The sequence below is a fragment of the Erythrolamprus reginae genome, chromosome 2 (assembly GCF_031021105.1).
Source record: "Erythrolamprus reginae isolate rEryReg1 chromosome 2, rEryReg1.hap1, whole genome shotgun sequence".
In the NCBI taxonomy this organism is placed as follows: domain Eukaryota; kingdom Metazoa; phylum Chordata; class Lepidosauria; order Squamata; family Dipsadidae; genus Erythrolamprus; species Erythrolamprus reginae.
The window spans coordinates 58,646,819-58,768,714 of NC_091951.1; the positions used below are offsets into that span (position 1 = coordinate 58,646,819).

General features: G+C 42.0%; 1 protein-coding gene across 1 annotated transcript; it reads right to left on the bottom strand.

The window, feature by feature from the left end:
* Positions 1-65,637: 65,637 nt before the first annotated feature.
* On the bottom strand, positions 65,638-120,292 carry EOGT (EGF domain specific O-linked N-acetylglucosamine transferase). The gene is made up of 17 exons (XM_070738194.1): positions 120,155-120,292; positions 117,550-117,703; positions 115,407-115,631; positions 113,144-113,244; positions 104,601-104,709; positions 101,673-101,767; positions 96,885-96,989; positions 92,163-92,269; positions 87,345-87,448; positions 84,354-84,446; positions 81,432-81,503; positions 80,440-80,526; positions 74,014-74,082; positions 73,842-73,903; positions 70,410-70,529; positions 68,993-69,095; positions 65,638-68,628 (listed from the first exon to the last, which is right to left on the bottom strand). Exons 3-17 carry the CDS (start codon positions 115,614-115,616, stop codon positions 68,482-68,484), a joined length of 1,584 nt encoding a protein of 527 aa, XP_070594295.1. The 5' UTR covers positions 115,617-115,631; positions 117,550-117,703; positions 120,155-120,292; the 3' UTR covers positions 65,638-68,481.
* Positions 120,293-121,896: the final 1,604 nt, after the last annotated feature.

Here is a 121,896-nt window from a genome sequence, read left to right on the forward strand (position 1 = left end):
ATTATTGTTATTGTTGTTGTTGTTGTTATTATTATTATTAGTAGTAGTAGTAGTAGTAATTAGATTTGTATGCCGCCCCTCTCGAAGACTTGGGGCGGCTCACAGCATACAATATAAAACAGTGAATACAGAGACAAATCTAATTAATTAAAAACTACGTAAGGTAAAAATCCCAATATATTAAAAATCAATCAAAAAATTCAAATCACAGCCATACATCACAATTATTGGCCAGGGAGTCTAGATTTAATTGCCCCAAGCCTGGTGACATAAGTGAGTCTTAAGACCATTGTGGAAGGTAAAGAGGGTGGGAGCAGTGCGAATCTCTGGAGGAAACTGATTCCAGAGAGCCGGAGCCCCCAGAGAGAAGGCTCTTTATGGTTCTTAACAGGGGTGGGTTCTAATTTACCTCACCGCTGCTCCATTTCCTCCCATGCCACATGGCTGCACACACATTGCACATCACATAGTCATGCCAAAAATTTGCAAAATCTTCAGAAAAAAAGCCAAAAACAAGATGGCTGGGCATGCGCAGTGCTGAGACTTGGTGCATGCATAGAAGAAAAAAATCAGCATTTTTTTAAAAATCCAAAATAAATAATTTTTTTTAAAAAGATGGCAGCATCCATGGACCGGCACTAACAAAACTGGCTCCCTGACATTTACGAGCAATTTGTGGGAGGAACCTAGCTCTGGCTCTTATTTTAGTACATGTAGTGCTCAATTCGGAACCATTCATTTATCTATTAATGTCACAACTGCAGTTTTTTACTTATACAGTACTTGTAAGCAAAGGTCATAAATTGGTGATGAACTCACTTAAGGCATCCAAGGGCATGGGGTGAGGTATCATCAATACGCCGATGATACCCAACTATACATCTCCACCCCATGTCCAGTCAACGAAGCAGTGGAAGTGATGTGTCGGTGCCTGGGGGCTGTTGGGGCCTGGATGGGGGTCAACAAACTCAAACTCAACCCAGATAAGACGGAGTGGCTGTGGCTCTTGCCTCCCAAGAAGGACAATTCCATCTGTCCGTCCATTACCCTGGGGGGAGAACTATTGACCCCCTCAGAGAGGGACCGCAACTTGGGCGTCCTCCTCGATCCACAGCTGACATTGGAACATCATCTTTTGGCTGTGGCGAGGAGGGTGTTTGCCCAGGTTCGCCTGGTGCACCAGTTGCGGCCCTATTTGGACAGGGAGTCATTGCTCACAGTCACTCATGCTCTCATCACCTCGAGGTTTGATTACTGCAACGCTCTCTACATGGGGCTACCTTTGAAAAGTGTTTGGAAACTTCAGATCGTGCAGAATGCGGCCGTGAGAGCCATCATGGGGCTTCCTAGATTCGCCCACGTTTCTGCAACACTCTGCGGCCTGCACTGGCTGCCAATCGGTTTCCGGTCACAATTCAAAGTGTTGGTAATGACCTTTAAAGCCCTACCGCCTTCTACCGCATGAATCCCAGCGGCCGATAAGGTCCCACAGAGTTGGCCTTCTCCGGGTCCCGTCGACCAAACAAAGTCATTTGGCGGGCCCCAGGGGAAGAGCCTTCTCTGTGGCGGCCCCGGTCCTCTGGAATCAACTCCCCCCCGAGATTAGAACGGCCCCCACCCTCCTTGTCTTTCGCAAATTACTCAAGACCCACCTTTGTCGCCAGGCATGGGGGTGTTAGGATATTCCTTCCCCTAGGCCATTACAAGTTATCTATGGTATGTTTGTGTGTATGTTTGGTTTTTATAATAAGGGTTTTTAGTTGTTTTATTAAATTGGATTGTTACATGTTGTTTTTTATCATTGTTGTTAGCAGCCCCGAGTCTGCGGAGAGGGGTGGCATACAAATCCAATAAATTTATTTTTATTTATTTTATTTTTAGCAACTGTCTCACTTAACAACAGAAAATTTGGGTTTAATTGTCTGTGTAAGTCAGGAAGTACCTGTACATAACTTCCATAGATGAGAACTTGTAGTTGCTGGGACTGAAAATAATGGAACATCAAACACCAAAGCACCTGAAGGACAAGAAGGAATGAATTGAAACTAATCAAGAAGCAACCTAGAACTAAGGAGAAATTTCCTGACAGTTAGAACGATTAATCAGTGGGACGACTTTCCTCCTAAAGTTTTGACTGCACCAATACTGGAAGTTTTTAAGAAGAGATTGGATAACCATTTGTCTGAAATGGTATAGGGGTTCCTGCCTGAACAGAGGGTTGGACTAGAAGTCCTCCAAGGTCCCTTCCAACTCTGCCATTCTATTCCTATTGTACTGTATTCTGTTCCGTTCTGTTTTGTTCGTCACTGAGCACAACCCCCCCCCCATCTCTTTTGCTCAGTATAACTGAAACTTTAAGAATGGATGCTGTCAAAAAGTATCAGTCATTGTGAAACCTTATTGCTCATTCACAAAACAGCTGCAACATGAATCACAACCTACTCATTACCAAAGAATAACCAGTGAGGATGCTGCTCACTATCCATCAAAGACCCTGACTTTCCAACTTTCTATACAACATACCCAATTTACATTTTATGAATGGGCGAACGTTCCTCCATTCAAGCTACTAGACTGCTGCTATCTGCCTTTTTTTATTTTTCTAAAAATATAAAATAAAAGAATTTGGCTCTAGAGATAGCCTTGGAAACAAACAAAGATAATGGTGTAGTAAGCCAACTCCATTTCATTTTTTCCCCAGTGGTAGGTGGGATTAACAAGAAAGTACTGCATTTTTCGGCGTATAAGACGCACCCTTTTCCTCCCTAAAAGAGGCTGAAAATTCAGTGCATCTTATACTCTGAATGTAATTTTTTTTCAGCCCTAACTGGGTGCTAACAATCTTCCCAGCTCTTGCCTTACATGTTCTTTCACTGTTACTCATTGAGAAGAATGTTTTTCAAGCCCTAAGTCTTTGCAGAGTTTTTTTTAATTGCTCTAAGTTGCTCCAAATATTTCTTTCCAGCCCTAACCAGGTGTTAACGATGTTCCTAGCTCTTACCCACTTGCAAGCTCTTTCATTTTTACCTTCTGTCAATAATGTTTTCCAAACCCTGTGTTTGTAGGGGTTTTTTTAATTGCTCTACTTGCTCCGAATGTTTTTTCCAGCCCTAACCAAGTGCTACCGTGTTTCCCCGATAGTAAGACCCCCCCAATTGTAAGACATATGGGGGGTTTCAGGGGGGTCGGCTAATATAAGCCATACCCCGAAAGTAAGACATATGTCTTACTTTCGGGGAAACACGGTACTAAAAGCAAGGGAGGCGTCCGCTACTCCTGCCGCCGCCTTTGCTCTCCCCGCCGCGCCTGGGGCTGCCTGCCTGCCTGCCGCCATAGCCAGGCTGGGCGCGGGGCATCCTCGGCATTGGGCAGCAGCGGGAGGAGCCGCAGCCTCCGGAGCCGGCCAGCCAGGCGCCCCCAGGACGCGCATCGCGGACCGGCCCCGCCGCGGCACAGGAGGGATGGAGGCCGGGCCCGACGGGCAGCCGCGCCTGCCGCGCAATGCCGCCTAACGCCGCCCGCCCAGAGGAGAAGAGGCCTCGCCCGGGCCGAAGCCGCCTTTGCTCTCCCCGCTGCGCCTGGGGCTGCCTGCCTGCCTGCTGCCGTAGCCGGGCTGGGCGCGGGGCATCCTCGGCGTTGGGCAGCAGTGGGAGGAGCCACAGCCTCCAGAGCCGGCCAGCCGGGCGCCCCCAGGACGCGCATCGTGGACCGGCCCCGCCGCGGCGCAGGAGGGATGGAGGCTGGGCCCAACGGGCAGCCGCGCCTGCCGCGCAACGCCGCCTAACACCGCCCGCCCGGAGGAGAACAGGCCTCACCCGGGCCGAAGCCCGAAGACGAGCCGGCCCCGGTGCCCAGGACAATATAACACATACCCCCAAAGTAAGACACAGTGGGGCTTTTGGGGGTAAAAAGATAGTAAGACACTGCCTTACTATTGGGGAAACACGGTAACAATGTTCCCAGCTCTTACCGGCTTGCACGTCCTTTTACTGTTACTCTCAGCGAAGAATGTTTTCCAAGCCCTAAGTCTTTGCAGTTTTTTTTCATTGATCTACTTGCTCAAAATGTTCCTTTCCAGCCCTAACCAGTGTAATCACATGCTAACAATGTTCCCGGCTCTTACTGGCTTTCAAGCTCTTTCATTGTTACTCTCTCTGAATAAGGTTTTTTAAAAGCCCTAACCAGGGGATAAAATAAGGTGATGAAGCTGATCAGACTAAAGATGCTAGCTAGATGAGTATCTTTTCCTTATTTTCCTCCCCCCAAATTAAGGTGCATCTTATACTCCAAAAAGTATAATTTGGAATATTGTGTTCAGTTCTGGAGACCTCACCTACAAAAAGATATTGACAAAATTGAACGGGTCCAAAGACAGGCTACCAAAATGGTGGAAGGTCTTAAGTATAAAATTTATCAGGAAAGGCTTAATGAACTCAATCTGTATAGTCTGGAGGACAGAAGGGAAAGGGGGGACATGATCGAAATATTTAAATATGTTAAAAAGTTAAATAAGGTTCAGGGGGGAAGTGTTTTTAATAGGAAAGTGAACACAAGAACAAGGAGGCACAATCTGAGGTTAGTTGGGGGAAAGATCGGAAGCAACGTGAGAAAATATTATTTTACTGAAAGAGTAGTAGATGCTTGGAACAAACTTCCCGTAGACGTGGTTAGTAAATCCACAGTAACTGAATTTAAACATGCCTGGGATAAACATATAAAATACAGGAAATAGTACAAGGGCAGGCTAGATGGACCATGAGGTCTTTTTCTGCCGTCAATCTTCTATGTTTCTATGAAAAATACGGTATATGCATTGCAAATATATTAGCACCCATTGGCAGTGTACTTAGAGACTCCCAAATCATGGTCACCCGGCCTTCTAATGATCACATCTTGGTCACCTCTTAATTCTATATTTCAGCTTTCCTGTTTATCGACTATTGTACTCCTCTGTGCAAGTTTTACTTGGCCTGTGATTCACGTTTATCTGGTTTCAGAGATACACGGCAGCAGCTTGTAAATGTGCAACGGATTTATTAGTGAGCATCGAGGTGGTTGTTATTACATTGGGCAGTCCTTTTAAGAAGTCCCAATTTAGGCATGAAAGCAACCAAGATCTGCTCTTATAAGACACTTTGTCTGTGTCATGAAGAATTGTTAGTTCCATCTGGCCAAGGGATTAATTTTTAGATCTTCCATATGTAAGTTTAATTTGAAAACATTGCTTTGCTATTTTTTGGCCATCATGGTTGATATGAAATAAGTTTAATTAGAAAATAGTATTGCTCTTCTGACAGAAGGTGTTGTCAGTGTTTCTTAGCATTGCTGCTTTTTAGCAACAGATTGACTAAAAGTATTTGGATTGGAGTGCTGCAGCTAAGGTTAGATTTGCCACTACTGCGGGTGATGTCTGAGCCTATTTTTTTTAAAGACACCTCGGAGTTGGCAGTAAAATGTAATTAGCCATGCCCACCTGTGTAGACTCTAGATGTGTTAAATTCCAGTCTCCAAATTCCAAATCGAGTGTCTCCAAAAGACAATTTTGGAAATTGTACAGGTAGTCCTTGACAATTAAGGACTAGACCACGGTTGAGCCCAAAATTTCTGTCACTAAGCAAGACAATTAAATATGGTTTTGCCCCATCTGACAATATCCCTTGCCACCATTTTTAAGTGAATCACTAAAGTTGTTAAGTTAGTGACACAGTTTTGAAGTGAATCTGGCTCCTCCATTGATTTTGCTTTGACTTTTTTTTATTTCTTTATTGATTAGTCTATAGGCCAGGGATCCCCAAACTAGGCAACTTTAAGACTTGTGGACTTCAACTCCCAGAATTCTCCATAGCTGGCTGGAGAATTCTGGGAGTTGAAGTCCACAACTCTTAAAGTTGCCTAGTTTGGAGACCTCTGCTATAGGCCATATCAACATACAATGGTACCTCTACCTAAGAACGCCTCTACTTATGAACTTTTCTAGACAAGAACTGGGTGTTCAAGATTTTTTTGCCTCTTCTCAAGAACCATTTTCCACTTACAAGCCTCCGAAACTGTAACCAGAAAAGTCAGGGAGAAGCCTCCATGGGGCCTCTCTAGGAATCTCCTGGGAGGAAACAGTTGGAAAAGATGGGGAGAAGTCTCTGTGGGGCCTCTCTAGGAATCTCCTGGGATGAAACAGGGCTGGAAAAGGCAGGGAGAAGCCTCCATGGGGTCTCTGTAGGAATCTCCTGGGAGGAAACAGGGCCTCCACCTTCCCTGTGGTTTCCCCAATCTCACGCATTATTTGCTTTTACATTGATTCCTATGGGAAAATTGCTTCTTCTTACAAACTTTTCTACTTAAGAACCTGGTCACGGAATGAATTAAGTTCATAAGTAGAGGTACCACTGTACAAGCATCAAACACACATTATTACCAATAAAACCCTATATAAACAATTTAAAATAAGAGTAGGATAAAATACAATAGTTAGAGGCAGTAATGGGTTATAGCCTATATGGCTGGGATCAAAGTTCCAGTGGTGGAAATTGAGATGTGCACGCATCTCCGCGCCCCAATTCATGCACACATGTGCATGCCCAAGATTTGGCTTTTGTGCATTTTGTGCATTTTGTGCAGCAAGCAAAATCTCACACAAGGACACTCTTGCACATGATATTTTGCCGATTTTTGATGTTTTTTGCTTTTGCGCATGCACAAAAGCAAAGAAATGGCTGGAAATAGGGGAAATCTTGCGCGCGAGAGCATCCTTTTGCGAAATTTCATTTGCTGCGCATGCGCAGAGGCCAAATCTTGCACCGACAGGGATGCATGCACCCGCCAAACGTGAACACACCCATGATGATCCCAGAGATTATACCAGTAGCGGCCATTAAGTGGAACCCCCGCCTGGTTATAGGATAAAATACAATAATTTAACAGATAAATATGTAAAATAGAAGAAAATGACATCAACTTCTATTTCTGTATCACTCCTGCAATCTACCCTAAATCAGGCCCACAACATGCAGATCACAGTTGGACCATTTTAGTCAGAAATTGTGCTGTATTAACTGTTGTTTTCAAATTCTGGCCACACCTGAGGTATGTTGTTTTAATATGGGCCTCCCACTGGGCCATATGTTTAATATATGAATCAAGGCACTTATCTCTCACCCCCTTATACAAACAACAATCGAATAATATATGAGTCAGATCTATTAAGTGAATCTGGTTTCTCCATTGATTTTGCTTTGATTATCTTTTGTGACAGAAGATTGCAAAAGGTAAAATTACATGACATCAGGGCACTACAACTTCCATAAATACGTTGCCAAGCTTCTGGATTTTGAGCACCTGACTATGGGAATGATGCAATGAGGAGGATATAATGAGGTTGTAAATGTGAACAATAGTCATAAATCACTTTTTGCAGTGACATTGTAACATGAAAGAGACACTAAATAAACTGTTGTAAATCAAGGACGATGTTAAGTATAGGGACTGTATGGTTTATTTTTTTTATTTATTTAATTAATTGGATTTGTATGCCGCCCCTCTCTGAGAACTCCAAGTTTACTCCAAAGTCCGCTATTCAAGCGGGAAAATAAAGCCTGGTTGAGCCATCTGACAGCTCTATGTAAAAGAAAGAGCTGTCAGTCTGGCTTTTGCTGGATCGTACTTGTTGAATAAAGAGTTATGTTTCCAAGACCTGTCTCAAGCCTCTTCAGTCCCAGAACACAACAAGACTACTTGTAGACCAAGTCACTGGGGAGACACATAATGGCGAGGGGGGCGTTTGCCCAGGTTCGCCTAGTGCACCAGTTGCAGCCCTATTTGGACCGGGAGTCACTGCTCACAGTCACTCATGCCCTTATCACCTCGAGGCTCGACTACTGTAATGCTCTCTACATGGGGCTACCTTTGAAAAGTGTTCGGAAACTTCAGGTCGTGCAGAATGCAGCTGCAAGAGCAATCATGGGCTTTCCCAAATATGCCCATGTTACACCAACACTCCGCAGTCTGCACTGGTTGCCGATCAGTTTCCGGTCACAATTCAAAGTGTTGGTTATGACCTATAAAGCCCTTCATGGCACCGGACCAGACTATCTCAGGGACCGCCTTCTGCTGCACGAATCCCAGCGACCAGTTAGGTCCCACAGAGTGGGTCTCCTCCAGGTCCCATCAACTAAAGAATGTTGCTTGGCGGGACCCAGGGGAAGAGCCTTCTCTGTGGCAGCCCCGACCCTCTGGAACCAACTCCCCCCAGAGATTAGAATTGCTCCCACCCTCCTTGCCTTTCGTAAGCTTCTTAAAACCCACCTCTGCCGCCAGGCATGGGGGAATTGAGATACTCTTTCCCCCTAGGCCTTTACAATTTTATGCATGGTATGTCTGTATGTATGTTGGTTTTACAATAGGGGTTTTTACTGTTTATATTGGATTGTCATATGCTGTTTACTACTGTTGTTAGCTGCCCCGAGTCTACGGAGAGGGGCGGCATACACATCCAATCCAATCAATAATGGTAGGAGAGTGTTATGTGTGTGGTCATGCCCTGTTTGTGGAGATCTGTTCATGTTCCTGGGTGAATGTGAGGATCCCACTGATGAGCTAATGATGAGGATAAGAGCTCTGTGAGACAACAGACCCTCATGCCATCCAGATACGGAAAAGACCACTTACGGTAGTAAACCAGGATATTTTGCTGCCTGGAGGAAACCCATATGCCTCCTCTCCACCAAAGCCTACATTTCAATAATTCCCATTCTTGTCTTTATACACACCCTCTCTCTTCGTGACAGCACCTGAATTTGGCATTTTTTACTGAGCTGATCAAAAGCTCAGCCTTTGAAGAGAAAGCTGGCAAGGGATTAGCTGGGATTAGCAACATGATCAAGTCATCTACAAAACCGGAGAGGCTAGGGATTGCGTTCATTTAGTATTACCCGAGGTGGGCTCCTCTTACCTTGATACCGGTGCGCTGTGTGTGCATCACCATGTTTCCCCATATGTGCACACTTGCTATGCACGCACATGTGCACATGTCCTCTTGCGTGATTTCGTTTCCTGTACTTGCGTGGAAGCAAAATCTCATGCGTGTGATTTTCCGATGGTTTTTCATTTCCATGCATGCACGGGAGCAAAAACTTGCTGAAATCTTCCACGTGCGAGCTTCCCATCACAAGATTTTGCTTCCGCGCATGTGCAGGAAGCATTAAAAAGGCAAAAAAATCTGGAAAACAGATGGTGCATGTGATGGCCCGGCAAAGACATAGAAGATTGACAGCAGAAAAAGACCTCATGGTCCATCTAGTCTGCCATTATACTATTTCCTATGTTTTATCTTAGAATGGATATATGTTTATCCCAGACATGTTTAAATTCAGTTACTGTGGATTTACCGACCACGTCTGCTGGAAGTTTGTTCCAAGCATCTACTACTCTTTCAGTAAAATAATATTTTCTCATGTTGCTTCTAATCTTTTCCCCAACTAACCTCAGATTGTGTCCCCTTGTCCTTGTGTTCACTTTCCTATTAATAACACTTCCCTCCTGGATCTTATTTAACCCTTTAACATATTTAAATGTGTCCCCACCTTTCCCTTCTATCCTCCAGACTATACAGATTGAGTTCATTAAGTCTTTCCTGATAAGTTTTATGCTTAAGACCTTCCACCATTTTTGTAGCCCATCTTTGGACCCGTTCAATTTTGTCAATATCTTTTTGTTGGTGAGGTCTCCAGAACTGAACACAATATTCCAAATGTGGTCTCACCAGCGCTCTATACAGCGGGATCGTGTTTGTTCCGTGATGTCGCATGCAAATTACACAATTGGCAGGCCACTACCAGAACAGCAGAGTGGACCATATCATTAGGAACCCAACACTGGTATTACCCCAAAACAAGCAGTCCTCAATTTACAACCATTTGTTTAATGATCATTCGAAGTTACGATGGCACTGAAGAAGTGATGTATGACCAGTCCTCGTATTTATGACCATCACAGCCTTCTCACAGACATGGCATCAAAATTCAGGCACGGAGCAAATGGCATGTTTGATAGTTGAAGTGCCCCAGGCCATGTTATCAAGATTTGAGACTTTGCCAGCCAGGTTCCTACAAGCAAGGTCAGACATGAGGAAAGCCAGTTTCACATAACAACCATGTCATTTACTTATCCACTTTTTAAAATGGTTGTTTGTACAATTGTTGTATAATTATTGTTACAATTGTTGTTGTAAATTGAGGACTGCCCATAATAGAACATAGAAGCAGAGAAATGAAACTGTGAGATCAAGTCCATCTGCAGCTAACGCATTGGGATGGAGGAGATTGAGTCATAAACAACCTTCTCTCTTTTTGCTGATTGGTACCTTTCATCCATAGAACAATCAAAATTTCCTACAAGATTATATGCCTGACTAGGGTCTCCAACCTTGCTGGACTTTAAGCTTTGCTGGTTGAGGAATTCTAGGAGTTGAAGTGAACAAGTCTTAAAGTTGCCAAGGTTGGAGATCCCTGCTTTGGAGTATAATTAACAGATCAGTTTCCAATCAATCATGTTGTCATGTGACAATATTTATTTATTTATTTATTTGAATTTACTGTATATTTCAGTGTATAAGACACAACTTTTTCCTCCCTAAAAGAAGCTGATAATTTGGGTGTATCTTATACTCTGGATGTAACTTTTTCCCCCCAACCCTAACTAGGTGCTAACAATATTCCCAGTTCTTACCTTGCATGTTCATTCATTGTTACTCACTGTGAAGAATGTTTTCCAAGCCCTAAAGTCTTTGCAGGGTTTTTTTCATTGTTCTAACTTGCTCTGAATAAGTTTCTTTCCAGTCCTAACCAGGTGCAAACAATGTTCCCAGCTTTTACTGGTTTGCAAGCTCTTTCATTGTTACTCTCTGTGAGGAATGTTTTACAAACACTGTCTTTGTAGGATTTTTTTTCATTGCTCTACTTGCTCCAAATATTTCTTTCCAGCCCTAACCAAGTGCTAACAATGTTCCCAGCTCTTACCCGCTTGCAAGCTCTTTCATTGTTACTCTCTGCAGAGAAGAATGTTTTCCAAGCACTAAGTCTTTGCAGGGATTTTTCTATTGCTCTACTTGCTCCGACTGTTTCTTTCCAGGTGCTAATTATATTCACAGCTCTTACTGACTTGCAAGCTCTTTCATTGTTACTCTCTCAGAATAAAGTTTTTTAAAGCCCTTAACCAGGGGATAAAATAGTGTGCTGAAGCTGACCAGACTAAGGACGCTAGCTAGATTAATACCTGGTAAACAGAATCTTTTCCCCATTTTCCTCCCCCCAAACTAAGGTGCATCTTATACTCTGGTGTGTCTTATTCTCTGGAAAATATGATATATGCCACCCCTCTCTGAGGACTCGGGCGGCTTACAACATATAAAAAACAATGCAAAGTGTCCTGAATCCAATTAAATTTAATTTAATCCAATTTAATTTAAATTTAAAAACTAGCTCATCTAAAAACCTCAATTTCATTAAAAATCAATCATTCCCATTCCAAATGAACAAACCTTATATTTCATTCATCAGCCAGGGGGCTAGAGTCTAATGGCCCCAAGCCTGGTGGCACAAGTGAGTCTTCAGACTCTTGCAGAAGGGAAATAGGGTGGGGGCAGTACGAATCTCTGGGGGGAACTGATTCCAGAGGGCTGCTCTCCCCCCCCCCAGAGAAGGCTCTTCCCCTAGGCCCCACCAAACGACATTGTCTAATTGATGGGACCTGGAGAAGGTCAACTCTGTGGGACCTGACCGGTCGCTGGGGCTCATGCAACTTTTTTCCACCAGGGGAAGGTATGGCCAGCAAGTGATGCATCCGGTCCATGGGCCACGAATTTGACACTTCTGCTCTAAAGCATACACTCCAGCATCCTAATTGCTAGATATCAACTCCCATAATCAATATTAATTGTGCCACCTGAGAAATATGGCAGCTGAAGTCCAAACCATTCACAACGTACAGATTGCAGGAGGTTGTTCTCTTTAGGCAGGAAGGTATACTGTATGTACTGATCTTTTTTTATCTCACTACTGTGTGCAAACTAAGTGCTTTATGGAACAAACTATTTTCCCCTGCTTTAATTTTCTGCAAATCCGTTGCTTATTCCTACTGCATTAATCTTAATGCTACAGCTGTAACCAAGTTCCAATCTTCAAGTTCAATGACATTATCTTTTAATTAACCCGGGGAAATTAATGCTTATAGTATTACAAACTATCTACAGGGGTTTTTTTCAGTAAGTGGTTATTTTAGATGTATACAACCATTCAAATAAGCTTTTAAAACTACCAAATGCTTACAGAGGAGCTGGCAATCTAAAAAAATGGTTTTAGATACACCCAGGAAATTTTATTTAAAAAAAAAAAACAGCATGGCTCATTGCTGTATCTAAAAGTACTTTGAAATCCCTTTCAAATTCAAGGGTAGTTTGCAATATTGGAGAAGATATGGAGTCCTGTGGTCTAACACAGCCTTTCTCAAGCATGAAAATTTTAGGGTGCATGGATTTCAATTCTCAGATTTCCCCAGCCAACCATGGCTAGTCGGGGAATTCTGGGAGTTGAAGCCCATGCATCTTAAATTTGACAAGGTTGAGAAACATTGGTCTAATGCATTGGTTCTCAACCTGGGGGTCGGGACCCCTTTGGGGGTTGAACGACCATTTCACAGGGGTCACCTAAGACAATGGAAAAAGATAAATTTCCCATGGTGTTAGGAACTAAAGCTTCTATTATAGTGCTTTGGAACATATTCCCATGATGTTAAGAACTAAAGCTTCTATTCTAGCACCTTGGAACGACCAATCAGGCATCTACAGTGGGGCTGTCCCTCTGACCTTCCTATCTATCCTTCCTACCAATCCGCTTAAAGCTCTGTTGGGAGAATTGGCGCTAGACTTATGGTTGAGGGTCACCACAACATAAGGAACTGTATTATTGCGCCATTAGAAAGGTTGAGAAACATTGGTCTAATGCCGTGGTTCTCAACCTTGGGGTCGGGACTCCTTTGGGGGTCGAATGACCATTTCACAGGGGTCGCCTAAGACCATGGGAAAAGACAAATTTCCCATGGTGTTAGGAAATAAAACTTCTATTCTGGCATCTTGGAACATATTTTTACAATCCAGGCAATCAGGTGGAGTGTCCCTCTGACCTCTTGCCAATCAGCTTAAAGATCTGTTGGAAGAATTGGTGCTAAACTTATAGTTGGGGGTCACCACAAGATGAGGAACTATATTAAGGGGTCGCGGCATTAGAAAGGTTGAGAACCATTGGTCTAATGGATTAGGAAAGGCTTCATTCATCAGGGCTGCCCAGGCTGTCTGCCTTTGCTAAAAATCAGGGGCATAGTTTCCTACTATTCTGAGAGTCACATGCAAACTGTATTAAATATGCCGCTTCCAGTTTGTAGGTGCCTGATCCCTTAGCAAATCACATGTTATTGTGGCTAGTGGTCACAATCATGTTAAGTTCACCATTGCATTTCCATTTCAAGCAGCCACAGGCACTAAAGAAAGGGGAGCGTTTCATTTGGTTTTTTATTTATTTATTTATTTTGTCCAATACACAATAAAGGTTATAGAGGATATAGTAGAGAAGAAATACGAGATATAGGAGAGACTATAGGACAGGGGACGGAAGGCACTCTAGTGCTCTTATGTACGCCCCTTGGTTGGGTTAAACTGTTTGTGCAGGAATTCCAGTGGATGTCTGGTTCCCCTTCTCTCAGCTCCTATTAATTCTGACATGGCTTCTTTACGGCAGAACTGGGCAAAGAGGCCTAGGCATACAACAGCTTGGCAGGATCCCATGACTCTATTATATTCCATCACAGAGGGAATTGCTGTGTGAGTGAGATGGGTGGTTTCTAAATTTTGTACACACAACACCCACACATACACCATACATAACATACATACAAATATATATCTGAAACAGAGAGGGCAGATTGAGGTGTTCCTCCCTGGCTCACCCACAAATGAACAGTAATCGGCTGAGACATATCTTTTCTTAGCTACTGACTAGGAAGGGCAAGTGCTGATAGATGGTAAATGCTGCCCCCTTGCAAATGAGTAGCGGTGCTCATTTCCATAGTGCCCCATATATCCATCAATCCGTTTAAATTCATATTGGAGACACTCAGCTCTTCCCCAACTTATTATTCAGGATTTAGCAAATGCCATTTTCGTCTAGCATTCTATAGGCATACTATTAGATGTAGGTCAATTATCAGCATAACAGACTATAATATGACAATTTGCAATAAAACATTTTATGGTACAGAGAACCAGTATCCCACTGAAAGAACTGTTTGATCAGTATATTATAGTCTACTTTTTCTGCTTTATAGTCCTCTAATTCTGTAGTTGCTGAAAGCTTTTGAGAGCAACGACATAAACCTGGGGGCGATCATACAGTGGTACCTCTACTTAGGAACTTAATTTGTTCCGTGACCAGGTTCTTAAGTAGAAAAGTTTGTAAGAGAAGCAATTTTTCCCATTGGAATCAATGTAAAATCAAATAATGTGTGTGATTGGGGAAACCACGGGGAGGATGGAGGCCCTGTTTCCTCCCAGGAGATTCCTAGAGAGGCCCCATGGAGCTTCTCCCCGCCTTTTCCAGCCCTGTTTCCTTCCAGGAGATTCATAGAGAGGCCCCACAGAGGCTTCTCCCTGCCTTTTCCGGTTACAGTTTCGGAGGCTTGGGTTTGTAAGTGAAAAATGGTTCTTGAGAAGAGGCAAATAAATCTTGAATACCTGGCTCTTATCTAGAAAAGTTCTTAAGTAAAGGCGTTCTTAGGTAGAGGTCATAGTTCCCTCTAAGCTGAGCAGTGAGCAATCGCTCACTTAAAAATCATCATCAACTCAGAGTTTTCCAAACCTCCCAGAAGCCGAGAGGGAAAGAGTGAGAGGGAAGGAGAGAGAGAGGAAGAGAGGAAGAGAGAGAAACAGATAGAAAAAAGAGAGGAAGGAAAAGAGAAAGAAAAAGAATAGGAGTAAGGAAGAGAGAGAAAAAATCAAAATCTAGTTTGAAACTAGCTCAACTATTTAAGTGGCATTTTGATATTGATAGAGTTGCCCTATTATGAGCTCACTGTTATAGACACACAGTACAGTATTTTATTTTGAAATTCTTTGAGGCAAAACAGGGTGGGTTTTTTATTTGTTTATTTGTTTATTTATTTATTTATTTATTTATTATTTCTGTGCCGCCCAGTCCCGAAGGGACTACCGCTCGTATACTATATAGTATACGAGCGGTATACTATACTATACCGCTCGTATACTATACTATACACTATACTTTTCCGCCCACCCCCCAAAAAAATTAGAGGGAACACTGGTAGAGGTACCACTGTACTTGCAAGCATTGTAAAAATACTGGTGGCAAATTCCAAAATTGTGACTGTGTGTCTTTGAAAATGATATGAGAAAGTGCTTTCTGATGCTTGTTCATATGGTCGGGATTCAGTTATATTCCTGAAAAGAGAAGAAACATACACTAAATTAATCAATTTTAAACTCCCCAGTATCTATGCTTGTTCTTGGAAAGAAGTCAAAAGAGCGTTCAAAGATGGTTGAAGCAGTCCAGGCGCAAGGCCATCAGAACCTGAATGAATAATTACTATTATTATTATTTATTGGATTTGTATGCCGCCCCTTTCCGTAGACTCGGGGCGGCTAACAACAGTAGTACAAAACAGCATGTAAATCCAATACTAAAACAGTTAAAAAACCCTTATTTGTAAAACCAAACATACATACAAACAAACATACCAGGCATAAATTGTAAAGGCTTAGGGGGAAAAAATATCTCAGTTCCCCCATGCCTGACATCAGAGGTGGGTTTTAAGGACCTTACGAAAGGCGAGGAGGGTGGGGGCAATTCTAATCTCCAGGGGGAGTTGGTTCCAGAGGGCCGGGGCCGCCACAGAGAAGGCTCTTCCCCTGGGGCCCGCCAAATGACATTGTTTTGTTGACGGGACCCGGAGAAGGCCCACTCTGTGGGACCTAACCGGTCGCTGGAATTCGTGCAGCAGAAAGCGGTCTCATAAATACCCTGGTCCGGTGCCATGAAGGGCTTTATAGGTGATGACCAACACTTTGAATTGTGACCAGAAATTGATTGGCAACCAATGCAGACTGCAGAGTGTTGGTGTTACATGGGCATTTTTGGGAAAGCCCATGATTGCTCTCGCAGATGCATTCTGCACGATCTGAAGTTTCCGAACACTTTTCAAAGGTAGCCCCATGTAGAGAGCATTACAGTAGTTGAACCTCGAGGTGATGAGGGCATGAGTGACTGTGAGCAGTGACCCCTGGTCCAAATAGGGCCGCAACTGGTGCACCAGGCGAACCTGGGCAAACGCCCCCCTCGCCACAGCTGAAAGATGTTTCCCTAAGGTAAGCTGTGGATCGAGGAGGACGCCCAAGTTGCAGACCCTCTCTGAGGGGGTCAATAATTCCCCCCCAGGGTGATGGACAGACAGATGGAATTGTCCTTGGGAGGTAAAACCCACAGCCACTCCGTCTTATCAGGGTGCAGTAGCAACACACTGCAACCTCCTGGTACTATAGATGTTCAATAAAGTGAAGGTAACAGTTGCCACTATAAAAGGCTAAAGGGCTAGTGCATCATCTATAAGACTCCAGAGCTTCCTTGTCACACAAAAATCAGCTCACAGCCCTGAAGGAGGATGGGATGAAAGTTTCAAGGACGGAAGGCATGGTCTGGATAGAAGATCAGAATCGTGAGCCTATTCCCGTGTTATTTTATATACTGAGGGAGATAGATAGACAACATCGCTTTGCAAACAACACTTTGAATATTGAAGTTACATTGTCACAGAGCCAAACTTCCCTTTCCACTAACTTCATTTATTTTCAGGGCTGTACAAATCTTCCTTATAATTTATTTACCATGGTGCTAAGTTACTTTAAAATATCACATCTGCCCTTTCAGCCCTCTGACATCTTCCTGGGATGCATCGTTATTCATTATTGAAGAAGCCTAGATCCTACTGACTTTTTAAAGCTCCCTTCCCTTCACACCTTGTAGTCTAATGCTGACATCCAGATTTTAACATCGTCTTGTCAAAAATATTTTTTTCCATTTCTCAACTCAGACTGGTTAGCTTCCATAGAAGTAACCATCTAGATTCAGCAAACGATTATTACAGTCTTTTACAGGTTCACCAGCTTGTGTGATAATATGTTTGTTAGTCAGAAGATAGATTGACAGATATATTTGTAGTACTCTTTTGTTTCATTCTGGTTTAGCATGAAACACAGTCAGACGACTCTGAAAACAATTTAAAAACATAATGGCTGCCCCGGAGAGAAAATCCTTTTATATGAATTTTAAATGGCTCAATTTCGTGTTATGTGTCCATACAATCATACTGATGATTAGGAACTCAGGGACTTACAATGCCATCATATTAAATGTGGTTGTCCTATTGTTATTTTCATCTGACCTTAAGCTACTTCTGACCAGTTTCAAGTTTCAGGATGTTTGCACTAAACAGTGGGAAAAAGGACCATCCAAATAAAAGGAAAGCTCGGAGCTATCACTGTTCTTTCTACCAATAGGTGAGTTAGGGGATCAGATAGTAGCCATAATTTCTTTTCATTTTTATCCAGCATTCTTGCTTGCCTAATTCATTATGATAGCAACATAGAAACATACAAGACTGACGGCAGAAAAAGACCTCATGGTCCATCTAGTTTGCCCTTATACTATTTTTTGTATTTTATCTTAGGGTGGATATATGTTTATCCCAGGCATGTTTAAATTCAGTTACTGTGGATTTACCAACCACGTCTGCTGGAAGTTTGTTCCAAGGATTTACTACTCTTTCAATAAAATAATATTTTCTCATGTTGCCTTTGATCTTTACCCCAACTAACCTCAGATTGTGTCCCCTTGTCCTTGTGTTCACTTTCCTATTAACAACATTTCCCTCCTGAACCTTATTTAACGCTTTAACATATTTAAATGTTTCAATCATGTCCCCCCTTTCCCTTTTGTCCTCCAGGCTGTACAGATTGAGTTCATTAAGTCTTTCTTGATACGTTTTATGCTTAAGACCTTCCACCATTCTTGTAGCCCGTCTTTGGACCCGTTCAATTTTGTCATTGATGGATGGGAAGAGAGAATTATTATGTGCTGGCATCAAAGAAGATGATCAACTGGAAATAAAAGCCTCTAACATTTCTCGATGTGTTTCTAGTTTGGGATGTGAATCTATGCAAACATTCAATAATGTCCATTTTTTAGAAATACAAAAGGAAGGAAAATCACATCAACCAATATCTTCTCAGTTTTTCAATGTGTGCATATTACACACACACACACACCACAACAAAAATATACTTTTTCTTTTGCGGAAAAAAAATTCAGTTTTCTTTATAGATCTAAAGACATATTATTTCTTTAGGTATATTAAAGGATACATATATATTTTATTTCACTCATAATGTCATGATATTGATATATTAAATTTAAAAATGTTTCCCTTTAAAGTGTGGTTAAGAATGATTTTGCTGCAAAATATCGGGCAAGCAAAAACTGCAGTTTGGATTTAATTGATTGCATATTGTTTAATATATTAAATTCAGAACTCTCTGTTTTCTGAACTCCATGGGAAATATTTTATAGATATTTTTATATATTATATAAAATATAATATAGGAATTTATAGGTATTTTAAAAATCTTTTCCTCCCGTATGTTACTGAAGAAAATTATTCGTAATTTTTTTTACTTAATTTATTTTCTGCGTTTCTATTATACCTAACGGCCAACGTTCTTAGGACATCATTTGTTATTTGTGAAGTTGTATTTGTAATACTACTATTAAGTGCAGAAATGTAATAAAGCATTATGTAAAATCTAAAATGAATTAATTAGATTGAAGCAACTGTGAATTAAAATAAAAGTCAAACAACAAAGGATAACAGCAATGAAAGGAACTAAATTGGAGAAAAATAGTCAATTGTGACATGATAAAATAATAAAAAATTATACTTGCTTTGGGGGGGGAGAATGAAGAAAAGAGTATTTTTTTCCTCTTTTGTTCCCCTTTCCTATCCTTTTTCCACATGTTTGAGCAATCCAATGTAGATCCAATGTAGTCAAATGGCAAATAATTCAGGGCAGATGAAAGGAAGCACTTTTACACAAACCCATAATTAACCAGGAAGAGTTGCTACCACAAGATATTGTGATGACTTGGATGGGATAAAAGGAATGAGACAGATTTATGGAAGAGAAAGCTCTTAATGGATACTAATCGTGATGGCTATACATTATCTCCAGAATCAGAAGCTGTATATAACCCCAGTAGCTAGGGAATGTCTTCAGAAATTGCTCTTGGTGTCCTGCCAATTATCTCCTATTTATCTGATTGGTCATTTGGGGACGTAAATATTGGGCAAAAGTGGCCCTTGGCCTGAATCAGCACAACTTTTTTTCTTTCTTATTTACTTATTTACTGTGTTTCCCCTGAAATTAAGCCCTCCTCAGAAAATAAGCCCTCCCCCAAAAATAAGCCCTTCCCTAAAAATACCATTTCCTCTGATTAAGGTTAGGGATGACAGAGCTGGAAATCAGGTAAGATGGTAAGAGGAGCCCTGTCTTGCTCCACATGCCCCAAAATAATAAAACAAATCCAAATGCTTATTTCAAGGTTCAAATAAATATAAGACAGAGTCTTATTTTCGGTGAAACACAGTAGTTATATATTTATTTGCAATCATGGTGATTTTTATTGATTGATTGATTGATTGATTGATTGAAAGACTTTATATCACTTTTTAATTTAATTTAATTTTTAATTTATTTAAATAATAGGCCTCCCAATTCCTTCCAAACTCTGGGCAGCATCCATCATATAAAAACAGTTAAGAAACCCCATAGAAAAAAATAGAGATCATTCATACCTTCGGCCGGATCTAGATAGCATCGTATTCAATGGCCCCAGGCCTGCTGGCAGAGCCAGGTTTTAATGCTTTTCCGGAAGGCTAGCAGGGTGGGTGAAGTACGGCCCTCCAGGGACAGCTGGTTCCAAAGTGCTGGAGTCACCACAGAGTAGGCCCTTCCACACGGCCCCATCAACCGACATTGCCTAGCCAACAGAACCTGGAGAAGGCTAATCCTGTGGGCCTTTATCAGTCACTGGGAGTTATATAACATATATAATAATAGATCTATAATAGATGAATATTATATCTATTATATTTATATTACTCTTAAGGACTGTCAGAGAGAAGAGGAGGTCAATCTATTCTCCAAAGCATCGGAGAGCAGGAAAAGAAGTAAGGGTTGGGAACTTACCAAAGAGAGATGCAATCTGGAAATAAGGAAGAATTTCCTGAACAGCTTGCCCTTCACAATTGTGGCTGCTCCAAAACTGGAAGTTTTCAATAAGAGACTGGATAGACATTTTTCCGGAATGCCCTAAGTTCTGCTTGAATAGGGGCTTAGGGTAGAAGATCTCCAAGGTCCCTTACAACCTTATTGTTCTATATTCTGCTTTGATCCTCATCTATATTCCAGCCATTTCCCAACTCATAACCCATAATAGGACTTTAAAATACAAATATAGAATCCAGTGTGAGCATTAAAACAAAATAAAACAACAAAACCCTTTTGAATTTTTTTTAAAAATCCTACCTCTTGAATTTATAAGAGTCTAGGCTTTCTCTTTACAATGAGAAAGGCCTGAGAAGAGAAAGTTATTTCATCTTTTTATAGTAGCTAGTTGTTAATACGTTGTTGCCCAGAAGGTAATGCACCCAAACTTTTTTCTCAGCCTACAGAAATGGTACAAATGCAAAACTTTAGATATACATTATTTAAATTCTCAGGAGTACATGTGTACATTTTGCATTTCTTCAGACAGATAGCATAGCTGCAGTGTTTCAAAATGGCGCCTGTAAGTGATGTACATTACAAGCAGCGTGTCATCATTGAATTTCTCACTGCGGAGAAAGAAACAGTTGGGAACATTCACAAGCATTTGTATACAGTTTATGGAGAATCTGCAGTCGACAGAAGTACGGTTAGTCGCAGAAGACATTTTGAGGATGCCGAAGAGATGATTCACACAGTGCAGAAATGGCTTCGTGACCAGAACTAGAAGTGGTACCAACAGGGCATAAACGCTCTTGTGTCTCTCTGGAGGGAGGCCAAAGAACAGGATGGAGATTATGTGGATTATATGAAGCAGCGTGTCGTCATTGAATTGCTCACTGAGGGAAAAGAAACTGTTGGGAACATTCACAAACGTTTGTGTACAGTTTATGGAGAATCTGCATGGATCTGAATGGATGCCATTCATGGAAGACATTTTGAGGATGACAAAGAGGTGATTCGCACAGTGCAGAAATGGCTTCGTGACCAGAACAAGGAGTGGTACCGACAGGGCATACATGCCCTTGTGTCTCGCTGGAGGAAGGCCATAGAATGGGACGCAGATTACATAGAAAAATAGGGAGTGTAGAAGAAACATCATTCTTTCTTGTGTGTAAGTTTCATTGTGTTCAATAAATAATTGTTGAAAAAAATGTGGTGCATTACTTTCTGGGCGACCCTCGTATTCTTCCCTCAGCCACAGCTGTACATATGTTAGAGTTTCCTTTTTTTCTTTCAGAAAAATGCAGCACTTATGTAACCATGTGGCTCTGCGAAATTCAGATTATCATTTTTTCTGGAAAAATCCTTCATAACTGAGTTGACCATGAAGGGGAGTACACACTTTAATGCAGCCTGATTTAAATTAGTAAACATGGCAATCAATGAAAGCAGGAAATGTTTGTACAATAATGATATTTCTAAAAAGAGAAGTTTTTCTTCTCTTTTTAGAAATATCATTAGTCTTCTGGAAGACTATTCTTGAAAATACAAAATTCCAGAGCCTAAGGGCAGCTAATAGTCCTCTCTTTTGTCATAGCAAAGACAGATCTCAAAAGATTGGGAGATGCACGTCATACCCTCCAAAATTCATTTCAGTAGACAGGAAATGCGGCTCCTAAATCAGGGCTACTCTTAAATTCAGGGCTATACAGAATATCCCAACACATTGAGATTTTGCGTAGGAGCAAATGGGAAGCCAGTTCAAGCTTTAGTAATGTAATCTTCACGGTCTTTCCATTTTACCTCTATTTTTTCATCCATGAAGATTCTTGAAAGAGAACATGAAGCATCATTGCTAAGCTAGAACTTTATTGACCGGAAACTGATCGGCAACCAATGCAGACAGCAGAGTGTTGGTGGACCATGGGCATATTTAGGGAAGCCCATGATTGCTCTTGCAGCTGCATTCTGCACGATCTGAAGTTTCTGAACACTTTTCAAAGGTTGCCCCATGTAGAGAGTGTTACAGTAGTCGAGCCTCGAGGTGATGAGGGCATGAGTGACTGTGAGCAGTGACTCCCGATCCAGATAGGGCCTCAACTGGTGCACCAGGCGAACCTGGGCAAACGCCCCTCTGATGGGTGTTCTCCTATAGATTTGCGTAGTTTTAATATTTTAGTCATTTTTTTATTTGTCTTTTTATAGTTGAGTTGAGACACCTTTCCCCCAGCCTTTTTTATACTTTGTTTTATGTTTGGCAGAAGTGTGCTCTTTGGTTTTTTTAAAATAATGATAGGGTTTTATATGTTTTTTAATATTAGATTTCTTCCACTACTATATTGTTTTTATTACTGTTGTGAGCCACCCCGAGTCTTCAGAGAGGGACGGCATAGAAATCTAATTAATAATAATAATAATAATAATAATAATAATAATAATAATAATAATTCGTAAGCCACTCAGAGTCATCTTACAGGAAAGATGGGCGGCATAAAAATTTAATAAATAAATCAATAACGCGGCAGGACGTGTATGGAGCAACCTCTTTAAACTCCCCTTCCCCACTCACTCAATTTCTTTTTTTCTACTCAGAAAATAAAAAAAAACCTATCACCCAAACCCTAGGCAGAATATTAAACATGTCATTAAAATACAGCTAAGTAAACGTAGAAGAGAGTTCAGATGCTGCAAAGCCACCTTCCAATGCCCTTGGTTACAAGGCTGCCTTTGATAATATCTGCTCAGCATTTTTAGTATTCAGCCCTTAAGGAAAAAAAAATGAGAATATGAGACCTTTTAATTCGGTGTTCAAAGCCTACACTTTGGAATGTTATGTAATAAATCAATCATTACTACACTTAATAACCTTAATGATTTTCTTTGAAGCAAGGAATCCAGGAGAGGGATAAGTGTTTTGAAACAAAAAGGTAAAAAAGGGGGAAAATATTGTTGCAGTCATTTGATGTAAAACTCTTTTATTGATTAGATCAGACTGTTTTGAAAACAGCTTTAGGTAATGGCTGCAATTCGGAATGATGGAAAGAAATAAAGCATTCTTCATAGGCTCTAGAAACTTGATCTTTCCCAAATCCATCATTATCCCATCGTGTTTAAATTCCATTCCATTCAGCTTGTTTATGCCCAGGACATAATATAATAATCTATCGTGGTTTTCAAGAAACGTTTATAATAAGGGGATCATGCAGCATTTTTAAATAATCTGATTGCATTTTATTTTAAGCAGAATAAAGTGTGATCTGTTTATCCCTTTACAGAACAAGCTATACAAGCCATTATGCCCATTATATGCCAGGTATAGATTTCTATATTCAACAGAAGCATTTCCTGGTACAACAATTTCTTCTACCTGAATTCTTGAAGGATTACTGAATATTGTATTGGCTGTCAGGTCTCCAGTACACAGAGGATAATTCCGCTTTTACTGAGTTTGCACAGACACAGTGATTCCAAAACTGTAATGAGATTTCAAAGGGTTTTGCTGTTTTTCTGGAATAATATTTAAAATCCGGTCAAAGGATGAATCACAAATGCATGACTATATATCCTAAACAGATACAAAAGAACGCTTTGGGCAGATAAATTTAAAGTTCTATTTTTTATCTAAGCTGTTAAAATGCCCAGGTGCTAAATTTTGGCGGAAAAGGAAGGCTACTCAGTGAGGGGTGGGGGGCAATGCTTTAAAATATGAGATGAGATGGGATTTGATTTGTTCTTGCATTAGCAAGATTGGATGGATGGATGGATGGATGGATGGATGGATGGATGGATGGATGGATGGATGGATGGATGATGACGATAGAGATGGATAGATGGATAATGGATAATAGATAATGGATGGATGGATGGATGGATGGATGCATAGATGATAGATAATAGATGGTTGGTAGGTAGGTAGGTAGGTAGGTAGGTAGATAGATAGATAGATAGATAGATAGATAGATAGATAGATAGATAGATAGATAGATAGATAGATCACGCACACATGCATCCCCTTGCAAGATTTTGCTTCTGTACAAACAGCAAAAATACCCTTGGACGCGCATGCACACCAAGAGAGAACCCAAGCTGTGCATGCAATGCACCATGCGCTACCAGTGCGCCATTCTCTACTGTACCTATAGCAACCCACTACTGCTGCTTATGATGTTTGCAAATACAGTACTACCAATCCCTGGTTTATGTAGTTTCTACCCAAAGCTTTTAGTGACCTGTGAATTAAAGGACCATAAAGCACAAAAAAATAGACTCTATTACGCTGGTCAAAAGTCCTGTCAAGGCAATACCTGTTCTCTATACCATAAATGTTGTCCTGCAACTGAGATACCTTGTTATCCTGATAACCAGCCTACATCCTGTAGTATTGCTACAGAGCTTTGGGTGTCTTGTGCGCATGTCCTAATTTGTTTTTGCTTCTCTGCATGCGCAGGAAGCAAAATCTTGTAAGGGGATGCGGGCGCGCGAGCGATTTCAGTGATTCTTTTGCTTAAGCACACGTGCAAAAGCAAAAAATTGCCAAAATCTCTCTCATGTGCACGTCCTCTCATGAGATTTTGATCCCTGCAAAAACACACTGGGGTGCGTGCGCACACATGCAAGACATCTGAAGCTGCATGCGCAGCTCAACTTTTGCTACTGGTGTGGCATCCTTTACCGTTCCGGTAGGGACCCACTACTGGTTGTAAGTCGAGGACTACCTATACACAGTATGGTGGGCCTCCCTTGTTTCTAAAAGCTTCTTCCCATTGCTTGACCTTACACTGGCCCTCTGTTGGACACATAACCCCATGTAAACAGGAATAAGCCATCTCTCATTATTTGTCCAAGTGCCCTTCAAGATATGGTCTTATTTACTATGTATAATACAATGCAATCAATAAAACAAAGTTTCTTTCTATTCCCAGTCTTACATTTCCCATTTCCCATTTTCAAGACGAAACTTTGGGACAACCATGACCTGGATGACTGGGAAATTTTGTTTTTGTGTGAATTTTAAGATTCAGATCCCCAATTAAGGAATCCTTACACACACACACACACACACACACACACACACACCCCTAACTCAGCATGGATCTTTGAATGCATTTAAGAAAGAGTGAAAAACGTTTTATTTATTAAAGCAAAATGATTTAGTGGAAGTGATTGTAAGCAGATGCCCAGAATAATAACAGGGCTGTTGTGCTGTAAATCTTATTAGCAACATTTATAAAATAGGCTTAGGATTTTATGATTGTGCATTATTTTTATTGTAACTATAAATATATCATGTATATTGATTTTTAGTTTTTCTCTAATTTTAATTGTTAAATTTTTAACTTTTTAATGTTGTCCTGGGTGGGAAGCACTTCATAAATAGCATTAGTGCTTGTTGAATATTTTTCCCCCAAAGCTGAACCTGCACTGAGACCCTAGGAAAAACCAGCTAAGAAAACAGGAGATTTCCATATAGAATAGAATTTTTTTATTGGCCAACTGTGATTGGACACACAAGGAATTTAGAAACATAGAGGATTGATGGCAGAAAAAGACCTCATGGTCCATCTAGTCTGCCCTTATACTATTTCCTGTATTTTATCTTAGGATGGATATATGTTTATCCCAGGTATGTTTAAATTCAGTTTCTGTGGATTTGCCAACCATATCTGCTGGAAGTTTGTTCCAAGCATCTACTACTCTTTCAGTAAAATAATATTTTCTCACGTTGCTTCTCACATTGAATTTGTCTTGGTGTATATGCTCTCGGTGCATATAAAAGAAAATATAGATTTGTCAAGAAACATGTGGTACAACACTTAAAGATTGTCATATCTTTTCTTCTGTAGAACATATTAGTGTTGATAGAAGATTTGAAAGATAAATTTTTACACCCCTAATATTTTTACTAATATAATTACCATCTTTCTCCCTTTTGTATTATATTTTTGGCCTTACTGTATGATAGATTAGGTTGAATGCGTATGACTGCATAGTTAGGGGTTTAATTATGTTATTAATGCCTTCTTAAATGGATTTAATTTTTTAATTATTAGATTTATAATGTATTGTATTACTGTTATGATGTGAGCCGCCCCGAGTCTTTGGAGAGGGGCGGCATACAAATCTAATAAACTACAAACTAACTATAACTAACTATTTGAAAACCCTAACTGAAACTTTTGTTTTATTACATATAAGATACCACCCCACCAAATAAGAATGTATATGCATATTTACTGTATGTACAGTAAATGTCTTGAAAGACCCAGACTATATTGAATGACACCGTAAGACTGTCAAAAGGTAATAATACCCCAGACATTCTAGGTTAATGTGAGTGTGTTGACACCAATTTTGCCCACTCATCATAATGCATGTGGTTCTTTGTCCAAATTCAGGGGGTCGCTTTAACCACCTTTTCCAGTTGGTAGGAAATTAAATTGAAACAGGATTGAAACAGAAACTGCACCAGGCACTCTGTAAATAAACTGATTTATTTATTTGTTTGTTTGCTTGTTAGTTTGTTTATTTATTTATTTTGTCCAATACACAATAGTACACAATGAAGGTTATAGAGGATATAGTAGAGAAGATATATGGGATATAGGAGAGACAATAGGACAGGGGACAGAAGGCACTCTAGTGCGTTTATGCACGCCCCTTACTGACCTCTTAGGAATCTGGAGAGGTCAACCATGGATAGTCTAAGGGTAAAGTGTTGAGGGTTAGGGGATGATACTATGGAGTCCGTTAATAAGTTCCAGGCTTCAACAACCTGATTACTAAAGTCATATTTTTTACAGTCAAGTTTGGAGCGGTTAATGTTAAGCTTCAATCTGTTGTGTGCTCTTGTGTTGTTGTGGTTGAAGCTGAAGTAGTCGCTGACAGGCAGGACTTTGCAGCATATGATCTTGTAGTCAATACTTAGATCATGTTTAAGGCATTGTAGTTCTAAGCTTTCAAGACCCAGGATTGTAAGTCTAGTTTTGTAGGGTATTCTGTTTGGAGGAATGAAGGGCTCTTCTGGTGAAGTATCTTTGAACATTTTCAAGGGCGTTAATGTCTGAGATGCGATATGGGTTCCAAACAGATGAGCTGTATTCGAGGATGGGTCTGGCGAAAGTTTTGTAAACTCTGGTAAGTAGTGTGAGATTTCCAAAGCAGAAGCTACGTAGGATTAGATTAACAACTCTTGAGGCTTTCTTAGCGATATTGTTGCAGTGGGCTTTGGCACTTTGATCTTTAGTTATTAGTATCCCGAGGTCCTTGACCGAGTGGGGATTATCTGTGATAATTTGTTTATTAAGTTTGTATTTGAAGTTCTGATTCTTTTTGCCAATGTGTGCCAATGTCCTTCCGAGGGCAATAAAATGAGGACCCAGATTGTTGAAGGCAAGATACAGACTACTGTAAACTGCTTAGAGAGGGCTATAAAGCACTGTGAAGCGGTGTATAAGTGCAAGTGCTATTACTGTTTCAATATATATGTATTGGTAGCCTCTGGATTAATGCTAATATCATGTGGCAATGCTAACAAGACATAGGAATCAAATGTAAAAAGCCTATGGCTAAGAAAAACATTTTAGCTTTGTCCACATTCTCTCAAACTGCTTTCTTGCTAATTTTTAAAAATCATAAGTGGTTGCCACTCCAAATGGACACTTAATAATTAATACTGTTATTTCCCCTTCCTAATTATTTATTCAAACAATTTATCTTTTCTTCTTCAGCCCAAAGGTTTTCAAAGTGGCTAACATTTAAAACACAATGAAATAACAGCAACAGAAATAAACGAAACATATCAACCTTCTCTTGATTGGGAGGAATTACAGAGATCAAAATAAATATGCGAACGCCTCTACTTACAAAGAACCGAGTGTTCAAGATTTTTTTTGCCTCTTCTCAAGAACCATTTTCCACTTACAAACCCGAGCCTCCGAAACTGTAACCAGAAGGGAGAAGCCTCCGAGGGGCCTCTCTAGCAATCTCCCGGGAGGAAACAGGGCCGGAACAGGTGGGGAGAAGCCTCTGTGGGGTCTCTCTAGCAATCTCCTGGGAGAAAACAGGGCCGGAAAAGGCAGGGAGAAGCCTCCGAGGGGCCTCTCTAGCAATCTCCTGGGAGGAAACAGGGCCAGAAAAGGTGGGGAGAAGCCTCCGTGGGACTTGGGAGGAATTTATTCAATTTTTATACCACCCTGCTCCTTAAACTCAGGGCAGCTTACAAAATATTAGCAATAACATTTTTTAACAGTGCCAGCATATTGCCCCCACAATCCAGGTCTTCATTTTACCCACCTCAGAAGTATGGAAAGCTGAGTCAACCTTGAGCCAGTGATGAGATTTGAACCGCTGACCTAGAGATCTACAGTCAGCTTCAGTGGCCTGCAGTACAGCACTCTACCTGCTCCACCACCCTGGCTGTTCCTCAATTGCATGTATTATTTGCTTTTACATTGATTCCTATGGGAAAAAATTCTTCTTCTTACAAACCTTTCTACTTAAGAACCTGGTCATGGAACAAATGAAGTTCATAAATAGAGGTACCACTGTACTACCAAGACTAAATGTTTCATTTGGAATTACTTCAATCTTTAGTGAGTAAAAAAATATTAAATGATTGGCATTCAATCAGGGGTGAAATGCTCCTGGTTCAGGCGTGCCTGCTGGTGGTCGGAGAGCTGGTAACGACGGCAGCGCAAGGCTTCACCCACCTGCCCGGATGCCACCATTTGGGTTATTTTATCCTATGCGCATGCGTAGAACTCTGCACATGTGCAGAAGGTAAAAGAACCCAGATGGTGGCATCCAGGCAAGTGGGCAAAGCCTTGCTCTGCCATCACTACCGGCTCTCCAATCACTGACAGGCACACCAAAAATGGGAGCATTTCACTGCTGCATTAACAATAATGGGTTATATATGGACCAACAGAGGCCAAGGATTAAATTCAAGAATTCATGAGATAGTCTGGCAAATATTACTATCATACAATTCTGGCAGGGATATTATGTAGGATTAATTATTTTATTTATTTATTAAATGTATATGTTGGTTATGACCTATAAAACCCTTCATGGCACCGGACCAGATTACCTCAGGGACCGCCTTCTGCTGCACGAATCCCAGCGACCAGTTAGGTCCCACAGAGTGGGTCTTCTCCGGGTCCCGTCAACCAAACAATGTCGCTTGGCGGGACCCAGAGAAAGAGCCTTCTCTGTGGCGGCCCCGGCCCTCTGGAACCAACTCCCCCCAGAGATAAGAATTGCCCCCACCCTCCTTGCCTTTCGAAACCCACCTCTGCCACCAGGCATGGGGGAACTGAGATACACTTCCCCCTAGACCTTTACAATTTTATGCATGGTATGTCTGTATGTATGATTGGTTTTTATATAATGGGTTTTTAACTGTTTTTAGTATTGGATTTTGTTATATACTGTTTTATTGTTGCTGTTAGCCGCCCCGAGTCTGCGGAGAGGGGCGGCATACAAATCCAATAATTAAATAAATAAATAAATAATAAATAAATAAATAAATATGCCATTCATCTCAATACCCAAAATTATATTTCCTATGCTTCTATCACCTCAATATAAGAGGTAGAAATTCCAGAGGGTTGCATAGTTGTATTTGGGTTGATACACACAGAAATAAACAATTTTCAAGGGTCTTCATAACATTAAGTAACTTATTAAATTGTTGTGGCCCATCTACTTGGCCACGGAACTTGAGAATTGAGAGACGGTTGTGGCACAGTATCATTGGCCCGTGCACCTGGCACCCGAGTCCGATAGTGAGGAAGGAGGAGAGGATTTTGTGTCAGAGGCTGAAAACCAACCAGAGCCTTCTGCACCTTCCGAGTTGCACCTGAGAGACTCAGGAGAAGAAAAGCAGCCTCTTCTTAATGCTAGGGTATGCAGGGCTGTTAGAAGGCAGGAGTGGCTATGCATAAAGAGATCTCTTTGTGAATAGAGCTGCAGGCTAATTAGCCAGGCCCTTAGACCATTTAAGGCTTAGTCAAGTCACGTTTCAGTGTGGAAGTCAAGGTCGTTCCATTCTTTGTTTGGCTCTCTCTCGGACATTTTTGTTCAGCTTGTGATTAAAACCCGGTCTTCCTGATTCTTCTAATGACATCTGAGCTTTTTGCCAATCTTTCATAAGTTTCAGTGAAGGATATTTGTTTGGACTCTGGCCAGTTGTTAAGACATTAATTAGTAGCTGTCTCCCCGAAAAGAATTACTTACGATTTCCTGAACTTTTAAAAAGATCCAATAGCTAAGAAAATATTAATAGTAAATAATTATGTGTTTAAATGAGTTTGTGTGTGCATATTTCTTAGTGGGCTTGCCGCTGGAACAGAATAGAAATGTTTGAGTCAAAAAATTAAGAGAGCAAACCAAATTGTTTCCTCTTCCTTCATTATTTAATTTATGATGAGACAGTAGGGTTACCAGATGTCCAATAAAAGGAGTATGTGTTTATGATAAAGGGTCTGGAGGCTAAACCATATGAGGAATGATTGGAGGAACTGAGAACGTTTAGTCTTATGAAGAGAAGGATTAGGAGGAATATGATAGAAGTCTTCTAGTATTTGAGAGGCTATCAAACAGAAGAATGGGTTAACCTATCCTCCAAAGTCCCTGAGAGCAAGACAAGGAGTAATGGGTGGAAACCTGTTAGAGAGAAATGGAACCTAGAACTGAGGAGAAATTTCCTGACAGTAAGAACTGTTTGTTTGTTTGTTTGTTTGTTTGTTTGTTTACTTACTTACTTACTTACTTACTTACTTACTTACTTACTTACTTACTTACTTACTTACTTACTTACTTACTTATTTGGATTTATATGCTGTCCTCTCTGAGGACTTGGGGCGGCTTACAACTTAAAAAAACAGTAACAATGTCCTAAATCCAATATTAATATAAATTAACTAATCTAAAATTCAAATTTGTTAAAAAACAATTACTCTCATTCATACAATCAAGCATTCATTCCATTCATTGTCCAGGGGCTAGTTATCTAGTGGCCCCAAGCCTTTCGGCACGAATGGGCCTTCAAGTTCTTATGGAAGGTCAGGAGGGGGGGCAGTACGAATCTCTGGGGGGAGCTGGTTCCAGAGGGCTGGGGCCCCCACAGAGAAGGCTCTTCCTCTAGGCCCTGCCAAGCAACATTGTCTAGTTGATGGGACCCAGAGAAGGCCAACTCTGTGGAACCCGACCGGCCGCTGGAGCTCATATGGCAGAAGGTGGTCCGATAAGTAATCTGGTCCGATACCATGTACGGCTTTGTAGGTCATAACCAACACTTTGAATTGCGTTCAGAAACCAATCAGCAGCCAATGGAGCCCGCGGAGTGCTGGAGAAACATGGGTGTACCTAGAGAGGCCCATGACCGCTTGCGGTGCTGCAATTTGAACGATTTGTAGTTTCCAAATGCTCTTCAAAATTACCCCCATGTAGACAGCATTGCAGTAGTCAAACCTCGAGGTGATAAGGGCAATTAATCAGTAGAACAGTGAGTCTTCAGAGAGGGGCGGCATACAAATCTCCGGTCACAATTCAAAGTGTTGGTTATGACCTATAAAGCCCTTCATGGCACCGGACCAGAATATCTACGGGACCGCCTTCTGCCGCACGAATCCCAGCGACCAGTTAGGTCTCACAGAGTTGGCCTTCTCTGGGTCCTGGCAACTAAACAATGGCCTTCTCTGTGGCGGCCCTGACCCTTTGGAACCAACTCCCCCCAAATATCAGAGTTGCCCCCACCCTCCTTGCCTTTCGTAAGCTCCTTAAAACCCACCTCTGTCGTCAGGCATGGGGGAATTGAGACTTTCCCTCCCCCTAGGCTTATAAAATTTATGCATGGTATGTTAGTATGTATGATTGGTTTCTAAATTGGGGTTTTAAATTAACTTAAATATTAGATTTGTTTACATTGTATTATTATTGCTGTGAGCCGCCCCGAGTCTGCGGAGAGGGGCGGCATACAAATCTGATTAATAAATAAATAATAAATTAATAAATCTAATAAATTCAATTCAAATTCAATCTCCAGAAGTTGTGGGTGCTCCATCACTGGAGGTTTTTTAAGAGGATACTGAACAGCCAGTTGTGTGGAATGTTGTAGGATCTCCTGCTATGGTCAGGAGATTGGACTAGAAGATCTCTGAGGTACCTTCCAACTGTGTTATACTATAGTCTAGGTCTGCCCAGCAGGCATTGCCTTAAAATGAAATATTGTTTTTATGACTTGTTGGATGGGGGGGAGCAAGGGTTTGAATTGTTTTCACAACAGCAGTCATTCAAACTTTTGTGTATGGTGTGACCTTGAAAATTGTCTGATTCTTTCTTTCCCTTGTCTGTTGACTGACATTATGGACTAGATTTGCATTATTCATTTCCTGATTCCAGCAATTGGCTTCAACCCAACCCTTCAAATCTATTATCACTGTAGTCTGTTGATCACATGACTTGTCATATGTTTCTATGAAGTTTGAAAAATGTATTGCCATTTAAATATATATATATATATATATATATATATATATATATATATATATTATCACGAGCATGTATTTGTGCAAATAATGATTTGTTGGAAAAATACTGCAGTTTTTTAAAAAAAAAACAGTCTTTCTGATGCTATATATATAATTTGTAGTCCTAAGTACATTTTTTGCTATTTTTGCTGTAACTTTTGTTATGGGTATCAAAAGTTTTAAAAAATTGTCCTCCTTATCCAATTGTCTATGCTCTCCTATGCCTGTTCAGGTATCTAGTCCCTTTATGAGGATGGAATTAAGTTTGTTTAGACAAGGAACAACAATTTGCTGAGATTACAATATTTTATTAATGAGATATAATTAATATCTTTCATGCCTTAACCTGTGCAGTTCCACACTTAAAGAGTTTCAATATTGTCACAGCTGCAAAGGGATTATGGAAATATATCTCCTTTTTTGCAAAATGCCAGAAATCCAATGAATAGATTGGATCCTTCTCCCATATGCCCTGGCAGAGTTGCAAAATGCAACAGTATTGGAAAATGATTCATCGTAGAATGGAACAGGTTTTGAAAGCCATAATTCCATTCCATCCTCAGATGTGTTTATTAAACTTCAGCAACCCATATATTTCTGTAAAGTACACCAAGCTGGCATTGTGTATTTGTAACAGTGGTGAGGATTCTGTATGTTTTTTAATCTGAAAAGAATCTTTGATACCCTCTATGGGAGAGTGGCTAACTAAACATTGGGAATGGATTTCAAAGACCTAAAATAACTGCATGTTTAAAAAGTGGAATCCTCAATCTGAGTATTGTCTTGGCAGTTCTGTGTTAGCAAAAGCTTCAGAAGACAAGGATTTAGGGGTAGTGATTTCTGACAGTCTCAAAATGGGTGAGCAGGGCAGTCAGGCGGTAGGGAAAGCAAGTAGAATGCTTGGCTGCATAGCTAGAGGCAGCGGTCCCCAAACTACGGCCCGGGGGCCACATGCAGCCCGCTGAGGCCATTTATCCGGCCCGCAGGTGATGACAGGAGCACAGGATGCGTCCATATCCTGTGCTCCTGGCCACTGTTCCCTCTAGCCTGTGTGGTCGCATGGCCGCGCAGGCAAAAAACAAACTCCTAGAGCCGGCGCCATTTCTCCTGGCCAACAGCTGATCTGCTGTCGGCCGGGAGAAACCCCCATGGGCTCTGAGCCCTGCCCAGCTTCTCCGGCTGTGTCTGGGGACCATGCCCTGCCCACTCCTACCGATATTCTTCCCGCCACCGGGAAGAAACAGGAAGCAACCCCCCTCAGGAAACAAGAGGCCTTGCCATCTGTGTGCAGAAGCAGAAGTAGATTTGTGCCTACACCAGAGCTGTCACCTTGCCCTCTCTCCACCTTTTCTATAAGTTGACTTGTGGGGAGTCTCATTTTTTCAGCAGAGAGAGAGACGCACTCCCTCAAGTTCATGGCCGGGCATAGAAGTTTTGTGAGAAAGAGGGAAAAGAGAGAGAGAAAGAAAGAAAAGGGAAAGAGGGTGAGGGAAATAGAAGTGGAGAGGAATGAAGGAGAGAGGGAAGGAAGGAAGGAAGGAAGAATGAAATGAATGGAGGGACAGAGGAAGGAAGGACTGTTTTTTTTGGGGGGGGGTAATTTTTTTAAAATTTTCTCTTAGCATACATTCAAACAACACAGTCTACCATCTAAGTTTCAATGAAAAAATGTGGTATTAGTAACTAATATCAATCATCAAAAAAGTTTTTTTTCTAATTTTGTCATCCAGTTACATTCATTTTCTTTTAATTAAATTCCCTCCTTAATGTTCCTTCAAAAAGTACAACACCAATTATATTTCTAACTTATTATCCATTATACCAAAGTGCTTCCTTTCTTTATACATTTTCCTATAAGCCAAGAAAAGCTTTTATAGCCAATCAGATGTTAACAAAAGAAAATTAAAAACAAAACATTAACATATATGAATTTCAGACTTCTCCCCTCTAAATAGTATGTTCCCATTTTGTTTTTACTTTAAAATAAGGTATGTGCAGTGTGCACAGGGAATTGTTCATAGTTTTTTTTTATAGTCCAGCCCTCCAACAGTCTGAGGGACAGTGAACCGGCCCCCTGTGTAAAAAGTTTGGGGACCCCTGGCTAGAGGTATAACAAGCAGGATGAGGGAGGTTGTGATCCCGCTTTAAACGTATCAGGAAAGACTTAATGAACTCAATCTTTATAGTATGGAAGACAGAAGGGAAAGGGGGGACCTGATCGAAACATTTAAATATGTGAAAAGGTTCAGGAGGGAAGTGTTTTTAATAGGAAAGTGAAGACAAGAACAAGGGGGCACAATCTGAGGTTAGTTGGGGGAAAGATTAGAAGTAACGTGAGAAAAGATGTTACTGAAAGAGTAGTAGATGCTTGGAACAAACTTCTAGCAGACGTGGTTGGTAAATCCAAAGTAACTGAATTTAAACATGCCTGGGATAAACATATATCCATCCTAAGATAAAATACAAGAAATAGTATAAGAGCAGACTAGATGGACCATGAGGTCTTTTTCTGCCGTCAATCTTCTATGTTTCTATCTAATATGCAATTCCATTTTATTTGGAAACCATTTGAATCAACTGCTCTACATGTGAAGTGGTGCCACATCCAAAATGTGGTTTATGTTTTAACAAGACATATAATCTACATATTTTTCAGTGCTCACTTTATGTATTAATCACTATCTATAGTTTTTATTAGGCATACAAGGATTTTTCATTATCTGATATTTGTTGACTATCAGGCCCTATTTTATCTCTTATGGGAAAGGAATTTTATACCAACAATTGTTAAAATATAATTTTGCACCTGTGCTTGTTGTTTTTTTCTTTTTCTTGTGGGTAATGATAATACCAAGTCTGTAAAATTAAATGCATTAAATGGGAAAACAAACACATTAACAATATAACTGAACAAATTCTATGCACTCAAATCAACAGCAAATATAAAAGTCTTTTAAAAAATCATTTTTAAAAAAATCTGTACTTGGAAATCTGAGAAAAGGAAATCTGTACCCTTATAATATATATTAATATTGATTGTTTACTGATTGCTTATTCATACCCTATGACCAGTGAAGGGCTACCAAAATCTTTACTACCACACTGTGGGCGTGGCTTATGCAGGACCCCCTGCATTTTCTTTCAACATCTTTCAATGCAAATTGGGTGCTCTGGGGTAGAGCTCCATTTTCGCTGCCCCACTGCATTATCCCCATGCTGGCAGTAGCCCACCTTTGCTACATTAAGTGTTGTACCTCATGATTCTTGATAAATTTATCTTTTCTTTTATAGGTGAAAATCAAAAAATTAGAATAATAATAATAATTTATTAGATTTATATGCCACCCTTCTCCGAAGACTCGTGGCGTCTCACAACAATAACAAATACAATAACAGTAATACAAATCTAATTAATAAAAAATAGAATTAAAACCCCTTAATATTAAAAAGCGCTATAATCAGAAGTGGAGGGAGTTAATCTCCCCATGCCTGGCAGCATAAGTGAGTCTTTAACATCTTGCAGAAGATGGGGGGGGTGGGGGCAATTCGAATCTCCAGGGGGAGTTGATTCCAGAGGGTCGGGGCCGCTACAGAGAAGGCTCTTCCCCTGGGTCCCGCCAGACGGCATTGTTTTGTCAATGGGACCCGGAGAAGGCCAACTCTGTGGGACCTGATTGGCCATTGGGATTCATGCAGCAGAAGGTGGTCCCCAAGGTATTCTGGTCCGATGCCATGTGGGGTTTTATAGGTCATTACCAACACTTTAAATTGTAACCTGAAACTGATTGGCAGCCAGTGCAGGCTGCGGAGTGTTGATGAAACATAGGCATATCTGGGAAAGCTGACGATTGCTCTCACAGCCACATTCTGCACAATCTGAAGTTTCCGAACACTTTTCAAAGGTAGCCCCATGTAGAGAGCATTTCAGTAGTCAAACCTCGAGGTGATAAGGGCATGAGTGTCTGTGAGCAGTGACTCCCGGTCCAAATAGGGCCGCAACTGGTGCACCAGGCAAACCTGGGCAAACGTCCTCTTCGCCACAGCTGAAAGATGGTGTTCTAATGTTAACTGTGGATCGAGGAGGACGCCTCGTGCAAAATTGTATTTACAATATTTCAGTAATGCAACTTAAAAGATGAAAGTAATATATGAGAGAGATTCATTGCATGCAAAGCTAGATTGTTCAAGCCTTGATTTGTCATAATTGTGATGATTACGGGTACAGCTCATTAAAAACCCCAAAATCCACCATCTCAGAAAATTAGAATATTACGTGTGATCAATAAAACAAGGATTGTACATAGAACAGTATCGGACCTCTGAAAAGTATAAGCATGCATATGTACTCCATACTTGGTTTGGGTCCCTTTTGCAGCAATTACTGCCTCAATGTGGCGTGGCACTGATGAAGTGTTATGGAAGGCTTCAATAGAGGCCTTCAGCCAGGGATGGGCAGCAGGCAGGATGGGGTGGAACACAGTTCCACCGGTGGAAATGAAGCTGCGTGCACAGCTCCAGCTGATCGGCGGCAGTCACTTCCTGGATTACTGGTCTCGGCTTGGCTCTCCTTTTTTCCCCTGCTGCTGCTGCTGCATTTGCGCTCCTTGCTTTTTTCCTCTTTCCTCCTTCCTGGCTTCGGATGAGCTTCCCTCTCTCCTGCCCGTATCCCCTTCAGCCTCACGCGGCCACCTCCCACCTGAGGTGCAAGTGGAAGATGTGCGTGGAAGCAGTGCTGTCAGCATTTATGCTTCTGGCAGCACCAGTTTGCCTAGCTACCCAGCCTGAGGCAGAGGGACCACCCAGGAAGGAGAGCACGAGAAATGCGAAGCAAATTGTCACCCCAGCGAGCAACAGTGGTAAGGTTGTAAGTCGAGGACTTAACAGTTCACTTGAACGATGATGATCGTTCAAGCCACTCTCACCTGGTCACATGGCTGGCAAGCCACTCCTACCCAGTCACATGACCATTAAGCCACACCTACAAAGTAAGCCACACCCACAGTGTGGCAGTAAAAATTTTGGTTGCCCATTACTGCCTTCAGCTCTTCTACATTGTTCGGTCTCATGTCTCTCATCTTTCTCTTGGCAATGCCCCATAGATTCTCTATCGGATTCAGGTCAGGGAGTTTGCTGGCCAATCAAGCACAGTAATCCCACAGTCATTGCACCCACCCATTTTGGTGCTTTTGGTAATGTGGGCAGGTGCCAAGTTCTGCTGGAAACTGAAGTCAGCATTCCCATAAAGCTTGTATGCGGAAGGAAGCATGAAGTGCATCAAAATCTCCTGGTAGATGGCTGCATTGACCTTGGACTTAAAGAAGCACAGTGGACCAACACCGGCAGATGATCAAAAGCAACGTGAGAAAATATTATTTCACTGAAAGAGTAATAGATCCTTGGAACAAACTTCCAGCAGACGTGGTTGGTAAATCCACAGTAACTGAGTTTAAACATGCCTGGGATAAACATATATCCATTGTAAGATAAAATACAGGAAATAGTACCAGGGGAGACTAGATGGACCATGAGGTCTTTTTCTGCCGTCAGTCTTCTATGTTTCTATGATACAGCTCTCCAAATTATCACAGACTGTGGAAACGTCACACTGGACTTGAAGCATCTTGCAGTGTGTGCCTCTCCATTCTTCCTCCATACTCTGGATCCTAGGTTTCCAAATGAGATGCAAAAGTTGCTCTCACCAGAAAAGAGGACTTTGGACCACTGAGCAACAGACCAGGTCTGATTTTCTTTAGCCCAGGTAAGATGCTTCTAACGTTTGTTGTTCAGGAGCAACTTGACAAAATGAATACGACATTTGAAGCCCATGTCCAGGATCCATCTGTGTGCAGTAGGCTCATCCCACTCCTTGTGAAAGTCCCCAACACTTTCGAACGGCCTTTTCCTGACAATCATCTCCAGGCTACGATCATCCCTGATGCTTGTGCACCTTTTTCTTCCACACTTTTCCCTTCCACATAACTTTCTATTAATGTGCTTTGATACAGCGCTTTGGGAACATCCAACTTCGTTTGCAATTACCTTTTGAGGCTTTCCCTCCTTACGGAGGGTGTCAATGATAGTTTTCTGCACAACTGTCAGGTCAACAGTCTTTTCCATATTGTGATTCCTACGGAGACCATTTAAAGGCTCAGGAAACCTTTGCAGGTGTTAGGGCTTAATTAGCGGATTAGAGTGGGACATTTTGAGCCTAGAATATTGCACCTTTTCACAATATTCTAAGTTTCGCATTGTGGGTTTGGCGATTTCATGATCTGTACCCCATAATCATAATAATTATGGCAAATCACAGGTTAAACTATCTTGCTTTGCATGGAATGAATCTCTCTCATAGATTAGTTTCACCTTTTAAGTTGCATTACTGAAAAAAATGAACTTTTGCATAATATTCTAATTTTTTAAGATTCATCTGTATATACACTGAGAGCTTATGCATCAAAAATAAATTCCTTGTGGGTCCAATCACACTTTGCCAATAAAGAATTCTGTTCTGTTCTGTTCCCTTCATGGCACCGGACCAGGGAATCTATGAGACCGCCTTCTGCCGCACAAATCCCAGCAACCGGTTAGGTCCCACAGAGTTGGTATCCTCTGGGTCCCGTCAACTAAACAATGTCGTTTGGCGGGACCCAGGGGAGGAGCCTTCTCTGTGGCAGCTCCGACCCTCTGGAATCAGCTCCCTCCAGAGATTAGAACTGCCCCCACCCTCCTTGCCTTTCGTAAACTCCTTAAAACCCACCTCTGTCGTCAGGCGTGGGGGAACTGAAACATCTCCCCCTGCCTATGTGATTTTTTGTGTATGATATGACTGTATGTATATATTGGGGTTTCTTGTTTTTTAGACTTTTTAAATATATTATTGTTATTTTAGATTCTAACTATTAGATTTGTCATTATATATTGTTTTTATCATTGCTGTAAGCCGCCCCGAGTCTACGGAGAGGGGCGGCATACAAATCTAATAAATAATAATAATAATAATAATAATAATAATAATAATAATAATAATAATAAATAATTCTGTTCTATTCTATTCTACCCTACCTTCGCGATTGGGTGGCATAGAAGTCAAATAAATATTTGTTTTCTCTTAGGTTTAGGAAGGAGGCAATGTCAGATCCCTGCCTAAAAACATGCTGAGATAACAGCAAGAAACGTGTCCAGACAATCACCAGAAGTCAAGACTGATTTGAAGGCCAACCCATCCAAACGCTATATGGAAATATAATGTTTTGTGTATTCTGCAGTTTAGGGAAAGAGCCACATTCTTCCTTGCCAGTCCTCTGGTGAAACCACTGCCACTAAACCATATTGGATTGGAACAGGTTAATTGAAATCATTTCACTCAGTTCTCCTGATTAGGACAACCTGCCCTACCTTCTGCTCAGGGAACAATGTGAAAACATAACTTGGAGAAGTTTCACACCTGCGTGTAGCGGCCAAATCAGTTGATACCGATGCCCAATGTCTATTTGATTGCAGTTCTATGGGCTGCTTTTTCCCCCTTCTGCAATACCCTTCCCAACCTTTTCACTTGAACCTACACTTTCAATAGGAAACCATAGTAGCCTTGCTTGAATCAGTAATCATTCCTTCTCTTGCCTCCAGCTGTCTAGATTAATGTGGAAATCCCCACTGCAGTTATAATCAGAATGGCCTTTAATTATGACTGTCAGAGCCAGCATGTTTCTTTTTCTTCTCCTCTATAATCTAAAGTGTGCCTGTTAATCAGGTCCAGAATCATTGGATTGGATTTATGATAATGAATCCTGACAAACAGCCCTAGTGGAATATCAGCTCTGGGCACAAGCCTTCAGTCCTGAGCAGCATCCAACCACCTATATAGATGCCTATATAAATAAGTCAGGAGCCATACCTGTTTTTTCCCTCTATGGGTGCACTAATAAGAGAAGGAATCTGCTCATTGAGAAAATGAAGGTTTATTAACTTAGCTTTGGCTGACCAAAGTATTAAGTCTGATAGATTAGGATATTATATATACAGAACAACAGATGATTCTTTGGTGCTTTCTGAATTTTTTTTTTACTTTTTTGCAGACATTTCATTACCAACCTAGGTAACATCATCAGTGCTAATAACTCATTTCAACCCCGAGCTACAGATATTTTCTTTTATTGATACAGAATTGGAAAAGGGACCTTAGAGATCTTCTAATTTAACCCTTTCAGGCAGGACACTCTATACCAGTGTTCCCCAACCTTGGCAACTTGAAGATATTTGGACTTCAACTCCCAGAATTCCCCAGCCAGCATACATTTTGAAATCATGGAAATAAGATTAAACAATTTTGATGAAAATAAACTGAAGAAGCTGATGGCACGATGGAATAAGGTGAAAGGTTATATGCTGAGTAGAATCTGTGATGCAAATGTGAAAAATAAACTCCAATCACTCTTTCAATAATAACAAATGCAAAGTAGAGCCAAGGAAATATATATATATAAACTAGTAAATATTTGAACCCCCCGCAATTGGTGGTGGTGGTGATGGTTTTTTGTCGGTCAGGTGATGAGCACACGCACTGTGCACTGTTTTATGTTTGTTTTATGTAACCATATTTACAAAATCAATAAAAATATAATTTTTTTAAAAAGTTGCCAAGGTTGGGAAACACTGCTCTATACTATTCCAGAAAAATGGCTGCCCAAGCTCTTCTTAAAAACCTCCAGTTTTGGAGCACCCTAAACTTCTGAAAGCAAGCTTTTCCACTGATTAATTTTTCTATCAGGAAATTTCTCCTAGTTCTAAGTTGCTTCTCTCCTTGGTTTCTCTGTAATTCTAGGTTGGATCTTTTCCCATCTGTTACTTACAGTCCTGCCCTCAGATGTTTTGATGAACAAATTGACTTTCCTCTTCTCTGCGACAGCCCCTCAAATATTGGAAACATACTGTCTTGTCACCCCTAGTCCTTCTCTTCAATATGTAAATAATATATGACAAGGTTTGGACATTATTAATTGTCACAAAGTTAATACCCAAATAAATAACAATATTGTAAAAGGGGCTTTTGATTTGTTTACTAAAAAGTTATTCCTTTGGGGGTATTTCTATTTCTATTTTAAATATATATAAGAAGCCTACCAATTTATCATCTTCCCTCTGTAAGTACTGGTGGGTGGGTGTGGAGTGCTGGCTCAGCAGCTGTAAGCTGTGTTGAAACTTCCTGGTGAGTCAGTGGGGTAATACCTGGGGTCATTGATGTAATTGATGTATGCTGATTAGTTGATGTTTGTGGATTGGGGGTGATATCCTGAGTAGTTGGAGCTGGCAGGCTACTTAGCTGTTTTGTAATGTGTGTCAAGGGGTGTAACAATTTTTGTTTGGCTGCGAGTTTGTCAACCTCGTCGAAACATCGCCAGACATCTTTGAAACCTTCGCGGAAAGTGTTCTGCCGGGCTCTCAGGTAGGAGGCTCCCAAAAACTCAAGGGCACAAATTTCAGACACACACACGCTTGAAAATTCAAAACAATGTTCTTTATCCCAAAAGTCAAAACAAACTAAGCACTCTTTTTGTATTGTAAAGAGCACTCGTCCCAAAACAACGGGGTAGTCTGTACAATTAACCTTAAGCAGTCATTAAGTACTTAGCTAGCAGCTGTGAAGAAACTTCACACCCCTTCTTCCAACGAAGTGAGACACACACACACACACACACGTTGCTCTGCTTTGTTTTCAAAGGCATGAAAAATCAACAAGCAAAGTCCAGAAACCAGCAACCCAGGATTCCTGAAGAACTGCAATCAGATACTCTTTCACAACAGCTAAACCCACACGCTGCTATTTATACCAGCAGCCCTAATTACTGGAACCCCATCCAACCACAGGTGGCCTCATTTTTTCTTGGAATAATCCTTTAGTTATTGTCTGCTATGCATTACTCTACGCATGCGTGGATGTGTAATTAATTCCTGTTCAGAATCCAAAGATGATACAGATCATTGATCTCCTCCTGGGCTGTCTTCCACACTCTCCTCCTCCCTGTCACTCAGGCCTCCTTGGTCAGAGGAGGCTTCATTGGCAGATTCCATCGGGAGCAAAACAGGCCTGCGGCATGTGGATGTCTCCCCCACATCCACCTGCACATTCCTTGGGGCAGGAGCTGGGCCAGAGCTAACCACAACAGGAAGGAACCCAAATATGCCAAGACCTTCATACCTGTACCCATGAAAATCTACAAAAATATATATACAGTGGTACCTCAAGATACGAACCCCTCGTCTTACGAACAACTCGTGATACGAACCCGGGGTTCAGAAAAAATTTGCCTCTTCTTACGAACTTTTTTCGAGTTACGAACCGGCGTTCGGAGACTGCTGGGAAGCCGCGCGGCTGTTTTAAAAGGTGACAGCCGGGCGGCGGGGCTTCCCAGAATCCTCCCGAACGCCGGTTCGTAACTCGAACAAAGTTCGTAAGAAGAGGCAAAATTTTGCTGAACCCCGGTTTGGTTCGGGAGGTTGCTGGGAAGCCCCCCAGGCCGGCTGTGACCTTTTAAAACACCCGCGCCGCTTCGCAGCTGTCTCCCGAAGCCGAACGCGGAAGTTCGGCTTTAGCGTTCGGCTTCAGGAGACAGCTGGGAAGCGGCGGGGGTGTTTTAAAAGGTCGCAGCCAGCCTGGGGGGCTTGCCAGCACCCCCCCGAACCCGGGGTTCGGGGGGTGCTGGCAAGCCCCCCAGGCCGGCTGCGACCTTTTAAAACAGCCGCGCGGCTTCCCAGCAGTCGCCGAAAGCCATTTTTTTGCGGGGGGGGGTTTGGTTTCACGGATTAATTGACTTTACATTGTTTCCTATGGGAAACAATGTTTCGTCTTACGAACCTTTCGTCTTACGAACCTCCTCCTTGCACCAATTAAGTTCGTATCATGAGGTATTACTGTATCCCAATTCCTGCAGTGATTCTGGCAGTGTACAAATAAAACAATCCAAATAGATTGAAAATGCAAGCAAAATAAATTAAACTATTTTAATGACAAGGAAAAAAAAAACAAAGTATGTTTAATAAGCCATCACATAACGATTTAGTAGACTCCTATCATGCGATCACCAAGCCACTGACAAAACTATGCTTTGCGGGACTCCCAGAAGCCTACAGCAGTGATGGCGAACCTATGGCACAGGTGCCACCGGTGGCACGTGGAGCCATATCAGCTGGCACGCAAGGTGTTACCCTAGCTCAGTTCCAATATGCATGTACATGCAGGCCAGCTGATTTTCATCTCACCTGGAGTCGGCATTTTTGGCTTCCAGAGAGTGTCCCAGAGGGGTGGGGGAGAGCATTTTTGCCTCTGGAGCCTGGGGTGGGTGAAAAAGGGGTATACCTGGTTCACCAGAGTTTGGGAAATGGGCTGTTTCAGCCCTCCAGAGGGCTTTTGGGAGGGGGGAACCATTTTTGCTGTCCCCAGGTATTGTATTATGGGTGTGGGTACTCGCACATGCGCAATAGCACACGAACACACATTTTTAGCACCCAAGGAAAAAAAGGCTCACCATCACTGCCCTACAATATTGGAGCCAGCTTTACCATGGGAGAAACATTGCTATGCAATAGGTCCAGAAATTCTAAGACAATATGAGTTGCCTCCAAAATTTGGATGTCCATCATTCAAGAAATGGCAGCCAAATTGTAACTTTTAATGTAGCAGAAGAAATGAAGGGAACATTAAACAGATTAATTTTTAATGAATTTCATCTCATTTTCATTCTCCTGACAAATGCATATACAGTACCATCAATTATTTGTCCTAAACTCTTAAGATTGTTTGCTTCTCCTCCCAATTTAAATAGTCAAGATTGGTACACCTCCCTATGAATTGCATATTCCATGGTGACTTCCCAGTTCTCAGAGATGGTGGATCCTTTGTCTGGGCTTTATCTGAATGAAATTGTTTTTAGTTGTCACGGAAAAAGCATGGCCTTTTCCATACTAAAATTGATCTTAAATGGAAATAACTGGTTTAGATTTTTTTTCTCTCTTTGTGCATTAGAAATGGGAATGATATTCCTAATGGAAATAATTATCTTTTTTTCTTTTTGCTTAAATCCCAAGTACAGGGATAGATTCATTAAAGAAATCCGCCCCCAATGTTAGGAGTTGTGGAAACTCGGCCAGCATTCTAAATTCTATTAAAGATTTATTAATATTATTGTCATTTCTGCCATTTTATTGTCAGTTGTCTATTATGTTAGTGGATTCCTCCTGGTTTGGACTAGATCACTTGAACCATTAGCGACCCACTGGAGATGTAATTTTGGCATCACAGATCTGGTTGTGTCTGTGCGCACCGCCATCTCTTTTTTGAACTTTTGACAATTTTTTCCGTTGTTTGTATGGATTCTCATCATACTCTACTCACCTGAAGCAGCTCCTCAGCCATGGTTTGGCATGAAACCATCTTCTGGGCATGTGCGGAAGTGAAATTGAATGAAGGGACACACGAAACGTCACAATGCACTCCAATAGCGTAGGTAAGTAGAACCCACCCCTGAGTGCAGTCCTTCCTTAATGACCACCCTGTTTAAAGTTATGCTTCTGAGAAAGTAATTTTGCCAGCGGTTCTCAGACTTGCGAATATTGAAGCATCCCATAGTCATGATCAATCATTGCTGTCTTCCAGCAAGCAAAGGATGTTGTAGCATGTTTTTTAATGTTTGTTTTTGAAATGTTTAGCTTTTTTTAAAAAAAAAATTTAAACTAATTATTTCTATTAATTGGATTTAGAAGTGTTTTATATATTGTATTTTTATTGAAATGTTGTAAGCCGCCCTGAGTCCACGGAGAGGGGCGGCATATAAGTCCAATAAGTAAGTAAGTAAGTAAGTAAGTAAGTAAGTAAGTAAGTAAGTAAGTAAGTAAGTAAGTAAGTAAGTAGTCAGTCAGTCAGTCAGTCAGTGACTTGCAATAAAATTATGAGTCATGATCCTAGTGACATCTTATTTAATGTTCTGTCGGGCTCTCTGGTAGAATCCTCCCAAAAATTCACAGGTACAAATATCACACACACACACGTTTGAAAATTCAAAACAATGTTCTTTATAATGAAAATTCACTTAAACCAAGCCCTCTTTTGGTATAGCAAAGAGCACTGGTCTCCAAACAAACTGGTAATTTGTACAAGTCCCTTATCAGTTCTGTGATACTTAGCTTGCAGCTGTGAGGCAATTCACAGTCCTTCTTCTTTCACAAAGTGAAATACACTTTGCTCTGATTTAGTTTCAAAGCAGGGAAAAATCAGCACACAAAAGCTCAAAGTCAGTAAAGCAGTCATGAAACACAACAATCAGATAATCCTCCACAATGGCCAAACCCACAGGCTGCTATTTATAGCAGCCTCACTAATTACCACAGCCCCACCCAACCACAGGTGGCCTCATTTTCTTTGATAATAAACTCTCAGTTGTTCTTGCCTATGCATCGCTCTCCACATGTGTGGCTGTATCATTAACTCTTGTTCTGAATCCAAGGAGGAGCTAGATAATTGATCTCCTTCTGAGCTGTCTGCCACACTCTCCTCCTCCCTGTCACTCATGTCTTCTTGGTCAGAGGAGCCTTCATCAGCAGATTCCACCGGGGGCAAAACAGGCCTGCAGCATGTGGATGTCTCCCCCACATCCACAGTCCTTGGGGCAGGAGCTGGGCCAGAGCTAACCACAACACTTAATAACCATAAGTGATTCACTTTGGTGAAAGCAAAACTGTAGGTCCAGAACGGTCATGTGATGTTTTGCTTAACAACAGACTTGCCAATTCCAGTTGTGATCATTAGGTGAGGCCTATCTATGGTACGTTTTCTTGTTGCGATTCACCGAGAACTGGTTTAGCTTGGAGAAACAAAGCAGTAGATCATTTTACAAAATAAAGTTATAAGATGTCCCTCATTTCCTTCTGTCAGAAAGTGCTGGCATCCTTCGGCAATGGATTGCTTCATGCCAGAGAACAAAATCAGAAGGAATATAATAATTGACAGAATTATTACATTGCCAGGCATCATATTACTTTGTAAAGTAGAAAAAAAACCCTGCATGTGCAGCCATTGCCATCCCTATCACGATTAACTTGTCTGAGGACAGAACTGGAAAGGTTAGCACTTGATCTGATTGTCAGCTAATCTATTTAACCTATTCCATGGAAAGACAAACAATTTAAGCTGTAGCCATCCAAGGATGACATAACCGCCTTTTTACTAGTAAGTGACCCTTTCTGCTTTGTAACCTGCCGCATTTGGAGCTTAGCTTTGATTTGTTTTTAAAGAAGGAATAGCTGTGATTAAAGTGGTTGGAATATCAAGTTAGGCTGAACAGCTGGTGGCCTTCTCACAAAAAAGTTAGGTCAGGGAGCCGCATGTGGCTCTTTCATCCTTCTGCTGTGGCTCCATCGTCAGTTGGCTCCACAATTGATAGGACCACACTGTATGAAATAGTTTTGTGAGAAACCATGTGACTGGAGGCTAAAACATATGAAGAATGATTGCAGGAATTGGATATATCTGGTCTGGGTATAAAAAGGGCTAAGGGTGACATGAGAATAGTCTTCAATATCCAAGGCAGTGGTGGCGAATCTATGACAAGGGGGCCATAGATGGCACGTGGAGCCATATCTGCTGGCACAGAACGGTTGCCCTAGCTCAGCTCCAACGTGCCGGCCATCTGATCTTTGGTTCGCACAGAGGCTCTGGGAGGGCGTTTTTGGCTTCCAGAGAGCCGCCGGGGACAGGAGAGGGCATTTTTACCCTCCCCCAGCTTCAGGTAAGTCTTTGGAACTTGGGGAGGGCAAAACATGAGCCTCCTGTGCCCACCAAAAGTTGGGAAATGGGCCATTTCCGGCTTCCAGAGGGCCTCCAGGGGTGGGGAAAGCTGTTTTCACCCTCCTGAAGCATTGAATTGTGGGTGTGGGCACTTGCGCATGCGCGATGGCATGCCTGCACGCTCTTTTGGCACCTGAGGAAAAAAGGGCTCACCATCACTGATCTAAGGGATTGTCACAAAGAAGTGGGGGGGGGGGGACAACCTAGTCTCCAAAGTACCTTAAGGCAGGACAAAGAGCAATGGATGGAAACTAAGGAAAGAGAGAATCAACCCAGAACTAAGGAGAAATTTCCTGACATTTAGAGCAATTAATCAGAGGAATGAATTACCTTCTGAAATTGTGGATGCTCCATCACTGGAGATTTTTAATAAGAGGACGACCATTGGCTTGAAATGGTATAGGATAGGATCTCCTGCTTGAGCACAGGGTTGGACTGCAAGCTCTCGAAGGTCTCTTCCAACTGCTATTCTGTTATGATTTGCAGAACATAAAGTCATGGGAATTCCATACTGAGCCCATCTGGTCTTGGAGTACTATAGGAACACTGCTAACTGATCACAGATCAATTCTGCAGCTAGGAAAGACTGAAATATTTGTATTAAAGCTACTTCCACGCCACTCTTAAAGCTGGTTTTAAGCCCAGAGTAATTTCTGCAGTACTAGACTTGCATTGGTTGCCGATCACTTTCCGGTCACAATTCAAAGTGTTGGTTATGACCTATAAAGCCCTTCATGGCACCGGACCAGGATATCTGCGAGACCGCCTTCTGCTGCACGATTCCCAGTGGCCAGTTAGGTCCCACATAGTTGGCCTTCTCTGGGTCCCATCGACTAAACAATGTTGTCTGGCGGGACCCAGGGGAAGAGCCTTCTCTGTAGCGGCCCCAACTCTCTGGAACCAGCTCCCCCCAGGGATCAGGACTGCCCCCACCCTCCTTGCCTTTCGTAAACTTTGTAAAACCCACCTCTGCCGTCAGGCATGGTGAAACTGAGACATCCCCCCCCCCCCGTTGCTTATGTAGCTGTATGTATGATATGTTTGTGTGTATGCTTTTTTATTTACTGGGGGTTTTAGGCTTTTTAATGTAAAATTGTTATTTTAAACTTTAATATTAGATTTGTTACTGTATATTGTTTTTATCATTGCTGTGAGCCACCCCGAGTCTGCGTAGAGGGGCGGCATACACATCTAATAAATAATAATAATAATAATAATAATAATAATAATAATAATAATAATGAAAGGTTGAGTTGTCATGTGAAGGTTTAATCACATGCTACGGTACATGGGATTCACCTGTGGTGTATGTTCCGTTTTGGGCTTATTAGGCTTTTTGAGCCAGGTAGAAACTTCTTTCTGAAATGCCCTTCACAACCAATTGCTCTTTTTTAAAACACCAAGTGACAAAATTCATTCATTCATTCATTCATTCATTCATTTGACTTATATGCTGCCCCTCTCCGTGAACTCGGGGCAGCTCACAACATTTCAATAAAAATGTAGTATATAAAACACATCTAAATCCAATTAACATAAATAATTAGTTTAAAATATTTTAAAAAGCTAAACATTTAAAAATCAAACATTCAAATACACACTACAAACATCCTACACATTCACTGGCCAGAGGCTGGGGTCTAATGACCCCAAGCCTAGCGGCATGAATACGTTTTCAAATTCTTACAAAAGGCAAGGAGGGTGGGAGCAGTGCGAATCTCTGGGGGGAGTTGATTCCAGAGGGCCAGGCCCCCCACAGAGAAGGCTCTTCCCCTAGGCCCCGCCAAGTGACATTGTCTAGTTGACGGGACCTGGAGAAGGCCAACTCTGTAGGACCTAAGCAGACGCTGGGATTCATGCGGCAGAAGGCGGTCCCGTAGGTAATATGTTATATTTATATGCACCTCTGCTTTGGAGGTGCCTCACAAATGTCTCCCAACATAGGACACCCAACACAGACATTTCACCTAATGTTTTCAGTTGGCCATATCTTCTTCTGCCACCATTTGTGCAGTATTTCATGAAGAAATTTTAACCTCTGGTTACGAACTTAATTCTTTCCGTGACAGGTTCTTAAGTAGAAAGGTTTGTAAGAAGAAGCAATTTTTCCCATTAGAATCAATGTAAAAGTAAATAATGTGTGTGATTGGGGAAACCACAGGGAGGGTGGAGGCCCTGTTTCCTCCCAGGAGATTCCTAAAGAAGGCCCACGGAGGCTTCTTCCTGCCTTTTCTGGTTACAATTTCGGAAGCTCGGGTTTGTAAGTGGAAAAAGGCAAAAACATCTTGAGCACCCGGTTCTTATCTAGAAAAGTTCGTAAGTAGAGGCATTCTTAGGTAAAGGTACCACTGTACAATGTAAAATCAGGATAGCATAGTCAGAAGAAACCCCTCCTCTCTGTGGCAAACCCTCATATATCTGTATACAGCTATCATGTCCCCTCTGCCCCTCATTTTCTCTAGGCTATCCATGCCCAGTTCCCGCAATCTCTCTTCGTAAGTCTTCGTTTCAAGTCCCCTAATCATTTTGGTTGCTCTTTTCTGCACCTTCTCCAGAATTTCAATGTCTCTTTTGAAGTGTGGTGACCAGAACTGGATGCAGTACTCCAGATGTGGTCTGACCAGGGCGTAGTAGAGTGGTATTAATACTTCCCTGGTCTTGGAGTGCATCCCCCTGTTGATGCAGCTTAGGATAGTGTTGGCTTTTTTGGCCGCTGCTGCACATTGCTGGCTCATGTTTAGTTGATTATCCACCAAGACTCCAAGATCTCTTTCGCAGTCACTACTGCTAAGTGGGGTTTCTCCATCTTCTAGTCCATTCCACTGCAAAAGTAGGAGACCCTATACAATTCCAGCCATATGCCTGTCCAGTCTTTTCTTAAAAACCTCCACTGATGAAACACCCACGACTTCTGAAGGCAAGCTGTTCCACTGGTTTTTCTGTTATGAAATTCCTTAGTTCCTGGTTATTTCTCTCCTTAAGTTTCCATTCACTGTTTCTTAGCCTGCCTTCTGTTCCTTGTGGTAGCCCTTCAGATACTGGAACACTGCTATCATGTCATCCCTAGTCCTTCTTTTACTTTTTGCAATTTTATTTTATACATATGTGGGCCCATGAATAGTTGATGAGCATAATCACGTGTCAAATGCATAGACAAAGTATTTTCAGCAGCCTCAGCAGTATAGTAAGATTGGCCCTTGCTTTATCGTTAGTGGGAGGTCACTGCTTTTATTTATCAAATTTTAGCATGCCCGTTAATCTAATTATGCCTTCTTTGTCCTGTATTATGGTATTCAGTCTCCACCACCAATATCTGTGACACCAAGGTTGTTATGCATGGGGGTGGCTGGGCAACATCTGTGATGAAATCACATAGAACATTTCTGTTCACAATACAATCTGGAGAAAACCTTTTTTCTTTATAAATGTAGACAATGCAGCATACACTCTTTGGAAAGCAAGAATTAAGAAGAAATGGTAAGGAGGCAAACTTAAATTCCTTTGCCTTTCAAAACACGTTAGAGGTTAGCTTTTATATTGCATTTGCTTTAATTCCAAGTTCTGGAAATTAGTGGCATTTTGTTTCATTGCTTACAGGCTATATTTCTTCTTATCATTTGTTGACTTTCATTTGACTTTTTCAGTGGAAATATTCCCTTTGTGCTGGGAGGGTTTCATCCTGCACAGAAAAAACTGCATTATAAATGAACTGTGATTGAGGAGTGGGTATCTATTCAAAACAATTTCATTGCTAATGATTTTCCACTTTCCTATTCACCCATTAGTAAAACAGAAAGCAAATTTATTCAAACTGCCCTCTTCAAAACATTTTGCTTTGTAAATTGATTCCATTAGCATTGCAAATTCTGATCCTTTAGGTCCTGGGGTTACTAACCAGTTTAGGATACGGAAGGTTAAAGTATTTAATAGAGTTACATGCACTGTTTATCAATCAAACTAGAATCTGCATTGTAGGTGCATGATGTGTAAACATCTTTCTGTCTACAAGACATGTGAATTGGCATTTTTATCCTAGTGCTGAATGATTGGTTTTCCTTTTTAAAAAATTAAATGTAATGGTTGTTTTAATGTAGTATTAATTAATTAATTAATTAATTAATTGGATTCATACTGATGTTTAGTTTTTGTATATGCTGTGAGCCGCCCCGAGTCCTCAGAGAGGACTCATCAAATCCAATTTAAAAAATAAGTAAGTAAGTAAGTAAGTAAGTAAGTAAGTAAGTAAGTAAGTGAGTGAGTAAGTAAGTAAATAAATAATAATAAATAAATGAGAAACTTGGTAATATGTGTTAAAATTATAAGTAATTTTATCTTGTACAGTCTGGAGCAGCATTTCCCAACCGGTGTGCCGCGGCACACTAGTGTGCCGCGAGACACAGCCAGGTGTGCCGCCAAGCTCCTAGGGAAAAAGGAGAGCTTAAGGAGAGCCCTGCCCAGCTGGAGATTCCCTGGCAGCACCAGGTAGAAGCCGGCAATGCAGCACCCTTTTCTAGTGCCGCGCAAGGAGCTGGGCGTTGGAGTTTGGGGTGGGGAGCGATGAAAGTGCGGAGGCCGGCGCCGCGGCTGCCCCCACCCCCCAGTGCCTCCGTTCCCCTCGCGCCCCTGGCTTCTTGCCGCTGACGGCCGCCCGGCCGCCCGCCCTCCCGCTCGATCTGCCCCTTTCTCCAGCTCCTCCGGCGAGCGCTCGGAGAAAACCTTCTCACAGCGGAGGTCGAAGAAGGTTCTTTGGAACGTTGGGGGTGCGTGCGCGCACGCGCCCTATCCCCCAGCCAGCCTACCCGGAAAAGCTTTGCCGGCCTCCGCAGAGAAGGAAGAGAGAGAACAAGAGAGAGAAAGAAAGGAAGAGAGAGAAAGAGATAGCAAGAGGGGGGAAGGAGGGAGAGAGAAAGAGCAAAAGAGAGAGGAAGGAAGAGAGAAAGAAAGAGATAGCAAGAGAGACAGAATGAGAGAGAGAAAGAAAGGAAAGAAAGAAAGACAGCAAGAGGGGGGAAGGAGGGAGAGAGAAAGAGCAAAAGAGAGAGGAAGGAAGGGAGAAAGAAAGGGATGGAGAGAGAGAGAAAGAGGGAGGGAGAGAAAGAGGGAGGGAGAGAGAAATAGAGCAAAAGGGAGAGAGATTTTTTTTGTCCAAACTTTTTTGCACCGCACCCCCCCCCCTCAATGTTCCCCAGGATTTTGAAAATGTGAATAATGTGCCGCGGCTCAAAAAAGGTTGGGAAACACTGGTCTGGAGGACAGAAGGGAAAGGGGGGACATGGTCGAAACATTTAAATATGTTAAAGGGTTAAATAAGGTTCAGGAGGGAATTGTTTTTAATAGGAAAGTGAACACAAGAACAAGGGGGCACAATCTGAGGTTAGTTGGGGGAAAGATTAGAAGTAATGTGAGAAGATGTTATTTTGCTGAAAGAGTAGTAGATGCTTGGAACAAACTTCCAGCAGACATGGTTGGTAAAATCCACAGTAACTGAATTTAAACCTGCCTGGGATAAACATATATCCATCCTAAGATAAAATACAGGAAATAGTATAAGGGCAGACTAGATGGACCATGAGGTCTTTTTCTGCCATTAGTCTTCTATGTTTCTATCTTATGACTAGATCCAAACATAGAGAAGTATAAGGATGTGATATTCACACTTTGAATATGCTTTGGCCAGTTTGCTAAGCCATGTTAAAGTTTGCAAAAGCAAACAAGCAAATCTGCTATATAGATATATATTTATATATAGTAAAATATATAAATATTTTTGTGTCTGTGGAAAAGAAATTTTATGACTGCTTGCTTGCAGGCATTTCAATACCCATCTAGGAAGTGCAAGTGAGAATGGGTTTGCTGCCTGTTTATTTGCAGTAGCTTGCCTTGTCAGTTTTTCTGGAGATTGGTCTGTTTATTTATATCACTCCTTCCGTATTTTTGCATAACTCAAGGCAGAAAATATATTCAACACACCTGCCTTCTATTTTACCCACAACTGCAACCCTCTGAGGTAGGTTGGGCTGAGAAAGAGTGACAGGATAAGAGATTTTGGACACCTGCTTTGTAGTCTGAGGCCTTAATGACTAGGTCAGAGTTGTTCTCTTTGTCTTTTTCCTATACTTACCATGGACATAGGCTAAGATCAACAACATAGATCACTGTTTTTCAACCACTGTGCCGTGGCACACTAGTGTGCCCTGAGACATGGTCAGGTGTGCCGTGGGGAAATTAAACATTGTTGTGGTTAGCTCTGGCCCAGCTCTTGCCCCAAGGAATGTGCAGGTGGATGTGGGGGAGACATCCACATGCCGCAGGCCTGTTTTGCTCCCGATGGAATCTGCCGATGAAGCCTTCTCTGACCAAGGAAGCATGAGTGACAGGGAAGAGGGGAGTTTGGCAGACAGCCCAGGAGGAGATCAATCATCTGTATCATCCTTGGATTCTTAACAAGAATTAATGACACATCCACGCATGCGTGGAGTGATGCATAGGAGACAACTGAAGGATTATTACAAGAGAAAATGAGGCCACCTGTAGTTGGGTGGGGCTCCAGTAATTAGGGCTGCTGCTATAAATAGCAGCGTGTGGGTTTGGCCGTTGTGAAAGAGTATCTGATCGCAGTTCTTCAGGAATCGTGTGTTGCTGTTTTCTGGAGTTTGTTTGTTGATTTTTCACGCCTTTGAAACCAAAGCAGAGCAATGTGTGTGTGTGTGTGTGTGTGTGTGTGTGTGTGTCTCACTTTGTTGGAAGAAGAAGGGGTGTGAAGTTTCTTCACAGCTGCTAGCTAAGTAATGACTGTTTAAGGGAAATTGTACAGACTACCCGGTTGTTTTGGGACGAGTGCTCTTTGCAATACAAAAAGAGTGCTTAGTTTATTTTGAATTTTGTGATAAAGAACATTGTTTTGAATTTTCAAACGTGTGTGTGTCTGAAATTTGTACCCTTGAATTTTCGGGAGGCTCCTACCAGAGAGCCCAGCAGAACAAACATGGGTCCCCAAACTACGGCCAGCATGCCGGATATGGCCCGCGAAGGCCATTTATCCGGCCCGGCGCCAGCCGCCTCCATCCGAACATAAACATTCCACTCACAATCCCTCCAGCTATCAGCGACAGGAAGAGTGGAGGCACAGGGAATTCTCACTGACCAATCACCTTCTAGGATTCATCCCAACCACTAGCGATGAACCAATAGCAGGCTGTCTCTCATCCAAGGAAGGTCCCCGCTCAGGCTGCTGTGCACTTGTCATTGTGTGGCCGCGGCAAGTAGTTGAAGCTGCTACTCTTCCCCATGATCCCGATTTCTAATCCTGGTCACGACTGGAGATAAATCTTATTTTGGTTGGTGGTGTGCCCCAGGATTTTGTAAATGTAAAAAATGTGCTGCGGATCAAAAATGGTTGAAAATCACTGACATAGATAATTACTGACTTGTGTGACATACCATGTCCAGTACCAATGTAGCATCAGCAATAATGTGCTAAATTTGAAGGGGAGGAGCTGGGTGTCCTGTGGCTTTATTATATAAACCAGGATAATCTGGTTAATTGTTTTGCATATCACATAAACAGAAAATCTATTAATTTGGTAACCGGATTAAAAATGCTTTAACAAACAACTAGCAAGTTGGCACTTGAACAGCAGCATACATGATATCCATAATGATGTACACTAATTGAGTAAGGATTTAATTTGAGGAATCTGCAGACATGAGGGGATTGGGGAAATTTTGGGTATTGGTGTTTCTAAGGAACCAGACTCTTTGTTATCAAGCTTAATTTGAAAAACTGAGCCTAATTTATTTAATTAGGAGGAGCCTCATTAATGTTTTAATCGTGCCTCGGTCATTTCATACAAAAGTGAGGTACATCACATTATCTCAAATTCTGTTTATATCTACTAGCTATATATTATTGTGGGATGTCTTGATCAGATGAAATTAAGGTTTTTTTAATCCAAAATTCCTTCCCTACATCTTCTCCTGCTTTTAATGGAGAATGGAGAATTCTATGAATTCATATACAAACTTAAAGTAAACCACTCCAAACTGGACTGCAGGAAATACGACTTTAGTAACTGAGTAGTAAATGCATGGAACTCACTACTTGACTCTGTAGTATCATCACCTAAGCCCCCAAACTTTACCCTTAGACTATCTACTGTTGACCTCACCTGATTCCTAAGAGGTCAGTAAGAACATAAGAAGAGCCATGCTGAATCAGGCCAAAGCCCATCGAGTCCAGCATTCTGTGTCACACAGTGGCCCACCAATTGTCCATGGGGATCTTGAGCAGAAAGAGAAGGCAAGACCCTCCCTTTCCCCTGACCCCCAACAAATGGTACTCAAGGGAATCCTGCCTGCCTCCACCAACATAGAGGCGGTACATGGACATCCGTTTCAATAAGCACCGATACACTTGGCATCTCTGAATCTATCTAATCCTGCCTTGAAGCTATCCAGGCTGACAGCTGTCACGACCTCTTCGGGAAGTGAACTCCATAAACCAACGACCCTCTGGGTGAAGAAATATTTCCCTTGATTTGTCCTCGCTTTCTTACTTATGAGCTTTAGGGAGTGCCCCCTTGTCCTAGTGTCGTGTGATAGAGAAAATAATTCTTCTCTATCCACCTTTTCTATCCCATGTATGATTTTATACACTTCGATCAAGTCACCCCTTAAACGCCGTCTTTCAAGGCTGAAGAGACCAACTCGTTGCAACAGGGCCACCATCAGGAACTTTGGGGCTCCATACAGCCTAAGTGTCTGGGGGGGGCCCGCCATTTTAAAACTATTTTAAGTCGCCAAGCCACTCCATCCCCCGGGGATCATTTCCCGCTTCACACCAAGCGAGGCGGTCCCATAGGCCAGTGTTTCCCAACCTTGGCAACTTGAAGATATCTGGACTTTAACTCCCAGAATTCCCCAGCCAGCAAATGCTGGCTGGGGAATTCTGGGAGTTGAAATCCAGATATCTTCAAGTTGTCAAGGTTGGGAAGCACTGCCATAGGCTATTTCAGGAACTGGGTTAAGCCGATTGTGTGGACTCGTCCAGGAGAAAGAAAGAAGCGGGAGTGACAAGGGAAAGAAAGATCCTCCTGGCATCGGTCAGGCGGAGCGAGGCTTATTTACGGCTCCTTGGCACTTCTCCATTCTTGTTGACAAAACCATGTGCTTTCTAGCGGGGGGAGGGGGAGGGGGATCCCACACCTGGCAGCCACCAGCGAGGAGCTGGAAAGGACGAGGGGAGAGAAAAAGCAGGGTACCAGCAGTTGGGCGGATGTCTTGAGGGGGCACTCCCATCTGGAAGGAAGGGAAGAAAGGCGAGGGCGAGCTATGAAGGAAGGAGGGAGGGTGGAAGGAAGGAAGGAAGGAATGGTAAAAGGGGCGATCAAGAGAGGAATGGGTGAATGAATGGACGGAGGGTGGGAAGGAAGGAAGGAAAGAGGGAAGGGACAGGAACAGAGGAGGGTGCAAAGAAAGCAAGGAAAGGTGTGAAAGGGGAGAGTAAGAGAGGAAGGAGTGAAAGAAGGGAGTGAGGGAGGAAAGAAGGGAGGAAGGAGAAGGAAAGCAGGAAATGGAGGGAGGGAAAGAAAGAAAGAAAGAAAGAAAGAAAGAAAGAAAGAAAGAAAGAAAGAAAGAAAGGGGGAAGGGACAGGAACAGAGGAAGGAAGGAAACTTATGAAAGGGGAGAGTAAGAGAGGAAGGACTGAAGAAAGGGAGGGAGGGAAGAAGGTAGGAAGGAGAAAGAAAAGAAGAAATAGAGGAAGGGAAGGTAAAAGAGAGAAAGAAAAAGAGAAAGAAAGAGAAAGAAAGAGGATGAAAGAGAAATAAAAAGAGAGAGGGGGAATGAAAGAAATGGAAAGAGGGAAGGAAGGAGAGAAAGCAAGAGAAAGAAAGAAAGCAAGATAAAGAAAAAAGAATGAAAGAGCAAGAGAGAAATAGAGAAAGAAAGAAAAAGCAATGAAAGAAATTGTGATTTTTACTATGCCAGCTCCTTCCCTCCCCCGCTCCCCACAAACCACCTACCCCTCTACCGCAAGAGGGAAGCGCCCGAGGCGCCGGGTTCTTCCCTTTCTCCCTCGCCCGCATCCTTGCCGCGTTGACTCACCAGGAGAAGGCTGGAGACCCACGCGGCTCCTCGGGGGGTGTTGCGGAAGGCGGCGGCGGAAGCCCCCATGCCTGGCAGGGGATGATGGGCAAGGGACGCCTCGGGGAAGGAGGGCAGGGCGGGAAGGGAATGAGGGGGCTGGCGGGGGTTTAGGAAAGGGGAGCCCGCCGGGCACGAGGGAACGCTGGCTGGGCAGGGCTCTGGGGCCAGCCTTGCAGCTCCTCGGCGGGAGGAGCTGAAAGCCACTGGGCGAGGACTGGGCTCAGCAGGAGAAGCGGCCGGCTTCCCATAGCGATGGGGAGCTTGGCTTCCGGAGGGCCGAGCTCCTTCATTTCATTTCATTTCATTTCATTTATTGGATTTATATGCCGCCCCTCTCCGAAAACTCGGGGCGGCTAACAACAATCATGAACAATGTACAGTAAAAAATCCAATACTAAAAGACTAACTTAAGACCCCTAAATGTATAAAACCAACATACGTACAAACATACCATACATACAGTTGTATTAGCCTAGGGGGAGAAGAAGTCTTAATTCCCCCATGCCTGGCGGCAGAGGTGGGTTTTGAGTAGCTTACGAAAGGCAAGGAGAGTAGGGGCAATTCTAATCTCTGGGGGGAGTTGGTTCCAGAGGGCCGGGGCCGCCACAGAGAAGGCTCTTCTCCTGGGTCCCGCCAAGTGGCATTGTTTCGTTGACGGGACCCGGAGAAGACCCACTCTGTGGGACCTAACTGGCCGCTGGGATTCATGCGGCAGAAGGCGGTTCCTGAGATAATCTGGTCCGGTGCCATGAAGGGCTTTATAGGTCATAACCAACACTTTGAATTGTGACCGGAAACTGATCGGCAACCAATGCAGACTGCGGAGTGTTGGTGTGACATGGGCATATTTGGGAAAGCCCATGATTGCTCTCGCAGCTGCATTCTGCACGATCTGAAGTTTCCGAACACTTTTCAAAGGTAGCCCCATGTAGAGAGCGTTACAGTAGTCGAGCCTCGAGGTGATGAGGGCATGAGTGACTGTGAGCAGTGACTCCCGGTCCAAATAGGGTCGCAACTGGTGCACCAGGCGAACCTGGGCGAACGCCCCCCTCGCCACAGCTGAAAGATGTTTCTCTAATGTGAGCTGTGGATCGAGGAGGACGCCCAAGTTGCGAACCCTCTCTGAGGGGGTCAATGTTTCTCCCCCCAGGGTAATGGACGGACAGATGGAATTGTCCTTGGGAGGCAAGACCCACAGCCACTCCGTCTTGTCCTTCCGCAGCTGCCATCGGGGCTCCCTGCCTTTCTGCCGGCCTCCCTGCCTTCTTTCCTCGCGGGGGTGGGGAAAAGGTGGGGGCCGCGGTCGGAGAAGCTCCGCAGAGGCAGAGTTCATCGCAATCGGGGTTGGAGAGTTTTTGGTGGGCGCTCCCCCCCCCATTATTCAATTTGGCCGGGCCCATGACGCCACTCCCAGTAGTACCGGTCTATCGGCGGCCCTGCGTTGCAACCTCGTTTCATAAGGGAGGTGCTCCATTTCCTTTATCATTCTTGTTGCCCTTTTATGCACCTTTTCCAGTTCCAGCTCCAGTAAGGGGCGGGCATAAGTGCACCAATGTGCCTACCGTCCCCTGTCCTTATGTTTCTCTCTTACCAGTATCATGTATATAAACATTGTTATATTTTTGCATACTACCAATATGTACTTGACAAAATAAATAAATAAAAAATAAAATAAAAATATGTGTGGCACAATCACAAAGAGCTTCACAGTCACTGCTTTAATGTCACATGGCTATCACAAATATGGGAAAGGATATCTTAGAAATTAAGAATGAATGACAGAGTTATAGCATAACAGTATGATTTTGGGAAACATCACTAAAGTCAAATATAGTTGTCACTAATATGTCATAGAGGACTAGACTTTTTACCCATCGAAATGCCTCAGAAGTCAGCTTTCCTCAAGACTTAGAAAAAGCTTTAATCTGACAGCTCAATCTATATGTGAAAAAAGCATAACCCACCATTTTCTATAGTTTATGAAGATCCAGATGCACTTATCACAGCAAAGACACATCAGAAATGCTGAGTCTCTTTAGTCAAGGTTAACATTTGCCCAGAAGGCAAATAATGTATTGTTTGGAAAAAGCCTGCTCGCTTCATCAAGATGTGCAGAGGTTAAATGTAACAAACTATCATCACCGAACATCTGCTCACAGGGACGGTTCCAATTAAAACAAACATTTTAATCTGCAGCTAAATACATTAAACTGTTTTGTTAGCTTGTTTGTACCGTTTTATTGTTGACATTTTTATAGTGCTGTGGAATTATGTTTGTACGCCACCTGGAGGTCCAAGTTGATAAAAAGAGGGGATTATAAACTTTCGCACGTTGGATCTATCCTTTTGAGTAGATCCATTGAAATAAATGGAAATCAATTTGTCGTGATTAACTTAAGCTCCGTTGATTTCATTGAATTTAATCTAGATATAATTAAGCCTAGACCCAACCCATAATAATTAAATGGCTCTGTTAGTGTGTTTGCATCTAATTATAGGTGAATATTGGAGTTTCTAACCTATGCTTTTAGATCCTAAATTTCATTCTCCAGAGCATCTGAATTATCATTCCTAACCTGACAGTATTTTGGCGCCATCTAGTGGCGTATTAAATATTAGAGGGGGGGAAGTAAAGGAGCCTGAAGATAGATTGCACACCTTGAAACATATATATAAAATAACTGCACAGTATACACATTCTATTGATGAAACACATGGGAGTGTAAAAAGTACTCCTCCTTACAACTCTGCAGCTCGCCCTAATGAATGGATGGGCATGTGGAGAAAGCAAAATTGCACAATGAAACCTTACTGTTTTTTTTCAAAGACATCGTTTTGTCAAAAAAAATTAAAAATGCTCAAAAGACCAAAAGCTAGTGTTTTATTTAAAAGGTCAATAACAAAAGGCTGTTCAGGAATAAAACAGAAACCAATTCAGAAACTGGTGGCATAGGACAAAGCTCTTCAAATGAATACAAAATAGTTTACTCCCTTTTAAAATTAAACACAGTTCTTCTCAATCTACAGTATATTCAAAGATAAAATGAGCTGTTCCAGTCCTCAAGAATCCTTGTTCTTTTCAAGTGAATGGCTTCATACATTTCGAAATGCCTGCACTTAAGTAACTGGAGTGGATGGAGCGACATTTCATAATAGAATGATAATATAAAAAACAACATGTAGGTTACTGTCCTCGATGTATTGATTATAACCTCCCAAAATATTTTCAGGCAATACAGTGATACCTTGTCTTACAAACTTAATTGGTTCCGGGACAAGGTTCTCAAAGTTAAAAGTTTGTAAAACGAAACAATATTTCCCATAGGAATCAATGGAAAAGCGATTAATGTGTGCAAGCCCAAAATTCACCCCTTTTGCCAGCCGAAGCCCCTGTTTTTGCACTGCTGGGATTCCCCTGAGCCTCCCCTCCATGGGAAACCCCACCTCCGGACTTCTTTTTTTTTTGCGATGATGCGATTTCACTGAGGCTCCTCTCGCTGGGAAACCCCACCTCCGGACTTCCGTTGCCAGCGAAGCGCCCGTTTTTGTGTTGCTGGGATTCCCCTGTTGGGATTCCCCTGCAGCATCACAAAAACACAGAAGTCCAGAGGTGGGGTTTCCCATGGAGGGGAGCCTCAGGGGAATCCCAACAGCACAAAAACGGGTGCTTCGCTGGCAACGGAAGTCCGGAGGTGGGGCATCCCAGCGGCGGTGGTAGGTTTGTAAGGTGAAAATAGTTTGTAAGAAGAGGCAAAAAAATCTTAAACCCCGGGTTTGTATCTCGAAGTTTGTATCACGAGGCGTTTGTAAGACGAGGTATCACTGTACTTTAAACAGTGTATCACAATATTATCAACATGTATTCATCACCTTCTATTACGCTGTAGAAATGAAGTTTTGGAAATATAACAGAGGGATATGCAAATTACTAGATTCTCGCCGCCCCGAGTCTTCGGAGAGGGGCGGCATACAAATCTAATAAATTATTATTATTATTTATGAAACAGCCCAATGAGCTTTGCTGGAGAATATTTCCAACGAATCTAACCCAAGTTCTAAGCCTTGAATTATGCAACCATGTCACTTCACCCCCTCCTTGTTTAGCAACTAGCCTGGTTAGTGACCATTTGCAAATAGGATGGCAATAATTCATTTTTTAATCAGTGTTCATATTTATGACTAAATTTTGTGCACCTGATAACAATGCACACTGGAATAAATGACACTGCTGTACTGTAGCTGTACTTACGAGAGAACTTTATCTTAATGTGATCTTCACAATATGCCTTTCTCTTTCCATGCCAGGTGTTCACTCAGCAATCATTTCACTTAACAACCTTGTTGTTAAAATGAAACTCAGTCGCTAAACAAACAGTGGGTGGAAAAAAACTTCAGCTTGCGCAAATATCTTATTCTTCCGGTGCCTATCCAGTTCCCTTTTTAGTACAAATTTCATTCAGACAATGTACTATATGTATGAGTTTATGTATAAATATGTTGGTGTGTGTGTGTGTGTGTGCATGTAATGTGTATGTGATCAGTGGAGAAACCCTTTTTTTTTTACTAGTTGTTCTGTGAGGCAGGGAAAGGATACTGCAAAAATCCCCATTTCTATCCCATTCCTGGGGAAGGGATATTACAAAATCTCCATTCCCACCCCTCTCTGGGGCCAGCCAAAGGTGGTATCCTCGGAGATGGGTGGCATATAAATCCAATTAATAATAATATTTATTATTATTATTATTATTATTATTATTATTATTATTATTATTATTATTATTATTATGTCAATACAACACAGCAAACGAGATCACTATGCTGGATTTCGTATTTCATCACCAGTCGGGCACTTCCCAAGCACCTAGGATTGTGTGATGTAGCGACAAATTATGTTTGCCGATCCCAGTAAAGTGGCCTTTTGCAATTGACAGATGGAGATTTTGTCAATTCCGATGGTTTTCAAACGTCCGCTGAGATCCTTTGGCACTGCGCCCAGCGTGCCAAGTACCACCGGGGCCACTTTCACTGGCTTATGCCAGAGTCATTGCACCTCGATTTTTAGATCTTCATATTTCACTAATTTCAGTTCTTTGCCACTGGCAAATGGTAGTTCCGGCACAAGTTCCAGTGGATCATCATCCAGTAGATTATTATTATTATTATTATTATTATTATTATTATTATTATTATTTATTATTATCCGATTCTTTGGACTACTCAAAATTTCTACTGCCAGTTCTCCAGAACCTGTCGGAACCTAGATTTTGATGTATCTTGTGGAACTAAACATGGACAAAATATTAAATTGCCACTTGATGTTCATTAAAGAAGCGAGTTTCTGGCCTTTCCCCTCTGTATTTATTTATTTGTATGCCGCCCACTCCCGAAGGACTCAGGGCGGCTATATATATTTTATTACATTTAAAATTTAAAACTCTACTCTGTATCAAGGATGCAGCCATAGAAGTGGTCCAGCAGCATTAAGTATTTAGGGGTGCAGATAAGGGACAATCCTAATAGGCCTTCCATACGTCATTCTTAGTGGAGTGTGCAAACCAGTGTCTGCATTTCCTGCATTGGCCACTTTTTAAAATTTTATTTATTGTTAGAGTTGGAAGGGACCATGCGGGTCATCAAGTCCAAACCCCTGCCTAAGCAGCTTGGTGTCATCTGCGAATTTGATTAGTTGCCCTTCTATTCCCTCGTCCAGGTCATTGATGAAAATGTTGAAGAGCACGGGGCCCAGGACAGAACCTTGTGGTACCCTGCTGCCTACTTTCTTCCATGTGGATTTGGAACCGTTGAGGACAACCCGTTGGGTGCGGTCGGTCAGCCAACTGTTAATCCATCCGCATGTGTTGTAATCTACCCTGCTTTTTTCTAATTTGTTGATTAGGAGATTTTGGTCAACTTTATCAAAAGCTTTGCTGAAGTCTAAGTATATGAGGTCCACTATGTTGTGCTGGTCTACTGATTTGGTTATGGTGTTGAAAAAGGATATGAGATTGGTTTGGCATGATTTGTTTCTGACAAACCCGTGTTGGCTGTTAGATATTATCCTGTTTGTTTCCAGGTAGTGGCAAAGCTGGTTTTTTTTTAATTTTCTCCAGTATTTTTCCAGGTATTGAAGTCAGACTAATAGGTCTGTAGTTGTCTGGATCCATCTTTTTACCTTTTTTGTGAATGGGAACTACATCAGCTCGTTTCCAGTCATCTGGTAGGTCTCCAGTGACCCAAGATTTTTGGTAGATGAGGAGAAGAGGTTCTGCTATGGTGTCTGCCAGTTCTTTTAGGACTCTGGGGTGAAAGAACTGGCAGACACCATAGCGGAACCTATTTGCAGAGGCACGATTGAAAGAGTTTTTACAAACTGCATCCCAGTTTGGTTTGGTGTTACAGTGCTTCAAAGAGCAAGTCCATTCAGAGAGTGGTAAGGACAGCCGAGAAAATTACAGGAAGCTTGCTTCCTGTGGATAGTGTTTATAAGCACTATGTGCTTAGAACTCAAAGCATTGTCAGAGATCCCCCACACCCACTTCACAGTCTGTTTCTGTTGCTCCCTTCTAGGAGGTTTTGAAGTACAGTGGTACCTCTACTTACGAACTTAATTTGTTCCATGACCAGGTTCTTAAGTAGTAAAGTTTGTAAGAAGAAGCCATTTTTCCCATAGGAATCAATGTAAAAGCTAATAATGCGTGTGATTGGGGAAACCACAGGGAGGGTGGAGGCCCTGTTTCCTCCCAGGAGATTCCTAGAGAGGTTCCACAGAGGCTTCTCTCTGCCTTCTCCGGCCCTGTTTCCTCCCAGGAGATTCCTAGAGAGGCCCCAAGGAGGCTTCTCCCCACCTTTTCCGGTTACAGTTTCGGAGGCTCGGGTTCGTAAGTGGAAAATGGTTCTCGAGAAGAGGCAAAAAAATCTTGAACACCCGGTTCTTATCTAGAAAAGTTTGTAAGTAGAGGTGTTCTTAGGTAGAGGTACCACTGTATTTTTAGCAGGGCTACCAGATTATCTAACAGCTTTGTTTCCTATGCCATCCGTCTGTTAAACTTGCAAGATTCATTTTTCTTGTCATATGCATGTATACATCTGAATTAGACAGTGTTGTTTCTCCATGCCATATAATGTATGGGGGTATATGCATAAATTTGAATTTATTTATTTTGTCATGTTTATGTAGTGTATATTGGAGGTGGAGACCCTTTGAGAGCTGTATGCAACAAAATTTCATTTTATGTATGTCGATTAGTGTAGATTCAAAGCAACACTAAAGTTATTCTAAGTCTAACAAAAGTTGTTCTAATTACTATAATGTGAATATTAGTTTTTGCCAAGCCTTTCCTCACACAAGTAATTCATCAGCACAGTCTTCCATTTTGCTTTAACATTTTGGGACGGTAAAAGGTTGCAGCTCATTTTAATTCTTTCTTTGATTCTATTTCATGAGCAGATGATTAACCTTCAGTGCTGGATAGCATACGGGGCTCTAGACTGTGTGCAGTCCACTTAGTTATTATGATGACCATTCAAAGTCAGTGTATCTTTCCAAGACAGACTCCAAAGCTTTAATCTGATGATGGATGAGAATGCATTAAGGATCCTAATGTTTTTCCAATAATTAAGGAATAAATGTTTGCTCCAGAGGAAAAAGGGTTGTAGAACATACATTTTAAAACTCTGGCACGTCTGATAATAAATATTTACAGTGATCTGGCATGATCTATAAACATCCATTCACATATAAACACCCATATTTTACAAATAAATTTCCCTTTAATTTTTTTTTAAGAAAAACACTTCAGTACTGGTTTGACATGTGGGGTTTTTTTTTAAATTCTTAATGATCTTTTTAAGAAGTGGAGGGGGGGCTTATGTGTACAATTTTCAAGTTTTTTAGACAAGTGTTTTAACTTCAACCAATTGCCTCAGTCTAAAAAGGAAAGGCAAATCTTCATAATCCAGCCCATTTCAAAAATCTTCCCTTCCCTTTTTAGTGACTCGTGTTACAAGAGTATTAGCTGCTCTTTTTTATCCCCTTCTATAAACACAACAGCCAATAAGGCCACTCTATAAACAATTGCTTTTGGTTATTTAAAAAGTGGTCAATAATATCAATCATTATGTATCATCCAAGTATTTATGCTTGTCTACTTTTTCATATAAATCAGGAGGAGGCCCTTTTGTCAAGGGCGGAACACCTTCAATCAAGGTTGCAAGCATTCCAACTACAAACAGTGCAAAATATAATCAATATCATTCTTATGCTTTTTCCCCCTATGCTCTCAATGGCAAGAGATACAGATAAAATTAATTCTAGTCAACTTAAGAGCCTTGGTGGCGCAGGGGTTAGAGTGCAGTACTGCAAGCTACTTCTGCTGATCACCGGCTGCCAGCAGTTTGGCAGACTGAATCTCAGTAGGCTCAAGGTTGACTCAGCCTTCCATCCTTCCAGGGTCGGTAAAATGAGGACCCAGATTGTTGGGGGCAAGAGGCTTACTCTCTGTAAGCCAGTTAGAGAGGGCTGTAAAAGCACTGTGAAGCGGTATATAAATGTATATGCTATTGCTATTTAGGGTTGTGGCTATTTCCATAAGAAACAACAAGAAATTTAGTAGCAGGGACCTACTAGTCCCATTTGGACTTTCGGAAGGCGCATCACAATTAAATGAAAAATAGGCAATAATGTACATCAGGAGTGTCAAACTTGCAGTGTCACGTGACGTATCAGGACTTTCTTCTCCCTTTGCTAAACCAGGCGTGGGCGTGGCCAGTGCGCGATGCAGCTGGCCTATAAGTTTGACAGCCCTTATTTATTTATTTATTATTTGTTTATTTATTTGTTGATTTATTTGTTGATTTATTTGACTTTTATGCCACCCCTCTCTGAGGACTCGGGGCAGCTTACAACATATATAGGAACAATATAACATCCTAAATCCAATTAATATAAATTAGTAATCTAAAAAACCCCAAAACTGTAAAAAACACTCATTCATCCCATGTGCATTCATGGGAAATTATTTAGGAAATACTATTCGATTGTACACATTCTCCCTCCCCTCCCGAACCATTTAAAACAAGGGTAACAGAAATCTAAATAGGATGTACACAACATTGAGGGTCAGACAAAGTTAGAATGATTGTACAACGTGATTAGCAAGATAAATCGAGAAGATTAAAAAGAGTGACAATTTTGTACAAGTAAGAAAAATAAACAAAGTGATACTTAAGACAAGAGTAAATGGCTAAGATAAACATAGTAAGATCCCGTGGAGCAAACTGCTGTAGTAACAAATGAAAATATTTCATCCATACACCTGCCGTCCCAGGTGTAAGGAAACATGCACACCCACAAGGAAGCAAACAGAGGAATGATTAATGAGTAAAACTAAATGTGCAGGTAGTCCTCAGTTAACAATGGCAATTGGGACCAATAACTTTGTCACTAAGTGACAATGACTACACTGATTTATGACAACAGTTCCAGCAGCTCTAGTTGCCATTAGAAGAACCTTGCGTTATGCCATCCGATTGTCATTTGCGGACTCCTGCTGTCTTTCCCGTTGCTTCTGCTAGTTGGAAGCTAGCAGCGGAAATTGAAAATAAAGACCATGCGACCACAGGATGCTGCAACCATTTAATCGCAAGCCAGTTGCCAAGCACCTGAATCAGGATCACAGGACCACGGGGACGCTACGATGGCCACAACTTTGAGGACCAGGCACAAATCTCCTCATTCAACACTGTCATAACTTTGAATCAACGGCCATTAACCTAGAATTAGTTGTATAATGATAGTTCTAAATGCATACAGCAATAGGAACAAAGCCATGGAGAAGCATATTTCAGAGAGATACTTATCTTTTAATCAAAAATGAAGTCAGAGTGCCAGACTGGGATTGCACTGTTAATTAAGACTGAGGCCCTCTGTGAGTTTCATGCCAGAATCTCCTTCCTTCAGCTGTGATTTGCTACTTTTTAAAAAGTGTAACATTTTAGGCAAGTCACATGTAAGTTGCATCATCAACTTACAATTTCTTAGCTTTTCCATTACACACACACACAAAAAATACTGACTAAATGCAGCTCAGCTGGATTTTAATTTCCAGATCACTGTCAGCGCTGAGGAAGGAAGGAAGGAAGGAAGGAAGGAAGGAAGGAAGGAAGGAAGGAAGGAAGGAAGGAAGGAAGGAAGGAGATACAAGGCTACAAAGGTCTTGCTACATGTCACAAATAAAGCAGGGGGTTAAAAAAAAAGGTCCAGTGTGCTTCTCTTTCACTTCACTGCTCTGGAGCAATGAGGCTGTCAATCCTAAAATAAATAGGGAGATTATAGTGCAAACATGGTCACCTTAATAAATAGATCATGCATAATGCAAATTCCTCAAGTAAATTAGGACAGGGATTGTCAGTAAGAAAGTAATAATACAGAAATAACATGCTTGGAGGGAGACATTATATATGACTCCTGCCCATTTAACCTTTTTCACTTCTGCCTCTTCAAACAGGTTCATAATTCATGATTCTACTTCAAAAGAGCTGACATTCTGAACACTTTAGTATTTAAAAACTCTGCAAAGGAGGCCAATTATCTGACCTAGAATTCATCATGTTTTCTCCTAAATGGCCATTTGGAGTGTTGTGACACATGATCAGCTGCCAACAGAACCAGACGGACAAATTCTTCCACATCGAAGGCGTAATTTGTAAATTTTGGATGTTTTCCTAATGTCGGGTGATGCCCCTGAAGAAATAGGAGTTAGAATTATTTTAAGGAAGCACTGAGGTAAAACTAGCATATTGAGTAATTATTATAATTCATAATAGTTGATTTATTGATCCACCACAAAACTATCGTATCAGTTAGAAACCCCTCGCAGCAATGCTATTGACAGCCTAAACTAATGGCCAATTAATTTCATTACTCTTCCTCCCCCAGCTATTAATATAAAATGACTCCTTAATCAGAGCAGAGAATTTAATTTGGGCTGTAGAACAGAATCATATTTCATGTAGAAGAACTGAGAAGGGTAATACAAAAACAATTAAGACACAAGGAAATAAAGTCCTTTCCACCCATCCATCCATCCCACCCAACTTTCTATTACCTCATCCTGAGGGAATACTTTATCCTGCTGTTGCCAGGTGATGTAATGGATACCTCTCAGCCTTGCAAGGTCTAAGTAGCAACGTTCATCTTTACAATTGTACCTACAGGGAGGCAGAAATGACGGGGATTTTTCAGAAACAACTTTACCAGAAAAGTAACGAGTTGGTGTTATCTTCTTTTTTTCAGTTCTGTCCCTATAGAAAGGAGGAGCAAGTTATGGAAAGCCAAAGATCAAATGCTTCATGTTTATCCTTGCTAGTTTGTAGTTGTATCACCTATGAAAACAGTGAATAGAGAGAACGGGGAACTGCAACAGCTACACACAGTTTTAAAACACAGTACTGTGGTACCTCTACTTACGAACTTAATTTATTCTATGACCAGCTTCTTAAGTAGAAAAGTTTGTAAGAAGAAGCAATTTTTCCCATAAGAATCAATGTAAAAGCAAATAATGCATGCGATGGGGAAACCACAGGGCGGGTGGAGACTCTGTTTCCTCCCAGGAGATTCCTAGAGAGGCCCCATGGAGGCTTCTCCCCGGCTTTTCTGGTGCTGTTTCCTCCCAGGAGATTCCTAGAGAGGCCCCATGGAGGCTTCTCCCCAGCTTTCCCAGTGCTGTTTCCTCCCAGGAGATTCCTAGAGAGGCCCCACAGAGGCTTCTCCATGCCTTTTCCGGCCCTGTTTCCTCCCAGTAGATTCCTAGAGAGGCCCCATGGAGGCTTCTCCATGCCTTTTCCGGTTACAGTTTCGGAGGCTCGGGTTTGTAAGTGGAAAATGGTTCTTGAGAAGAGGCAAAAAAGTCTTGAACACCCGATTCTTATCTAGAAAGGTTCTTATCTAGAAAGGTTCTTATCTAGAAAGGTAAGTAGAGGTGTTCTTAGGTAGAGGTGCCACTGTATCTTTACGGGCAGCAAGAGTAGTCCAATCAACAAACCTGGCCATGTTCTCATGAGAGAGAAGATAAAGAAAGAAGCAGCCACAAAGAACAAGCACATCCTCTTTGTGGTTGATATCCACATGACTTGCCTCAGAGTGAAAGATTAGATGTGATTTTTAAAGTCTGTTTAAAAATGATCCAGGCAACAACTAGCTTTTCTGACAAACCACCCAGAAAAGGAGACTGGGTTTAGCCTGGAGGCTGCCTGCTGTCAACCTCAATCCAATAAAAGCCAGCAAACAGGGTTACCACATCGATTTGAAGAAGGATTTCTTGATTTTTACCAATTACCACCCAGGTAATTTTGACAGCTCCTATGACACAGGAAGTCGTGCCATCCTTCACTGTCACGCATATATTAAAAACCACAAATTTGGAGCTTTCTCTGCAGCAGGAAATCCATCTTCGTGTAATGCATGCCCACACCCTCATACAAAGATATTAAACATACAAGCATAAATGCCAAGGAAAGACTTACAGTTCGAAGATGACAGCCCAATCTGGCAAAAAGAGAAGATGAGTAAGGCCTGCTCCATGCATTCCAATAAAGACATCAGAATTGTGGGTTATCTTCAGCTGGTCCTTAAATTCGAGCTCCCTATATAAAGCAATATAAGTAAGGATATATACACATATGCATACACACACACACACACACACACACACATATATATAGTGGTACCTCTACTTACGAACTTAACTCGTTCCGTGACCAGGTTCTTAAGTAGTAAAGTTTGTAAGAAGAAGCAATTTTTCCCATAGGAATCAATGTAAAAGCAAATAATGCATGATTGGGGAAACCACAGGGAGGGTGGAGGCCCTGTTTCCTCCCAGGAGATTCCTAGAGAGGTCCCACAGAGGCTTCTCCATGCCTTTTCTGGCCCTGTTTCCTCCCAGGAGATTCCTAGAGAGGCCCCACAGAGGCTTCTCCATGCCTTTTCTGGCCCTGTTTCCTCCCAGGAGATTCCTAGAGAGGCCCCACAGAGGCTTCTCCATGCCTTTTCCGGTTACAGTTTCGGAGGCTCGGGTTTGTAAGTGGAAAATGGTTCTTGAGAAGAGGCAAAAAAATCTTGAACACTCGGTTCTTATCTAGAAAAGTTCACAAGTAGAGGCATTTATAGGTAGAGGTATCACTTTATAAACATACGCACACACACACACGCACACCTATATGCAAGTTTGTGCATGCCAAAAAAAAAGCACAAGAAATCACAATTTGAAAATAGCTCAAGGCTATGAAAAAATGAAATGTAATGAATAAGAAACACATTAAAATAAAAATATCCTTGAGCTACATCATCTTGTGTATTTCTAAACTGCCTCACAACGACACTTCCCTAGGTGGTTTGCAAATCTATTAAAACATACAATATACAGTAAATCAAAGAGACACAAAATGACCAAACAACAGCATGATAAGTGATTAAAACCACTAGCAATAATAGCAAATGAAATGCAGCTGACAAAAATCAAAGTAAAGCCAACGGCAAAACAGAAAAAGGATTTCCTAAAGTGCCTGAAATAATAATGTATTTCAAAATGTTCATCCAGCACATTATTTATGGGGAAACATTTTCCCCAATGGGTGCCAGCAATGAGAAGACTCCTTTAACAAAATGAAATTCAATGGTGAAAAAGTATGGTTCTACATATGTAGACAAGTACATTACTAAATTTATATCCATGGAGAACTTTATGGCAGTATGTTTTTCAGAATAATAATAATAATAATAATAATAATTATTATTATTATTATTATTATTATTATTATTATTATTATTATTATTAATTCAATTTGTATGCTGCCCCTCTCCGTACAATAACAGAGAAACCTTGTATACATCATTCCTTAGAAAGTATCCTACAGTTTTGTGGATTATTATTGTTCATAAGATGATGTTTGATAGTTGAGAAACAGAGGTGTGAAAAGCATAAAGAAATTTATTGTTATGAAGTTATGAAGTGGAAACTGTGCTGGAGAGAAATAGGATATTATTATATCATTATAATTGATTTTGATTATTAAGGAAAGAAAATATTTTTGTGATAAAATGGTAAATAAGAAATGTTGGTTCAGCTGATAAAATAACAAATTATACTGAGAAACTAGGAATGGATTGGATAGAAAGGATTGTCTTTAAATTAATGAGTTTCATCTTGAAAAAGGTTTGGAGTAAGGGCAAATGGTGATATAATGTTAGAAAAGAAGAAAGAGGAATATAAAAATTAAAAAATAGAGAAAGAATATTATGGCAGAAATCAAAATATATAAATTGTACTTGGGGATGTTATAAATTGTACACATTTTTTTTGACCCGGTCAATACTCTGTTCAGAGAAAATACATTGTTTGTTTATTTGTTTGTGTGTAAAAACTATAGAAAATGCAAAAAAACCCTTTGTCCTACAATTTCATTAATTCAAAGTAACTGGGCTGTACGCAGTTCGTGGCTTTGCAATATGGAAAAGCATTTTGGCTTGTTCAAAGGAAGACACTGAATGCTTGTTCTCAGCCCACTGCAATTGCTCTTCAGAGGTTGTGGAGAACCTTCTGAAATACAAACTCCTATTAAGTAAGAAGGATCAATGATAGTCTCACGCTAGCCACTGCCGCGTATAAGAATAGTGCATGTAACATCTTTGCTGTATGGGCTCCATTGGATGTGGTGTGTTTCTGAGTCCAATTCAAGATGGTAGCTATAACTTTTAAAGCCCTACATGGCATGGGGCTGAGCTATCTAAAAAAACCATCTTCACCCCATCACATCAGCCTGTATCATCTAGATAGGAAGGGAAAATATATTATTTTGACTGCCAGAGTCTGGGAAGAGCGCCTTTTCTCCCACTGCCCCTGCTCTTTGGAACATTCTCCACTTCCTCTATTAAGCAAGGGGAGCCCCCACTCTCCTGGCCTTTCATAATTATTTAAATATTGCTCTGCTTGCGACTCAAAGACGAACCCTGAAATTCTCCTCTCCTTCCGCTTTTTAATTAACTCTTAATGTAAACACTTTAGCTCACCTTGCCTATTTTAGTTTTTATATTTTTAACTTTTATTTTTACAACGCCCAGAATCCCCCTGTGAAGATTTATTTATTTTATTTTATTTTATTTTATTTTATTTTATTTTATTTTACTTTATTTTACTATTTTATTTTATTTTATTTTTATCCTGCCCCTCTCCGAGGATTCGGGGGTGACTTACAACATGTAAAAACAATACAGTTCTAAAATCCAATAATAACTAAAAACGACCAGTCTAAAACCCCAATTTAATTTAAAAACAGTCATTCCAATCCACCAACATAATGTCCATTCAACATACATTCATCCATAGACAGGGGCTGCCGGCACAAATGCATATTTAAATTCTTATGGAAAGTGAGGGTGGGAGCAGTATGAATCACTGGGGGAAGCTGATTCCAGAGGGGCGGGGCCCCCACAGAGAAGGCTCTTCCCCTAGATCCCGCCAAGCGACATTGTCTAGTTGACGGGACCTGGGGAAGGCCGACTCTGTGGGACCTAACCGGTCGCTGGGGCTCATGTGGCAGAAGGCGGTCCCGTAAGTAGCCTGGTCCGATGCCATGTAGGGATCTATAGGTTATAAACAACACTTTGAATTGCGTTTAGAAACAGATCAGCAGTCAATGCAGCCTGCGGAGTGTTGGAGAAACATGGGCATACCTGGGAAGACCCATGACCGCTCGGGCGGCTGTATGATCTGTAGTTTCCTAACACTCTTCAAAGGTAGACCCATGTTCCTAGGATGGATGAATGGATGATTGATAGACAAACAGACAGAATGAACAGAACAGAACGACCCTCTATCCCTGTAGATATTAATATGTCATATACTGGTTTGATATGAAGAATTGCAAGCCAGCTCTATTTCTCCTTTCAGACATACTTACTTATACTTGTAATTCACTATTTGGACATCAAATAATGGCAGTTTTTTCAAAGCATTGGCAAGCTGAAAAGAGAGGGAAAAACAAAAATGTTCAAGACTATTAAAATTTCCTTTTTCTATATGGCAACCATAAAGCAAAGAGATTTAACCGAAGGGGAGAAAAATGAGCAAACCTCATTCTGGTTTAATATCTTTCTATACTCTGTAGTCCGGGCAAGTATAGTAACTCTGATTTTCCCATCCTATTGAAAACAAAAGCAAACAAATTCAGCAAAAACAGTTCATTAATCAATTCATTGTACCAAAACAAAGAAAAGACCAGTAGAGTGACAACAGAAAAAATTACTGGCCTTAACAGCAACTATTAGTAGGCGATTAAACTGTCTCTTTCTTTTAATCACCTCATTTGTACAATATGCAAGAAGGCTGCAAACACCTCAGGTGAAGCTTTAGTAGGAGTATTTGCCACAAACAGCTAAGCCACTTAAGAGACTTCTAGCTACCTCTATGCCAACTCAGAAAGTCCCTGAAGAAGCATGGGCTTTTAAATACTTTATATTTATTGAATATAAAATGAATAACATCACTGAATACTATTACTGAATCTGAACAAGGCCACTTAATACGCAGGTGAGTAATGGAGCAAAAAAGTAAGATTAGCCCTCCAAATAAAGTTATTTTCCTTTCCAATTAAAAAAAAAAATCATTCAATCCTCAGGGGTAAATTGTTTAAAAAAAGGAATACAAAGGTTTAACGGCATGAAATCTATTAAGACCAGCAGGAAACGTGTAGCAAATGGATGTAGAAAGCTGGAAAATGTTAGACCCTTGTGATGAATATGCTTTATATTCTATAGTTAATACTTTAAGGAACTGAACTGATTTTTCTTTTGCAGCCTGTAAAAACTGACAAAAATAACAGCCAAGTTAACTAAAAAAATATATCAGAGCTACTGAACTTTGCTGTCAAAGGCCCCATCCTAATTACAATTATGTATTGCTATATATTTGTTGCTTTTTTATATTATCTTTCATCTGTACAGTGATCCCCCGATTATCGCGAGGGTTCCGTTCCAAGACCCCTCGCGATAATCGATTTCTCGCGATGTAGCGGTGCGGAAGTAAAAACACCATCTGCGCATGCGCGCCCCTTTTTCCATGGCCGCGCATGCGCAGATGGTGTTTTTACTTCCGCACCTGGGAAGACCCAGCAGCTGAGGAGCCGCCTGCCTGCCCGCTTGTCCGCCGCTTTTCTGCTTGTCCGCCGCTCTGGGAGTTGAAGACCCAGGGAAGGTTCCTTTGGCCGCCCACCAGCTGATCTGCTCGGCAGCGCAGTAGCAGCGAGGAGCCGAAGATGGGGTTTCCCCGTTGCCCACGCAAAGGGGAAACCCCATCTTCGGCTCCTCGCTGCTACTGCGCTGCCGAGCAGATCAGCTGGTGGGCGGCCAAAGGAACCTTCCCTGGGTGCCACCCGCCGCTCAAGAGCAAGAGGGGGAGAGATAGAGAAAGAGAGAGAAGGAAAGAAAGAGATGAGAGAGGGAGGAAGAGAGTGTGAGAGAGGAAGAAGCAAGATAGAGAAACAGAGAGAGAAAGAAAGATGGGAAAGGAAGGGAGTGACGTCATCGGGTGGAAAAATCACGATACAGTGGTCCCTCGATCATCGCGAGGGTTCCGTTCCAGGACCCCTCGCGATGATCGATTTTTCACGAAGTAGCGGTGCGGAAGTAAAAACACCATCTGCGCATGCGCAGATGGTGTTTTTACTTCCACCGCAGCAGCGAGGAGCCGAAGATTGGGGTTTCCCCGCCGCCTCGCTGCTGCCGCTTATCCGCGCGCGCGCCGCCGGGGCTTCCCCCACCCACCCGGTTAGTGTTGTTGCTTCCCAGCTGGGAAGCGGGCCTCGCGCGCGCGCCGCCGGGGCTTCCCCCACCCACCCGGTTAGTGTTGTTGCTTCCCAGCTGGGAAGCGGGCCTCGCGCGCGCGCCGCAGGGGCTTCCCCCACCCACCCAGTTGGTGTTGTTGCTTCCCAGCTGGGAAGCGGGCCTCGCGCGCGCGCCGCCGGGGCTTCCCCCACCCACCCGGTTAGTGTTGTTGCTTCCCAGCTGGGAAGCGGGCCTCGCGCGCGCGCCGCCGGGGCTTCCCCCACCCACCCGGTTGGTGTTGTTGCTTCCCAGCTGGGAAGCGGGCCTCGCGCGCGCGCCGCCGGGGCTTCCCCCACCCACCCGGTTAGTGTTGTTGCTTCCCAGCTGGGAAGCGGGCCTCGCGCGCGCGCCGCCGGGGCTTCCCCCACCCACCCGGTTAGTGTTGTTGCTTCCCAGCTGGGAAGCGGGCCTCGCGCGCGCGCCGCCGGGGCTTCCCCCACCCACCCGGTTGGTGTTGTTGCTTCCCAGCTGGGAAGCGGGCCTCGCGCGCGCGCCGCAGGGGCTTCCCCCACCCACCCGGTTAGTGTTGTTGCTTCCCAGCTGGGAAGCAGGCCTCGCGCGCGCGCCGCAGGGGCTTCCCCCACCCACCCGGTTAGTGTTGTTGCTTCCCAGCTGGGAAGCGGGCCTCGCGCGCGCGCCGCCGGGGCTTCCCCCACCCACCCGGTTGGTGTTGTTGCTTCCCAGCTGGGAAGCGGGCCTCGCGCGCGCGCCGCAGGGTCTTTCCCCACCCACCCGGTTAGTGTTGTTGCTTCCCAGCTGGGAAGCGGGCCTCGCGCGCGCGCCGCCGGGGCTTCCCCCACCCACCCGGTTGGTGTTGTTGCTTCCCAGCTGGGAAGCGGGCCTCGCGCGCGCGCCGCAGGGGCTTCCCCCACCCACCCGGTTAGTGTTGTTGCTTCCCAGCTGGGAAGCGGGCCTCGCGCGCGCGCCGCCGGGGCTTCCCCCACCCACCCGGTTGGTGTTGTTGCTTCCCAGCTGGGAAGCGGGCCTCGCGCGCGCGCCGCCGGGGCTTCCCCCACCCACCCGGTTGGTGTTGTTGCTTCCCAGCTGGGAAGCGGGCCCCGCGCGCGCGCCCACGCCTTTGCTCGCGCCACTTACCGGGGCAAGAGGGGGAAGACCCAGGGGAAGCCGCTCAGCCCGGTGGGGAAACTCCACCATCTACGCATGCGTGGCCATAGAAAAAAAAGGCCACGCATGCGCAGATGGTGTTGTTTACTTCCGGGTTGAAAACTCGCGATATAGCGTTTAGCGAACATCGAGATCGCGAAACTCGAGGGATCACTGTATAGCGTTTTGCAAAGATCGAGATCGCGAAACTCGGGGGATCACTGTATCTCCATTAAGTATGCATTTAGCCAGCATCCGCTTGTGCCCTGTACCATAAGTCTTAAGTCCTTTCATGCCCACAAGAGATCTAGGTCCAGCCCAGCTTGAATTCCATTGGCTCTTACCTACTGCCAATTCACTTGGACCATTAGACATTCAAATTCTTGTAGAGAATATCAGCATGCAATAAATCTGTATTCATTTGAAATGCTTCGGTTCCTGATGCACTTGACAAAACCCTCACAATGTTGTGACTAATGTGAACGGAGAGGCAATGATTGAATCAAAGCCACACAACCAGTTACATAGCTAAGGAGATAGGGGAGGCAGGGTTAACTTGTCATCTCTTCTGCCATAATCCATAGGCAATAGCTATGTTTTCAAATATAGAATTCTCTATAGTGTCTTCCCAAGTAATAATAGGAATGCTTTTAACTAAAATACACCGATACAGGATATCAGAACTGTGAGGACACAGTTTCTTAAAACTTTTCTTCTCTCAGGATTCCTTCCTACTTTAAAAAAATTATGGAGTACACCAAAAGAGATTTCGCTTATGTGGGTTATATTTATTGATATTTACAGTATTTAAAATTAAAATGGAAACATTCATAGAATAGTTATTTACTGACTCATGTAAAAATAGTAATATTAAATCTTAGTCACTATTAGCTACAATTATTAGCTACTATTCTATTTCTCATTAAAAATCCTATTACAGTGAGACCTCATTTTACGAACCCCTCTTCATACGAACTTTTCGTGATACGAACCCGGTGCTTAAGATTTTTTTGCCTCTTCTTCTGAACTATTTTCACCTTACAAACCAGAGCCGCCGCCGCTGGGATGCCCCACCTCTGGACTTCCATTGTCAGCCGAAGTGCGGGGATTCTCCTGAGGCTCCCCTCGCTGGGATTCGAAGCAGCACCGGCAAAAATGAAGGGATTCCCTGCTTTGAATCCCAGCGAGGGGAGCCTCATGGGAATCCCAGCGCTTCGGCTGGCAACGGAAGTCCGGAGGCAGGGATTACCAGCGGCACAAGGCAAAAGGGGTGACTTTTGGGATGAGGTTGCATGCATTATTTGCTTTTACATTGATTCCTATGGGGAAAATTGCTTCGTCTTACGAACTTTTCATCTTATGAACCTGGTCACGGAACAAATTAAGTTCGTAAGACGAGGTATCACTGTATTTTTAAAAATAAAAGTAACAATGAGATGAATGACACTGTTTTGCAAATATCATCAAAATCTTGTAAATACCGTATATACTCGAGTATAAGCCGAGGTTTTCAGCCCCAAAAATGGGCTGAAAAACCTGACCTCGGCTTATACTCGAGTCACCACAAGAGGGCGCCGAATCACCACAAGAGGGTGCCCTGCCAGCAAGCTAAACAGGGAGGACGGGGACGGCATGAACTCTCTCCAGGCTTTAGAAGCCTCCAGCCAGAGAGAGAAGCAGATTTGTTACAGAGATCCACTTAGTACAGCTGCAGGGGAAGGAGGAGAAGGAGGAGGACAGCTCTTTCCTCCTCCTCCCCCGTGGCTGTGGGCTATTCTGGCTCTCCTCCGCTTCATTTCCCTGTTGCCGTCCCAAGTGGATCTCTTTAGCAAATCTGCTTCCCTGCACAACACATGGGGCAATAAAGGGAGACGGAGGAGAGAGCCAGCAAGCTAAAGGGGGGGAGGGACCGGAACGGCATGAACTCTCTCCAGGCTTTAGAAGCCTCCAGCTGGAGAGAGAAGCAGATTTGTTACAAAGATCCACCTGGTATGGCAGCAGGGGAAGGAGGAGGAGGAGGAGGGCAGCTCTTTCCTTTCCTCCTCCTCCCCCGCGGCTGTGGGCTATTCTGGCTCTCCACCTCCTCCTTTCCCTGTTGGCGTCCCAAGTGGATCTCTTTAGCAAATCTGCTTCCCTGCACAACACATGGGGCAATAAAGGGAGACGAGGAGGAGGGAGGATCAGGGGTGGGAGATCAAGCCAACGAGCCAGCCAGCAAGCTAAAGAGGGGGGGGCAGCATGAACTCTCTCCAGGCTTCTAAAAACTCAAGTTTAAAGAGCCCTGGGTTAGGGTTAGAAATGCAAGAGTCTTCAAACCTTGAAAAATTAGGGCTTGTGGACTTCAACTCCTACTCCTGAAGTAGCATGGCTGGTGCAGGAATTCTGGGAGTTGAAGTCCACTAGTCTTAAAACTGTCAAGTTTAAAGAGCCCTGGGTTAGGGTTAGAAATGCAAGTCTTCAAACCTGGAAAGATTAGGGCTTGTGGACTTCAACTCCTACTCCTGAAGTAGCATGGCTGGTGCAGGAATTCTGGGAGTTGAAGTCCACTAGTCTTAAAACTCAAGTTTAAAGACCCCTGGTTAGCTTGGTTGCTGATTGAGCTACTTTTTTTACTTTTTAATTTATTGTTATTACCAGATGGCTTTCGTTTACCCTCTTTTAAATTTACAGAGCTAATTTTGGTTTCCTTTAAAATAAATATTCTAAAACATTTAATCTACTGATGTCTCAATTAATGTCATTTTATTGGTTTCCATTTTTATAAGTTACCAGTAGCCACTGCATTTTCTAACCTCGGCTTATACTCGGGTCAATCAGTTTTCCCAGGTTTTTGTGGCAAAACCTGGTGCCTCGGCTTATACTCGGGTCGGCTTATACTCGAGTATATACGGTAATTTTGATTCCATAGAGACTTTAAGAAACACTGTCAGGATATGAGAAAAGTCTTGGAAGAGGAAATGATGGGGGTGGAGGGAGAGCATACAAGTTCAGTTTCATTTCTGCACAGCTAGTCTTCAAGTTACAATTGGTCGCTTAACTGGTCCCCCCAGGTCACATGATTGCACTTTGCATGCTTAGAAAGCACCTGCATTCCCAGCTGCTTGCAATATCCTGCAGTCACTTGACTGCAAATTAACCAGCATGAAATCCAAATTGTTGGGGGCAATATTGCTGACTCCATAAACTGCTTAGAGAGGGCTGTGAAGCACCGTTAAGTGGTATACAAGTCTAAGTGCTATTGCTATTAATGGTTGGGCAGCATTTGCTTAATAACAATGTTCACATTACCAGCGTCATGTTCATTTAATAACCACTACAGAGAAGTTTGTAAAATTGATAAGTCACATCAGAGGTGTCAAACTCATGGCATCATGTTGCTGTGACATTACATTTTTCCTCTTCACGAAGCTGGGACGGGTGTGGACTGTGGGTGACACATCTGGCTTGCGGGCTGCCAGTTTGACACCCCTGAGTTACATGGTTAACTACTTAATAACCAGCATGACTTAGGACTTAGAACCGGCCTAAATTATGGTCATATGTCAAGGACTACTATTGCAACCAAAGAAGTACCTTAGGCCCATCTTGGGTGATATTTAATCTGTGCAACACGTGTTGGGAAAAGGCTCTGAATAATCCTGTCCCGTGACAGCCGGAGATCTGCAATTAGACCAGACACAGGAATAAAATGTAAACATGTTTATGCTTTAATTTTTTACCATTTATAGAATTAGAGAGAGAGGGGGATTAAAAACCCTCATGTTTATTCAGACCAGGGGTGGGTTCTTACTGGTGCGGTCTGGTGTGACAGCTCCGGTGCTGTCTTTGCCAGTCTATGCATGCCACTACCTCTTTTTATAATTTTGTGCGATTTTTTTGGCTCTCTGAGCATGCGCAGAAGGGAAATCGTCCCTCTGTGTATGCATGGAAGCAAAATTGCACTGTGGACGTGTGCATGAAATCTCATGATGCGCACACAGTGCACCAGTAGGAAGATAAGAGGAACTATCTTCCTACTATATAAGCCCTTCATGGCATCGGACCAGAATATCTCCGGGACCGCCTTCTGCCGCACGAATCCCAGCGACCGATTAGGTCCCACAAAGTTGGCCTTCTCTGGGTCCCGTCGACTAAACAATGTCATCTGGCGGGTCCCAGGTGAAGAGCCTTCTCTGTGGCGGCCCCGACACTCTGGAACCAGCTTCCCCCGGAGATTAGAACTGCCCCCACCCTCCTTGCCTTCCGTAAACTCCTTAAAACTCACCTCTGCCGTCAGGCATGGGGGAATTGAGGCATTCCCCCTCCCTCCTCTGGGCCTATATAATTTATGTATGGTGTGTCTGTGTGTATGTCTGGTTTAATAATGGGGTTTTTAAATGTTTTTTAAATTTATTAGATTTGTTATGAATTGTCTTATTGTATGCTGTGAGCCGCCCCGATTCTACGGAGAGGGGCGGCATACAAATCTAATAAATAAAATAAAATAAATAAACCTACCTCGATGCAGACCCAAGTATTCTGGTTTTTTTTTTTTAAAGGAATGTGGTAATCTCAGATTTACTTACCAATGGCGTATTATAAAACAGGCCAAACCTCATTCGAGGCAATAGTGTAAAAACTACTTCTTTGAAGCAGACCTGGAAAAGAAGATTAAGAATTTACAAGGATTTTCCTTAATATATAAGGAGAGAGGGGAAAAAAGAGCACAGAGAAGAACAACGAAGATGATTAAGAGACTGGAGACTATAACATATGAAGAACGGTTGAAGGAATTGGGTATGTGTCATAATGAAAGGAAGGACTGGGGTGACGTGATAGTAGTGTCTCAATATTTGAGAGGCAGCCACAAAGAAGATGGGGTCAACCTGTTCTACAGAACAACTGAAGGCAGGACAAGAAGCAATGGGTGGAAACTAATCAAGGAGAGAAGCAACCTACAACTAAGCAGAAATTTCCTGACAAAGTTAGTGGAATGACTTGTCTCCAGAAGTTGTGGGTGCCCCAGCACTGTTTTTTTTAAAAACAGAGTGGATAATCATTTTGTCTGAAATGGTAGGTTTTCCTGCTTAAGCCAAGAGTTGGACTAGAAGACAAGGACTTTTCCAACTCTTTTATTCTGTTATGAAGCAGGATCTACCGTATTAACACTGTGATGGAACGTACCATATTTTTCATAGTACCGGAGTATAAGACACACCTTTGTTTTGGGGGAGGAAAATAGGGGGGGGGATCTACCTACCAGGTATTCATCTGGTTAGTGTCCTTAATCTGATCAGCTTCAGCACATTATTTTATCCCCTGGTTAGAGTTGAAAAAGCCTTTTAGAGGGAGTAGGGATGAAAAGACTTAGGGTGGGAAAAACTGCTTCGGAGGGAGTAGAATTTTTTTTTAAACGCTGCAAGGCAGGAAGATCGTTAGCACTGGGTTAGGGCTGGAAAAGCCTTTTTCAGAAGGAGTAGGAATGATAATAAGTTTCAATTCTTAGGGCTGGTAAAATCCTTCTTTGGAGGGAGTAGGAAGGTGGAAAGATCATTAGAGTCTAGCTAGAGCTGGGAAAAATACCACTACATTTGAAGTATAAGACGCACCCAAATTTTCAGTCTCTTTTAGGGAGGAAAATACTTATACTCCAAAAAAATACAGTAGTTCAGAATATTTTTTGTTACTTTGTTGTATACTTCCCAGAATCCCTTGTTTTGGGAGATGGGTGATTTCTCTTGTGATATATGACAATTATAAACTCTCATAACTTAGAAACATAGAAACATAGAAGATTGACGGCAGAAAAAGACCTCACGGTCCATCTAGTCTGCCCTTATACTATTTCTTGTATTTTATCTTAGGATGGATATATGTTTATCCCAGGCATGTTTAAATTCAGTTACTGTGGATTTACCGACCACGTCTGCTGGAAGTTTGTTCCAAGCATCTACTACTCTTTCAGTAAAATAATATTTCCTCATGTTACTTCTAATCTTTCCCCCAACTAACCTCAGATTGTGTCCCCTTGTTCTTGTGTTCACTTTCCTATAAAATATTAACATAAAATATTTTCAAGAAGTATTGTAATGTTAATTTAACGGTGGAAGTTAGGGCACAATTTTGAAAGGTAACTGGCATCCTGTTGCCATTCCACACATACACTTCCATTTATTAATTTTTACTACCATGGATAATAATAATTGGCTGCATAGCTAGAGGTATAACAAGCAGGAAGAGGGAGATTATGATCCCGCTATATAGAATGCTGGTGAGACCACATTTGGAATACTGTGTTCAGTTCTGGAGACCTCACCTACAAAAAGATATTGACAAAATTGAACGGGTCCAAAGACGGGCTACAAGAATGGTGGAAGGTCTTAAGCATAAAACGTATCAGGAAAGACTTAGTGAACTCAATCTGTATAGTCTGGAGGACAGAAGGAAAAGGAGGGACATGATCGAAACATTTAAATATATTAAAGGGTTAAATAAGGTCCAGGAGGGAAGTGTTTTTAATAAGAAAGTGAACACAAGAACAAGGGGACACAATCTGAAGTTAGTTGGGGGAAAGATCAAGAGCAACATGAGAAAATATTATTTCACTGAAAGAGTAGTAGATCCTTGGAACAAACTTCCAGCAGTAACTGAATTTAAACATGCCTGGGATAAACATATATCCATCCTAAGATAAAATACAGAAAATAGTATAAGGGCAGACTAGATGGACCATGAGGTCTTTTTCTGCCATCAGATTTCTATGTTTCTATGTTTCTATAAAAGTTTGAATTATTTGTTATTTATTTATTATTAGATCTCAATGCCACTCCACCAAGGTGACTCTAGGGTAGGTTTTGATATTGGCTTTTTATATTTCCTGTAAATTGTAGCAAATATACTGCATTGTATTTATGTTTATATGTCCAGAGTGGCCTCTCATAGAATACATACAAACATACATACATATTACCAATAATAATCTTTTCAAGTTTCATAAGTTATGTTTTGTGAAACTGGGAGGGACTATTCCTTTCCTTTCATAGAAACATAGAAACATAGAAGACTGATGGCAGTAAAAGACCTCATGGTCCATCTAGTCTGCCCTTATACTATTTCCTGTATTTTATCTTAGGATGGATATATGTTTATCCCAGGCATGTTTAAATTCAGTTACTGTGGATTTACCAACCATGTCTGCTGGAAGTTTGTTCCAAGGATCTACTACTCTTTCCTTCTTTCCTTTAACCTTTCCCTTCCTGTCTTTTGGGATTCATTTCTAGCTTACATTAAACTATAATGTAGTTCTTTGATTCATTCAAATTCAAGTAAGAATTTAGTTTATGCAGCTGTGTCAACTGCAAACAGGCAAATTCTTATCTTTAACTATTACAACTCCAGAAATCAAAGGAGCAGATGAAATTAATAACTACAAAACATTAAACCTAAATACCACAAAACAAATAATTCATTATGTAATAAAGTTTCAAAAATGATGCAATGTTCCATACCGTTTTTGAATCATACGATTTTAAATGTATTATTTCATAGTCCGTAAATGCCTTCCATGTTTCACTGAATAAATCTCCATATCCATATGTACTCTGAAATAACAAAAACAAATGCAAATAAGATTTCCCTTAATATAGTCCAAATTTATATGTGTCCATTTCAAACAATAAGAGTATAAAGAATTTCAAAAGAATTCAGCATAAAAAGAAATAAAACATTCATGGAGAGATATAGTAAAAATAAATATAAATTTCAGTAGTCCCCAAGGATTAAAATGATAATAATAATAATAATAATAATAATAATAATAATAATAATAATAATAATAATAATATATTAGATTTGTATGCCGCCCCTCTAAAGACTCTAAGATATGTGAAGAAAAATATGACATTGGTGAGACTGTACGAATATGATCTGATAACTGAACATGTTCTGTTCTGCATTTTCAATGCTCTTATTCTGATTTTAAGAGCCGAAATACCGCGTTTCCCCAAAAATGAGACCCTGTCTTACACTTTTTTTGAACCCTGATAAGCACTTGGTCTTATTGCCATGCACTCAAAAGCCCAATTGGGCTGATTATCAGAGGATGTCTTATTTAGGGGGGAAACAGGGTAACAGTGTACAGTTAATATATTCTTTTAAAAGTTCACATAATTTCATATTTATCCACATTAACCTAAGTTTTTTTTTAATTTTCAATTATATTTTAATAAATTTGAAGCTTTTTTACAGACTGCAAATATACTGGAGTCTGCTGCTCATCAACACAACTAATGCCAATTAAAGATCAGCGTTTGATACAACTGGAAGATACTAAACTGACCTAACAACTATTTGACCATCATATATCTGAAATGATGTGTTACCAAAGACTCTTGATAAATAGCGAATTTGTCATTTATATTTGTTCAGAAACATGCTAAAAATGTGTTTTTTTAATATAAAATTATGTTTTTGTTTCATTCCACTTATATAGAACTTTTAATGTTTTATTGAAAAGCTAAAAAATTTCAAACATTTGAGTAGAAAAATGTATATGATGAGTCTCAGCTATCCAGGTCAGAGTTGTCCCAAAGATGCTTTTTCACACATAAACTGGACTTGCTTGTTTGTCTGAGCATTTTACACATTAAAATTCACTTAATAAAAAGTAAATTCAGCTTTACTAAATTGAATAATAATAATAATAAGGGTTGTAAACCTGCAACAGCTAAATCAATAAAGAGAATGCATAAACTTCTTCAGTTTTATACAGTGAGATAAAACAGTACACTGGCGCCATCATCTGGCAATACTGGGAATTAAACATACAATTTTTTTTTAGCTCAGGACGAATTCGCATTGCTTTTTTCCAAATAGGAGAGCGTCAAATGAGAAATCCAGCAGAAGAATCATGTTAGACAGGCAGGTGGTCCTCAATTTACAACCAGTCTCTTAGTGACCATGCAAAATTATTATTATGGATTCCACAATTCCATAACCCATTTCAAAATTATGACAGCCGCACACATAACCCCACGGTTACGTAATCACATTTTGGGTGCATGGCAACAGAACTTTATGGCTGTTTCCAGCATCATGCAATTGCATGACTGCAATTGGCATGTTTTTCTGCTGCTTTCTGGAATTTATTTCTGGTTTGTGGCAAAAAATAAATAAATAATTGTTTCATTTAACCATAGCATTTGCTTAACAACCACCACAAAAAAATGTCAAATGATGCCTCAATTTACAATCACGAGTGCTTTTAACAATAATTCTGGATGTGGAATTATTTGTTGCAATACAGCCTCATAGACCAGGGGAGGGGGAGGGGAAATATAAGCATTAAGAATAAAATTCTAATTGTCTGCAAACAATTTAGAAATGTATAAGTGAAAACACTTAAAGGAAGAGAGAGCAAGGTCACCTCTTTTGTTTTTAAAGTTGTGTGTATATTTTTGTGTGCTACTTATATTTGTATATAAAATTAATCTTTTCTAATAAAATATTTTTTAAAAAGAATAAAATTACAAACATTTAATAAAAAAAGCAAATCTTATTCCTTGAGCAGAACCTTAACCGAAATATGCCTCATTTAACTACACTAACTGTTTGCAGTAGTTTATACCAGTCTACAGCTGACTGAATAGAATAGAATAGAATAGAATAGAATAGAATAGAGTAGAGTAGTTGGAAGGGACCTTGGAGGTCTTCAAATCCAACCAGTGGTGAAACCCATTTTTTTTACTACCGGTTCCTTTGGGCGTGGCTTGGTGGACATGGCTTCGTAAACGTGGCAGGGGAAGGATACTGCAAAATCTCCATTCCCATCCCATTATGCGGCCAGCCGGAGGCGCTATTTTCCAGTTCAAAATTTCCATTACCAGTTCTCCAGAACCTGCTAGATTTCACCTCTACATCCAACCTCTGCTTAGGCAGGAAACCTCAGATATTGGAGCACTGCTTTCATACAAACCTAATTCCTCTTTTCATTAAACTAGACATATCCAGTGTAGTTTATGCCCATAATTAACAGTCCTCCCACAATAGTATAACTACTATTCATCCTAAACCTAAACCGTTACGCCCTAGCCTAACCCTAACTATTCTTATCTATCTATCTATCTATCTATCTATCTATCTATCTATCTATCTATCTATCTATCTATCTATCTACCTACCTACCTACCTACCTACCTACCTATTTATTAGATTTGTATGCCGCCCCTCTCCGCAGACTCGGGGCGGCTAACAACAACAATAAAACAGCATAGGACAAATCTAATATTTAAAATAATTAAAAAACCCTTATTAAAAACCAAACATACACACAAGCATACCATGCATAAACTGTATAGGCCTGTATAGGAATACAGTATCTCAATTCCCCCATGCCTGACGGCAGAGGTGGGTTTTAAGGAGTTTACAAAAGGCAAGGAGGGTGGGGGCAATTCTGATCTCTGGGGGGAGCTGGTTCCAGAGGGCCTTGTGCTTCTACTTACAGTATCCCACATAACAATGTTGATGTCAGTGCTGAAGATGTTGGTAACATGCTGAGTGATGTAAAGATTCACAAAGTCACAAAAATGATGGTACATGTTGACACCTAAAAGAAGGAAGAAAAATTAAGCTTGTTGTAGTAAACACAACCAGAACTACCATAGGCAATCATTTAGAACTAAGGCTTAGGACTTTATGCAAAAACCTATGTTCCCTATGAAGGAAATGAATAATGAGTTACTCTTTTATAGAAGTGTTTAGTGCGCTAATAAGCTATAATGCCCTTTTCTGTTGCACAGTAACCACAGGATGAACTTAGTAATACAATGTAGGATGACTTGCTACAAATTCTCCTGGAAGACAGGAACATATCCAAGGCAAGACCACATTCAGTTAGATAAGAACATCCGCCCAGGACGAAGCTATCAATGAATAAGATAAGGTATCTGTTACTCTGAAGAAATTGTCACGCTGACCCTTTAGAGCAGTGATTTTCAACCTTTTTTGAGCCGCAGCACATTTTTTACATTTTAAAATCCTGGGGCACACCACCAACCAAAATGACACAAAATGACACCCTAAGACACTTTCCTCTCTTTTTCCATCCTTGTCTCCTCCCGACCCTTGTGTGTGTGTGTGTGTGTGTGTGTGTGTATACACACTCTTGAACCATTTCCAAAAACAGGTGAGGGCTGGGTTTTTTCTCTCTCTTATTCTTTGGGTGCTTTTTACCATATGTTTTAAATCAAGAGTCAATTCTCTCTCTTTTTTGTTTCTCTCTCTTTTCTCTCATTCTCTGTCTCAATCATTTTCTCATTTCTCTTTTTTTCCTCCCCTTTTTGCTCATTTATCTCTCTATCTCTCTCTCTCTCTCTCTTGCTTTCTCTCTCTTTCTCTTTTCTTTCTCTCTTTCTTTCTCTCTCTCTCTCACTCTTTCTCTATCTCTTTCTCTCTCTCTCTTGCATTCTTTCTCTCTGACATTTGCTTTCTCTCTCTCTCTCTCTCTTTCTCTATTTCTTTCTCTCTCTCTTGCTTTCTTTCTCTCTCTCTGTCTCTCTCTCAGCAAAAAGCTGCGAGACTGGAACCTGAGCTTCCTTTTTCGCAGCACACCTGACCATGTCTCACGGCACACTAGTGTGCCATGGCACACTGGTTGAAAAACACTGCTTTAGAGCAAGGGTAGGCAAAGTTGGCTCTTCCATGACATGTGGATTTCAACTCCCAGAATTCCTGAGTTAGCATGATTGGCTCAGGAATTCTGGGAGTTGAAGTCCACAAGTCAGAGAAGAGCCAACTTTGCCTGCCCCTGCTTTAGAGTATAGAACAGTGATGGCGAACCTATGGCATGTGTGCCACAGGTGGTATGTTGAGCCATATCTGAGGGCACGTGAAGCGTTACCTTATGTCAAATCAAGCATGCATGTGTGCACTGGCCAGCTGATTTTTGGCTGTTTTTGCTCTCTCCAGGCTTCAGGAAAGCCTGGGGAGAACAAAAATAGGTCAATAGGCCAACCGGAAGTTCATTTCTAAACTTCCGGTTGGATCATATTTTGCTCTCCCCAGGTTTCATTAGGCTTTTTCTGAACCCTGGGGACAGCGAAAAACAGCCCAATGGGCCTACCAAAAATCTGGAGGCTTCAGTGAGGCCTGAGCGCATACGCACGGGAGCAGTGCAGGGGTTGTGTGAATGCATGGGGGGGGGGAAAGCATTGCATTATGGGTGTGGGCACACGGGCCATGCTTTCGCTCACACGTGCACCCTTTCAACATTCGAGCCAAAAACGATTCGCCATCACTGGTTTTAGAATGACTTAAGAAATGACTTAGGAGGATAAAGGGATATGGGGAGGAACTCTTGGGTGTGGTGTGCATTATATAGAACAGTGTTTCCCAACCAGTGGGAACATGGTCAGGTGTGCCTCGCAACTTTTTTCTGAGAGTGCGAAGAGCAAAAAGTTGTGAGACCGGAAGCTGAGCTTCCTTATTTGCGCCTTCCAAGTTTTCTGACAGCTGCAGCGCCCCGTCCGGTTGGAGCTTCCCTGACAGCGGCAGCAGGTGAGCTTTGGGGCCCGGTGGGAGGGCGGCGGCAGTGGGAGGGCAGCAGAAGCAGCGGCACCGGGCAGTCGCCGCTGGGCGATGGCAGGGTGGTCGGCTGCAAGCCAGAACTCCAGGACAGAGGCACCGATGGCAGCAGCTGGACATGTTGCTGTACGCCGTACATGCTGGCATTGCGTGGCTGGCACTTGCCTGCTGGATGGGCCGGGACGGAGGCTCTAGCCCCACGCCCATGCCCAGCGCAACACCAGTGTGTACGGCGTCTAGCAACACGTCCAGCCGCCGCCATCGGTGCCTCCGTTCCAGAGCTCCGCCTCACAGCTGACCACCCTGCCACCGCCCCACCGCCCCATAGCAAGAGAGAGAAAGAAAGATATAGCAAGAGAGGGAGAGAGAGGGGGAGAGAGGGAGAGAGAGAAAGCAAAGAGAGAAAGAGAGATAGCAAGAGAGAGAGAGAGAAAGAGAGGGAGAGAGGGGGGAGAGAGAAAAAGAGAAAGATAGCAAGAGAGAGAGAGAGAAAGAGAGGGGGGAAGGTGGGTGAGGGAAAGACATAGAGGGAGGGAAGGAGAGAGAGAGAAAGAGCAAAAAAGAGAGGAAGGAAGGGAGAAACAAAGAGGGATGGAGAGAGAGAGGGAAAGAAAAAGGGAGAAAGGAAGGAAGAGAGATAAAGAGGGAGAGAGAGAGAAATAGAGCGAAAGGGAGGAAGAGATTTTTTTTGTCCAAACTTTTTTTAGGGCCCCCCCCCCGCTCAATGTTCCCTAGGATTTTGTAAATGTGAATAATGTGCCGCACCTCAAAAAATGTTGGAAAACACTGGTATAGAAGGTATAAAGTGTATGGATTGTAGAATGTGCTTTGCTCTCCTTGTACTCAATCCACTTGGGAAGAGACTCAGAGGCTGCCTTTGCAAACGCTTTTTGAAATAAACTTTTGATGGCGAACCAGACTTGTCTTCTGCATTGTATTAAAATAATTGGGTCTCGTATCTCGCACATCAGTGCACCTATGCCAAAAAAACCAGGTACAAAATGATGACCTACTCAATTAATTCACGGAGTTGCCATTAAAAACACATTTAAAAAACTGAACAAGGTTGAGCTTTGAGACGAGCTCGCTATTATTGCCAGCATATGGGTTTTAAATGAAAGCCAGTCGTAAGAAGCTACTAATTTGATCAGAGCAGTAATCTTGATGGATTTTATATTCTTGATTTAAAAAAAAGAAAAAGAATACCGCCATCTTCGAAACGCTGCTTGCCTTGCACTAAATGTTTTTATTTCTTTGTAAATCATAAACTTCTGGATGGTATTTAAACCTTAATGAGTTCATTTTTTTAAAAAAAAAAATCAGGTTATGATAGTTTTCTCAGCTCATTTCATTGAACTTCAAGCTTTAGATAGCCCTCAATTTACAGCCAGTACATCAGTATAGAGCCATGACAGTATAGAGCAGTGATGCCAAACCTTTCTTATCTCGGGTGCCAAAAGAGCATGCAGCTCGCTATCGTGCGTGTGTGAGTGCCCACACTCATAATTCAATGCCTGGGGAGGGTGAAAACACTCCCCCCACCGGAGGCCCTCTGGAGACTGGAAACGGACTGTTTCCCAACTTCTGGTGGGCCCAGTAGCTCGTGTTTCACCCTCCCCAGGCTCCAAAGGCTTCCCTGGAGCTGGGAGAGAGTAAAAATGCTCTCCCCCATCCCCCTGGATACTCTCTGGAAGCCAAAAACGCCCTCCCAGAGCCTCTGTGCGACCCAAAAATCAGATGGCTGTCACATACATGCACATTGGAACTGAGCTAGCCGCCCTGAGTCCATGGAGAGGGGCGGCATACAAATCCAATAAATAAATAAATAAATAAAATAAACAGCTCTGTGCCAGCAAATATGGCTCCATGTGCCACCTATGTGACCTGTGCCATAAGTTCGCCATCACTGGTATAGAGCCATGATAGTATATCAGTATAAAGCCATGACGATGAACCTATAGCACATGTGCTGGAAGTGGCACATAGAGCCATTTCTCCAGGCACGCGATCTTCCAGGTTCCTGCCCAGCGGCCAGCTGGTCTTCACATGCATGGGAACACCAGAAACTAGAAGAGCAGCCGCTCAGGGTGCATGCATGCATACTGATCACCTGATCTTTCAGTTTCTGGTGCACATGTCCATGTGAAGACAGCTGGCTGGTGCACATCCACATGCTGAAAACTGGGAGATCAGGTCAGCTGCTCTTCCTGTTTCTGGCAGATGCATGCACAATGGCCAGCTGTTGTTTGCATGTGCATGCTTGCCAGAAACCAGAAGACCTGGGGGCCAGTGCACATGCATGTGCCAGGAACTGGAGGAGCAGCCACCCAGTGCGCATGCATTCACACCGGCCACCTGGTCTTCCAGTTTCTAGCATACATGCATGCACAATGACCAGCTGGCTGGTACGCATGTGCACACCGGAAACTAGAATCTTATATTCCCGACGCACACATGTGCACTGGGTTCATGATCTTCTGGTTTCAGGCTCACACATGCTCATTGGCCAGCTGGTCTTCGCTTGCGCATGCACATTGAAAACTAGAAGATCAGGTGGTCAGAGTGCATATGTATACCAGAAACCAGAAGAGCAGCTGCCTAGCACTTGCTCTTCCCATTTCCAGCATGTACATGCGCAAACTCCCATTTTAGCACTTGATGCTGAAAAGGTTCACCAACACTGGTATAGTGTTGAGGTTACACACTTTGGAATTTGAAAACATAGAAACACGTTGTACCTGCATCAAGTTTCATGAAATAAGTTGGCTTCTCAACAATGACATCACAGCTGCCGTCTTCCAATGGCCTGGAGCTCATCTCTGCATATGTCTGGAGTTCAGCAAACCTGTAAACGGAAGCACGCAAACCAGGGTCTGCATTTCCTGCATCACATGAGTAGAGCACACCTTTCTCCTTCTTGACTTGATCGAAGTGTATAAAATCATGCATGGGATAGAAAAGGTGGATAGAGAAAAATTCTTTTCTCTATCACACAATACTAGGGCGAGGGGGCACTCCCTAAAGCTCATAGGTAAGAAAGTGAGGACAAATCAAGGGAAATAGTTCTTCACCAAGAGGGTTGTTGGTTTATGGAATTCACTTCCAGAAGAGGTCATGACAGCTGTCAGCCTTGATAGCTTCAAGGCAGGATTAGACAGATTCATGGATGCCAAGTGTATTGGTGGTTATTGAAACGGATGTCCATGTGCTGGTTGAGGCACGCAGGATTCCCTTGGGTACCATTTGTTGGGGGTCAAGGGAAAGGGAGGGTTTTGCCTTCTCTTTCTGCTCAAGATCCCCATGTACAATTGGTGGGCCACTGTGTGACACAGAATGCTGGACTCGATGGGCTTTGGCCTGATTCAGCATGGCTCTTCTTATGTTCTTATGTTCTGTCTTAGCCATTTCAGAGGCGCAATTGAGAGCGTTTTAACAAACTGCACGAGTGGTGGGTTTCAATTTTTTTTACTAACTGTTCTGTGGGTGTGGCTTGGTGGGCAAGGTATGGATTGGTGGGCATGGCAAGGGAAGGATATTGCAAAATCTCCATTCCCTCCAATCAGCTGGGACTCGGGAGGCAGAAACTGCATGGGGGCAGGACCAATCAGAGGTGGCATTTACCAGCTCTCCGAACTATTCAAAATTTCTGCTACCGGTTCTCCAGAACTGGTCAGAACCTGCTGAAACCCACCTCTGAACTGCATCATTGTTTGGCTTGGCGGCTGCAGTGCCTCAGAGAGAAAGTCCCTACAGAAAGTGGTAAGTACAGTCGAGAAGATTATAGGTAGCTTGCTTCCCATCATTCAGGATACGGTTTATAAGTGCTATGTGCTTAGAGATCAAAGCATTGTTAGAAACCTCACATTATCGACCACGATGACCTCCCACAGACTTCCTCCAGTGGCCCCACCAGGCTCATTTTTGCTGGCAGAGGCACCACGGACCAGTCCTTCTGTTTCCAGAGTGGCCCCGTAAGCCAAAGCTAAGCATTCCATGGACTGGATCTGGCCCATGGGCCTTGAGTTTGACACCTTAGTCTATATTCTATTCTAATTAACGCCATTTAAATTAGTCTTCAAAAATGCTTTCCAGGCTGATTTTTAACCAATAGACCACATACACTTTCTCCTACTGTTGGTGAAGTTTTACCAAATTTGACAATTAAAATTATTTTTAATTGTAACTGAAGCCTCTTCTATAAGGCTTCAAAAGGTTAAGCTCTGCTTTGAATTCAGACTTGTACAACATCTTTGATCTATAAATTAAGGGCTGGGAAAAGTAGAGACAGTATTCCCTCTATCCAACTTTCACAGATCCAGTTAATTGGAAGATTCGTGTCAAATGTGTTTACCATGAATTTCAAGATACATCAGCAAAGACATAGTTATTAGTGACTGCCTACAGCTACATAACAGACAGAATTTGAGACCAATTAGCAAGATCCACAGAACAGTCCAGCATGCGCAAGTTGCCAGGAGGAATTATCAGTGTTCAAAAACCTCCAGGTCCCCTTCATTAAACACGATCATCTTGCAGGACATAGAAACATAGAAGACTGACGGCAGAAAAAGACCTCATGGTCCATCTAGTCTGCCCTTATACTATTTCCTCTATTTTATCTTACAATGGATATATGTTTATCCCAGGCATGTTTAAATTCAGTTACTGTGGATTTACCAACCACGTCTGCTGGAAGTTTGTTCCAAGGATCTACTACTCTTTCAGGGAAATAATATTTTCTCACGTTGCTTTTGATCTTTCCCCCAACTAACTTCAGATTGGACTAAGGAAACCTGATACTTTGTAGAATGCTTGCTCTCTGGAATAGCCTCCCTTCTAAGATTCAGAGGACACCAACCTTCTTAGCTTTTGGAAAGGCCATTAAGACCTGGCTAATTTCCCCCGGGATTAAATAACAAAATAAAAGAATAACAGAGTTGGAAGGGATCTTGAAGGTCTTCTATTCCAACCTCCTGCTCAGACAAGAAACCATTTTTTAGATAAATCATTGTCCAATGTCTTCTAAAAACCTCTAGCGATGGAGCACCCACAACTTTGGAAGCCAAGTTGTTCCAATGATTGGTTGTTCTGACTGTCAGGAAATTTCTCCTTCAAGGTTAATTGTCTTCTTGTTTAGTTTCCTTATAAGTCTGAATGTTAGAAGAGCTTATAACACTTAAATTGGCATTCTAAATGTAAACTGTAAATGTAAAAATACAAAAGGAAATTGAGCCACCAGCAACTAGGACAAATAGTAACATGGTGGCTCAGTTTCCTTTGGTCTTGGATTATTTCTATTATATTTTTGCTTGGTTATGAGTTTTTTAAACACATTTTTCATAAAATGACTACATTTATGTATTTAACCCTGCTGTTCTCTTCAAAAACACTATACACTTGTACTCTTCCCAGGTCTATTTGACCCTGACCGAAAATTGCTTATTTTAGGTACTTATATTTAGTTTTTTTTTTAAAGCTCATTTCACTTGGAAACTAGTTTGAACATTTCTGCACACAATGAAATGAAAATTGAACTAAAAAAATTAATGCTTATTGGTTTATTTTGCACATAAAAGCCCCCCCCTTTGTGATTTTTTTTCCAATTTATAGATAATTTTGCTTGCAAAATGCATTCTATTTTACTAAGGTTGGTGTGAGATTGGTAGCTTGAACATTTCTGAACATAATTACATGAAAATTGAACTGAAAAAATTGATGCTTATTGGTTTATTTTGCTCATAAAAGGGCCTCCTCCACCCCCCAATGCTTATAAGTAGGCATATACTCGAGTAGGCTTATACTCGAGTAGGCTTATACTAGAGTATAAGACCCTATGGTCTTATATTCAAAAATAAACAAATAAGCATTAATTTTTTCAGTTCATTTATATTTTTCTTATGTTCAATTTTGTATATCAAACCTTTTGGGGGGAAATCCCTTGGAGATTTGTAGCCTAAATAAAATATAAACTGACACAAAATGCTAAAAAATGGGGATGGGGGCTTTTTGATCAAAATAAACCAATAAGTATCCATTTTTTCCAGTTCAATTTTCATATCAGTGTGTGCAGATATGATAAAACTAGTTTCCCAGTGAAGAAAGCTTTCAAAAAGACCAAATTTAAGTACCTAAAAAACCTCCTTTTGGTCCCGGTCCTATACGACTCGAAACAGTAAGTTTTTTTCCCCAAAGGAATTTGCCCCCACCCCCAAAAAAATATTTTTATGATGATCAGCAATGTTAAATTTAGTAAATCAATGCCTAAGATGTTAAAAATATTTCGAATTTGGAGCCTAAATAAATTTTAAAGTGAAAATGGTTGCAAGCAGCCGGGGGGAGAGGGAGGCCTTATTTCTGATTTAAAAAACCCAAAAAACATCATTTTTTTCAGTTCATTTATATTTTTCTTACATTCGGTAATGTTCAAACTACCAATCCCACCCCAACTTTAGTAAAATTGAACGCATTTTCCAGACTAAAATGTCTATACATTGAAAAAAAGATCACAAAAAAAGGGGAGCCACCTTTTATCAGCAAAATAAATCAATAAGCATCATTTTTTTCAGTTCAATTTTCATATCATTATGTGCAGAAATGTTTAGACTACCTTCCAAGTGAAAAAAGTTTTCAAATTGACCAAACATAAGCATCTCAAATGAAGAATTTTCAGTCCGGGTCAGGGTGACTCAGGAAGAGTACAAGTGTGACTTTTTTTTCAGCAAGAAAGAAGCCCCTCACCCCCCCAAAAAAAATTCTCATAGAGAGAACCCCTGAAATGATGCAAACTCGTGAAATTTCAAGTTTCAGGTATGCAGGGAAAACTTTTTACAGGGTCTCAAAGTTCGAAAACAGGTCTCACAGACCCGAAGTTAACAGCAGGGTTAAGTGGGGCAGCCATATACATTTTCTAAATAAATAACTAAACTTATTGCTCCCATATGGTTTCTGTGGATGAGCTAGTTTCTTGTCCTGCCCTCTGGTGCTTTGGAGAATAATTTGACCCCCTTCTTCTTTGTGGCAGCCCCCAAAGTACTGAAATACTACCATCATGTTGCCCCTAATTCTTCTTTTTTCTAGAGTAGCCAAACCCAAATCCTGCAGCCGTTCTTCACATGCTTAGTCTCCAGGCCTTTGATCATCTTAGTTGCTCTTCTCTGAACTTTTTAGCATAGTGGTTAGAATGCAGTACTGCAGGATGGCTCTGCCCACAGCCAGGAGTTCAATCCTGACCAACTCAAGGTTGATTCAGCCTTCCATCCTTCTGAGATAGGTAAAATGAGGAGTCAGATTGTTGGGGAAAATATGTTGACTCTATAAACCCCTTTGAGTGTGCTGTAAAGCACTATGAAGCAATCTAAGGGCTATTGCTATAGCTCAGTCATGATTAGAGAAACAGAAACTATGTCCATTCTGCCATGATATTTGTAAAGAAATAAAATAACACACTTAGCAAGACTTACCAAGATTGCAAAGGACTCTTTTGTTGACCTTCAGCAAGGAAAGCTTTCGTATTCATATTGCAGTGGCCACCTATTTGACCTTTCTTGAAGAAATCTTCATTAAATCTAACCAGGGAAGGAAAGAAGGTGAAAACAGGATTTAAAAAATTTAAAAGCAAAATAATACAGTGATCCCTCGATTTTCGCGATCTCGATCTTCGCGAAACGCTATATCGCGATTTTTCCCACCCAATGACGTCACTCTCTTCCTTTCTCATCTTTCTTTCTTTCTCTCTCTCTTTCTCTATCTTGCTTCTTCCTCTCTCACACTCTCTTCCTCCCTCTCTTATCTCTTTCTTTCCTTCTCTCTCTTTCTCTATCTCTCCCCCTCTTGCTCTCGAGCGGCGGGCGGCGGGCGGGCGAGCGGCGGGCGGGCAGGCAGCAGCGAGGAGCTGAAGATCGGGGTTTCCCCTTTGCGTGGGCGGCGGGGAAGACCCAGGGAAGGTTTCTTCGGCCGCCCAGCAGCTGATCTGCTCGGCAGCGCCGCAGCAGCGAGGAGCCGAAGATCGGGGTTTCCCCTTTGCGTGGGCGGCGGGGAAGACCCAGGGAAGGTTTCTTCGGCCGCCCAGCAGCTGATCTGCTCGGCAGCGCCGCAGCAGCGAGGAGCCGAAGATCGGGGTTTTCCCTTTGCATGGGCGGCGGGGAAGACCCAGGGAAGGTTTCTTCGGCCGCCCAGCAGCTGATCTGCTCGGCAGCGCCGCAGCAGCGAGGAGCCGAAGATCGGGGTTTCCCCTTTGCGTGGGCGGCGGGGAAGACCCAGGGAAGGTTTCTTCGGCCGCCCAGCAGCTGATCTGCTCGGCAGCGCCGCAGCAGCGAGGAGCCAAAGATCGGGGTTTCCCCTTTGCGTGGGCGGCGGGGAAGACCCAGGGAAGGTTTCTTCGGCCGCCCAGCAGCTGATCTGCTCGGCAGCGCCGCAGCAGCGAGGAGCCGAAGATCGGGGTTTCCCCTTTGCGTGGGCGGCGGGGAAGACCCAGGGAAGGTTTCTTCGGCCGCCCAGCAGCTGATCTGCTCGGCAGCGCCGCAGCAGCGAGGAGCCGAAGATCGGGGTTTCCCCTTTGCGTGGGCGGCGGGGAAGACCCAGGGAAGGTTTCTTCGGCCGCCCAGCAGCTGATATGCTCGGCAGCGCCGCAGCAGCGAGGAGCCGAAGATCGGGGTTTCCCCTTTGCGTGGGCGGCGGGGAAGACCCAGGGAAGGTTTCTTCGGCCGCCCAGCAGCTGATCTGCTCGGCAGCGCCGCAGCAGCGAGGAGCCGAAGATCGGGGTTTCCCCTTTGCGTGGGCGGCGGGGAAGACCCAGGGAAGGTTTCTTCGGCCGCCCAGCAGCTGATCTGCTCGGCAGCGCCGCAGCAGCGAGGAGCCAAAGATCGGGGTTTCCCCTTTGCGTGGGCGGCGGGGAAGACCCAGGGAAGGTTTCTTCGGCCGCCCAGCAGCTGATCTGCTCGGCAGCGCCGCAGCAGCGAGGAGCCGAAGATCGGGGTTTCCCCTTTGCGTGGGCGGCGGGGAAGACCCAGGGAAGGTTTCTTCGGCCGCCCAGCAGCTGATCTGCTCGGCAGCGCCGCAGCAGCGAGAAGCCGAAGATCGGGGTTTCCCCTTTGCGTGGGCGGCGGGGAAACCCCGATCTTCGGCTCCTCACTGCTGCGGCGCTGCCGAGCAGATCAGCTGCTGGGCGGCCGAAGAAACCTTCCCTGGGTCTTCCCCGCCGCCCACGCAAACTCCACCATCTGCGCATGCGCGGCCATGGAAAAAGGGTGCGCATGCGCAGATGGTGTTTTTACTTCCGCACCACTATATCGCGAAAAATCGAGTATCGCGAGGGGTCTTGGAACGTAACCCTCGCGATACTCAAGGGATCACTGTAGCTCATTTTTGAAATTTAGGATGTAGAAAATGCTTTGTCTTAGGGTGAGCCATGAAAGCTTTGTTTTAGATGTGCTAGAATCATAAAACAGATTAGAAGGAAAGAAATCTGGTTCATTTCTAACACATTTTCCTCCCACTGGAAACAATCAAGTAATATACGAAAACATTTTTTTAACACATAAGAATCATAAGGGATTTGTTAGCTGATTTGGGTACTATATTTCCATGTACCATCCAACACATAAGGAGTCATGAACAATTCTTTTCTCTCCAAATGTATCACTAAAGATATGGCCTCCACAGGCTTTGGTTAATTATGATGCCTCAAGAAGAATTATACAAATGTCATGCTCCGAAGTTTCACAGGGTCAGAGAAACTCCAATAGATGAAAAAGAATTACTTTAGTTGCAAAACAAAGCTTAATAATTGTATGAAAATGCCTCCTTGGTTGCTGTGACTGTAAACCTCCAACTGACGATTTATTCCTGTACTTCCAACATATACAGTTGTACCTCTACTTACAAACTTAATTTATTTGTAAGAAGAAGCAATTTTTCCCATAGGAATCAATGTAAAAGCAAATAATGCACGCAATTGGGGAAACCACAGGGAGGGTGGAGGCCCTATTTCCTCCCAGGAGATTCCTAGCGAGGCTCCACGGAGGCTTCTCCCTGCCTTTTCCAGTTACAATTTCGGAGGCTCGGGTTTGTAAGTGGAAAATGGTTCTTGAGAAGAGGCAAAAAAATCTTGAACGCCCAGTTCTTATCTAGAAAAGTTCGTAAGTAGAGGCGTTCTTAAGTAGAGGTACCACTGTACTACTTGAAAGTTTCTCTCTTAAAGCTGACAATAGTTCCCTAAAACAGAAGCCTTCCCAAATTAGCAAATTAGAAGGATTTCATGAAGAAGGGAGAGTTATAAAAATCACAACATGCAAAACAAAAGTATTTACTGGTATTTATTTTTTTCGCCGTTTCAAAATTTACAATGCTCACAGTGCATTTAGAACAGTGAAGTATCAGTATCGCTTTATAAAGCTGTAGTAGAGCCACACCTGGAATATTGCATCCAGCTTTGGTCACCACATTACGAAAAAAATGTTGAGATTAGGAAACAGTGCAAAGAACAGCCACTAAGATGATTAAAGACCTGGGGACTAAAACGAATGAAGAATGCTTAAATTTGAGTTTGGCTGGTCTAGGAAAAAGAAGGACTAGCGGGGACATGCTAGGAGCATTCCAGTATTTATGGGGCTGCCAGAAAAAGGAGGGGATCAATTTATTTTCCAAAGCTTCAGAGGGCAACAATGGATGGAAACTAATCAAGGAGAGAAGCAACCTGGAATTAAGGAGAAACCTTCAGTAGTGAGGACAATTAATTAGTGGAACAGCTTGCCATCAGAAATCATGGGAGCTTCATCACTGAAGGTTTTTAAGAAGAGACTGAATAGTCACTTGTCTGAAATGGTATAGGACTGTGATGGCGAACCTATGGCATGCATGCCACAGGTGGCACGCAGAGCCACATTGGAGGGCATGCAAAACTTTGCCCTGTGTCAGCTCCAGCATGCATGCGTGTGCTGGCCAGCTGATTTTCAGCCTTGGGAAAGGCCGTTTCACCCTCCAGACACCTCACGGAAGCTTCCCTGAAGCCTAAGGCAAAAAAAATTCACCTAACAGATAAACCAGAAGTTTTGAAAAACACACTTCTAGTTTGACGTTGTGCTGTTTTTTGCACTCAGGAGGGTTCAGGAAAGCTCCGGAGTGCAAAAACAGCACAACGGGCAAACCAGAAGTGCATTTTCCAAACTTCCGGTTTTCCATTGTGCTGTTTTTTGTACTCCGGGGGATTCAGGGAAGTTTCCCGAAGCCCTGGATTGCAAAAAACAGCACAACAGGCAAACTGGAAGTGCGTTTTCCTGAACTTCCGGTTTTCCGTTGTGCTGTTTTTTGTACTCCAGGGGATTCAGGGAAGTTTCCCGAAGCCCTGGATTGCAAAAAACAGCACAACAGGCAAACTGGAAGTGCGTTTTCCTGAACTTCCTGTTTGCCCATTTAGGCATTTTTTTTTCACCTACCTGGCTTCAGTAAGGCCTGTGCACATGCCGGGGGGGGGGAGGTTGCACATATGTGGGGGGAGGGGAGGGGTGTGGGCATGTGCACATCCACACACACCCGTTTGGCACACAAACCAAAAAAGTTTCACCACCACTGGTACAGGATCTCCTGCTTGAGCAGAGGGGCTGGACTAGAAGATCTCCAAGGTCCCTTTTAGCTCTATTCTGATTCTGACAATTTTATATTTTTCTTATTAGAAACGATATATGATAGAACATGGTTACAATTTAATGGGACAGCATGAATTTTAGCTCTTTAGCAAAATTTTATCTCACAAAAAAGGATTCTGGGCAGCTTATGCAGTTTGACATGAAGAGGTTGAATCGCTAAAAACTTCCAAGATTCTTAGGGTCTGAACTTCTTGAAAATATTAGCAGTCATTGTTGACATTAGTGAGGTAGAGAGGCCGCAAATCTAATCTGATCTAAGGCAATTTCTTATATGAAGCAGTGGTTGAGGGTGACAGATAAGACACTGAACTGATAAAGGTGACTAAGCACAATCTGTTCCCTCATGAAAATGCAGTAGATTATTTCTGATCCTTTAAGCTTCTTACAGTAATTCATTTGTCAAGCTTTTCTCTACAGCTATGAAAATCAGTAAAACCCACTGTTAAACGCTGTAGATTTCTGTGTTCCAATATTGATCTATTAATAAGTGGAAATAAAAGAAGAAAATCAGTAAAGTTTTGCTGCATGACCAGGTGCCCTAAACTCAGAATGCAACTCCTTAAACAGGATTATCAAATAAATATAAAATAAAAAGTTGGCACAAACCTATCATGGTTTCTTTTGGGATGCCTTAAATCCATATATAAATTTGTTGCTTTGCAATACTGGAGGTAACGGGAACATTCAAGTGAAGAATCTCCCTGAAAGAAAATGACATAAAGATCTGTAGGTTATTATGATACAGCTGGCTGACAAGTGAAAACGAATTATGTGAACTAAATCAAAAATCTGCAGCACTATGTATTTGAATATTTAAAAGGTCACTGATTGGGGCTGAGGTGGTGGTGACTGCAAATGTTCCCTGCTCCCAAATTCAATGAGACATTTTTGTCTTTGAATCCAAAGTGTTGCACAATCTTTGCACAGTTCCATCTTGTACACAAATCACAACCTTTATCATTCAACATGCTGGCGGTGACCTAAAAAAATGCTTCAGGTTTCAAGGGGCGAGTACAAGTGCACTAGAGTGCCTTCCGTCCCCTGTCCTATTGCTCTCCTATATTTCCTATATCTTTTCTTCTATTCCTATATCTCTTCTTCTATTCTTTCATTGGTATGTTCTATTACTATACCTTCTTTTCTATTATTTCTTAGATATATTTTACTATGAGTATCTCCTCTATAACCTTCATCATGTATTTTACTATGTGTATATAGATATATACCCACTAAAACCCTCATTGTGTATTGGACAAAATAAGTAAGTAAGTAAGTAAGTAAGTAAGTAAGTAAGTAAGTAAGTAAGTAAGTAAGTAAGTAAGTAAGTAAGTAAGTAAGTCCTGGGTGCAGAAAGCCCTCAACTTGCCAAAACATCATAAGTCATTGCAGCTGTAAGTCAAGTCAGACCTGATTCTATTACAATTTTTATGGCGGTCATTAAGCAAATCACTGTGGTTGTGAATCCATCTTCCCTGATGGACATATTTTGCCAAAATTGACAAAAAGATTCGCAAATAATAATCACAGGAATGCAGGATACGACAACCAGTATTAAATGCAAGCCAGTTGCTAAAGGCCCAAATTGTGATCATGGAACCATGGAGGGAATATGACAATTTATGTGACAATGTCATCCATAAGTCACTTTTTACAAGACTGCCATAATCCTGAACCATCATTACACAAGCAGTTGTTGTACATGGAGAACTACCTAACTGCATGACTATTCCCTTCTGATTCATTCCAATCTAGATCAGCGTTTCTCAACCAGGGCAATTTGAAAATGTGTGGAGTTTAGAGGGCTGGGGGGGGAATTCTGGGAGTTGGAGTCCACATACATCTTCAGGTTGCCACGGTTGAGAAACACTGCTCTATTATTATTATTATTATTATTATTATTATTATTATTATTATTATTTATTAGATTTGTATGCTGCCCCTCTCCGTAGACTCGGGGTGGCTCACAGCATACAATAAGACATATAAAACAAATCTAATAAATTTAAAAAACATTTTTTAAAAAACCATTATTAAACCAGACATACACACAGACACACCATACATAAATTATATAGGCCTGGGGGGAGGGAAGGGGAATGCCTCAATTCCCCCATGTCTGACAGCAGAGGTGAGTTTTAAGGAGTTTACGGAAAGCAAGGAGGGTGGGGGCAGTTCTAATCTCCGGGGGGAGCTGGTTCCAGAGAGTCGGGGCCGCCACAGATAAGGCTCTTCCCCTGGGACCCGCCAGATGACATTGTTTAGTCGACGAGACCCAGAGAAGGCCAACTCTGTGGGACCTAATCGGTCACTGGGATTCGTGCGGCAGAAGGCGGTCCCGGAGATGCTCTAGATGAAAGGCAGGAGTAAAATTCAAAATTTTTCCCTACCAGTTCTGTGGGAGTGGCTTGGTGGGCGTGGCTGGGAAGGATACTGCAAAACCACCATTCCCACCCCATTCTTGAGGGAAAGATATTGCAAAATCTCCATTCCCGCTCCACTCTGGGACCAGCCAGAGGTGGCATTTGCCAGTTCTCCGAACTACTGTACTCAGATTTTCTGCTACCGGTTCTCCAGAACCTGTCAGAACCTGCTGAATTCCATCCCTGATGAAAGGATTTCATAATCCCTTGATTACACATTGTCCCTGTTTAGGCTATGGATATATGAGTTCTCAGTAGTTGAGATAAGTTTCCCCCCAGATATTTGAAACACACACATACACACAAACATAAACACAGAGTTTGTAGAAAGTTGGTGAAGATTTGGTTATTTCACCAAGTCTCAGAGAAAAAGTTCTTGCACTATCCCACTAGAGGATGAATCCTTTTTATTCTATCTTGAGCATCAACTCCCAGATTTCATATATTATTATTATTATTATTATTATTATTATTATTATTAATTGGATTTGTATGCTGCCCCTCTCCGCAGACTCGGGGCGGCTAACAACAGTGGTAAAACAACATGAACAATCCAATTAATAAAAACAACTATAAAACCCTTATTATAAAAAACCAAACATACATACAAACATACCATGCATAACTTGTAATAACTTAGGGGGGAAGGATAACTTAACTCCCCCATGCCTGGCGACAAAGGTGGGTCTTAAGTAATTTGCGAAAGACAAGGAGGGTGGGGGCCATTCTAATCTCTGGGGGGAATTGGTTCCAGAGGGCCGGGGCCGCCACAGAGAAGGCTCTTCCCCTGGGGCCCGCCAAACGACATTGTTTGGTCGATGGGACACGGAGAAGGCCAACTCTGTGGGACCTTATCAGCCGCTGGGATTTGTGCGGTAGAAGGCGGTTCCGGATGTATTCTGGCCCAATGCCATGTAGGGCTTTAAAGGTCATTACCAACACTTTGAATTGTGACCGGAAATATAGCTTCTTTTTTTTAATGAATGATTTTAGTTTTAAAATCTGATTAGCTCTTTTTAATCCCCAATTAGAAATCTGTTGGAATTTTATTCCACTCAGTTGATTGGAGTGGTTTATATTCTTTGTAAATAACAATAAAGCTAAAGATGCCTACCGCATTCTTAGCCTTGCAATGAGTCTTCACATTTTTCATCTTTTCTTGAACGTAACCAAAATCAGCTTGCTTCCAGAAAATATCCTGGGCCTGCTCAATGGTCTTAGCCCTGGCATACAAAACAAAAGACAGGAATCTCTTTAAGAAGAGTGAACTACAGCAGAATTTCAGGCTGCAGACGGATAGGTTCTATTGCATAACCTTTGACAGGGGTGTCAAACTCAAGGCCCCAGAGAGAATTTAGATGGTTCTTAATTTATGACCATAATTGAGACCAAAATTTCTGTCACTAAGCAAGACAGTTCTTAAGTCAATTTTGTCCCATTTGTCTTGCCACAGCTGTTAAATAAATCACTGCAGTTGTTAAATTGGTAACAGGTTTGTTAAATGAATCTGGTGGATTCCCTATTTGACTTGGCTTATCAGAAGGTTGCAAAATGTGACCATGTGACAGCCCCCCCCCCCCAGGACACTGCTATAAACACCATCATAAATACGAGTCGGTGGGCAAGCATCTAAATTTTGATCACATCACCATGGGGTTGCTGCAATGGTTTGAAGTGTAAAACATGGGCATAAATCACTTTTTTTCAGTGTCGTCATAACTTCGAAAGGTCACTCATTGAAATGTTGTAAGTTGAGAACTATCTATAGCAGGAGTGTCAAACTCAAGGCCTAGGGGCCGGGCAGGGCCCAAAGGGCCATCCTGGAAACAGTGAAGAATCAGCCTGCAATGCTTCTACCAGTGAAAATGGAGCTCACTCACGTCGGGGGACCTGACACTCTGCCAAAGCAAATAGTCTCCCAAGAGGGTTGCAGGAGGCCATGGCAGCAGAAAATGGAACTCGGGAGCCCATTTTCCTTGGCAGAGCGCTCAGGCCACTATAGGCGCTGCCGACATGAGTGACATTGAGCTGGCCATGCCAAAACATGGCCACATACCCCTAAGGTCATACACAACCTTGATGCGGCCCTTAATGAAATTGAGTTTGATACTCCTGTTATAAACAATGCCCTAAAATAGTGAAGCAATGAAAAGGGCATTGTTTTCCATTGTTCTCCCTCTACGCAGGAAAAATAACATTTATGGATACCTTGATTAAAACAAAAAAATAAACAAACCCTTAAAAAGGATACATGTTGGCTACCTGCACACAAACATGCAGATTTTTTGGCAGTAATATGTAGCTTCTGTATGGTTTTTTTTTTGCTTTTGTGGTGTTTCTCGACTTACAACCTCAGGATTCTAGACTGATATTACAAAAGTCCAAGTGTGCTCAGCTGCCAAAGTGAGACAATGATAGCCAACTCTTTGATTGATTATGTGTCATCAAGTTGTTTTTGACACCTAGCAAGCACATAGATAGATCTTCTCTATGATGATTTATCCCTAATTTGGCCTTTCTAGTCTTTCAATGTGATTTATCACCAGGTATAGATTAACAGAGTTGGAAGGGACCTTGTAGGTCATCTAATCCAACCCCCGGCCCAAAGAGGAGACCATGCACCATTTGTGACAGATGGCAATCCAATCTCTTCTTGAAAGCTTCCAGTGATGAAGCTCCCACAACTTCTGAAGGCCAGCTGTTCCACTGGTTGATTGTTCTCACTGTCAGAAAATTTCTCATTTTTAGGTTGAATCTCTCTTTGTCCATTCTCCATCCATTATTGGCCTTTGGAAAATAGCTTGAACCCCTGCTCTCTGTGGCAGCCCCTCAAATATTGAAACACTGCGATCATGTCTCTCCTTTGTAACACAGTCTGTCAACCCTACTGCTGATCATCCTCTTCTTTTTTCTTCCATATTTCCCAGTATTAGAGTCTTTTCTGGCCAATTTTTTTACTAGAGATTAAATAGTATGGATTTCAGATTGGGGTCATTCTTTGTCAAGTGGACCAGGTATCCCCACTCGACCACCTTCAATTTCAATGAAACTTTGCACATATATTCCTTATGGTATAAAACTGAGGTGCCCAAAATTTTAGGATATGGAGCTAAAATTTTGCACACCTCAGTTTTATACCATAAGGCAGTGGTTCTCAACCTTTCTAATGCCATGGCCCCTTAATACAGTTCCTCATCTTGTGGTGACCCCCCAACTATAAGTTTAGCGCCAATTCTTCCAACAGATCTTTAAGCTGATTGGCAAGAGGTCAGAGGGACAACCCCCTATTAACACCTGATTGGTTGGATTGTAAAAATATTTATTATTTTATTTATTACTTAGATTTGTATGCCGCCCCTCTCCGAAGACTCGGGGCGGCTCACAACACGTGGAAACAAATCATAAATAATCTGACAATTTAAAATATTAAAGATTTAAAAAAGACCCCATATACTAACAGACATACACACAAGCATACCATACATAAATTAGACATGCCCAGGGGAAGATGTTTCAGTTTCCCCATGCCTGACGGCAAAGGTGGGTTTTAAGGAGTTTACGGAAGGCAGGAAGAGTAGGGGCAGTTCTAATCTCCGGGGGAAGTTGGTTCCAGAGGGCCGGTGCCGCCACAGAGAAGGCTCTTCCCCTGGGGCCCGCCAACCGACATTGTTTAGTTGACGGGACCCGGAGAAGGCCCACTCTGTGGGACCTAATCAGTCGCTGGGATTCGTGCGGCAGGAGGCTGTCTCGGAGATATTCTGGTCCAATGCCATGAAGGGCTTTAAAGGTCATAACCAACACTTTGAATTGTGACCGGAAACTGATCAGCAGCCCATGACTGCTCTCGCAGCTGCATTCTGCACGATCTGAAGTTTCCGAACACTTTTCAAAGGTAGCCCCATGTAGAGAGCATTACAGTAGTCGAACCTCGAGGTGATGAGGGCATGAGTGACTGTGAGCAATGAGTCCCGGTCCAGATAGGGCCGCAACTGGTGCACCAGGCGAACCTGGGCAAACGCCCCCCTCGCCACAGCTGAGAGATGTTTTTCTAATGTGAGCTGTGGATCGAGGAGGACACCCAAGTTGCGGACCCTCTCTGAGGGGGTCAATAATTCCCCCCCAGGGTGATGGACGGACAGATGGAGTTGTCCTTGGGAGGCAAAACCCACAGCCACTCCGTCTTATCCGGGTTGAGCTTGAGTCTGTTGACACCCATCCAGGCCCCAACAGCCTCCAGGCCCCGGCACATCACTTCAAAATATGTTCCGAGATGCCAGAATAGAAGCTTTAGTTGCTAACACCATTGGAAATTTGTCTTCTCCCATGGTTTAGGCGACCCCTGTGAGATGGTCATTTGACCCCCCCCAAATGGGTCCCGACCCCAAGGTTGAGAACCACTGCCATAAGGAATATATGTGCAAAGTTTCATTGAAATTGAAGGTGGTTGAGTGGGGACACTGGTCCACTTGACAAAGAATGACCCATTGCTAAATTATTCTCTTGTATAAAGTAGACCCTTAATATGCAATAGTTGCTTTATCCCTCTAATATATATTTGTGGAAGAAATCAGAAAGGTTAAAAGCTATCCCAAACAATGACTACCCTTCTCACATTTTCGAATGTATATATGCATCACTGAATATTTAAAAATAAAATAAACATGGGAATGTTTAGTATTGGAGTTGACCTAAGGGAAGCAGTAAGTGGGCAATTTAAATAGAATGACCTCTGTTGAAAAGTATGAAGAATTTTTTGGCTACGGATCATGGGAATGTTAGCTAACATTATCTAAGAGCAAAAATATTCGCCTTTGTTGTTCTCCTTCCCATTCTGGAACAGATCCAGGGGAAATACCAAAAGGTTAAAAAATAGAGAAAGGTGGCAGATAAAGTTTCACCCAGCTCTCATCCAGAGTGGATTACAATTGTCATAAAGCCAGAAACATATTGGGCTATGTTAAGGAATATTGTTAAAAGGAAATGATCCAAGAACAAAGAATTCAATTTTTTTCGTTCTGAACTTTGATGAATCTCCTCAATGCCATGATGTTCCAGGGTGGGGAGGGGGAAATCGGTTGTTTCTTGATGTGAATCCATATGAGGTGGTCCGAATGCAAGATTTTCTCCTTCAGGATTGGAAGACCCCGGAATGCCTGAGACTTCTTCAGATATGAAAGATTTACTTCTAAGAAGCTGGGGTGGCGCAGCAGGTAGAGTGCTGGACTGCAGGCCACTGAAGCTGACTGTAGATCTGTAGGCCAGCAGTTCAAATCTCATCACTGGCTCAAGGTTGACTCAGCCTTCCATTCTTCCGAGGTGGGGAAAATGAGGATCCGGATTGTAGGGGCAATATGCTGGCTCTGTTAAAAAGTGCTATTGCTAACATGTTGTAAGCCACCCTGAGTCTAAGGAGAAGGGCGGCATAAAAATCGAATGAATGAATGAATGAATGAGAAAGAGAGAGAGAGAGAGAGGGAGGGAGAGAGAGAGAGAAAGAAAGAAAGAGAGAGAGAGAGAAATACAGTAAGAAAGAAAGAAAGAAAGAGAGGGAGAGGGAGAGAGAGAAAGAAAGGGAGAGAGAGAGAGAATGAAAGAAAGAAAGAAAGAAAGAAAGAGAGGGAGAGAGAGAGAGAAAGAAAGAAAGAAAGAAAGAGAGGGAGAGAGAGAAAGAAAGAGAGGGAGAGAGAGAGAGAGAAAGAAAGAAAGAAAGAGAGGGAGAGAGAGAGAGAAAGAAAATGAGGGAGAGATAGAGAAAGAAAGAAAGAAAGAAAGAAAGAAAGAAAGAAAGAAAGAAAGAAAGAAAGAAAGAAAGAAAGAAAGAAACTACCAAATCCATAATCTACAGAGTTGTGGTCCCAGATTGATGAATTGTATGTATGTGTATGCCTAGTTCCATGCCTATAAGATCGAAGACTTTCCCTCTTCACTTGTTAGAACATTGCAGGGCACTTATGAAGCTACCACCCATCTCCTTCCAAAAATGACAGTATGACTATACATTTGTTGCTTGTATCCTTACAATTTATATTGATTGGTTCCTAATATGATTTCATTGCTTATTTGTACCTGGACTATCATTAAGTGCTGTACCCAGTATCGGATTCCTACCAGTACGGATGAGGACGCCAGACCGGTAGTAAAACTGGAGCTGTGTGTGCAGATTTGGTCTCTGGTGTGCGCGCATGTGTGTCCCAGTGAGACGTTGCTTCTGCGCATGCTCAGGAAGCAAAATATTGCAAGGGGATGTATACGCACACAAGATTTGCTTCTGCGCATGTGCAAAAGCAAAAAATTTGCCAAAATCTCACACTTGCGCATGCCCCACAAAATTTTGCTTCCTGAGCATGCGCAGAAGCAAAATCGTGCCAGGATGCACATGCATGCCAGAGACCCAAAGCTGCATGCACAGCACACCAGGAGAAGCACATCAGGAGCAGAAGCTGCATGCGCAGCGCATTACCAGTGTGCCTTATGATTCTTGATGAAATGTTCTTTTATGTACATTGAGAGTATGTACACCAAGACAAATTCCTTGTGCGTCCAATCACACTTGGCCAATAAAATTCTATTCTATTCTATTAACCTTCTCTATGGAGACAATAAACTACCTCCCTCAGCAACTAAATTTTCTAAGTTTTAACCAAAATAAGATCTTTCTTTGCTATATATTAAGGTTTGAATAGTGTGAGACTATTTACTCCAAGGGGCATGCATAAGCACACCATTGTCCCTACCGTCCCTGTCCTACTATCCTATTGTCTTCTTTTATCATTATTTACCACTTATGGTATGCTTATACAAACTACAATCCTATATTTGTTTGAATAAATAACTAAATAAACAATTAAATAAATAACTAAATAAACAATTAAATAAATAACTAAATAAATAAATTAATTAATTAAATTTAAAAAAATAATAATTAATAAAATAAAATAAAATTAAAATAAATAAATAAAATTAAATAAAATTAAATAAAATAAATATCCATTCTGCGAAGCAGGAAAACCAAGACTGCTGATTGGTTAAACCAGTGATTTTCAACCTTTTTTGAGCCGCGGCACATTTTTTACATTTACAAAACCCTGGGGCACATTGAGCGGGAGGGGGGGGGTGTAAAAAAAGTTTGGACAAAAAAATTCTCTCTTCCTCCCCTTCGCTCTATTTCTTTCTCCCTCCCTCTTTCTCTCCCTTCTTTCCTCTTTCTTTCTCTCTCTCCATCCCTCTTTCTTTCTCTTCCTTCCTTCCTCTCTTTTTTGCTCTTTCTCTCTCCCTCCCTACATCCCTCTATGTCTTTCTCTCTCTCTACTTCCCTCCCTCTTTCTCTCTCTCTCTTGCTTTCTTTCTCTAGTTCTTTTTCTCTCTCTCTCGCTCTTTCTCTTGTTTTCTTTCTCTCTCTCTCTCTCTTGCTTTCTTTCTCTCTGAGCTTCGCGGCACACCTGACCATGTCTCGCGGCACACTAGTGTGCCACGGCACACTGGTTGAAAAACACTGGGTTAAACCAGCCGGCAGCCCTCTATTTAACGAGAGCTTCCCGGCTGGTTCCTTTCCTGGATCTATGACTCCTATAATTTTATTTATTTATTTATTTATTTATTTATTTATTTATTTATTTATTTATTTATTTATTTACTTACTTATTTTTTTATTATAAAGAGCTGCTAGTTACTCCTTGTCTCCCAGTCTCTTCAGTATCAGAAATTAACACTTCTCTTGTTCTCTATCTTAACAAGTGGAAGACACTAGCTTGCACACATGTTCGTGGGCATACTGCTGCCCTGATCACAATCCCAATTCTGCCACTAATTTGCATGGACTGATGCCACTTCCTGGATTTGTTTGGACTGGCCTCACTTCCCTTCATGGGAACTTTCAAAAGCCATTTGTTCATGTGAATGAGGAAATGGTCTGTTCATAAAAAAGAAGCTTCCTCTGTCTTTTTATATCCAAGGGTTTTTTCTCATTTCCGCTGAAGGGTGAAAGTGAAGAACAGAAAGAATGCGATGAACAAACCAAGGAAGGGGCTCAGATAAAATGCTCCCTCCTTGCCATTTTTGTATCTGTCCTATTTATCAACACCATTTTATCAACACCGTATTATCAGCACCATTTTCTAGTCTTCCCTGGCCATATTCATTTCTTCATCACCCATTTCCTGCCAGCAAACAAATAGGTTTTCCTTCCCAGCTACAGGTAGTCCTCAACTTACAACCGTTCAGTTACAGCAGTACTGGAAAAAAAAGTGATTTATGATCGTTTTTCCACACATGACTGTCGCAATATCCCATGGTTACAAAATTTGGCAACTGGCATGCATTTATGATGGTTGCAATGCCTTGATTCACTTCACAACTTTGTTACTAAGTTAACAACTGCAGTGATTTGATTAGCAACTGTATCAAGTAAGATCATAAAATGTTTCAAAACTCTCTGAATAACTGTCTTGCATAGCAGCTGAAATTTTGGGTTCAACTGTAATTCAGGGTTTGTGGCCTGAAAACTGCATCTTCAATACACCAGTGGGAAAGGGAGAGCATTTTCTTGCAGTCTTTCCCCAATTACCTGTGCTTTTAAAAACTTTGTTTTTCCATGAACATTCTGCAATCTTCATTTTTCAATATAAAAGTTTTCCAAATAAACAGGAATAGTCATTCAACAATTCCTTTCAAATCCAACTAATTTTAAGATTCCGTGTTGCTAAACCTCTGCAGTACTCTTTAAGACAGAGATCTCCACATTACAAAACTTAGCCAAAGTGGAACTTTATAATTCAAATGTGGGTTGTCTTTTTTAAAAAATCAAGAATCTCTTTTTTTTTTTAAAGACAAGTTTCTAAAGCAGTGATTTTCAACCTTTTTTGAGCCGCGGCACATTTTTTACATTTACGAAACCCTGGGGCACATTGAGCAGGGAGGGGGCGGCGGCTAAAAAAAGTTTGGACAAAAAAATCCTCTCTCTCTCTCTCTTCCTCCCCTTCACTCTATTTCTTTCTCCCTCCCTCTTTCTCTCCCTTCTTTCCTCTTTCTTTCTCTCTCTCTCCATCCCTCTTTCTTTCTCTTCCTTCCTTCCTCTTTTTTGCTCTCTTTCTCCCTCCCTCCCTACCTCCCTCTATGTCTTTCTCTCTCTCTCCTTCCCTCCCTCTCTTTCTCTCTCTCTCTTTCTCTCTTTCTTTCTCTTGTTTTCTCTCTCTCTTGTTCTCTTTCTAGCCCTCTCGCGCTCTTTCTCTCTTGCTTTCTTTCTCTCTCTCTCTTGCTTTCTCTCTCTTGCTTTTTTTCTCTCTTTTTTTCTCTCTTGCTTTTTTTCTCTCTCTCTCTTGCTTTCTTTCTCTCTTTTTTTCTCTCTCTTGCTTTCTTTCTCTCTCTCTCTTGCTTGCTTTCTCTCTTTTTTTCTCTCTCTTGCTTTTTTTCTCTCTAAGCTTTGCGGCACACCTGACCATGTCTCGCAGCACACTAGTGTGCCCCGGCACACTGGTTGAAAAACACTGTTCTAAAGCATCCATATCAACATCCTGTGCAGACATTGTCTGAATGCATAAGCACTCAACAGTAACCATTTTGCAATACTCACAATATGTGTTCAGGTGTTCAGTAGGTACATAATATGTAAGCAGTGAAATTTATATGAAATTTTACTTCATCCATTTTCTTCACACTTACCACCCAATTTCAGCATAATCACACGCTGGATATCCAAACCTGTTTTCTGGCTTGCAGGATTTCTCATAACCCCAACAAGCTTTCAATTTCTTCAAATGTTTCTGTCAATACAGAATTACCATTAAAATGATGCAAACAAGATTAATTTACCCAGTTGTGCAATTAAGATGATCAATTTCTGCTTTTGAAAAATGTGATTAAACATTTTTTTAAATCTTGAGGGGGTTGCAAAGAAAAAATAAAAAAAAATCAGAACTGCATCTATGTTATATTCCAGTGAATATAATGCTTGAGTACCAAAAGGGCATGCGCGTGAGTGATAGCGTGCATGTATGTGCCCACACCCATAATGCAATGCTCCCCACTCATGCATGCATAACCACCCCTGCTACCCCAAATACAGACCTCACTGAAACTTTCAGATTCCGGTAGGACCATTGGGCAAGGAGGAAGCTGTTTTTGGCCTACTGAGGGTCCAGGGAAGCAAAAAATAGAGCCAACGGGCTTATTGGAAGTTCAGAAACAAACTTCCGGTTGGATCAGTTGGGTCATTTTTCACCATCCCCAGGCTTCAGGAAGCCTATGGAGGGCAAAAAATGGCACAACGCCCAACCAGTAGGCCTGTTGGGTGAGTTTTTTTAACATCCACAGGCTCCAGAAGCTTTCCTGAAGCCTGGTGAGAGACAAAAGGGCCTCACCCCTGCCCTATGGAATGCCCAAAATCAACTGGCCAGCACGCACACTGGAGCTGACATAGGGCAACGCCTTGCGTGCCCTCAAAGATGGCTCCACGTGCCACCTGCGGCACCCATGCCATAGGTTCGACATCACGGTTATATTCATTGCTTACAAAAAAAAAACCAATACCTACAAATGTATCATATTTATGCCCACCAGGCTACCAAAAAAAGAAGTATCACTCTAATACAGCCTTTCAAACTGTCTTATAAACCCACTCTAGCCAGATATTATGGATGTTGCAATCTGAAGTTCAGGGAAGCGTGTTCTAACACGTAAGTAAATAAATACATATAACAAAGTAAACATGTTACTCAGTGTCATCAGCCATACATTATACCACTGTTATATCAACACATACAATGCCCCCTCATCTTAAAAAATACAATTCTGGCAGGTTCGCAAAAGCAATAATAGAAAACATAGCGGGTGGGGGGAATTAGATGCCTCCAACCTCTTCCTCCAATGTATTATTTCCCAACTTCCAACTTCATTTTACAGAAAGAACCAGCTTTTTACATCTTTCTGGAAGGCCAAGAAAGTGGGGCATATATATAATGCCTAGTTATTTATTTATTTGTTTGTTTGTTTGTTTGTTTGTTTGTTTGTTTGTTTGTTTGTTTATTTGACTTCTATGCCGCCCAAGGGGAATGGTGTTACAGCTCACTGGGCACCCATTTTGCATTTTTCTCCATTGTGAACAATATCCATTTATTCCTATTGTTTTTCTATTCTTTTGTCATCATGGAATAAGGATCCACTGTCTAGTGCAGAGGTGTCAAACTCAAGGCCCAGAGACTGGATCTGGCCCACGGGTGCTTATATCTGGCTCATGGGGTCAAGGCTGACTCAGCTTTCATGTTTGTTTGTTTGTTTGTTTGTTTGTTTGTTTGTTTGTTTGTTTGTTCGTTAGTTAGTTAGTTAGTTAATTAATTAATTAATTAGATTTGTATGCCGCCCCTCTCTGGAGACATATTTCCAAGGTCGGTAAAATGAGGACCCAGATTGTTGGTGGCAATATGCTCACTCTCTGTAAACTGCTTAGAGAGGGCTGTAAAGCACTGTGAAGTGGTATATAAATCTAAATGCTATTGCTATTCTGGAAACAAAGAAGAACTGGCCCGTGGTGCCTCTGTCAGTGAAAACAGAGCTCAGGAGGGCCACGTGTGGGTTGTTCCAAGCTCCATTTTTGCCAGCAGAGGGTTGCAACAGGCTGTTGCAGCCAAAAATGGAGCCATGGAGCCCATTTTCTGTGTCAGAGCACTCGGTCCACCACAGGCATCCCAGACATGAGTGACATTGAGCTAGACATGCCCACTCTGGCCACCCCAGGTCAAACATAACCCTGATATGGCCCTCGATGAAATCAACTTTGACATCCCTGGTCTAGTATCTTCAATGGCAATGATTCTATCACCAAAGCTAAAAATTGGAATTCATCTAATGTTTGCATCACTTTTAATTGATACGATTCTAAGACTGAAGCAAGTCTCCATTGGGTTAGGAAAAGGAATACTGTACTTACTTTATATGGGCAAAAATGTTCTTTCCTGCAAGCACTGGCAATGCCTGGATTATTGTGTAAAAAATATGGGATGTGTTCTTCTGGCAACATGATGCTTTCATAGGAATACCTTGGCTCTTGTAAAACGTTGCTGCCATTATGAAGGTGTCCGTCTGGTCCCCTGGCCACTATTTTTGGAAATAGAGCTCCCAACGTAAGCAGTATTAACATGGCAGTGGGAAAAACCTAAAGTAAACACACCAAAGATTTATGGGCTGTAGTATAACAATTCACCAGCCCTTAAACGCTTATTTTTAAACTCGTGCAGTTATATTCCCTGACATCAGAGAAATTCTTGACACTGGCATACTATTAATATTATAGATTCTAAACCAATGAGTAAGAGAAATGTGTCATCCCCAAGAGATTCTTGGGAATCAGGCAGAAGAAACTATGTAGGTTTCCCAAGAGTTCTATTTTCTCTGCTTCTAAAAAAGAATGGAAAGCAAAATAAACATAGTGCAGAAACATCTGATAAGGCAGTGTATTAAATTTCATAAAATGTCTATCTTGTTTATCTCTGAAAACAGGGCTGTACATGTGCATTTTTAAAAAATTGACATTTAGCCTTATAATTAAAGAAAGGCAGTCAAACTCAATTGCAAGAAGTTGCTTTAAGAAAATGAGGAGAGACCAGATCAGAGGTAAAATGCTACCAGTTCGGCCCAGTTTGGGCATATCAGTAGCAGTGGTCGCCAGTGGTTTAGAGCAGTGCTTCCCAACCTTGGCAACTTGAAGATATTTGGACTTCAACTCCCAGAATCCCCCAGCCAGCATTTGCTGGCTGGGGAATTCTGGGAGTTGAAGTCCAAATATCTTCAAGTTGCCAAGGTTGGGAAACACTGGTTTAGAGAACCAGTAGTGGCAGCAGTACAAGGCTCCACCCACTTGGCCATCTCCATTTTCTTGTTTTTAACCCTCTGCGCACGCACAGAGGGTGATAATGCGCCCATGCAAAGCGCAAAGTGCATACCCACAAAGCATGCACTTCAAAACTGGTAGGAAAACTAAGTAGATTTCATCGCTGGATCAGACCTGATACAAACTTCTCACAAAACAGTATCTGGAGTTATTTTCACAAATACACCTGGATAGGCTTACATCTTTTATGTGGATTTACTAACTTTTTTAAAAAAAAGACCTTTGTTTGAATTTATTTCTCACCCAATGCCAATAGACTATTATTAGTAATATGGAGAAAAAAACTTGTGTAATAAAATTAGCTCTTGCATTTTTGTTTTTGTTCACCGCTAGTGTGAAAATCTAATGTATGAAACGTGTTTGCCTACAGCAGACACAATTAATTAATATAATACCTAGGTTGTGATTACAGTAAGACTTCATAAACTTTCAGAGGTAACTGTTAATAACCTTAACACTAACCCACTGGATGAGAAAAAAAAGTACATGACAGCCCAAATAAACAGATGGATTTAATTAAATGCTGGATTTTTAAAAAGTAACAAAAGCAATAAAAATCATTTAATTGATTTATGCACTAATGTATAAAGTATGCCACATATAGGTAGTCCTTAACCTGTGACCATTGCTAAGCAAGGCAGTTGTTAAGTGAGTTTGTCCCATTTTATGACCTTTTTGCCATAATTGGGCTTGACACGTTGTATAAACTCAACCAAAAAAACCCCTCATCTAGATTTAGCCTAACTTGATTTGCTTTGTAAATAACTGATTTCTATTCCATAGTATATGACATATGCAGAACGTTTACTATGTTTCCTTTTAAGCATGAAATTTAACCACCTGCAGGCATTCAAACGTTGACTCGGTATTTCAAAGTGATCATTTTACAATTCTAATTCTATCTTTTGGGTTTTCTCTTCATAGAGATGGATTTGCAGAGAGAGAACCAGAATGGGACAGGAAGCCAAGCCAACAATCAGCATTCCTGTTTACTTAATTTAGCCAGAGAAATACCTATCCATCCATCCATGCCATTACCTCTATACCCTTTCAGGTTAAGAAGTGTTATGCAAAATACGGAAAGGAGTTAGAAATAGTAAGAAAAAATTAATCAAGATGTGAAATACAAAAAGAAAAAAGAAGAAAAAGAAAACAAACTTGAATCTAATGAGCACCAACATACCTTTCTATCCTTTTTAGGTCCATACACTGCTTCACACACTGCTTAGAAAGAGGTCTGTTGCTTTTCTCCGGTGTCAGATCCAAAACTGGAGAGCCAAAATTATGGTTTACTTAATCATCCATTCAGTGAAATTTAGGGATTTATTCCCCAAATCCTGTGTCATAAATCAAAAAAGTTGAGTTCACAAACTGTACAAAACCAAACCAATCATATTGGGAACAGACTGCAGACTGCATTTTTCTCATTACAACATTTATTTCATCTCCAAGATGGTATTATCGAGTCTGCAGAGAGGGGCGGCATACAAATCTAATAAATAAAAATAAATACATAAAATCAGGTAAACAGAAGTTGTGTCCTTTCTTCCTCAATGTTCCTCATGTCTATAGCTATTTCCAAATTTTAAAGTCACACTTTTGACTTCTAAAGTTCTTCTTGGAGCCTTTGCTATATTTACTCTTGTAGTTCCCAAACTCTGACTCCAATTTAACCACATGTAGCCGAAACCATCTTAAAATTTGGCAAGGGAGGAAGGTCTGGAATGATTTGCCCAAAGCACCCTGTGTTTTTCCAATCTTGGACCAATGTGTTAAAATGCACTAACTATAAATCTTAATGAGACTGAAATACATGTGACAATATTGTCCATGCCTGAAATAATATTAAGACAGTGGTTGAAACAATTGTACAGTATTTCAGTATTTGTTGTTAATTGTAGTGAATACAATTAATCTTTCAGAAAATGTATGTTGAAGCAAAGACCTCAGTGCCCTCTTATATACTGTATCTTATATTGTTCTATTCATCTGAAAAATATCTCACTTTTCCCTATCAAATTCTAAAATGTAAATTCAGATTACGGCACAGGGAACAAGGTACAATAACTACAGGAGTAACTCAGCAATAAACCATTCAAAAGTTAGCACTGCAGAATTGGAGAGAGGAAGGAGAAAGGTTTCCATAAACGAGAGACAAGTTTCCAAAGACAACAAAGGAAGGGGACAATGGAAGCCTAAGTATACAAAAAGCCACATACAGATCTTTAGTTATCATTCCTAGGACAGATCCCGATAAGTGAATAAGGAAGTCTGTAATCCAAGATATTTGTACCAGCAGCTTGGGAAAATTTTAATAATGAAAACAGTGGTAATAACCCACACAGCATTTCAGACATAAACACTCTAGAACATGTCCAGAGATTCTTTACTAGAAGAGCCCTATACACATCCACTCGCAACAGTATACCCTACACAACTAGATTTACAATCCTAGGTTTAGAAAGCTTAGAACTACATTGCCTTAAACATGACCTAAGCATAGCCCATAAAATCATCTGCTACAACATCCTTCCTGTCAATGACTACTTCAGCTTCAACCACAGCAACACACAAGCACACAACAGATACAAACTTAAAGTAAACCGCTCTAAACTCAACTGCAGGAAGTACGACTTTAGTAACCAAGTAGCTGATGCATGGAACTCACTACCTGACTTTGTAGTCTCATCACCTAACCCCCAAAACTTTTCCCTTAGACTATCCACTGTTGACCTCACCTGATTCCTAAGCGATCGGTAAGAGGCGTGCATAAGTGCACCAACATGCCTTCAGTCCGCTGTCCTTATGTTTTTTTCTCACTAGTATCATATATATGAATATTGTTATATCTTTGCATACCATCAATACGTACATGACACTGTTGACCTCATCTGGTTCCTAAGCGGTCAGTAAGAGGCGTGCATAAGTGCACCAACATGCCTTCAGTCCACTGTCCTTATGTTTTTTTCTCACTAGTATCATATATATGAATATTGTTATATATTTGCATACCATCAATACGTACATGACAAAACAAATAAATAAAACAAAATAAAACAAATAATAAAGAGTTAGAAACATAGAAGACTGACCTCCTGGTCCATCTAGTCTGCCCTTCTACTATTTCCTGTATTTTATCTTAGGATGGATATATGTTTATCCCAGGCATGTTTAAATTCAGTTACTGTACTGTGGATTTACCAACTATGACTGCTGGAAGTTTGTTCCAAGCATCTACTACTCTTCTAGTAAAATATTTTCTCAGTTGCTTCTGATCTTTCCAACTATCCTCATATTGTGCCCCCTTGTTCTTGTGTCCACTTTCCTATTAAAAACACTTTCCTCCTGAACCTTATTTAACATATTTAACCCTTTAACATATTTCACAGAGTAGGCAAGCTTTCTGAGAATATTTTAAAAAGAGCAAGGAAAAATTAGAGAAAAATTGTTCAAGGAAGGCATTTTCTGGCAACAGAAAGCCCAATCCCTGAAATCAGCAATGCTCTTTATGGAGACGATAGACCTGGGAGAGAGATCTCTCATTTGGATCTTGCAAACGCACCAGCTTGAGATGAATGAGATTTCCTGCCAGCCCCATTTTACGAAAGGAGAAAAGCCAAACAAGCGATTTTTTATATATATTTTTTGGTTCTCCTCCATGAGGCTGGCATGGAGCGAAAGCGCTGCAAGTGCCTGAGGGGACGAGTGAAACCCCCAGAGGAAAAGCCTCCCTCAGGTGAAAGGCGGGAAGGTCCCAAGCGCCCGTCGTGGGAGAGTCACACACTTACACCGAGACGCACCAAAAACTCTCCAACACCGGGGAAAAGCGCGCCAAGGCGAGCCGAAAGGATCAGAAGCACCTCGCCGAACTCCGCCTCTGCGGAGCTTCTCCGACCGCGGCCCGCGCCTTCCTTCCCACCCCCGGCGAGGAAAGAAGGCAGGGAGCCCCGATGGCAGCCGCGGAAGGAGGAGCCACCGCAGGGGTGGCTCGGCCCTCCGGAAGCCAAGCCGCGCTGCTGGGGATGCACAATTGGGGAAGCTGGGAGAGGGCTGAGCCCGGCCGGCTTCTCCGCCGTCCTTGCGTCCCCCCGAGGATTGCGAGGGCAAGAGAGCCGCGCCGGAGAGTCTGAAGCTGGTTTTAGCCGGGAGGTTCGGCATCCAAACAGGCTGCTTGTAGGTCTCTCACGAGGGCCTCTCCTTGGCAACCGGCCGCCGCGGCTCTCTGGGATGTGAACGGAGGCTTTCCCACGTTCACGTGATAACGGAGGATGCCCGAGCCCTTGGGAGTCTTAAAACGGCATGTCCCCAATTTTAATAAACTGGAATACCAAACAAATTAAAAAAGAAAAAAAAAACCCAGGGAGACCGAGGGCTACTTTTTTCTAAAAGGGGAGGAATTAATATTAGGGCATATTTTCAATAAGCATCAAGTAGGAATAAGAGAAGGTAACTAGACGGAGCTTAAATGTATGGAATGAAATCTTGCAAGGTTGGAAAGTTTGGAATGATTTGCCCAAATCACCCTGGGTTTTCCCAATCTTGGACCGGTGTGTTAAAATACACTAATACACTCATTAAATCTTAATGAGACTTAAATACATGTGACATTATAATATCCATGACTGGAATACTATTAAGACAGTAATTGAAACAATCGCATGTCAGTATTTGTTATTCATTGTAGTGAATACAATTAATGTTTCAGAAAATGTACGTTGAAACAAAGACCTCAGTGTCCTGTTTGGTTGTTGTTTGTGTGCTTTCATTCAAAACTCTTCTAGTAATGTCTTCTTCATTCTTGGATTCATTATTTGTTTCTTTAGTGAAATATATCCAGGAAAATCTTCTGTCCCATTTAGTTGAAATTGTTTATGAATTAAAAACTTGGAGAACTTGTATACATATAAACTGGGTGAAACCAAGCAGTGTCTTCAAGAGGGATCTTGGAGTCCTAGTGGACAACCAGCTAAATATGAACCAGCAATGTGCAGCGGAACCAAAAAAGCCAATGCAATCCTATATAAATTTCTATCTATATTCATTTTCTATCCAGTTATAAAACTTAATCTGAACACTATAATATTCAGATTCTTCCCTATCTTTAAGTTTCATTGTCATTCTATTTATCTCAGCATAATAAAAAAAATTAAGTACTGCATATCTTCTTTAGCTTGTAATTCAGAAAGGCACAAATACTTTTTCATATACACAAATACTTTTTCAGTTTAACTATACAGTGATCCCTCGGTTAGCGCGGGGGTTACGTTCCAAGACTTCCCGCGCTAACCGATTTCCGCGTTATACTGGATGCGGAAGTAAAAACACCATCTGCGCATGCGCGCCCTTTGTTCCATGGCCGCACATGCGCAGAAGGTGGAGCGACGCAAGTTCGGAGGCTGGCAATGCAATGGTGATTTTTCCGGGCTCCTCGCCGCTACCCACAGGGCAGCGCTGGCGGCAATGGCAATGGCAACCCTCCCTCCTTCCCTTCTCTCCCTCCCTCCTTCCCTCCTTCCTTCCTCTCACCGGC

What these genes read in the sequence shown, in the direction of transcription:
- EOGT (XM_070738194.1), bottom strand. Translation starts at nt 115,616, where the DNA reads ATGTTAATACTGCTTACGTTGGGAGCTCTATTTCCAAAAATAGTGGCC. An exon ending in GATTATGCTGAAATTGGGTG is followed by an intron (nt 104,710 to 113,143) that starts GTAAGTGTGAAG and finishes TTTGTATGCCAG; the next exon opens with GGCTAAGACCATTGAGCAGG. An exon ending in TGTTTTATAATACGCCATTG is followed by an intron (nt 80,527 to 81,431) that starts GTAAGTAAATCT and finishes GTCTAATTGCAG; the next exon opens with ATCTCCGGCTGTCACGGGAC.